This window comes from Nuphar pumila, chromosome 3, assembly GCF_984573655.1.
Source record: "Nuphar pumila chromosome 3, dmNupPumi1.hap1.1, whole genome shotgun sequence".
Classification (NCBI taxonomy): domain Eukaryota; kingdom Viridiplantae; phylum Streptophyta; class Magnoliopsida; order Nymphaeales; family Nymphaeaceae; genus Nuphar; species Nuphar pumila.
The window spans coordinates 110,480,063-110,624,241 of NC_143251.1; the positions used below are offsets into that span (position 1 = coordinate 110,480,063).

General features: G+C 37.7%; 2 protein-coding genes and 1 pseudogene across 5 annotated transcripts; all 3 read left to right on the top strand.

Annotated features, from left to right (window-relative positions):
- The first annotated feature begins 5,663 nt into the window (after positions 1–5,663).
- LOC149843283 (cyclin-T1-3-like) lies at positions 5,664–33,249 on the top strand. Of its 4 annotated transcripts, none has more exons than XM_089999694.1 (7): positions 5,664–6,098; positions 6,273–6,961; positions 10,401–10,482; positions 12,232–12,366; positions 12,565–12,740; positions 32,594–32,739; positions 32,864–33,249. In XM_089999694.1, exons 2-7 carry the CDS (start codon positions 6,318–6,320, stop codon positions 32,893–32,895), a joined length of 1,215 nt encoding a protein of 404 aa, XP_089855820.1. In that variant the 5' UTR covers positions 5,664–6,098; positions 6,273–6,317; the 3' UTR covers positions 32,896–33,249. The 4 variants fall into 4 exon arrangements, with proteins under 4 accessions (XP_089855820.1, XP_089855824.1, XP_089855822.1 ...); XM_089999696.1 differs by having other exon boundaries at positions 5,674–6,098; positions 6,288–6,961; XM_089999697.1 differs by having other exon boundaries at positions 5,674–6,098; positions 6,314–6,961.
- A 22,887-nt stretch (positions 33,250–56,136) lies between these two features.
- On the top strand, positions 56,137–117,793 carry LOC149843284 (F-box protein SKIP2 pseudogene; annotated as a pseudogene).
- A 14,558-nt stretch (positions 117,794–132,351) lies between these two features.
- LOC149843285 (26S proteasome non-ATPase regulatory subunit 11 homolog) lies at positions 132,352–138,472 on the top strand. Its single transcript, XM_090001767.1, has 3 exons — positions 132,352–132,415; positions 132,635–132,692; positions 137,057–138,472. Exon 3 carries the CDS (start codon positions 137,065–137,067, stop codon positions 138,325–138,327), a length of 1,263 nt encoding a protein of 420 aa, XP_089857893.1. The 5' UTR covers positions 132,352–132,415; positions 132,635–132,692; positions 137,057–137,064; the 3' UTR covers positions 138,328–138,472.
- The last annotated feature ends 5,707 nt before the right edge of the window (positions 138,473–144,179 follow it).

Sequence of the window (144,179 nt, forward strand, 5' to 3'; positions counted from 1 at the left end):
CTATCTTGCTCTTCATTTTCTGAATATATCAGTATGTCATTAATAAATACAATGATAAATTGGTCCAATAAGCTCCTCAAAACACGGTTCATTAGATCTATAAAAGTTGTTGGTGCATTCGTGAGTCCAAATGACATCACCAAAAACTCATAATAACCATATATGGTCTTAAAAGTTGTCTTATAAACATCGTCAGCCTTTATATGCAATTAATGGTAGTCAGATCTCAAATCAATCTTCAAGAACACTTTGCCTGACCTCAGTTGATTAAAAAAATCTTTAATTATGGGTAGAAGATACTTGTTCTTTATCGTGACCTGGTTCAACATGTAATAATCGATAAATAACTGCAATGAACCGTCCTTCACAAATGGGATCGGTGCAGCCCATAGTGACATACTAGGTTTGATGAAACCGTTATCAATCAATTTCTGCAGTTGCTTCTTCAGCTATTCTTTAGATCCATGCGATACGATGCCTTCAAGACTAGAGTTGTCGCGAACACTAACTTGATGGACAAATCAATTTCTCGCAGAGGTGGCAGACCTGGTAAGTCTTTGAGAAATACATATTCGAAGTCTCAAACCACTTTCAGACCCTCAATCACTATCACATTCAAGGTGATCACACTTGCAAGGAAGACCTGACATCCCTATTGAACGTATTTTCGCACCTTTAGTGCAAAAATCATCTTTCCACCCTCAACATGGTTTGTTGTGCTCAATTCAATCACTGGGTGGTTGGGTCATTCTAACAAAACCTTTCTACCATGGTACTTTAAAATGGCAAAATGCTCGTACAACCAATCCATCTCAAGTATGACATCATAGTAAGTCACCTCTATCAGGATGAGATTTGTTGGCAACTTGTATCCATCAATAGACACATCTATTTAGAAAGGTAATCGACACACGTAACACTCACTCCAATTAGACTATTAATCTCAAGACTCAAATCTAAGTCCCTTATTGTCATACTAAGGAGTTTCACAAAACTGACATAAACAAAAGAGTGAGAAGTATCTGTCAAACAACACTAGCAACGAGTGATCGACTACAGAGATAATACCTTCGATCGAGCCTACTTCCTCTACAATGGTTGGATATACACAACCAGTGTTTCGACTTTGCTACTGAGGTTGTTGCGACTGTTGGAGTCACAACAAGTACTACTGTTTGGGAAACTACTGAAATCGCTATTGAGGTTGTTGCCAGTATTGCTGCTAGGATCTCTGTTGAGGTTGTGCCCTCTTCTTTGTGCAGTCTTTGACATATTGCCTCATTTCTTCACAATGGAGTCAACCCCCAATGTCACCTGGGCATGGATGCCCCAGGTGCACCTCGGGCAGATCTTGGCAACTGGTTGGGTCTATCTGTACCCATTGTACTGGGTACACTGCTTCTTCTGTAGTGGTACTTTCCCCTTGCTCTTGTAAAAGGACCCTATTTTGTCCCTCTTCAGAATAGGCTTCTCGAGATGCTTTTGGGTGCTCTCGGACTGCTCCCAATCATACTCAAGGGTGGTGGCTGCCTTAATGGCCTCGACTAGGGTTTGAGGGTAGTTGGTTAGGACCTGACTCCTAAGTCCATCCTTCAACCCTCGATATACTTTATTGCTCGTGCATGCTTGGTCGAATAGGTATTTGAGCAATAACACTCCAAATTTTTGAATTTGGCGGTATACTCCACTAGTATCCTACTGCCCTCATTGAGATCTAGGAACTCCTGTATCTTCTTCTCACGAGAATAAACATGAAAATAGGCCTAAAAAAAGGCAACTCAAAAATTATCCTAAGGTACAACCTGCACTGCCGCAAATCACACCTCCTTGGTGGTCTCCCACTACTTTCAACATCCTTAACTAATGTGTAGGACCCCAACAATGTCTTCTTATCCTCGGGGACATCAAGGATAGTAAAAAATCGCTTTGTCTCGTGGATCTACGATTAGGCTTTTTCTGAGTCAGACTTGCTCGTAAATGTTAGTGGTTTCATTTTCATGAACCGCTTAAAAGTAACAGTCGGGGGTTGCTGTGGTGGAGACTACTAAATATGCTAGGCCTCCACAACCCATGTCAAGGTGTTAAGGACTCCCATTAGGAAGTCTTTCTGTTGCTCCCAGTTCCTCAGCTGACAACCCATCTACCTTGACAACAGAGAAAAAAAATTATAATGAATTTCTGGTATTTAGTCTAGACCTACACCTTAGGTAAGACTTGTAATTTACGCTATCCATCTGCATAGCAAAAAGTCACCAAGTATGAATTTTGTGGACTTTTCCAAAAAAAATTTTGGGCTGAATATGGACTTATTCTGACTTCTCTGGTACTAGTGTTATGACGTCCCAAAATTTTAGGGGATTTTTATTTTTTTTAGTGAAAGATATTAGACCTTTAAAAATACGATGAAAATCTTTTCGAAAATATTAAAAAATAATCCTCAAACTCGAGCGCATCATAGATATAAAATCAAACCATCCAAGACATTTACAATACACATTCAAAAACCCATTTCATTTATTTCACAAATGAAATTGAGAGACAGAAGAAGTCAATCCAGTTCATTCCAAAAATTAAAGTCCTTGTACTATGACGATCCTATGCCTACACACTTGGATCTGAAAAATATAAAGACACCGGATGTGAGACACATCATGTCTCTGTATAATTTCACATTTAAATTTTTTTGACCTCAATCCGAACAACATGAGCCCAAAAGGCCATTTACTAAAGAAAACAAGGTAGGAAGGGTAAATTGGATAGAATTAAAAAAAAAAAGTTCACTGAATTTTGGAGCATCACAACACAAAATTTTGAGGGATTTTTTTGTTTTTGTTTTTAGTGAAAAATATTAGACCTTGGAAAATACAACAAAAATCTTTTAAAAAATATTCAAAAATAATCTTCAAACTTGAGCGCATCACAGATATAGAATCAAACCATTCAAGACATTTACAATACACATTTAAAAATCTATTTCATTTATTTCACAAATGAAATTCAGAGTTACAAAAATAACTAAAATTATATAGAAGAAGTGCAATCTAGTTCAGCCCAAAAATCAAAGTCCCCGTACTGCGACGTTCCTATGCCTACGCACTTAGATCTGAAAAATGTGAAGAAATCGGGTGTGTGACACATTATGTCTCAGTATAATTTCATATATAAATTTTTTTGACCTCGATCCAAACAGCTTGAGCCCAAAAGGCCATTTATGAAAGAAAACAAGGTAGGAAGGATAAATTAGGAAGAATTACAACAAAAAAAAGTCATCTGAATTTTGGAGCATCACAACGCAAAATTTTGAGGATTCTTTTTTGGTTTTGTTTTTAGTAAAAGATATTAGACCTTTGAAAACACAAGTCTTTTAAAAAATAATCCTCAAACTCGTGTGCATCACATATATAGAATCAAACCATTCAAAAACTTATTTTAGTTATTTCACAAATTAAATTCAGAGTTACAAACACAACCAAAATTATATAGAAGTCCAATCAAGTTCATCCCAAAAATCAAAGTCCTTGTACTGCGATGATCCTACTACGCCTACACACTTGGATCTAAAAAATATAAAGAAATCGGCATGAGACACATCATGTCTCCATATAATTTTGCATTTAATTTTTTTTAACCTCGATCCGAGCAACCTAAGCCCAAAAGGCTATTTACAAAAGAAAACGAGGTAGGAAGGGTAAATTAGAAATAATTACAAAAAAAAAGTCCCCCAAATTTTGGAGCGTCACAACACAAAATTTCAAGGGATTTTTTGTTTTTGTTTTTAGTGAAAGATATTAGACCTTTGAAAACACAACAGGAGTCTTTTAAAAAATATTCGAAAACAATCCCCAAACTCAAGCACATCATAGATATAGAATCAAACCATTCAAGAACTTTACAATACACATTTAAAAACCTATTTCATTTATTTCACAAATGAAATTCAGAGTTATAAACATAATCAAAATTATACAAAAGAAGTCCAATCAAGTCCATTCAAAAAATAGAAGTCCTCATACTGCGATGATCCTACGCCTATGCACTTGGATCTGAAAAATATAAAGAAACCGGACGTAAGACACATCATGTTTCCGTATAATTCTACATTTAAAAATGTTCAAATACTACAGATTGGGTTATGCCTTAACCCAACTTTCTTTGTAGAAAAAAAAGCAAGTTAAGAAATGGCCTAATAACATGTTAATTGTAATGAAAATTTGCCAACCACTCTTTTTTTTTTCAATTAAACGTCGCAAGTTCAAACCCCCTTGGCATACAGGTGGTTGAACGAGTGTTGTGAAAGAAGGGACAATTCCCCACCTTATCTTGGGAAAAAAGTGATTGATGGGGATACAAGCAGAACAATTTGGTGCAAACTATCTTTTAGGATTCTATTGCCCTTCAAGTCTTGGAATAATCGTGCCCCCTTCCCATATATCTTTGCCCTTGGACTCATGTTGATTGCATTTGAAGAAACTATTTCCAAATAAAAGCTTTTCATACTGTACTGCTTGGTCGAGTAGGTACTAATAACCCAAGGCAAATTGTCCAACTCGTATGGATTCGGCACCATATGCTCCTAATACAACAAAACCCTGTTTGGGTCCTGGGGCCCATGTCGAAAAAACAAAAGGATTTGAAATTTTATTTTATCTTCCCATCGAACTAGAGATACATGAATCTCAAATTTTCCATTTTCAAATCTGAAACTAAAGCATTCAAATGCACCACAATGGTGTGTTTGATGCACTCGAATCCAAGATCTGAGGGATTCCAACCAGAAATCCTTGGATCTCTAGTCCGACCCAATGTTGTAAGAATCGTTTCGGACCCAGTTTATTCAGGGAATCAGGTGATTTCGAGGGGCTGAATAGAACTGAATCAGCCAACTTTCAACCATTGAAAGACATGTATCACGAAATATTAAAATTTTAAAAACTATTTTGATCTTTTATTTATTTAGTTGAAAATAAGCCAGCTCAGATCAGTTTTCGTATGGATATAATACAAATCGGCCGATTCAGGCTGATTCGCAACATACTGACAAGATTGGTCGGACCTAGGGTTGCAAACGGGCCGGGTTCAGGAAGGCATTTTTGTAATTTTTGGCTGTTTCAGCCCGAGGGTATTTTGTGATCCAAAACTAAGGGTGTCAACGGGTCAGGTTTAACCGGATGGAACCCAAACCAAATCCTATAGGGTCCGGGTATGGTGATAAATAAGAAGACCTGACGGGTATAGTTTGTGAAATTTTATACCAGACCCAGAACCCACCTGAGTTTCAATTAAGACCCATAAATTTTTAATGTAAAAATGATGAAAAATATGGTTTTACCAGGTATGGTTCGGGTTTAGTTCATGTAGTTCTTATCGGGTCTGGGTATGTTTTTTCTTATAGTGGACCTAATTAAACTGGGTTTGAACCCGATACTATACCCAAAAATCTGATCCAAGTCTGATTCCACCTGGGTCCTAACCAAACCAGACCCATTGACACCCCTATCCAAAACCCGACCGGTTTGCATCCCTAAAATACCTCCTCCCATCAGGCTAGAAATCCGTGGATCTGTTCAGTCTATCGAACTAGAGATCCGAGGAGGCATTCAAACGCACTCTATTGGATCAAATTTCTCTCTCTCTCAAATCGAAGGTGGGAAGGAAAGAAAACCGGCTTTTCCTCTCTCACCCACCGTCTCTCTCTCTTTGAAAGCGAAGTCGAGGAGGAAAGAAAACTCGGGTTTTGCTATTGCACTTGGATTCCGTGGAACACCAAACAACTCGTTTCTCTTCCTGTCTTCTTCTTTTCGGTTTCGTCTCTAAGAAAATCCCATCCAACCGATTTCGAAGAATATTCTTTGCTTCAGGAGACTCAGAAAATCGATCCCCACCTCGCCTTTTCTTGGGAATTCTTGGTATGAAGAAGAGCCCCCCGTAGGGATTTAAATTTGATGGTTTTATACGTTCTGTAACCGAGAGGTGCTGCATCCGTCTTTCGGTTATCTCTTGAGGATCGCTTTTCTATAATTGAAAATTGTTCTTTCAACACTGCGGGTCTCGCTCTCTCTCTTATTTGGTTCTGAGAGACAGAACGAAGAGTGAACGAGGTAATTTTCATTTATTTACTAGATCGTTTCTTTGGAATTTTCTGAATTTGATCATCGGGAGTTTGATTTGATGGTTGAATTATGCAGTTTTGTAATTTTTTGTTGATTATTTGATATTTTGGGACACAATTGTTCGTATTTTGAATTGAGGTTCCGAAATTTTTGGTGAATTAGGTTTTTTTTTCTCAGTTGGGCACCTTGAATTTGTGTATCAGAGGCATGGCGTGCTCACAAAATCATCGCCGTACATCTTGGCAAGGTGGGTATCAGGATACCCAGCCATCTTTGCATGGAAGATATCAAAATGTGCAATCATCGGTGTCTTTATCCAATGGAGGTGTGATGGTGGTGAGAAATTATAACAATGTACAAGATCTAACGAGGAAGTTTCATGAGTTCTGCAATGATGATGGGCAAGTTGGTGTGCCTCCAGCGTTTAAGAGACAGCGGAACTCGATAATTGGGAACCCATCTGGTCAGAATTACAGGTTTCCTTCCTATTCTTGGGATTTTGGGGGAAGATGGTGTTTGCATTTGGATACTATTAGCAATTATGCTGCTGCAATGGCTACAAAAGATGCCCATCGATGTATTGCACCTTCGACTAGCAGTATGTTCATCGGTCTAGCGAGAGCAGATGATGACAATGGCTCCTTTTCTAACTCCAACTACGAACCAGTGAGGCATTCAGACAGTGTTTCAATGAGTGACAATTCTAGTGATTTTTCGGATGGTTTCATGTCCAGGGAAGAACTAGAGAGGTGTTCTCCTTCAAGGAAGGATGGCATAGATTTACATAGAGAAATGTATTTGAGATATTCATACTGTGCTTTCCTTCAAAATCTTGGAATGCGGCTAGAGCTGTGAGTATTCTTGAGATTTCATTTGTTTGTAATGTATTGCATTGTTGATGTGTTATCTAAAAACTTTATTGTGTTTGCTTTTTTTGTATTTGTAGCAGTGCATTGTTGGTCCTTTTTTGTTTTTCTTTTGCAAATGTCAAACTACTTGTTCTGATTTGAGATGCCTTGATGACTTTCAATCATGCTTAATGGAATTGTCTTTGGACAATCTACATTACTTTGAAGAGTGAACCGAGCAATTGATTGCCCAAGTTGGTTCAAGTACATAATGGAAACCACATTTCTCAACTCAATGAACCGAATCCAAGAGAATAAGTGTTCTCCTCTCCAGGCTCAAACAGTTAACTCAGCTTAAGTTGCCTAAGTTTTCATTAATTGATTTCTATGTCGTTGTAAGCATGATTGCATGAGGGAATGATTTGAGTCTTCTTGATTTGTGACCATTGTACATACTTATGTGAATTTCTGAGCGTTGTACATATTTTTGTGAATATTGTGTGTTTTTGGGGGTGGGGTGCATGCATGTGGGTGTATTGTAATAAAATAAGCGACAAATAATATGTCCCGTTCTAATATGTCCCGGTTCATTGCAATAGTGACAAATAATACCTTTCCTATATCCACTATTATAATTGGATCCATTTCCATAGTTATTATTTTTGTCAAAGTGAGGAGGTTTATAGGTTTTACATTTGATCCCGGCCTAGTAACGGCCAAAATATCATAATTCTTATGAGTCATGCCAAGACGAGTTTCCTCTTGGCATACTTCGGCAAGGGCATCTTCGATAGGCAATGCCTTGCTCTTATGAAGAAGAGATGCCCTTGATCAAATTCCGGTCTAAGACCTTGAAGAAATTGGAAAAAGTGTTATTTTTCAATTTGTTTTCATCTCATTTCAATATCTTCTGAAGCCACCCATTTAGGCTAAAAAAGAGCAAGTTCGTCCCAAAGGAGAGACAAAGCACTAAAATAATCGTAGACACTCATGTCCCCTTGTTTAGTAGATCTAATTTTTTCTTGACAAAAAAATTGTCTAACTAGATCCTTTTGGGTATACATACCCAAGGAAGAACCAAGCTTCATTGGCCTTTCGAAACTTAGCAATGTTGGCACAAATTTTTATGTCAACATTGTTCATGAACCACGCCAAAATCTTGGCTGGTTACTTTCTCAATCTTCTACTTTTGCTTGATGGTCATGAATGGCTTTAAGGTGGTCATCCCCATCAAGAGCCTTTTCAACACCTTTTTCGATTTTAGTGAACTTCAATGTTGGTTCAAGAGACGTCCCCATCACAAAGCCCCAAAGTTTCTTCCCGCGAAGGTGATTCTCCATAGCCGATGCCCACATCAAATAATTTGAACCATTGAGCTTGAAGGAGAGCTCCACCCTTGAATCGTGTTGCATATTGAAGAAGAAGGTAGAAATGAGGAGAGAGAAAGAGCTTTGATCACAATCTTCAAAGTGACACAAAAAAACCCTTCTAAGATAAAAAAAACCCAAATGGTTCTGATACCATGTAATGAAATAAGCGAAAACACAAATAAAACCAAGAAGATTACACAAGCACTTTAAGTGTAAACACATAAACCCATGGAGGGGAAATGCCAAAAGGCAAAAAAAGAAGTAATATTATTGAGAGTTAGTGAGAGAACAACTACAAAATAGAGGGGGAACACTCTTCTATATATACACAAAGAATGAGAGAGAGGGAGGCCTTGGGGCTCCCACAAAGTAGACGTTGGGGAGCCCCAACGGTCATATTTATGACCCTTGGGGACCCCCAACGTCTACAAATGTGGGGTTCCCAAGGGTCCCAAAAAGAGAAAAATAAAAAAATAAAAAAGATAAAAATAAAAAAGCAAAAAACCTAAAAAATAAGTTGTTTTTAAAGAACAACTTATATTACATGTGAAAAGACCAAAATACCCCTATTGGGTATTTTGGAACAAACAGAATATATATATATATATATATATATATATATATATATATATATATATACATATATATATATATATGCCCACGTACATGTTTAATGCATGACTAGATTGAATTGCCTATGGACGAGTTGTCTTCTACTCAGGTTGCCTAGTTTGCTCGACACTAGGTTATTTTTAGGGCCATAGTCGATTAAATGGGAGGCTGTCAATTTGTTTTATTTGATCTTTCTGACATGATTTTGGATGTGACTTTTGAATATCTGATCTCATGCTTTTGGCTATTTTCTTTGGTTCTGTTGATCTCTTTCTTCCTTTTAAATGAGTTTAATTTTGTTGATAAATGATGTTTTCTAAAAGGATAAACAAAAGCCACAGTTATTACAAAGAAATCTTCTGTTTTTTGGACAAGTTAGAAAAGCCATAAAGTAATAAGACAGTTCTAGAATCTAGATACATATTGCCAGCAAAATTGGTTTCTCATAACCGTCCCCACAGTGTGGATGGTGCTGAACTTTTTATGTTTCAAGCCATGTTTGGCAAATCTGACCTCACAGATGTATTCAGCATGCTCCATTTACTAGGAATCGAATGTTGGATCATATTTTCTCGATGAAAAAATATGATTATGAGTCAGTCTTTAAATTTATTAAAATTTTGAGCCGTTGATTTTTGAAGCCTTATAAAACCTGCTCACATGTCATAATCAGATGATCCAAAAGCCTATTTCTGCTAAACAGACCATAGATCACATCTATAATGTTAGATTTCAAGAAAAGAACTAAAACATTGAAAATTAAGACTGTCCATAACCTCCTACCATTAGGAGGAACCAATCACTTCATGTTGTCATACTCTAATGATGCTTTTAGGTTTTATCCATGGAAGGCATTTAAAAACGAGCAGCTTTAAAAAAGTACATCTTTATTTTTTTGAATGCTACAAAGATATAACAAAACTCTAGCTATCCAGCCCTGAGGTCTTCCTATAATGTTACAATATGCATATCAGACATTGATGGCATACCCAATCTATCAGAAATACATATAGAATACCATCCACCTGCAGGGCCTACTATCCTACCAGTTTGGGGTTTTTACAATGTCCGTGCAACTCATCAATACTTACATAATGATAACTGGTTTGTGTTCTAGAGGACCATCTGGGTTTCCTTTGTAGAGATATTACTTTGCTGAAAGATATGATCCAAGGTTACATGTTGGAAGATTCGTGCTTCTGTTCAAGTACTTGTTTGACTTTTAATCAGGAAGCTGTAGACATTCCCATGTATATTGTGGAACTGCTTTCATGCTGGTGCTTGCTTCAAATTCAGTGTTCCACTTGTCATTTTCGATCCCAATATTTTAGATGATACTTCTGTTTGATAATGCTGTGGAAATTGCATGATACATTTTCTCTTTAGGCGGTAGCATTAGCTCAGTTACAGACATGGTTGATCTGTCTTAAGTTCTAAGGATACATTGCCGAAATTTGCAGGCCTCAGACTACAATCGGAACTGCAATAGTCCTTTGCCACCGTTTCTTTGTTCGCCGTTCGCATGCTTGTCAGGATCTTTTTGTGAGTTTCTGGCCATTTTGATTTCAGTCTAGAGTTTTGTTTCTTACCCATGATTGATGCCTTTACTACAGCTAGTCTACTAAATATGTGTTTGTGCAACTTACTGATGTTGTTTGCAATGAAGTACTATTGTATTACAACCTGCTATTTTGGTGTTTCAATGTATTTGCCATGATACTACTTTTAGCCTATTTATTGCCATGCTTTCTCATGGGTAACAGGATCATTTTTTATGGACTTGAGAAGGCATGGATTGCATTTCGTGTTAGCAGCTTGGTGCTGGTTATGATTTCATTCACACATCATGTTTTCCATTCCTTTGTCAATCAGTTTTTTTATTGTAGATTAGATAATTTGCTGTAATTTCTAGAACTTAAATTTGTTCGATTAGCTTTTCCCCAGAGACTATTTGCATTTATCTGCTATGTTATATTAGGCATGCCTTCATATTTTGACATGTATTTGAGAGTTCAAATAACCTGTTACCTAAGGACCATGGAAGAGGTAAATCTAAGCTTTCAAAGGCTTTTCTTTTCGTATTATCACATAATGATATCCATGGAACTGACCAGCTAAAAGATGGTAGCCCTTCCCTTTCAACACAATTCTGACGTGGTAAATTTAAGCCCTTAAAGCTTTTCTTTTTCATATTAACACATAATGATTTCCATGGAACTGATCAGCTTAAAATAGTAGCCCTTCCCTTTCAACACATTCTCATGGGAGATGGTACAGAAGTCTATCAATTCTACCATGTGTAGTGGATTGACCACCAGCTTGCTGGATGGTTATAGCTACAAGTGCTGCCAGGATCTGGCTTACCAAAATGCCCAGAAGTCCTACTGCACTGGTTTGGTTGGCTCTCTACTCTTCACGCTGAAATCCATCTCCAATGTACAATATGAACTAAGTCAAGATAAGCTCTTTTCTTTTTTCCCTTTTTTTTTTCCTCCAGCCAAAGGGATACTTCTTGCTGTGTCCATCTCATTCAGCTTGCCTATATGGGATCTGCCTGCCTGTGGCCTGAGCAAATGCTTATTGTTATTGGCTATGGGTCTAGCATAAATTGCCTTTATCTTCAGATGGTATGAATTGAAGTTTCAGGTTTTAGTTGGCGAAACAGTGATTGCTATCTGATATGTACTCTTTGGATTGAAGGTTGTGAAGGGACAAATTAATGTTTGTCAGCCAGAATTTATCTGCTGCAGTTTTTCTTTAGTGCGGCACGGTTAAATTTGTTTGTAGATGGGCTGTCTTGGTAACCTGTTTGGCTATTTGGAAACTTTGGTGAAGAAGTTGAAGGCAAACCTTTTAGTGATTGGTGAATCTTTTCTGTTCAACCAATGCTCTTTTGAATTCAAAAATTATGATGTGACTTTTTTCTGAGAATAAAGAAATGATATGAACTTTTTATTTTTGAAAATTCTTTTAAGTTAGGAAGGTAGATCTAGTTAAGGGAAATGGGAAGCATTATGGCAGCCCCCTTAAGTCTCTTTATGAGCATTGATGAACTGTCACAGAAAGGTGTTCTATGTGATGAAGGTGTTATGTATGATTACATACACTATCTTGCTTCTTTGAAGATATGTTTTTGTTGGTTAGACGAAAAGTCTGTACTTTTCAAGTCTCGGGAATAAAAAAATTGGATGTCAGTTTATGCTTTCTTATGTTTGTGCTCTCTGGATTTGATTACTTCATGATTTATATATATCCATCATGGCTCAGACAAATCAAAATTTCTTGTTGCAGTTAATTGCTACGGCTTCTCTTTTCTTGGCAGCAAAGTCTGAGGAGACTCCTCACCCTTTGAACACTGTGCTGAAGGCAGCTTTTGAAATTTGCTATAAACATGGTTTCTCATTTCCCCCTTGTTTACTGTCTGTTGTGAGTATCTTTATCTCTTTTACCTCTTCATACAACTTTGGAATTATGTAGGTAATTTCAGATTTTAAGTCTCCCTTCGAGTTAGGATGGAATATATGGGAATCGATTCTTTATTATTTTTATTCTTACTGTGAAGATTTCTTTTCAGGAAATTGTAACACCTTTCTTTCTTTATTGGGCTTGTTTAATGCGAAACAGGACTGGTTTGAGGAGTTCCGGGAACGTGTCATTGAGGCTGAGCACATAATACTGACAACTCTGGATTTTGAGCTTGGTGTTCAACATCCATATGTTCCTCTCACCTCAGTCCTTAACAAGTTAGGACTTACACAATCTGTCCTACTAAATCTGGCTTGGAACTTGGTCAATGAAGGGTAAGCTTATTAATCACATTAGTTTAATTTCCATTGCCTTTTCTTTTTCACTAAGAATGGAGTACCTTCCTCAGAAAGATATATTTCTCTTAGGTAACAATCATCTATATTATACTGGAAGGGTTTATGAGTCACAAATGAATTATTAGTATGGCACTATTTCATGGTTCTTGTTTCATAGTTTTGTCAACTGGTTTCTTTCTCTGTGTGACTTCTGGACCAAAAAAATTGTCTTGTTATTGCTGTTGACAGATTGCATGGTGGTCGAAGGCAACCTTATGTCGATGTGCTACATCGGCCCTTTTGCTGTTCAATGTTGACTGCCTATCTATGTTTCACCCTGGTGATGTACTGAGTGAAGCTATTGAAGGCGTAGTTATGGCTAGCCATAGTCTCTTGTCTACTGATGGATGATGCGGGAAAATAACATGGTCTCTATAGTCTGTTCTTATTGAAAAGATGTTAAGATTTATCACATTTGAACATCTTTTGGTTTTCTTTCAAATACCACAAGGTTTTGTGGATCTTCTAATTAAAAAAAAAGAGGTCTTCTCTTCATGAATTACAAAAAAAAGATTACATTTTAAAGCCTTGAGAGGTAGAGAAAGTATTTAGATGCTTTAATGCTGCTTTCAGTTGAGCACCAGTATGCCCTCAGCGTTAGTCTCATTTGATAATTGCCTTGGTCAGTGCAAGATGTCTGAGTTGTTAATTGGTTAAGCAGGTTTGATTGGAGTTATGATATTCATAAGATACCTAAAAAGAAGAAAGTGACAAGCAATGGATGGTTGATCCTTCATATTTTCTGCAGGAAAAATTCCAAGGATAAGGAAAAGAAAGTAAAAAATGCTTAAGTGGTGACTTTGGCACTAAGGCCTTATCAGGCTCCTCTTTATGGTTTTATGTGGGAGTTGAAATTGACTGCTTTTTCCTGATTCTGTTTGGGGACCAGTTTTGATCTCAGGGCAGTGCTTTGTGTGGCTAGCTGCCTTGAGTTGCTCTTTGGCTTGTGATAATTATGAGGATAAGGTATCTCTTTGACAAGTACATGTATGATTTGCATTGGACACAGTGGGTGTTCCGTGGTCTACTCATTTCTTGGTAGACTACTTGGCATGCTTCTTGTCCCCTTTTAATGACAGAATCTGCTTATGTTTGTGCCACAGGGCCTTGATTTGTTGTTTGTACAAATTGTGGAGTTGGTGACTTGACACAGCTTGGTGGATGCTTTGCTTGTTTTGGAATGAAAGACTTAAGGATTTTAGAGCATGGAAGGAAACCTATGTTACTGTTTGGAAAGTATGTTCAAATTTCCTACAGTAGGTTGGGCTTTCTGATGGGCCACAATCTAACAGGAGCTGGTGTTATTGCTGTGAAGGTTTCATTCACACCTAATCCTTGCCAAAGGTTTCATTGCCTAATCCATGTTGACTAGACCCTGGTTATTGAGAGAATTCTTCAGTGGATAATAAGTCGTGAAGAGTTTATGAGGTTGAGAGACATTTACGTCACCAATATGAACTCAATTAGACATAAAGTTGTGCACAGTGGCCTATAGTCTTCCCAGCTTTTTCTTCTATTCTTTAACTTTCTCACAAGGATGCATTTTATTGTATCATTGCTTGATGATACAACTGATAGAAATTGAAGATTCCGATGTTCAATCACAAGATAGAGATAGAATGGGAGAGAGAACGTGTGCTGCTGAAAACCCTTAATAGGGATCTACGCATTAGGCTTTTCATTAAGTATATGCTAATACAAATATTAGGGTACCAAAATACCCTTTACACAACAGACTTAAATACAATTGAACCATTAATAAACATGTGGCATAATGAACTTGAGTTGGGTTTGGATCTCGGATCCAAACCCAGATATGAATGACGACTTCTTTTCACCCTCCCTCAAGTTGTACATGGTTTTGAACCATGAACAACTTGGCTTTTAACATCCAAAATCTGTCCTTGATCAACCCTTTTGTAAACAAGTCATCAACTTGATCAATAGTCCGAACAAATTCAAGTTCAATTTTCTTCTCTTCAACCTTTTGTCTTACAAAATGTTGATCTATTTCAATATGATTGGCATGACTATGATAGATGGGATTAAAGGACATGATAATGGCACTTTGATTGTCACATAAGAGAAGGCATTGAGAGATCGATTCTCCTACTTCTGTCAATAGGTGTCTAATCCATGTTACTTCGGCTGTGACAACTGCCATTAATCTATATTCGGCTTATGTGCTCGACCTGACAATGGCCTTTTGTTTCCTACTGCTCTATGAGACTAGATTTAGACCAATGAAAACACAGTAACCTGTGACCGACCTTTGCTCATCTAGATCTCCTGCCTAGTTTGCTTCTGTGTAAGTAAGAAGTTCATGCGTATGATGCCCATTCATACTCTTTCTATACAAAAGACCATCTCCGATAGTTTTCTTCAAATACTGAAGAATACATTTAACAACTTTCATATGCCCAACATGCGGCTCATGCATGAACTGAGATACCTGATTAACTGAGTAGAAAATATCAGGCCGAGTGAAAGTGACATATTGAAGCATCCCTAGTATCCTGCGATATCCTGTAGGGTCATCGTACAATTCTCCATCTTGGGAACTGAGTTTCTGATGGAGTACATTGGGTGTGCTTAGAGGTTTGCAATCTTTCATACCTGCCTTGCTGAGAACATCAATGGTATACTTATGTTGGGTAAGGGTCATGCCTTCACTAGTCCTGTCAACTTCAACTCTAAGAAAATACCGCAGTTTTCCAAGATCCTTCATCTTAAATTTGTGGTTCAGGAGCTCTTTGACCTGCTCAATATGTTCATTAGAGTTACCTGTAATGATAATGTCATCTACATATATCAATAACAGGGTAACTATATCTTTGCATTTGAATATGAAAAGAGAATGATCAAGAAGAGATTGACTGAAACCATATTTCTCTACTTCAAGAGAGAAACTGTTAAACCAAGATCGAGACACTTGCTTCAAACCATATATAGTTCTCTTAACCTGCACACGTATTCTTTGGAGTTTCCTTCTGCATATCTAGTGGGCTGCTCCATGTACACTTCCTCTTTCGGTTTTCTATGCTGAAATGCATTTTTGACATCCAGTTGACTAAGGGTCCACTGGTGCTCAATAGCAAATGATAATATAATTCTGATGGTGCCCATTTTCACAACCGGATTGAAGGTCTCATCATAGTCTTGTCCTTGCTCCTGTGTGAAATCCTTTGCAACCAGTCTAGCCTTGTATCGTTCAATAGTACCATTAGTACCATCTGACTTGTACTTTATTTTATACACCCACTTTGACCTAACAACATTTCTATCATGTGGTCTGGGAACAATATCCCAAGTACCACATTCATGAAGAGCCTCCATTTCTTCATTCATAGCTTCGATCTACCTTTTAGAATTTAAAGCTTGATAAAATGTTATGGGTTGATCTTTCTTACCTAAAGAGGTTAAAAAGAGTTGGAAGTCCATCGTGAAATTCTCATAACTAACCAACTTTTCAATCGGATGTCGAGAGTGAGTAGATCTTTTGGGATCAAGGGATGAAACAAGAACATAAGAAGAGTTCATCTCCTGATTAGAGATAGGGGTTGCCTCCTCTCATCGAGAGTAAACGATGCCTTTATACCTTTTGGGTGCCAAGAGTGGTTCAGATATCATGCTTTCCTGACTCTTTTGTGCGGCATCAGACATGTTTCCCTCATTCCTTTGATCACATTTTGAAAGACAAATATCATCAGCACTAGAAAAGAGATTAGAGTTCAACCAGGGATGATAAACTTCAATTTCAGAAGAAGTGTTAACATTATGATCAAAGTTTAGTTCATCAAAAACAACATTCCTAGATATTTTGATGCGCTTACTCACGGGGTAATAACATCTATACCGTTTATAATCATCAACATATCCCACAAATCTGCACTTCAAGGCCTTATCCTGAAACTTGTGCCATATTGAACTGTCAACATGAACATAACATATATAACCGAATAGACACAAATCATGATAATTTGGATGAACTCCATACAAAGAAAAAATATGGTGATTTATCTTTCAAGATATTTATGGGCAATCGGTTTATGACATACACCACTGAATGAAAAACTTCTGCCCAGAAGGTAACTAGAAGATTACTATCATGCATCATGCTTATTGCACTCTCGACAATATAGCGATGCTTCCGTTCAACAATTTCATTGTTTTGAGGTGTACGAGGGCAAGACACCCGCCTACTTATTCCATTAGTTTGGAAGAAATTAATCAAGTCATTTGAGAAAAACTTTTTAAACAAATCCCATATTACTCTAGGTTAAGAGTTTTTTGGCGCAAATGTTTTTTTTTTTTTCAACAAAAATGACAAACTCTCTCCTCATGCTATCCCGTGTACCTTTTTAGGACATGCAAGTCATCAAAAAGGCTATAGTTGTTTTGATATCAAAGCTAAAAAATTGTACGTAGAATGTGTCCTTTCTGAAAAAAGAAAGTATTTTTTTAAAGTGAACTCTAAGGAAATAGATGAATATTCATTTCTGTTGGACTTAGTTCCAAAAATTGATCAAGGTGATATAGATGAGAGTCAAGAAGAACAACATGACATGACAAATACATGATCATTTAGTGATCATCCAGATTATATTCAATACTCTAGGCGAGGTAATTTAGAGAAACCATATGCTCTTGAAAGATATATTAAAGGATAGGAACAAGTGTCAACAAGAAAATCGTCTAGAGTGTTTAAAGCTCTCGGAAAATTTGTGTCATATGAGTCCTTTTCACCAAAGTATCAAGCCTATATTGCTTTATTACATTCCTATGTAGAACCTTCTAACTATGATGCAGCAAAAGAACAATCCGAATGGGTCGAAGCAATGATAACAAAATTAAAGGTTTTAGAAAAGGCAAATACTTGGACGATTCAAGATATTCCACTAGGTAAAAAACCTATAGGTTGTCGATGTGTGTATAAAGTTAAAACCAAGAGTGATGACACTCTTGAAAGGTTTAAAGCTCGATTAGTTGTCAAAGGCTATTCTCAAGAATATAGAATAAACGATGAAGAGACTTTTGCTCCAGTTGCTAGAGTGACCACAGTTAGGATCCTGATAGGTCTAGCGTCTTCAAAGAAATGACATATATATTAAATGGATGTTAAAAATGCATTTTTTAATAGAAATCTAGCTGAAGAAGTATATATGAAACCACCACCTGGTATCAACATTCTAAAAGGAAAGGATCTTCGATTAAATAAGGCCTTATATGGGCTTATGCAAGCCGCAAAAGCTTGGTATGATAAATTTAGTCAAATTATGATTGATTTTAGTTTTCAATCTTGTTTTACTGACACAACTTTGTTTGTTAAGAATTTTGATGTAAGTATTACCATTATTCTTCTTTATGTAGACAACATGATTATCACTGAAAGTGATAAGCAAGTGGTTGACATCATTAAAAAATTTCTCAAAACACATTTCGAAATGAGTGATTTGGGTTTCTTAAAATTCTTTCTTGGTATAGAAGTCGCTTATTCTTTTAGAGGCTATTTGTTAACTAAATCTAAATTTGCCTTAGATATTGTTGACAGGTCTGGTATCTCAGATGAAAAATAGATTGACACTCCTGAAGTTGTGAACATCAAAATGAAGATTAATGATGGAGAACCACTTGAAAATTCGACACCTTACAGACAACTTGTCGGGGCATTGTCTTATCTCTCTATTACAAGACTAAACATTGCCCATGCCTGCCGTCCACACAACAAGTCAATTTCAGCATGCTCCTACCACTGTTCATATGGAAGCTGTTTCACGCATTATTAGATATATTAAAACCTCCATTTTTAGAGGACTTTTTTTGTCTGCTTCTTCCTCCTTAGATTTAACTGTTTATACTGATGTAGATTGCAGGGTTGATCCTAATGATCAACACTCAACTACTGTTTTTTGTGTAGTTTTAGGAGAATCATTGATTTCATGGAGTTGCAAGAAGCAACAAAATGTCTCTCTCTCATCAACTGAAGCTGAGTACAGGGTGATGGCTACAACCTCTATAGAAGTAGTCTGGCTAAGGTTCTTGCTTTAGGACATGGGTGTTGAAAGTACAGGAGCATCAAGACTATGCTGCGAAAACAAAAGTTTTATTTACTTTGCCCGAAACCGAACATTTCACGAATGCACCAAGCATATTGAAATGGATTATCACTACGTGCGAGAGAAATTTTTACATGGCACCATTGATCTTTCCTATGTTTCCTCAGAATATCAACTGGCAGATTTCTTTACCAAACCTCTTGCTGCTCCTCGATTTCACTTTCTCTTGAACACACTTTCGGTTATTCAACCATAAGTTTGAGGGTGAGTATTAAAAACTGTAATATCATTTGTATTCTCTTTAGTTTTTTAGTCTAGTTATGTATTCTAGTTAGAATGTAATTAGGTTAGGTTTTATTTTTAGTTTTTTGACATTCATAGACCCCTTTGCTTTTTGACCAAAGTCAAAAAGCTTTTTGTATTAGAGAGTCGTTGGACCTCCAACGACTCTATTTAGAGCCGTTGGAAATCCAACGACTCCCTCTTGGCCTCATCTTTTGAGTGTTATAAATATGGGGTGATTCCCCCTTGTAACATATCTTTTGGAAGGATATTTTCTCATTTGAATAAAGATTATATTTTTCTATTACTTTGCATACCTTTTTTGGGTATATTGTATGAACCCTAGTGGTTCTTGTGAGTGTGTATTGTTTATGAACCTTCGTGGTTCTTGTGAGAGACCTTTTGTGAGTATCATTTTAAGATTCGATTGTGGGTCTTATCTTCTTACATACATGACGTTTTTAGTGGGAACCAGATTTTGAATTACCAGAATTTGACCTGTGTGCAGGTTTTACCGGCAATGCAAGAATTGACTGTTGTAAATGCATTGATTTTGATAATCCAAGGAGAAACCCCCCATCACTGATTGCACATTGGCTGGCCTCCAGTTGGTAAAACCCTTGAAGTCCCCCCTGCTCGTCGGGGAGTACACTCAGCTTCGACCTTGCAATAAGAGATACCACCCTTGGGGTTTGAACTTGTGACATCCCATCAACTTGGTGACATTCGCAAGTCGCCCTTACCAGATGATAGGAGCCCTTGTGGGCAAATGCACCAATTTTTTTCGACTAAAAAAACTTGATTTTCGATTCCCATTAAATCCACCACAATGAACACATTATGAGGTTAGATTGAGTCAAAACAACTTGCAATTGCAATAAAATTCTTGGAATATGTTTAAATATTTTTTTATAAGTTTTTTTGAAAATTATCGTGAAAATTTTATAAATTAAAAATTATAATATAACTAAAATTACATGAAAAATAAAATAAAAGTTTCTTCCAAGATTTTTCCTGTAAAAAGTATATGTATAATTAGTTCATTTAAATGATAAGAATGTGATATTTTGAAAGTACCACAAATTTATTGGCATATTTAACTTCTAACAAAATATTGTGCTCTTTTTCTAATATTTTATAAAATCTCAAGATATTTGTCAATATGGTCTAGAGGTCCATTATCTTTGTTCTTTCTCCGTGGTTATATTCTTCAATGTGTAGACTGAAAAGGAGCAAGAGAGAGAGAGAGAGAGAGAGAGAGAGAGAGAGAGAGAGAGAGAGAGAGAGAGAGAGAGAGAGAGAGAGAGAGAGAGAGATGCCTTCATTCCATTAGCACCATCACATTTATTAGGCACATATTAGGGTAACCGTTGAAGGACACAAATACCCCTTTGTATAGTTCAATACTCTACATATATGCTTGGTCAAACACAAAAAGAAGAGATTGGACAAGCATACTTCTACCATATTAACAAGTTTTTTTTTTCTTTTGTTTTTGAGGGTTTATTGGTTGGGGGGGGGGGGAGGTTGGTTTATTTCATTATTTTATATATTCCTTATAATTTATTGTTTTATAAATTTCATGTGTTAAAATATAGTGTATATTCATAGGGGGAGATTGGACAACCGAAAACGAATGGGGGAGTTTACGCCGCTATAGCTACCACACAGGGCGATCATGCTGATATGATCGAAGGTGTCTTCTTAATTGCTGATCATTATGCTCGTGTGATGTTTGATTTTGATGCTACCCACAATTTTATCTCTACATCGTTTGCGAGTTTGCTTGACTTGGTTCTATTTAACCTTGAGAAGGCTTTTGATATGATGTTTCCGATAGGCACATCCTCATCTTGCGAGAAATATTTTCCTGCAGTTTGTGTGGTTATCAAGAGGCATGAGTTGTTTGCCTACTTGGTTATAATAGATATGACTTTCTATGATGTCATTCTGGTTATGAACTGGTTGTCCAGATACAATGCTACCCTCTAGTGTTCGAGAAAGAAAGCTCTGTTGGAGCGCCCCGATCTGTCGGCACTTGTATTCCAGGCGACTAGACCGATGAGCGAGGTGAAGGTGGTCTCAGCTTTGAAGATCTCTAACTACCACAAGCAGGGTTGCATGGTGTTATTGGCTAGTGTATCCACGAAGGACAGTCAGACGACACCCTTGGAGCAGTTAGATGTTGTTTATGAGTTTTCAGACGTCTTTCCCGAGGACTTGCTGGGATTGCCACCTTATAGGAAGACCGAGTTAGTGTCGGGCACAACACCAGTTTCTCGAGCGCCATATCACATGGAACTTGTAGAGCTAGTGTAACTGAAGAAGCCGTTGTAGGAGCTTCTTGACAAGGGCTTCATCAGGCTGAGTGTATCCCCTTGGGGTGTACCGGTCTTCTTTGCCAAGAATAAGGATGGGTCCATGCGGCTTTGTATTGATTACCGTCTGCTGAACCAAGTGATGATAAAGAACAAATACCCTGTGCCTAGGATCGATGATCTGTTCGATCAACTGAGGAAGACAAAGGTGTTCTTGAAGATAGACCTTCATTCCGGATACCATCAACTGCAAATTAGGGCGGAAGATATTCCGAAGACCACGTTCAGGTCCAGATACGAGCATTATGAGTTTCTGGTGGTCTTTTGGACTCACCAACGCCCTTGCAACATTTATGTACCTTATTAATCGGGTCTTCAGTATATGATTGGACTCTTTTGTCATCGTGTTCATCGATGATATTCTTATCTACTCAGAGAGCGTGGAGGAGCATCGAGAGCATATGCGGTTTGTATTGCAGACACTAATAGAACATCAACTTTATGCTAAGTTCTCAAAGTTTGAGTTTTAGCTCGATAGAGTGATGTTTCTCGGCCACATGATCTCTGCAAAGGGCGTTGAGGTTGATCCAGCAAAGGTGGAGACATTATTGTCATGGGAGCAACCAAAGTCAGTCACAAAGATCAGGAGTTTCTTGAGATTGGCGGGCTGCTACCGTCGATTCATCCAGGACTTCTCATGTATAGTTGCCCCGATGACTCGACTATTGCAGAAGGGGGTGAGGTTTGATTGGTTACCTCGATGCGAGGAGAGCTTTGAGGAGCTAAAAAGGAGGTTGACCACGATTCCGGTTTTGATGTTGCCTTCTGTGACTGGTGGTTTCGTAGTGTATTAGGGGTCAGACTGGGTTGTGTTCATATGCAACACGAAAATGTCATCGCGTACGCTTCTCGGCAGTTGAAGGTGCACGAGAAAAATTACCCCACACATGAATTATAGTTAGTGGCAGTGGTCTTCACGTTGAAGATCTGCTGCCACTACCTATATGGGGAGCAGTTCGAGGTCTTTTCCGATCACAAGAGCCTCAAGTATATATTCACTAAATGTGATTTGAATTTGAGGTAGCGTAGGTGGTTGGAGTTCCTGAATGATGACTTCTCCATCGCCTACCATCCTGGTAAGGCGAATGTGACGAAAGATGCGCTTAGCAGGAAGACATCAATCACGACGACCAGTCTGATAGGGCGCAATTGAGATCTGATCGAGGAGTTTCTCAGATGACAGCCATTTGCAGACGATTCCAGACGCATTCTTTGTGTTGGGATGCATGTGCGGCCTGAGATCATAGATCGGATTGAGGAGCTTCAGTCTGTCGATCCAAATTTTGAGAAGTTATACGTGAGTGCCCAGAAGTCAGATGCGCAATTTCGCCGAGTGGAGGATGGGACCATCATGTTCGGAGACAGATGGTGGGTCTCGAAGGAGTGCGGGAGGAGCTGATGAGCGAGGCCCACAAGTCCAGATATTTCGTTCACTCTGGTTCCACCAAGATGTTAAAATAACCTTCAGAGGACTAATTGGTGAAACGAGATGAAGCGAGATATCATCGAGTTTGTATTGCGGTGTCTCACCTGTCAGCAGGTGAAGATTGAGCACCAGAGACCTGATGGACTTCTGCAGCAACTAGATATCTCAGAGTGGAAGTGACATGATATTCTAATGGATTTCATTGTAAGGTTGCCGAGGACCCATCGATAACACGATGCCATCTGGGTGATAGTGGACAAATTGACCAAGAGTACCGATTTTCTTTCGATCAGGATCAGTCAGAGCTTGGAGAGTTTAGCAGACCTGTACGTGGATGAGATAATTAGACTTCATGGGGTGTCACGATCAATAGTGTCAGATCGAGACTCTCGTTTCGCGTCTTGATTCTGGCGCCAGTTGCAGAAGGCCCTTGGCACTAGGTTGAAGTTTAGTACGACTTTCCATCCGCAGATTGACAGGCAGACAAAGCGAACAATACAGACACTCGAGGATATGTTGACAGCGTGTGCTTTGGATTGAGCAAGAGATTGGGATAGGCATGTAAAACTTGCAGAGTTTTCGTACAACAGTTATTATGCCAGTATAGGTATGGCCTCATACGAAGCCATGTATAACGGATCATGTAGATTCCCATTGTGCTATGATGAGGTTAGAGTGAGAGCAGTGGAATCTCTAGAGGTTATCCAGCACTACGCAGACCAGGTGTAGTTGATCCGGCAGAGGTCGGTCACAACACAGAGCAGACAAAAGAGCTATGTCGACCAGCGGCGTAGGGAGCCCAATTTTGATGTGGGCGATCGTGTATTCGTACGAATCTCGCCTATGAAGAGTGTCTTCCGGTTTGGAAAGAAGAGGAAGCTGAGTCCTTGGTATGTCAGGCCCTTCGAGATCCTTGAGCGAGTTTGGGAGACCGCATACTAGGTGACACTTCCTCCTCAATTTTCGCAGATTCATGATGTCTTCCACGTCTTGATGTTGAGGAAGTATGTACCTGACCCGTCACATGTGATCCACTCTGAGGCGATCGAGGTACAACTTGACGACAGAGTAGAGGCCGGTGGAGATTGTGGATCACCAGGAGAGGACACTACGTAGTAGGACGATTCCTTTCATGAAGGTGCGCTGGCAGCATCACGAATTGGACGAGTGCACCTAGGAGCCTGAGACGGATATGCGTCAACACTACCAACACCTATTCGGTACGTTCTAATTTCATGGACAAAATTCTTTTAAAGGGGTAGGGATGTAATATCGTGTATTTTCACACTTAGTCAAATTAGAGATCTTCAAAAAATTGGCTAAGTATAAAAGAAAAATCGGTAATTGCTCAATACTAGGCATATGTTAGTTGAGTCTGGGCTTGGCCTAGGTCTCATCGGCAAGGCTTAAATGAGCCAATCAAAAGGTGACAAAAAGTTTTACTTTCAACCTTTAAATTTGAGTGAAATTCGAGCGAAATTCGGGTTAAATTTGGGCTAATTTCGAAAGCAAAATTCAAAGTAGATATCGTTAGATGCATCTTGAAATTCTAAGTTCAACGGTATTTTACTTTTTCGAATTCGGGTTATGGTTGGCCCGAAAATCGTAATTTTTTTAAAAAAAGGACCGCCTCGATGGGCTGGGTCCGGATTTAGATCGGATTGGATCCAATACATATGATCCAAATTAATATGTATCTGGACTCAGTCCAAGACCAATATTAATAAGAAATTGATCCACTTAGGATCCAAATGAATTTTGGATATAGATTTGGATCTTGGATATAAAAGATAAGATTCAGAACGAGGAGATACGTAAGAAGGTAGGCGTTGCACCCATTGAAAATAAGATGAGAGAGAATCGTTTACGGTGGTTTGGACATATTCGGCGAAGGCCTAATGATGCTCCAGTTAGAAGGATGGAGAAATGAGAAAATATATTAGTTAAAAGAGGTCGGGGTAAGCCTAGGAAGACTTGGAGGGAAATGATAGGAAAGGATATGAATGCTTTGAACCTCACCGAGGACATGGCATTGGATAGAAATGATTGGAGGAGAAGGATTCATGTGGAAGACCCAAAATGATTTTCTTTGTTGGTTCATATCGCCGACCCCAATTGTTTTGGGATGAAGGCGTAGTTGTTGTTGTTGTTGTATTTGGATCTGGATCCAGATAAAAAATCTAGATCCAATTAAAATACAACTTTAAATTCAATAAATAGGTTTGAATTGAAAATATTTAAAGTTAAAAAGACTCCCTAAGGTACCCTCTGGAAGTTTTTGGATATTTAATTAATGATAAATAATTAATAATTAATTAATTATTAAAATATAATTAATTCCCAATTTCATAATTTGCTAACTAATTAGGACTCCTTAGAAGAGTCCTTACTAATTTGAGAAAGGTAGAAAAATCTAGAAAAAAAAGAAAGATTACATGAATTAGGAAAGAGAGCGGAAAAGTTAACAAATATAGAATTACAAAAAAATTGGAAAGAGGATGGAGAAGGACTCCCAAATGGGAAGTCCTCTCTCCAGCCACTATTAGAAGATGTTGGAAAGGAAGGGGGGCGTCACCCCCTATCCCATCTATATAAGCTCAAAAAAAGAAAAGAAAGAAAGAGAAAGAGAAAAAAGAGAGAAAGAAAGGAAGAAGCAAAAGAAGGAGAAGAAGGAGAAGGAAGAAGAGGAGATCCTCTTCCTCTTCAATCATCCATCGATTCTTCCGGCCGTTTTTCAAACTCCAAACAATGTACGGGTGTTCTCTCTTGTTTCGGATGAGAAAAAGAGCCTAAATAAGCTTTAGGCAATATTTTTTTGGGAATCATGAATTTTATTTTGGTGTTTCATCTTTTGATCCATGAAAATCGATGTAGGTAGGTCTAGAGTATGTGTCATTCGATTCCTACGTTTATTTCTGCATGTATTTGTGTTTTACAATATATATATTTTGGACAGATCTGTCCCATGTGTTTAGCGGATAAATCTGGACAGATCTGGCCATTGTGATGATGGGCAGATCTGCACAGATCTGAACCCTTGTCCGTTATGTCCATCCTGGACAGATCGGTCCGCTGGTCAAGTGGACAGATCCGGACAAGTGGACAAGGGACTATGATTCTTGAGATTGAATCCGACCCATGAAAGAAGATTTTTTTTATATGTATCCATTAAAAAAAAAATTCGGACTCTATGTGATGGTTGTCCGAGACAGGGACGGACAGCGGTCCAGTCCAAGCTGACGCAGTCGGCTGGGACAGGACAGTCTGCTGTCCACTCCTAGCCGACTGCACAGGTTGGGATTGGGTCCCTGTTTTACAAGAAAGTTTTTCATATAGTTAGCAAAAAGAAAAAAAAAACTATACTTGCTATGATGCTGGCAGGCCCAGCCGAACTTAGTTGGCTGGGCAATTGCCTTGGTATGGCGCCCCAGCCGATTGAGCCGGCTGGGTGAGGTGCAGCAGGGCACAGACCCAGCCGACTGGGTCGGTTGGACCAGGTGCCTGTAGCTTACAAAGAAAAATATATATAAAAATATATTTATAAAACAAAAGTTTTTATTACCCATAACTCCTTTTAGCCCCCAGCCGACTGAACTAGGTTAGTTCAGTCCCAGCCGACTGAGTTCGGCTGGGCTGGGACCCTGTCAGCTAGAAAAAAAAATAGAAAACAAAAATTAAAGAACTTGAAAAAGAAAAAAAATGAATGAAACTAAATAACAAAAAAAAAAAAAGGATAGGTGTTTCATGTTGGGGCTGCCACTTGGCTGGCAAGCCCCATTGATAGTTGGCTGGGCTCCCAACCTACTGGCAGAGCCCAGCCGACTGGGCTCGGTTTGAATAGTCTTAAATAAAAAAAATATATATCCAGATTCTCCGCATATGCTGAACGGGTGTTGATTCATGTTTATATTCAGATTTTGCACTTTCAGATTTACTTGTTCAAGAACATTGCGTATTGAATGCCCATGATTTAGACTAAATTCACAAGTGATGAATGATTTAAGTGGAATCAGATTTAGTGGGAGATTTTTCACAAGTAAATATGCCCTTGTTAATTTCAGATTTGTACATGTTAAAAGTTTGGATTTTATGCACGTAGAAAAATGAAATTATACATGCTTTAGATGCGGATTTTTATGACTGCACTTATACAGAATTTGCATGGTTATTTCCGGACTGTTATACATGCTTTCATGGAATTAATTAAGTTTGTTTCGGCGCCTACCAATGCTGTCCCGCATGCGGGCAGCATGGGTTGGACTCGGTGGGTACGTGAATTGTACCCCGGCACGCCGAAGAGGCTCAAAAGAGTTATTGATGATGCATGGTAATGATATTTTTAAGTCTATGTTACTTACATATGCATGTAGTGGGCATGTGCAAATCCTGAAATTTATGTTGCTCTGCATATGCATATTTACATGAATGTTGCTCATAACCATCAAAATTAAACTTTGATTACCTCCCCAACGTGAAGCTGTCTCCTGGGCATATTCTATTTAAAATCAAGAATTCAACAGAGAAACTGCTTATGCTACAAGAGAGAATCGACACAGGGTTTATTTCTACGATGAGAATACCCAGTCCAGCATGGTCTGGACCCATGATCAAAATCCGGTAAAAATATCACCCATTTCTACCTAATCTCATTAATTCCAAAGAAAACCCAGAAAATACACAGAACTACATTGGCTTCTGCCTTAGTCTACTATTTTCCTTAAACCCACGCATGATCGACCCATGCTACTCCCCTTTCTATTGGGTTAAGAGAGAGACCCATACCTTGATGTTTTGTGAAGAAAAGGAGGAAGGAGACGTTAGAAGAAGAAGCACGCCGCAGCCCCCCCCCCCCCCCCCTCTCTCTCTCTCGTTACAGCCTCTTCTCTCTCTCAAAATCGATAGAGAGAGAGGGCTTACACCCAATTTATATCCAAAATAAGACTCCTGTCATAGAGGGGATGTCCTTTCTAGAAAATAGAAAGTATTCTATTTCCTTAAGGGAAATCGAAACCTCCTTCTAACTTAACTCTGTATATATATCTCTAATATATATATATATTATTTTATTATTATTATAACCCATTGTTAAAACTTATTTATCCACACCCATATTGATCATGGATCTCGGTTAACAAGTCCAAGATCCATATCGATGTCCAAAATCAACGTCAGCTCTTATTATAAATACCTTATATATATTATATTAATTCAAGATATCGAAAATATAATTATTTAAATAAAAATTATATTTATTAAATTTAAAAATAGACAAAAATTTGTGAGATATCACACAAAATCGTGATATTCAAATTTATTATAGAAGAATTGTTGAAAATCCTCTTTGTGCACTTAATAGGTATTCTCAAAACCAAAATCTAGGATAAACTACTGTTAAGAAATTCAATAGAACCTTTAGACCTCCTGAAAGGTTTGTATAAACTAGTGTTAGGAAATCCAGTAAAACCTCTAGACCTCCTGAAAGGTTTGTATCCTATGATATATTTTCCCTAGATATAGAGTTTGTCTTATGTCTATCCACTCATTTCATGAACCTTTAACCTACAATGGGGCTAAAGAAATTCTCGAATGGATTGATGCCATGAATTTAGAGCTAGGAGCCATCGAGAATGCCAAGACTTGGAAAATTCAATCATTACCTATAGGAAAAAAGACCATAGAATGTAGGTGGGTTTATAAAGTTGAAACAAAAGAGGATGGATCTTTAGAAAGATATAAGGCTAAGTTAGTGGCCAAAGGTTATTCCCAAGAGTATGAGATAGACTATGAAGATACCTTTGCTCCCTTAGCTCGTACGATTAGTGTTAGAATACTTATTGCCTTAACATCCATTAAAAAGTGACCTATTTGCCAACTTGTTGTCAAAAATGTTTTTTTGAATAGTGACCTAAATGAGGAAGTGTACATGGATCCTCCTCCTGGTCTTGAGGTCGAGAGAGAAAAAGTTCTTCGGTTAAGAAAAGCTTTGTATGGGCTTAAGCAAGCCCCAAAGCTTGGTATGATAAGTTTATCAAAGTTATGTTAAACTTGAGTTATAAATCTTGTTATACTGACATTATTTATTTTTGTCAAAGATACATGTATTGATATTGTTGTTCTTTTGTTATATGTTGATATGATCATTACAAGGAGTGATAAAAAGAGGGTTGATGAAATGGAAAATATTCTTAAAAATCATTTTGATATATTTGACCTTGGTTTTTTAAGATATTTTCTAGGTATCAAAGTGACTTACTCACCTCGAGGATATATCTTGTCTCAAATAAAGCTGGTTGTAGATATTATTTCCAAATCTAGAATTTCTGATGATAATAAGGTTGACACTCTAGAGGTCGTAAATTCAAAATTAAGATTGAAAGATGAAACTCCTCTTGAAGATGCAATTTTATATCAACAACTGATTGAATTCTTGGCCTACTTATTCATTACAAGACTAGACATTGCTCATGTTGTGCATTCAACCAGTCAGTTTCAACATGCATCAACTATGATGTATATGAGTGTTGTTTTAGGAATTGTCAGATATATCAAGAGTTCTATAACCAAATGACTATTTTTATACTCCACTTTCTCTTTATATTTAATCAATTATATTGATGCAGATTGGGGAGATAACTCTAATGATAAAATCTCAACTACTGGTTTCTGTATATTTTTAGAGAACTCTCTTATATCTTGGACGTGTAAGAAGCAACAAAAGGTCTCTTTATCATCCACCAAGTCATGGAAATAACAACTTTGAAGATTATTTGGTTGAGGAGTCTTATCAAAGATATAAGCTTAGTCATCTCTAGTCCTTCGAAGATGTGTTGTGACAATAAGAGTGTTATCTACGGTTCGAGCAATTACACTTTCTACGAATTTGCCAAGCATATAGAGATGAGTTGTCACTATGTCCGAGAAGAATATCTGAAAGGAACTATTGAGTTGTGGTATGTGACTTCGGAATGTCAACCAACAGACTTCTTCACTAAGGCCTTGCATTCACCTTGTTTTGTATATCTTCTTGGCAAACTTTCGGTGATTGCACCGTAAGTTTGAGGGGAAGTGTTAAAATATATATATATATATATATATATATATATATATATATATATATATTCACAATGTTTTTCTATATATGTAAACTGAAATACCCATCAGGGCTATTTCAGTCTTTTGACATGTGTAATAGGTGTCGATCCACTACGGGCTGACTCATAAACTATTTTTATTGTTTTTTATTGTACTTTATAGTTGTTAGTCCAATCCAACTAGTCATTGGACTCAATGTTGTAGGTATCGTTATTATGGGCAAAAGCGATACGATACACACTCATATCGCAATACGAGTGTGTATCATATTTGTATCGTATGTATTGTACGATACAACCTTGTATCATTTAAAAAGGATCAAAACTTATTTTTTATTTTTTGGGTTTTAAAGACCTCTTGAGGGGACTTCCTCATTTGTGTAGAGGCCATTTGAGGGGTATCCACGCACCCTAGGAGTTGTGAGAACGATTTGAGGATCGATACATGTACAAGAGAGAACTTTTGCGGTTTGCTCAAGTAAGAGTACATTTTCACAATTTTTCCACTCGAGGAAGCAGGTTAAGATAAAAAATCTCAAAGAAATTAAGGATTTATATCAAGGTAAAAATCAGGTTCCACACTTCAATAAAGATGGCATCAAATGATCCGACATGGCAATAGGGCACTCAAGTAATAAGTGAAAACCAATTGAAAATCGAGTGCAACTATTGCCATAATATTTTTTATTATGTAATATGAAAGTATGAGTTTTGTGACATTCTTAATTGCAAGATATTTAATATTTTGCATTGTTCTTGTTAGATAGTTGATGTTTGATGATGTCTTATGCATCTCATAGAGACATAAATGCTTCATATGCGATTTTATGGTTGTATTTTGTGAAATTCATCATTGTTTCATGTGTCATGATTTTTTTTAGAATTGTTGCTAATTTTTTCTGATTTTTCATGATTTTTTTTGGAATTTTTAGTTTTTTTTATTTAATAATTATGATTTTTTACGATACGTATATTATTTTGGGCCCCACCGAAAGTAACGATACGATACTTACAGCCAACTAGTCTTGGACCAGCCCATTTGGGTCCTCTTGTGCCTATTTAAAAGCACTCTCCTCCTTGTATTGCTTATGCTTTTCTAAGCATTTTCCAAGTGAATAATATTTATGTATTTTTTATGTATTGTGCTTGCCCATAGTGGCTCTTGTGTGAACTTCTTGTGCTTTTGTGATTGTTCTCACTTGGTTATTGTACTCTTTATTGTATTCTTGTTAGCCCCTAGTGGGTTTTCTATTGTATTTTCACTTGTTTCATTACATCACGAACCTAACGAGAAACTTTCTCTCTCCCTCTCTTATGGACTCACATATACAAACACACATGGAATTGCATATAATATGAGAACTCCATGAACATGGTTGAGATCTGTGCCGAAGATATCATTGCTTCTAAATGGTGATATTGTTATAAATAAAAAAAAATGGCACTATTGTTTTGCTTCTGTTACATGCCTTTAGAAAAGTTTTCATTTTGGTACTTTATATTCTTCCTTTGAAGGCTAATGTATGCCAAATTTCTAAATAATAATGAAAATTCTGCTAACTTGTTTCTTTTTAATTTTTTTGCTTCTTTTCTGGTCTCCTAGAGGTTATAGCTATTCCTTGTCTTTTTGCATAACAACAAATCAGATGACTGATCTCAGCAGAAAATAAATTGATTTTTGGATTCTTAAATGTCATTAGTTTTTTAGATGGCGTTATTTTTTGACCAACTTAAAAACTTCAATTTTGAAATCACTCCCCCAATCTAGTGGCCCACCAAAATTGAAAAGAATAATTTTGCCCTGCAGATGACATGCATAGAAGACTAATAAGTGGCTTAAATACCTTCCTTTGGATACGATTCCAAGACTCCTAGTTGTGGCACCAAGTTTCCAAAGAATAATATTGCCCTGTAAATAACATACATTGCAACCCGATGAGTGGCTTCAATGCCATCCTTTCCAAGACTTCTAGTTGTGGCATTCTATATCATTGATACTCGTGTATAGTTCATATGGGAGTTTCCATGCAAAAGTGTGAATATTGCACACTTGCTAAAACCAAAAGCCATCTTTTTGCTACTGAACATCTGCCACGTATGCATGTTCCAAAAAAAAAAAACATCTGCCGAGTACCCTTTGCTGAAACACTCTGAAGTTTGGATTGGGGATCCATTACAAGTCCCCAAGGGCATAATTATGCCCTTAATTTGATGTGAAGATTCAAGGAGCTCCATGCTTCAACAATGTAGGGCTTGCAGTTTTTCTTCTGAAGCATCAATCGAAGATGTGTTACTTGGATGGCTGCATCAAATAGTTGGTAAGGAAACTAGATCGCAATTTCATTCTATGCTCTCCTTATTAGTTGAGATTTTGTGATATTAGTTTTGACTTTGATGTGCATCATGTGGAAGCAGAAATTGTCACTGCAGCGTTTTACGGCTAGTAGTGCATGTATGCTGTTGCTTGTTTTATGATTTACCATTTCTACCTGTGTAATTCATGGTGTTATGATGAACAGTTCATTTTGACTAACTGGTATTTACTGCGTGTTGTTAGACTTCGAAGTTCCCTATGGCTTCAGTTTAAGCCGCATCATATTGCTGCTGGAGCTGTGTTTCTTGCTTCTAAAATTCTTAATATGGACCTATTTTCCAATCAAAGTTTGTGGGAAGAGTTTCAGACCACACCATCAATTCTGCAAGGTACTTGCTCCAGATTCTGTCATGGCTGTTCATGCATTTTTTTTTCTGGCATCCTGTTCTGCTTTGTCCTAGAGTTTCTGGCCTGTTAAATGGATGCTCTTTTTTTCGTCTTTTCAAAATACAGATGTTGTTCAGCAGTTGATGGAGCTACTTTAGCGCAGACAGTGAGATAGCTGGATGGTAAAGTCATACTATCATAACCAAAGGGTTTCAGGCTCAAATCATGTGGGGACAAAGCTTCCCTATCAAGAAAAAGAGAAAAAAAGATGACCAAGATTTGTGGGTTCAACTGGTCTGTGAGAATAGCTAACAAGCTTTATGATGTGTGATATCAATTGTTTCTGTAGAAGGTAGCGAGATGATATCATGAGCAGTCTGGGTCCCCTACATAGATAAATGCATTGGAGGGACCGTTTTTGTATGTTGTTAATCCTTCATTTGTGTTAGATATGTAAAAGTTTCCTGTTGATTATGTGATCAATGGCTTGTCCATCTCTATTATTGTGGAATGCATGATGCTGGTAAAATTTGGGCACTCTCGCTGGCTGCTTGTTCAGACAAAATGCTTTTATTAAAAATACTTTGTAATCTCTTGCCGAAAGAATACCATGTAATCACTTAGGTACGTTTGGACCCCTTGGATTTCAGATCTGAGGCCAAATTTGTCAACCACTGCATAAGCTATTCAATTTTCGAGTATCTGGGATTCATCTTTAAAGTGCTTAATAGATTTTGATGTGAACTTGGAGATTTAGATTAGATATATGTGGATCTGTAATCCATGGTTCTCAAATCATATCCCTCGAACTTGAGATCCAAGGCGTTCAGATGAATTCCTAGTGATTTTTTGAAGATGTTACTACAAGTAGGTTCCAAGATTATGGCATGAAGAAAGCATATCAAATCACGGTCAATCAACCTTCCTAATGCGCCTTTGGTTGCATGAAAACCAACAGAGAGCACTAGAATTGCTTGCATCCAATCCTGCTTTGTTTTGCTCTTGTACGCAGAGTCTATACTCGTAGTTTGTAGTCTATTCATAAGCTTTTACAGGGTGGGACGGACACAGAAACAAGAAAGAGGTGGAATGTTCATCTGAAGCCGATGAGTTTTGAATGACAACCAGAACTAACATATTCGGGAGAACTGAGAGGAAGAATAATATTGGGATTCTACTTGCATTGACTGAACCTGAGCTAGATTCTCTTAGTTTTGAATACCACTGGTGCTTGTGCATGCATCAAATCAAGAGAGTGAGAACAAGTAGTTCTCAGATTGCCTGATGTTCATGCCGTGATGAAAAGAGTGTGGTCACTCGTCCTAATGGTAAGGGCGTTACACCCATTAATCAGTCATGAGGAGATCTAGTGGCTTGATCTCTTTCTGTAAAAACATTTGTGCATCAGAATCAGTATAGGCTAGAGACCTCCGTAAATGAAAGAAACCGAGGGACACATAAGTAGTCAAAACTGCTGTTTAGGCCTTTGTGAACTCTGGCCTCAAGAGAGAAAGAGCCCACTACTAGCCCTGAAGAAGCATGCTGATGCCATCCATCACAGCACAAGAGTATGATCATGTGTGCAGAGCTGAGAAACGAGACAAGCTGCTCATGTCTCGGTTCATGCTTGACTCACAAAGAGCTCGTTTGAACTCGTGAAATAGGCTTGCACAGCTGAAGATGAAAAATGGATTTTTGTCGCAGCTTGCTTATATAGGCTCGTTAATTAGCAATAAATTTATTATAAGTAAATAGTTTATATCATAAGTGGAGATGGTTGAAGTGTTTGGCTTGCAAGCAATAAGTTTAAACTTCAAATCCTATTGCTTTTCTTTTTAAGAAAGAAGTAAAATTCAATTATAAGATACTAAAAGTCATGATGAGTACAGGGGCTGATAAAACACCACGTTTGCATAAGAAAATAGGAGAAAACAAATACATTAGATCTCACAACTCCACACAAATGGCCAGCCCGATATATCTTGATCAGGTCATACACTTCACTGCAAACCCTCACGAGACCTTACTCGTCCACTGGGATAACCTAGGGGTTTAAAGGGCTTATTGCATATGCTAAATGCAACCGTGATTTCTACGAAAGTGAGTTAGGTTTTTATTTTTTTTGATATTTTTTTTTGTTTTTGTTAGGCCAGTTTGCTCGAGGACTAGCAAACGATAAGCATGGGAGAATTTGATCATGCATAATTTTTATGCATAATTTCATACATTTTAATGCATGATTATGTGTGATAAATGCTTGTTTGCTAAAGGTTTCATCCTTTTTTATCAAATCATAATTTGAGCAAATTGAGCATCCTTGGAGTATTTTGGGAAAACTAATTAAATTTTTAGAAAATATGTTTAGAAAGAGAAGTCTTTTGAAATATTAAAAATTTTATGGACCCTTTTTAAAATTTGTTCTTAAAACCTAATTAGAGACTATAAATAGAATTTGTAGAGGGAGGAGAAAGCGTTTTTCCCTCTAGCCTTCTGCGCCCCACCCTCTCTCTCTCCTCTATACATCTTCTTCCCCTTGTTCTCTTCTCAACCGGTTGCCTGCCCTATTCTTCCTTCTTCTCCTTCTTATTCACTCTTTCCTCTAAACCTCGTCGTCACCGGTTCTTCTTGCTTTCATCGTCGGAGAGAGAGCGGAGGTTCGTATGATTGCCATGGAGAGGCCATCTTCTTCTCAACCCATCCGTCGGAGGTAAGCTGTAGGTTTACGTATTCTCCCCCTTCTCTATAGTATTCAGGATCATTGCATGCATCGTAGTTAGACTTATTTTTATCATCTCCATTGCATATTGCATAATTTGATTTTATTTTATTTTCAGCATGGCATACTTTAGATAGCTTATTGTTTATTGTTTTCTTAAAAGAAATTAATAATAGTAATAATAATAATAATAATAATAATAATAATAGTGTAGTGGTTTAACATTAATTTTTTTTTTGTATACTTCTTTTTATTTGTCGCAATCAGAGACGTCTGTCACACATTGATCAAATAGACCAGGCGAAGGATCGTTTCTTTTGTCAACCGATCCAGTGCATGGTGTACGGTTTGTAGATCACGTTGGATCAGACAGTGATGGGTCAGATCCAATGACTTGAGTATGACCTACGAGATTTCTTGATCACGCAGATCAGCCATGATCATCTGATTGCCATTTTTTTCTGCAGAGCAACCCGAGCTGCACGAAAACCAATCCTTCTTCTCTTTTCGGGTCTGCAGCAGGTCAACAAAGATTATATGTCCGACTCGTTGCTGCCAGCACTTGGACGATCCTTAATAGCAACCCAGCGTGATCACCGAACTGGGTTCACTACTCGATTTGTAGGTCCAACACGTTATTGCATGTGCATCATCTCATGACGTGCGGCTTTGCTTGTTAGTCTAGCATAATACATTAGTTAATCATAGTTTTGTTTTAGTATTCTAATTTGGTTAGCATTAGTATAAGTAATTATTAATTAGTTAATTTGCATTCACGTATTATTTACTTAGAATAATATATTAGTTTAGTTAGGTTTAGAAACTATCCACATTTCCTTCTTGGTAGTTAATTAATTTAGTTTGTTTTTTTCATTTGATCTTAGTTTGTTTCTTGTTTATTAGTTAGTAGTTTGCTTTGTTAATTTATCTTTTAGTAGTTAGTTTCATGTTAGTTCTTGATTAGTTAATAGTTAGTTATGTTATTTTGTTTTCTAGTGTAGTTTGTTATTTTATGTTAGTTCAATTCTTGTTCTGTGATTTTTTTTCATACTAACCTGTGATTTCTGTGTAGTTTTCTTTTGTGTTTTTGTGTTTTGTGGTTTTTTTTATAGGAGAGCGTTCAAACGTATGGTGAGTCCTCGAAAGTACCCTCGAACAACCCTTTGAGGTATTCTCAAAAGGCCCTTCAAACCCTCATAATACTATAGTATAAACAAAATGCAAGGAGAGGATGAAAAACTCAAGCACGAAAGACCCTTTTCTTTTCTTTTTAGCTTAGGGTTTATTTTATTTGGTTCAATTCAATTGGGTTGTAATAAGGCCACTTTATTTTTATTTGTTTAAGCCCTCCGTAGAGGGCCACATACTTATTTATTTAATTAATTATTATTTTTATTTTCAAGGCAATAAAAACTAGCTTAGTTTTCTGTGGAATACAAAGTATTTCTCTTGTTTTCTGAGATCGACCCTGACTCCACCACTAATGTGAACCGGTTTTTATTATTTGGTGCCTAACTTTCACACTATTTTTATTGAAAATATTATTTTAAAAATCTATTTTATAAAACTTACACCATTACCCTTCTCCCTCTCCCACAAAAATAGAAAGTGGGAGAGGGAAAGGGAGAAACACCCTTCTCCGTTAATGGAAAGAGGGGGTGAGGAAGGTAACACCACTCTCACCCATGGCTATAAAAGCCATGGGTGCTCCCCTATCTTCCCATTCTTTCTAGCATGAGAGAGAGAGAGAGAGAGAGAGAGAGAGAGAGAGAGAGAGAGAGAGAGAGAGAGAGAGAGGCACAACTTCGCCGACCATAGGTAAGTTCCATTCCTTTCCCTCTCATTTCCTTTTCAATGCAGAGGTCGTTGACAACCGTGAGGTTGCCAACGAGTTACAGAAATACAGGGACAGGGATCCCTGCCTCTCATAGAAAAGGGCATAGCAGAGGGGGTTTCCCTCTGCTATCGCCACCGAACGGTGACAAAAACAAGATGTCATGGGGGGACGGACCACCTGCCGCGAGGAGGCAGGAGGTTCGGTCGCTGCCCTCAACGTCAGTAGGTACTGACCAAAGGAAAAAAAACTTAGACCTTGTGAATGGTAGACTCGATCTGCACAAAAGGGAGACCGAGTCAGCCATATCGCTCAGTCTGGGCATGACCCAGACTGAACTGGGTCAGGTGAGGACCAGGTGACTCGGTCTGGGCATGCCCAGAACAAGCCAAGCATCATAAATAAAAAAGAAGACACATGCAGCAAACCGAGTCAGGTATGTGTATTAACAAGAGATCGATAAGGTCTGAACAGACTGAGTCAGATCTGATATATGTTGGCACAACCGACTCGGTCTAAACATACTGAGTCATGTTGGATTTGCTTTTAGTAGACTGATTGAGTCTGGACAGACCGAGCCAGATTTATGTTCAGGACAAACTGACTCGGTTTGGGCAGACAGAGTAAGGTCTATTTCTGCGGATAGACTCAGTCCAGACCAAGTCGAGCCCAATTTGGGTCAGACCAAGACAACCGAACTCTTAATATATATATATATACGTGTGTGTGTGTGTGTGTGTGTGTGTGTGTGTGTGTGTGTGTGTGTGTGTGTGTGTGTGTGTGTGCATAAGTGGAATTAAACAGATGCAGTGAAAAAAATGAGATAGCAAAGACCTCGATTTTCCAATACAAACCTAATCCAAGTTTGGATCCAAAACTCAAATCGGATTGCAGACACCAAAAGTAGATCCAAAACTAATAGAATCTAGTTGGGTTTAATACAAATCCAAAACTTTTTAGCATGGATGCCATGCTTATGCTAAACCATTACGAAAAGGTTTGTATTGGGCGTACCAGATCCAAGATCTAGTCAGAGTTGCAGTTGAAAAACCTAAGTGATCCATTTTGAAATAAGAATGAATCTAGATTCAGAATTTAATACGAATTAGATACGATATAAAAAAAACATAAATAAAAAAATATTACATGAAACCAGAGGTGGTCAAAAAGTAAAAAAACCATTTTGCCCTCAATATACCCAAATAATAAACAAGGCATAACCTGGTACCCGAGGTCAGATTCAAGTGATTTTTGGATCCTTGGATTCTTCTTTGTGAGTAGGATCCACTAGCAGGAGATGTGATGACAAACTCTGAAAGAACAGAGTCATAGTTTGGCATTAAAGTTTAAGGATATTTTTATAATTTTTTTATAAAGATGAGACTTTAAATGATAATACAAAATATTCATTGATTTCAAATCAAAACTTGCGAGAATGCTAAGGTATTTCCTTAGAGTTGGAATTAAGCATTTCAGGTAAGTGAACATTTATAAATTCCTCTTTAGTTGAATAAAATATATGCTAATTAATTTAGGCATCTTTCAATGTGATTTCATGTGCTTTAAGTATGCTACTTTTATTTATCGTAAACAGAATACTGTTTAGCATGCTAAGGGATCCATAAAGTTTAATATTTAGTATGATGATTAAATATGATGACACATATTGCATGTCGCTTGATTCATGGCATGGTTTAATTATGAATGCATCATATATGGAGAAAATCATGATATTACTTCATGCAAAAGTTTGATGTATGATTTTAAGAATTAAGTGTAGTGTTTCAGAGTCTCGGGGTAGGAACTATCCTAAGAATGTCACGCTTATACCTAGGGAGGGGCATTGTAAGTGTCATGAGTTAATAAGTCTGTAGTGAGTTGCCATCCTTAAAGTTCTGACATGTGAACACATGTTAAAAAGTAGTTAGTGGACATACATTGATGATTATATAATATACTAACTTTAAGATATAAATGTTGAAAGAAAAATATGCATAGGATAACCACACATAGCATAATAAGGAACTCTACTAGGAGGCATGGTTTAGGACATTATTGAAGTGTGTACCTTGGGAATATCTTAGACGTTCTTAGGTGACCTTTAGGGGTTAAAATGTTGCCCACTAAACACATATAGGATATTGCATGAACCATAAAACCTTGGGAGCAGGTATAACTCCTTGAGACACCTTGGAGGCATGTATAACTCTTTAAGTACCTTGAGGGCAGGTATAGCCACCTTGACTCTTCGGCTAGCTACCGATTGCGCTCATTGTAGCTCACAACTTGCAACTGGCGAGTAGCTATAACACTTATATCCATAGTCTGAGCCGATTTGGACTATGTTGTGAGTGGTTCATATGTCTGACCAATACCGTAGACTCTGAGTTGTCTACATGGGTTGCTACGCCCGAGGAGGCTCTTTTCAAAATAGCCGATTAGAGTAGAGTATGAGTTTGAGTATGATGATAGAGATACGAAAAAAATAGGATAAAATTCATAAGCAACAGGTGTGCATAATTAACAAACTAAACTAAGACTATGAGCTTAGAGCTCACTGCAGTTGTAACAGTCGTGTCTATTTATAAATGAAAACTTACTGGGTCGTAGACTCACCCCCCTCTCTTGGTTGCAACTGTAGGTTCAGGAACTGCCACCAACCGCAGGAATTTATCGAGGTCTTTGACTCTACCACCAAATTTTATCACGTTCAAAGTATGACTCACTTTCACTCTTTTGTTTATGCTGCTTATGATAGTTGTATTTGGATGATTATGGTTATTGTAAATGGTTGTATGGACCTTCAGTTATTGAATAATTTTTTTTCTGGCATGGTTTTTGAGGTTATTATAGTAATTTCCCTCTAGAAACTAATATCCACAAACTCGGGCTTGAGAGGCCCTGGTTTGGGTCATTACAGTTTTCTCGGTGATCACGCTGATTGAAGAGTGCAATATCGATTTATGGTTGACTCCCTTAAGGCACTTTGGCTGCCCATGATGGGAATCTCACTGTCGTCCCTGAAAGATGGACTTTTTTTTTTATCTCAGCGACCTGTGAAGATTACTACATGACCATAACACGCAAAGGAGCTTGGCGAGTGGTGGGTAAAACTCTGGTTATAAAACCCATATTTTTTTGATACTTTACGAGATATAATAGTAAATTAAGGCTAAAATATTATTTAAAATTAAACTATAAATTTATTTATAATTTAAGTATTATTTGGGATTCATAATAAAGTTCGAGTTGAGAATTTATTCTGAATGAGGGTTTTGATTTTTATCAGATCATAATTTGAGTTTTAAATATTAGATGACATTCGAACTAAGTGTGTATTTTATATTTGAAGTTTTATTGAATTTTGATTTCAATTTCTGAAGTTTTATCAATCTGAATTTTGATTTGAGAATTTAAATTTGGATCAGATTTGAATTTGAATTAGGAGTCTTATTGAATTTTTATTTTTTGTTTCTAGAGTTTATCGAAAGTGAATTTCGATTTATGAATTTAGATCGAATCTGAATTTGAGTTTAGATGTAATACCCGAGAACTTCAAGTTTTTTTTTGAAATTCTTGGATATTAATTACAATTCTCAAGTTTTAGCCAAGAAATGCACTACATCGTTTGTAGGATTTAGAAGAAATTAAAAATGTTGAAAAAGAACCCCTACATGCCCTAGGGTCTTATGGACCCCATTGGGTTTCAAAATTTTCAAAAATTATTTCTGAAGAATTCGAATTAACCCTTAAGAAATATAAATAATTTACATAAATATATATTTATATTTGAATTTATAAAGATTTGAATTTGAATTTAATTAAAATTCAAAGTTAATTTAGGCTTAAATGACATTTAGAATTTAAGTACAATTTAAGGTGAATTTGGAATTTTGAATCATATTTTTTTATAAAATTCATAATTAGCTTTAGTGGAATTAATTAAAAATAAATGATTTAAAATGTTTAAGACTTTAAAAATATATTAATAAAATTTAATTAAGCATGATTTAATTAAATTTTATTTATTAGCATTTTCTATGGATTATACATTAATTTATGATATATTTTAATTTAATTTAGAATGAATTTAACTTGAGTTTCATGGAATGAATTTCAAAAACTAACTAAAATTTATAAATTGGTGGGAGTCCATAGGTGGGCCATCCCATCCTATGTGTCATCCCAATTTAAAGTTTAAATTGGTAAAAACAAAAACAACTTTGAAAATAAGGTGAAAATCAAACTTACTAAAAACAAATAGAAAAGGTTGAAAAAGTCAAAGTTTCTAAAATTCAAAAAAATAGCCATATAAGGGGTGACACCATTTTTAGAAGACCCTAGAAGGGTCTAGCAAGGGCTAGACCCATGAAGGGATTTGGAAACTAAGCAATTAGGAAAGAAAAAATAAATAAATTAGAAAAAAAAGTAAAAAAGTCAACTTGCTTGCCAAGCAAGCAAGTTGATTTTTGGGAAAGGGAGGCCAACCCATGGGGGTCGACCTACCCCCTTCCATAATAATATATATTAAGTATATAATTGTAATGCCCCAAAAGTTTAACTTGTAGTAAGGAAAATATTTAGTGAAAACCTTTCTAAATTCAGAGTTTGTGAAGCAAAAACTTTTAGCAGTAGCAGATTTTCTTTTAAAAGAAAACAAGTTGATACTTCTGAGCGCGTTAGCATGAAAACCCAGCGAAACCATTTGTAGCAAAGCAGTTGGTGAACAAAAAGAAGAATTTTACTGATAATCATTTTAGCTTGTACAAGATTTGGGGTCTTCCTCCCCCGAGAGCAAAAGTACAAAACCCAAAACAAGCAACCATGACGCGAGAAAGAAGAGTGAGGCCTTGATCCAAATTACATCGTGCCACCGACTGTAAGGAGAACCTACTCGTCACCTGCACCCATAAAATGGGTCAGTTTCACAAAAAACTGGTAGCTATGTAAAAGAATAAAAAAAACAACTAATATAAAGCAATCTCATAACTGTGCAAGCATATGTCAATGATAAAATTGATTCCACAGGCGGAGAGCAAGTACTAGCCACAAACAGTTATAACAGAATTAACTATAAGCAGAGACAGAGGCTCGATTTTTGTTTGCCAGGCAAAATAGAAAGAAGGAAAGAAAAAGGAGAAGAGGGGCCCGACCCCTCCCCCATAAGGGCAGAACACAGGGAGGGGCTCAACCCCTTCCCTGCGACAGGAGGAAACATGGAAGACTTAGCCTTTCCCTTGCAAAAAATAAGGTGACAGGGAGGGTACCCACCCTCCCATTGCGCCCATAGGGCGAAACGATAAAGACAGGCAGGGGAGAACCCGCCCCTGCCAGCCACTAGAAAAACACAATGGCAGAGGGCGAAGCCCACTGCCTGCCAAAGAAAAGACACAGGCATGGGGCTCCGCCCCGCCCTGCCTGACAAAAGAGAAACATGACAGCAGAAGAAACACTCAGGCAGGGGCTTCACCCCCCTGCCTGATGAGAAAAGGCAACAGCAGGGGGGCGGAGCCCCCTGTCGGCCGAAGAAAACAAGGACAGGGGGCTCTCGCATCTTGCGAGGTTTAACTTGTAAGAAATCATAAGAGACAAAATCCTTGCTTCTTGTGTGGCCAAAGCTCAAAACTAGCCAACGTAAAGATGGAAAATAACAATATACAACAGAAGCAAGAAGTACAACAGAAATTAAAAGCATGAGCATAAATGTAAGCAACTAAGACAGAAACAAAGCCTACGTGCATAAAGCGTGGGGCAACAACAAAGAAGTGCTGAAATTAAAAACAGAAAATAAACAACTAAGGCGCATAAAGCGTGGGGCAACAGAAAGAAAAATACTGAAATTAATAGTGGAAAGCAAATAGCCATGGCACATAAAGCGCGGGGCAACAGATAGGAAAGTGCAGAAAGAGTAAAGACATAAGTTAAAAGCCTGTGCACATAAAGCGCAGCGACAACAAAAAGGAAGTGTAGAAAGAGTAAAGAAGGGCAAGGATCACAAAACCACGTCCTTGAGTTAAAAGACATATATATATAAATATAATTATCCTTTACTTTAGTTATCTTTCTTTATTTTAGTTATGTTCATTCATAGTCCTTTCACGCAACTTTCTCTTACCTTGGGGGGTTGCGGATACTCATACGCCAGCGGACGTAGGTGCGAATGACTTCGGGCCATAGGGCACGAGCGCGCTCTATCGTGCAACCTGCAAGTGTAAAGCCATTAGTATAAGCATGCAATAATAAGTAGGTTCGGTAAGAACTGCAGTAGTACCAGACCCCAATATGAGGGTAGGCAGGAGGCTCTACTCCCTGTAGAAAAACTGCAGAGGCAGCAAGGAGCCCAAGGTTCCCTGCCTGCTGGAACAACAAAGGCCCCCTATCAGGGCCTTGCTGACAACAGACCACAAGCCATGGCAGAGGCAGAGAGCCCTGCTCGCCCGAACGACAAAGAGGGCTAGGGGCTCAACCCTCCCTACCAACCCTGCAAAAGGTGCAGAGGCGAGGGCTTCGTCCTGGTCTGCAAGAAAAGCAAAGACATGGGCTCATCCTTTGTCTGCCAGGCAAAACAGAAAGAAGGAAAGAAAAAGGAGAAGAGGGGCCCAATCCCTTCCCCATAAGGGCAGAACACATTGAGGGGCTCGGCCCCTTCCCTGCGACAGAGGGAAATAGGGAAGGCTTAGCCTTTCCCTTGCAAAAAAACAGGGCGACAGGGAGGGTACCTGCCCTCCCACTACGCCCACAGAGCGAAACAATAAAGACAGGCAGAGGGGGGGGGGGGGGGGGGGGGGGGAACCCGCCTCTGTCGGCCACTAAAAAAACACAATGCCAGGGGCTCCTGCCAAAGAAAAGACATAGGCCCCCGCCCTGTCTGACGATAGAGGAACACGATAGAGGGCAAAGCCCCCCTTGTCGGTAGAAGAAACACTCAAGCAGGGGCTTCGCCCCCTGCCTGACGAGAAAAGACAACAGCAGGGGGCAAAGCCCCTTGTCGATCAGAGAAAACAAGGACAGGGGGCTCCTCCCCCTGCCGACCGAATAAAAACAAGAACAGGGGTCTCTGCCTCCTGCCGAACAAAAATAGTGGTAGGGGGCTGAGTCCCCTGCCGACCGAACGAAAGCAAAGATGGGGGCTCATCCCCCCATCGAGAAGAAACAGTGGTAGGGGGCAGAGCCCCTTGTCGATAGGCCAGAAAGAGAGACAGGGGGGTTGTTGGATCCCCCTGCCCACAAGAGACAATGGCAGGGGGCTCCGCCCCTGCCAGCTGGACGAACAAAAAGGCAAGGGAGGTAGGATCCCCCTGTCGGCAAAAAAACAACGGCAGGGGGCAGAGCCCCCTACCAACCGAATGACAAGAAGAAAAAGAGAGATAGAGAGCTTACCTCAGGAGGAGGTCAGTGGTGCAACATCACCGAAAAAACACAGAGAAAGAAGGAGAGGGCAACAAAACTGAGCGATCGGGGTACTGCTAAAGAACCCAATAAGGGTGTGAGAGTATGAGAGGCAGTGAAAAGGTGAGCTCACAGGCGCAATCGTCGGTGGACGTCAGCCGAGTTGCCAGAGCGGGAGGAGCAGACAGTGGGTCATTGGGGGGGTCGTAGAGGGAAAAAGGGGAGATGGCGGCGATCAGAGGGGTGGCTGGTGACAACACAGAAGAGGAAGGAGATGAGAGGCGGGGAAGTCACCAGTGCGGTCGCTGGTGGTCCTAGTCGTATGTGGCCACAGGGAGCACAGGAGGCGGTGAGGAGAGAGAAAGGGGCGAGGGATTTTTCCCTTCGCAAGAAGGCCTGCGTCTTTTAAAGACGTAGGCTCTCGATCCTTCGAGAAGTTGGGTCTAAGTCAGGTTCAAATCCGGGTCTGGCTCGGGCTCGGATCGGAGTCCAACACAACGGACTGTCATAGGCACGTGTTTGACACAAATTTTTTTTAAGTGGACTTTACAATAATAGCTATACTAGGTTATGAATATATATATATATATATATATATATATATATATATATATATATATATATATATATATATATATATATATATTATATGCTATGCTTAGAAAATAAAATGAATAAGAAAAAAAAGTTTTTTAATAAGAGAAAAAAAGAAAGGAAGTCAATGTTTTTATTTTGGAAAGCAAACCTTGATTGAGATAAAGGGATGGGATTTGATCCAGCCCTTTACCTCAACACAACCACTATAAATATAGAGGAGGGGCTCACGTCCCCCCCCCCCCCCCCCCCCCCCCATTTGAATTTTTTTCTAGAACTCCTCCTTCCCAATTTTCTCTACTTTTCCCCTTTTCTCTTCTTTTCACACCCTATCCCTTAGTGTTTTCTCTCTTGGGCCAACAAGAGAGGGCTTCACGTGAGTGAGGAGGGCTCAAGGAGGGTTCCATCAAGGTCATAGTAGGTGTGGACCGGTTGGTACGTGTGAAAAGATCAACCAACACACATAGGATCAGATTTTTTGACAAAAGGTAGGTGGATCTATACTTCTCTTGCGAAATGAAATTTGTATCACAAATTCCATTGATTTTTTATAAGTATAGACCCTAAACAAAACCTCATATACGTGGGTTTGGCTTATGGCTATCAAAAGATGAAAAAAATGGTTTTCCGAGAGAAAACCATATTGAAAACATGTTTTTTTACAAAAATTAGTTTCTCAACAAATAAAACTGTAAAATTTTAAAATACATAAATTAGGATAATGTTTTTATGAAAAATCCAATTTAGGTCAGTAGTATATGATGTTGTAGACATTCTGTAAAATTTTGGTGGATTTCCATAGTCAAAATTTAAAGCTATTGCAATTTTAGTTATATGAGGTTTTTCAGAAAAGATTTTGGTAAATTTAGGAAAATCGTGACTTTCGTAATTAAGATTATGCAATATTTTGATTGTAGATGGTAGAGTAGGTTCATGCATATATTCTATGATTTTTTTAGATTTTTTTGTTTTTTAATTATAGGTAAATTCTATGATTTATTTGTTTAATTATGTATTTTACCAAAATTAATTTTGAGGAAACAAGCCTTAATTAAGACAGGTACATTTTTCAGCCAAACGGCTAAGGAAAAATATGATTTGTCTAACTTATAATATATTAGCCTTAGATATGTGATTTATTAATTTTTTAAAGTTAATTTATGTTAAAAAAATATGGGTGTATGGATTTGGGTGACCCAGTTTGGCCCTACCCGAATGCATAGACTCGATATTATAGCTTTTCAGCTAGATATTTAACCAGGAAAATGCTCATAACTCTTTGGTCCGGAGGAGTTTTGATGAATGGTTTATTGCGTTGGAAAGCTAATTTTTTTTCTATCTAATATGATTTTTTTAGAATTTTTGGCTTTATTAATGGACTGAGCACGACTCTGTGATACTTGAAACAAAAAAAGATATGTCTGCAGTAAAACGTTCATAACTCCCTCATACAAAGGAATTTTTATATACGGTTTACGACTATGAAAAACTGATAAAGTTTTCTATAATTTGTGAAAAACTCAACTTTGTTCACTAATTGTAAATTTTTTTGTTAACTATGTAACAGTCAGACAAAGTTTAGAGTTTTACAAATTTGAGCCGATCTAAAGACCGAACCCCAATATGTACGTAGTTTGCATATATTTCATGTAATTTTCCTTATGAATAGCATGAAAAATGTGTATGAATATGCATGTATGATTTTATGCAGGGTATGATATGCTTACCCTAAGGCATAAATGAATGAGGGTAAGACTAAACATGTTGCCTAAAAGGGAGTTAAGCGTAAATTAAGGGACCAAAGGGTCCAACATGCAAACTACAATGCTTAATTGCAAATGTGTTTTTGGCTACATGTCTGACCATGTTTTGATGATGATGATGTGATGTTGCAATTATGTGGATGCATATAAGTTATGTTTTGTTATCGCATTTCCCATGTACATGCATATGTATTAGCCAAAGCATGAGAATGAATGTGTAATCGAATGCAATGCTTTAATAGAATGCATTCATTGCCTAAGAAGTGGTTGAATCCTTATAACAGATTCAATCATAATGTTGCATGTAAGCCATTAACGTATTTAAGTAAAACATGCACCATTAAAGTAAGGATTTACAAAGAGAGGACAAACAATATATCTGGTTTCGTGAAACTCTGTTTGAGCACAAACAGTTGCTCCTCTCCACCCACGAAGATAGAGAAAACCTCTGCAATAGACTACAACGTAGAGAGTAAGAAATTCATGAGTGAAAGTCTGATGCATCGAGTTGGTGGCATTGAGAGTCTCTCTCATTCTTGTCATCCTACACTCGGTACTGATAAAAGGTGCCCGACCAGGCCAAAGTCACATCTATATGTAAAATACTACTTGAGCTACGGCCCTGAACCATTTTTCTGCCTATGTTGTACCTACAGAGCTAAGAAGTGATAACTTAAGATGTATGTGCATTAGTTAGGCATTGCATGCATCATTTAAGAAAGAACATGTAATTAAAGATAAGAATTTGTGCATGCATTCAATGGTTTTTGCATTTGGTAAGTTCATGCATTTTATCTAATTCGAATTGAAGTGAATAATGCATATTTGTTTAAATTTGATATTTAATATACTTGTTTCTTGATTCAAATGCATGATTAATTATTTAGATTTAATCTATTATAAAAAATTAGATGACATTTTTGTTTCGTATTTCTATTTTATAAGTTTAGTATAATCTATCTTACTGAGACATGTTATGTTTGACCCTATATAATCTGATATTTTTCCGAAAGTGAGTAAATACTTGCATGCGAAGGTGAGAGGTTGCGACAGAGATTGAACCTACCTTTTCTATATCTATGAAGTTTTTTGGACTCTGATTTTTTATTATTTAAATTTAATTCAAGGATAATTATAATTAATTTTGGACATGTGTGGACATTTAATTTTTATTGTCATATGTATGTTTGAAATTGTTTTAATTTCATAATTGTATGGTTGCAAAGGATTTCGTAAAGTAGCATGCCAAATTTTAGACTCAATGAGTTTTTTTGTTGTCATTTGTTAAAATTTTAAAAAAATATTAAAAAAAAATCATCATTTTTTGGGTTATAAAAATTGGGTTGTTACACTGGCCACCAACCGATGGAAGCTCGATGCATGCCTCAATCCGGCTTAAGATCAACACAACGATCCATAGTTGATCCAACTTCCAGATTTTTTCTTGGGCTTTAGCCAAACGACATATTTGCAAGCATTGCAGAAGCCATCAGAAGTACCTTTGTGGGTGTTAACTTGTGCAGGCAGAGACAATTTGCACATATTAAAATCGAAATGCCATTGGATTTTCACCCGGCTCTGAAAGTGGAAATTGAAGTGGAAACAAGCCTCATTTACCATCAATAATCGTCTATGAGAATACCATTCAAGTATGCGCTTTTTATTGGTCAATTGCACACTCGTCGGACTGATGTGGAGAAAGACCCATGAACCAGGCACCACGAGAATTTCTAGCAATTCTGGACTAGACTGAGGTCAAAATTTCTCGTCGGAGTCGGCGATGAAATCGTGATACGGCCGACCCTGCAGCTGAAAATACTTTTGATGCCCTACAACTAATAGAAGGGGAAGAGAAGGATACCTCAATAGGGGAAAACATAGGAGGAGGATGGTCGTTGTGGGCCCTCCATGCTACAAGAGACCCAACTCACCAGGCCACAACACAAACATAGATTAGCGACAGAGTAGGGTCATCGCTAATTCACTGATTTCTTGTAGTGTTACAAAAACACACAAAATATTTAAATAATTGAGGTCCTCATTTGAAACCTGTGTTTAAAAAAAAGAGAGATATAAAGAAAAAATATTCCATTGTGCTTGCTTTTGAAAAAGAAAATTTTAAAATAACATTTGAAAAAAATGACTGTCACTATATTCAATAAACTAACCCAGGAATGGAGATTGGGCAAAATGATGAGATGTCATTTATTGTCTCATTGAGGATAAGCATAATTAATCTTGCCAAGTCCTTTATCATACAACCATTAACATGAAATTCATTGAAGAACGACATTGAATCTGTTTTCATATATTTTGAAAACCATTTGAAAAAGTTTATGAGAAAACTGTCCAAACCATGCGAGTTCGGTTTGGACAATCTTCACACACCATTATGAGCTTCCGTCTCCGTGAAGGCCCCCTCAAGGTCAGCGGCTTCCACTGATGTTAAAGCAAAATAGAAGAGGGGAGCCATTATGATTGAAAAAAGATTCCTACAAAGTAACTATTCGTAGCGGGCAAAAATTCAAAGCCAGAGACAATTGAATCACCCACCTGAAGAGAATCAATACAGTTGAAACACCTATGGTCTGAAGCCATCTAGTGAAAGAATTTGGTGTTGTCATCACCAAGCTTAAGCCACAAGATCCTCAATCTCTACTACCATTTGAGCTCGCCCCTGAACTGTCATTCCTTAATGGATGCAACAAGCTTAGATATACGTGTTGTAGAAGCATCGTCCTTTAACTCAGCTTTTCGGTCCCTTATCTGTCTAAACTTGACTATTCGATTATGGTGCATGTAATGACCCAAACTGAGGCATCTCGAGCCCAGGTTTGTGGACATTAATTCTCAGAAGAAAATTACCAAAACAACCTCAAAAAATCGAGTCAGATTTTTTTTTATATAAAACAAAGTCTCAACATCACTATCAGAAACATTCTATCACATGCCATACCATCCATGTTTATTAACATACAAGTCCAAATGCATGCTTAAAATAGAAAATGCATAAATCAAATGAAGTACTCTAGAGTACTTGAGGTCACCGGTAGATGAGTCCAAGTCCACAAGTCAAGTCCTCTTCTCTGCAGCTGCTCCTAAACCTACAGTTGTAACCAAAAGAGGGTGAGTCTACGACTCACCAAGTTTTCATTTACAAATAAGACTTGACCGTTACGACAGTAGTGAGTTGTAAGCTCCTATTCTTAGTTTAGTTTGCTAAACTAAACACACATATCATTTATGTATTTTGTCTCTTTTTAGTGATTCTCTTTCCTCATTCTCAAAGTAGACATTCTCAATATCGTACTCTACACTAATTGACTATTTTGAAAATAGCCTCTTAGGGCGTAGCAACCCATATAGACAACTCCAAAGTCTATGGTGTTGGTCAGACATATGAACCAATCACAACATATTTCAAACCGGGTCAGATTATGGACTCATAATCGTTGTAGCTTTGCTTAATGGTTGCAAGTCAAAGAGTACAAAAATATCCATCGGTAGCTAGCCGAAGAGCCTGAGAGACTATACATGCCCCCAAGGTGTCAAAAAAACTATTTGTGGTTTATGCTACATCCTACATATGTCTAATAGGCAATATTTTTAACCCCTAAGGGTTACCCAGAAATTTCTTAACAATCTAAGGCACTAGTAAGATGCACACACCTTAAACAAAAGCCCTAAACCATGTCCTTCCTAGTAGAATTTTCCATCATTTTGTGTTGTTATCCTAGGTGCATTATTTATTTTTTCTTTCATTTTTCAGTGTTAGTATATTATACAACATCAAATGTATGTTCACTAACTACATTTAGCATGTAATCATAAATATATGTCTTAGTTCTCGGGATAACCATCCATTATAAAAGCACAACATCCATTCATCACGTCACGACACTTACAATACCCCTTCTAAGGTATAAGCATGACATCTTTAGAATAAATTATATTCTAAGAATCTTGAAATGTTGTTTTCTTAAATTCAAGCATTCCTTTTCGTAACATATTACATGTGTCAAAATATCATCTTTATTTCTACCACAGGGTATATTCATTATATGAGTCATATCATCTTATGACATTTACATACCATAATCAAGTACTAAAAATAAACATGTAATAAATGTCACAATCTTTATGCAGCTTATTGAAAATATGAGAACTATAAATTCCTAAGCATGTCATTCAGTTGATCTATTCAAAATATGAAATCACTAGCATACTTATAACACATAGAATCACACAACAAGATGCATATATGTACAAACATATATCTTATTTATTTAGAAAGAAATTTGCAAATGTTTACTTACCTAAATCACTTAAATCCCAAACTAAGGAACAACCTTAGTCTTCCTGTAAATTCTGATTTGAAATATATAGAAATCTTAATAATTACTAAAATATCATTAAAGTCCCTACTTGTGTAAAATTATAAAAATACCCTTAAGCCTCCTTGCCCATTCTGATATTAAATTCTCAAAGTTTACCGTCTTGCCCTATGCCAGAGGTTTCTTCTCGAAGAGAAGTTTAGATGTGCAAAAATCACTTGAATCCGATATTAGAATGAAGAGTTATGCTCAATTTACTAAAAGAGCATAACAAGAGCAAAACAGTCTTTTTACCTTTTAAAAAGATTAAAAATTCAAATAGCAAGACTCTCGAGAGGTTCAGATTACCTTCCTAGTCTAATTCTCTAATTCTAGATCAGATTTGACCTTGATCCGAATTCTAAATATCCACTCCTAAGCTAGTATATAAACAATTTTGTTTGCATTCTTTGACCAACCAAACCAGGTTGGCTTACTAGTAAGGAGTGACTTCCTGCTCATAAAAGGTTGGGGGTTCAAACCTCAACCCCTCCACTTAATACCTTTTTGATAGATCTTGGATCATTGAACTTAACCTAAACTCAGCTTAATTTGAGCTCTGTCCCAAACTGAATTCACCTAATACTGAACCTAATCCATACACATTCTGGGATGGGTTCAGTCCCATCCTCACATTAAACCTAACCCAAACTCAGCCTGATCTAGGTTTAATCCAACCTAGATCTTTTTGGTTTGGTTCCAAATTCATCCTAATGTGGATCTCAAACTAAACAAAGGTCCGACCTTTGGTTTCTTACACAAGATTCCGATCTAAATCGTTTCTAGTTTGGATCTCTCATTGGATAATGATCCAATCTCTGATTCTCATACTGGATCCAGATCCGGTATGATAGATCCGGACCTGGTTCTTTCTGAGTTTGGTACAAGGTGAAACCCACACTCAATCTAGTTTGGTTTTGGGTCTGAACAGGATTCAAACTTAATCCACTATGGTTTGGTCCTACCGGATCCAAACCTATTTCGATCTGGTTTGCTTTCACTGGATTCAAACCTGATCCATTCTAGTTTGGTCCACCGAATCTGAACCAGATCTGTTTGGTCTATTGGATCCAAACCAGATCCATTTTGAGTTTGGTTCAATTGGATCCAAACTCAGATCCGACCCATGATGAGAAACCGAGGCTATCCTTGTCTCAGTTTTTCCCCTCTCTCTCTATATAATAATTTTATATATATATATATATATATATATATATATATATATATATATATATATATATATATATATATATATATATATATATATATATATATATATATTGCTGACCTGACTCAGTTTGGGCAATTCCCGGATTGGTTCAAGTCTGCTGCAGCACAGTCCAGACAGAGAGTCTTGCTTTCTGACCTGACTAAGTCTGGCGTGCCCAGACCCAGTCAGTCTCCCTCTTTACGCCGAGACAGAGAGTTTTTACTCTCCGTCTCGTCCTATTTTTTAATCCACTTTGTTTGAACACACCCAGACCGAGTCGATCTTTAATTATGGTTGAATTTTTGTTTTTAACCACTCGAGACATAGAGGGAATTCTCTCTGTCCGACCTACCTGATCCGGTTGGGCTGGCTCTGGGTTTACCCAGACAGAGTTCGGCTGGGTTTTGTGCTTTTGTTTTTAACCACTCGAGAAACTCTCTGTCTCGCCTCCTCTTAGACCCAACTAGGTCTAGTCGTAACTAGACCGAGTTGGTTTCACTCGGTCTGACGTGCCCGGACAGAGTCAGTCTCTGTCTCTCCCCTTGTCTTGACTAGACTCGATCTGGGCAAACCCAAACCAAGTTGGTCCCCCCTTTCATTCGGCAATAAGCTGAAGGCAACCATCCGGTCGCCGGCGGTTCGGCCAGGGCGCCCCCCTTGCCCCTGCATACACTTCCTCAGAGGGTCTCCTGTTCTTTTGTGTCCATAGGTGCCGGCAACCCTTGTGGTTGCTGGCTCTTCTCTTGTGATGACCGGTTGTCAGTGCCTGTCTCTCTTTCCCCCTGAAACAAATAAAGGGAGAGAGGTTTACCTCTCGTCGGACGGCATTCGACCGCTGCCTTCCGTGCTCCCTTTCTTCCTCTCTCTCCATCTCTTTCTCACTGTTCTGTCTCTCTTTCTCACGAATAGAGAAGAGGAGAGGGTTGCTCATGGGCCTCATTACCTCACTACTGAGTATGTGGGAAGGGGGGAGAGCCCTCTTAATGAGTTTTCTTCCTCTCTCCTACTTCCCACGTAAATGGGAAAAAGTCAGGAGAAGAAGGGACTCCCCCTACCGTGACCTAGTCAAGCTAGGTAGCTCGAGCCCACCTAGCTTGGCTAAGTACTGGTCCAACTATTCCTTGATAGCAGTCTTCAAACATAGGAGTTTCTAACGAAGTTTGAATGCAGCCCAGATCCCTCCGTTCAGCTCCCTCCAAGATGCTTAACAGCCCCGCACAAGCCACCATTGTTAGAACTTAGAAGTTTGAACCGGAATTGGCACCTCCCCAAAAAACATTTCTGCAAGTCAGAAATGCACCATGATCAGAGACTGGTCTGAGCGTAATGTTAGCCGAGATGTCAGATAGGAGAGAACATGTAACTAGAGCCCTATCCAGCTTAGGAAGTCAAGGGGTTGATGTCTTGCCGGACCAAGAGACTGGTTTCTCACCCAATGTGAGATCAGCAAGGCAGAGTTTCAGTCACTGTGGGCATTAGTATTTTGTTTGGAGATGTTGATTGCTAACTACATGGTGTTCAGTTTGGCGCGAAAGGAACTGGAGGCTTTTCCGTGAATAGGGGACATCTTTTCATGTGGTCATGAGGCACATCTTGGCAGATGTCTCCATTAGATGTCCTTCAACCAACGTAGCTTGGATACAATCAATTGTTTGTTGTTGTATGTCCTGACGTGTTCTCTCTTTTGCAGGCCGAGCTCTCATCGGCTTACATCATTGTAAACATATCCTCTCAAAAAAAATAAAAAGCTCTAACACAAATAGCCTGTCACTTGAAGAAATCATAAGGAAAATTTGTGAGAGAGAAAAAAGAAAAAAGGCAAGTCTGTGTTATTGTGGTCCCCAAAACCAACTTGACATGGCCCATGCATCCAGCGTAGACGCAGCATTAGCATTTTAATGCCTTCTTCCTATGGGCCAACATGGTCTACGTATAGAAAAGATGATAGTAAAATATAACATCAATCATTTCAAATTTAAACTAGAAAATACATGAAATTTATTATAAAACATTGAACTTCAACACGAACCCTTTAGATTTTTGATAGTTTTCCTCATCAAAAAAGTAAAAGTTAAGAGTCCATGGGGTATCAGAAATTGAGGAAAAGAGATTTTTTTTTTGGTTTTTAAGCTGCTGACTCAGCCTGCTGTCTCTGTCTATGTTGGGCTTACCTCTCGACCACAAGGAATCGCCAAGCTTCGGCTTGTGAAGGGATGACGCCCATGGGATTTGAACCTAGGCTGCCCCTCTAACAGTCTAGGCTCCATCCCACTACGCCAAACCCCTGAGGAGCATGACTTACCATTTGAAGTTTTAAACCAAGGTTTACTGGCAAAAAGAAATGGTCAACAAAGGGTACTATTTTGGAATGACAGAAGACAACTTCAAAACCACTATGATTCAAATTGAATTTCAAAGCACTCCCTTTTAACCCTTGGGCGTGTACTTTTCTAACAAATATCTCAACAAACAATGGCATATTCCCTGCATGCTCAGTATATATCAAATGTACATAAGGAAATACACTCGATGCTTATGGCACAAGCACGAGGCACCCCAACAAGTGCCACACAGGTTTTCGTTGAAAGCTTCATGTTTCTTACACCATAGTCTTGTACTTTTTGTCTTTTATCTAAACGACGACTCTGATCCATAACAACAACAAAATCAGCTTTTACAGCTCTTAATTTTCAAATTTACATTATCTGTTTCTTACTGCAGCAGACAATAGTTGAGTGGTAATTTCAAGGCAGACAAGAGAGTAAAAAGATGTAAAACAAGGAGTAAACTAGGGAGGCATCATAAAACTTATAACTCATTCCCCACAATTTCAATTTCGGTTCTAGCAAAGAATTCTCTTTTGTCCTTTGGATTCCTGCGACCCTCTGACGTCTTTACTCTCATATCCTCTGAGCTCTCTTTCCTCTGTTTCATGGCGTGACAAGGGAGCAGGAAAAGGTTTCTTCCCTTGTCTTCAGTTCCAACAATGAGATTTCTGTTCTCGTCTGTATTCTCTTATTTATATTCCCGATCTCTTGGCTCTTCTCCATCTGCTTTTTCCCGAGCTTCATTGTTAAGTCTCTCTCTCTCTCTCTCTCAGCAGTTTAAAGTAAGAAAGTGATGACCCAGAAAAGCATCTCCTGCATTACACCAATAGTTCTTTTCTTCTCTTCCGCATTCGTCTTTTACTCCTAACCTCCTTCGTCCCCACCCCATATTTTCCGCCTGAGAGTCTCTCTTTGCTCTTGCCTCTCATGCTAAAATCAAATTCATCTCTCACCTCCTCCTACTTTTCTTCATGGTATCTTAAACTAGAAAGAATGGAGTAACCAAAATACCGTCTTTCTGCTTTCCAATTCCACCTTTATATATCCCCTTCTTCCGCAAATCCTTCTCATTGCTCTCACAACCTACTTCTTCCCTCCTTCTAGTTGAAAACCCTCTCATAGTCTGGCTTCCCACTTGCTCTTCTTCCTTCAACGGCTCCCCTAAATTGAGAGGAAGAAGAGGAAATAGAAAGATGGGTCAGGCTTCTTCTTCTTCCTCCTCTTCTTCTTCTTCTTCACCATCCCCTTCTTCAACAACCCCATCCGCAAATGAAGGAGACGCCACCAACCAGGACCTCCTCCTCCTCCTCCCGGACGAGTGCCTCGCCACCATCTTCTCCAAGCTCGGCTGCGACGACCGCAACGCTTCCTCCCTCGTCTGCCGCCGGTGGAAAGCCGTCGAGTCGAAGTCCCGGCAGCGGCTCATCCTCCGGGCCCGTTCCGACCTCTCCCCCTTCCTCCCCCACCTCCTCCTCCGCTTCGACAACGTCTCAGTCCTCGCCCTCAAGTGCTCCCGGAAGCTCATTTCCCTCGACGACAGGGCCCTCGCCCGCATCGCCTCCGGCCTCCCCCGCCTCAAGAAACTGAAGCTCAAGGGCTGCGTCGAGATCACGGACCACGGCCTCCACTCCTTCTCCCTCTCGTGCTCGCCTTCCCTCAAGAAATTCTCCTGCGGGTCGTGCGGATTCGGCGCCCGCGGGCTCAATTCCATCGTCTCCAATTGCAAGGGGCTCGAGGATCTCTCCGTGAAGCGCCTCCGGAAGCTCGACGTTCAGCCGCAGCAGCACGGCGCCACCATGGAAGTGGAGAACGGGCTGCAGAGGCTCTGCTTGAAGGATCTCCACAACGGGCAGCTCTTCTCGCCGCTCATCCGGTCCTCGAAGCAGCTCAGGACCCTCATTGTCTGCCGGAGCTCCGGCGATTGGGACCGGATCCTTGAGGATTCGGCCGACGCCCTGGCTGGGCTCACCGAGCTGCAGATCGACAACGTGCAGTTGGGAGATTGGGGCCTCTCCGCGGTCTCGAAATGCCGGAGCTTGGAGGTGCTGTTCCTCAGCCGGGCGACGGATTGCACTGATGTGGGGATCTCTGCAGTGGCGAACGGGTGCAGGAAGCTGAGGAAGATACACTTGGACGGCTGCAAGTTCAATCGAATCGGAGACAATGGACTGGTTTCAATCGCTGCCAAGTGCTCGGAATTGCAGGAAATTCTGTTAATGGGAGTTGCCGTGAGCGCTGCCGGATTGAATGCGTTGGCGGAGAATTGCCTGAGCTTGGAGAGGATGGCACTCTGCAACACTGATTCAGTAGGGGATGCAGAGATGTTGTGCGTTGCAGAGAGGTTCGGTGCACTGAGGAAGCTGTGCGTGAAGAATTGCCATATTACCGATTGTGGGATCGAGGCGATCGGTTGGGGATGCCCCAACCTGATCAAATTGAAGGTGAAGAGGTGCAGGTCGGTCACCAAGGCCAGCGTCTGCTGGTTGAAGTTGCAGAGGAGGGGACTTGTTGTATCGGTGGATTCTGGTTCGGTGGTCGGAGGTGGGGAGGAGGAGGCGGTGATGGACGAAGGGGCAGCAGCTGGTGGGCAGGGTAGGCGCTGCAGGAGGGTGTCGTCTTCGGCCACTCATTTGGTGTGTGGGAGTAAAGGGACGATGGTGCTGAGGTCTAAATTGAGTAATGCTGCCTCGGTGGTGTTGATGAGAAGGGGAAGTGGGTCTTCTTCCTCTACTCATAATTCACAGAGATGATACTCTTGAATTGGCATGTATGAGCAAATACAAAGAGGTATGGTTGCTTAGCATCAGCCTCAGTTTGAACTGCTCTATAGGATAGAACTACCATCTGTGAATAGGAGTGCAACAGAGTCCCAATGTTTACTTCGGTTTGTTTAGTTTTCTCATCTATTCTTGTTCTTCTGTGAGTGATTGGGATGTGTTTCTTCTTGAATCTCACTTCTGTTGAGTATCAAGATATGAGAAAAGCTCAGTATTCTCCATCAAATCTTTCTTTTTTGCTCTTTTTCTCGTTCCTCTTTTGTTATTTTTTTTTTATGGTTGCCAGTTGGGATGTTGGCTAAGCATTGTGTTGCTTGTAGACTTATACCTTCACTGCTGTTGTATGCATTAGCTTTGGAACGATTTTGGTTTTCATTTAAGGTCTAACATTGGCATTGATATATTAATGGTGTACATCAGAGACGATCAGCAGCTACCATGCTGACTCTGATTTATGAACCTTTCTGGAAATGTTAACTAGTTGTTTACTTGCCCTTGCAAATTGTGCAACTATTTCTTTTCTTTGCTGATCACCAAAATGTTGGCTTATTTGGACATATCTGATATTCCCATGAAAGGCTTACTTTAAACTTTAAAGTAATTGCTACAACACTTGGTTATTCAATATAAAATTCTGCTAGATAGCTTTGCATCAAGGACTGATACTACACGGGGTCGAGTGAGATAGCTGGTTTGTTATGTTGCACTATCATAAGCGAGGGGTCTCATAATCAAATACTACGGGGGTTATTCCCCAGCTTTCCTATCGAGAAAAAGGGACTGATGCTACAATCCTTGTCCCTAGTTGCTATTGTTATTGCCTTTTATATGTTACTACTGTTGTTTCTCTTGTTGTTGCTTGGTCTATATTTGATTTGGCCGTCACAACCCTTGTATGATTTGACATTTTTGAGATTATTCTTGAAGACAGGAGTGCAGTGTTTTCTAGTGATCAGATGATCCATTCTTTGGTTTGCATATATGGATGTTTATTTCATTAGCTGAATAGAAAATGTCATGGCTGATGAAAGTTAGATACTTGTACCAGTAACATCCTGTATTCCTCTGGATTTGATATGATATTATCCAAAATGTACATCTTGGCCTCAAATTTGAACTACAAATGCTTGTAAAAGCCGTTCCTGTTTCCAGAATGTCTTTTCTTTTGGCAAGGTGTAGAGCACTACTTGTATTTATCAAGTACGATTCCGACTTTAGATGGAATTCTTTCAGGGTTTCTATGTCCTTTGCTTGGCAGGTAACCAGCAGTTCTTTGACTTGTGTTAACCTTCCCTGAGAGTAGCCTGCATGTATAGTATGATCTACATTGAGAAAATAGTGACATTTCTGCCCTCATTCTGTCCATAGCTATGCCACATGGGTGAGGGTGAGGGGGTGCGGCACTTTAAAAAAAATTGGGTGCGGGGGTGTGGCAAAAAAAATAAAAAAATAAAAAATATATATATAAAGTCCAAAAGTTAGACATAAATGACCCTGGGTGCATACGCACCCAGGGTCAGGTTGACCGCACCGGGTGCCACACCCACACGCTCACCCGCGTCGCGTCGACGTGGGTGCGGCACCCAGTTGGCCGAGTCCCTGTGACATAGGTCCATAGTCCTTTTCTATTATTTGTGATTTGTTCAACTAAGTCTTCAATTCTTGTTTTGGTCCATACAATTGTCATATATATTGCTGATATTTTGGATATGTTGCAATAATTTCGAAATACCACTTATATTTTAATTCTTTCATGCTTTTCTTATTTTTATATTGTAATTATGTTTTAATGTTTTTCCTTTTTTTATAGTCAAAATATGTTTGTTTTTTACCTTGAACTTTTTACTATTAAATTTTTTAGCCTTTTTAGTTGTTTGCAAAAGAAAAAACTGTTGAAATTTACTATTTACATATTCTTATATTATTGTACAGCCCAGATTTTGCTGAGGTCTATAGAAAACCCTATAATATCTCAAAAAGTCCATTGTATCCTTTTTTGGTTGGTCTTTCTTTGAATCAACTGAACCATTTGCCTTTAATGTTTTATCATGTGCCATTTTTGTCGATAATTTTTCTTTGGATGTAGGTGCTGTTATCATCTTTGGCTTTCATCTGTGACTGTACTGTCATTTGTTACTTCAATCTTATATTCTTCATGGCTGTTTCATTTGATTTTCTAACATGTTACAAAAATTTGATGTTCGACAAGTAATGAGTCATTGACGTTCAGTTTTGGGCCTATTCTTCTTAGACGATTTTGACTGGCTTTATCCATGATAGCAAGGTGCCACATTTGTTACTTTATCTCTTCATTAATGGATTATCTTATTGCTGAAAGTTTCCATGCCTGACTTTTCAATGATTTGTCCTGGTCAATCCAGGAACATTTATTACTTCGTCTACTAGCTTATATCTTAAGATTCGGGCCAACTTTAACATGTTCTTTGGACAAGCACGCACCTACCTGTCATGAAACGTTATGTATTTAGGAACTGGATTAGGTCTAAACCTGCATGGTTCCATGTTGTGCCCATACTCAAGGATTTACATAGCACTGGCAGAAACTCATAAACAACCTGTGGAAAGTACTCTTTCCCTTAACTGTTGCTAATCTCATGAGGCACCTGTCCATCCAGGTCTAGAATATGCATACCGTAGGCTTTGGCCATGAAATGAGTTGCATTTCCTCTTTTGTTCTCAGAAGATGGAATCAGTTTCCTTCTATTTACTGCTATTCCACATGATCACATATGTTTTAGCCTGTTGACACAGCAGGGTGCAGTTTGTGGAGATTTCTGTATATCTACCTTTAGCATAGCAGGATGATTTTCTCAAATACGTTGGAGTAGTTGTTCATGGCTTCGCTTTAGTGACCATTCATTTGGTGGAGTTTACTTGAGAGGTTGGAAATCAGCATTCCTGTCATCCTTTTTCTTTTTCTAGAGGAGACTGAATCTTCTGATGATTATACTTGATATGCTGCATTTGTACCCTTCACTTTTTTTTTCCTATAACAATTCTATAAAAATGATTCATGGTTTTCCTTCTCTAAACGCTAATCTGCATGCAAGGGGAGCTGCATATCATACCTTCATTATCAGTGAACTCTTCAGCTCCTCTTTCTCTTACTGTTGTTTTTCTACCTTGCACCAGCACAACCACCCCCCCTTATCTCTCTCTCTCTCTCTCTCTCTCTCTCTCTCATTTACTTGCCTTTATTTTAGCAACAGCAGCAGTTGCACTGTCCTTGATAACTAGTTTGGATTTCATTACCTGCTTTTCTTGTTTGTTTCTATCAGCTGTTACTCTTCACCTCAGTTGCTTGGTACTGCCTCTTCAAAATGTCTTGTTTACTGTCTTGATTCTGTTGGTATTTCATGCTTTCTTGATTCGTCTTTAATCTCCTTTTGGATAAACTTGCTGTGTGCTTACTATGTTGTTCTTCAACCATGGGCGCGTTTCTAGTCTTTCCCTCCACCGGCCGACTTATAACCCTTTTTGTCACCATGTCTTTTGCCTAAGCTATTCAGTTACCTGTTCATGATGGTCATAACTGCCTAGCGTGACATGTAAGGTGTTTATCACTTATCATTTTCTGATCAAACATACGGACTCCTAGATATGTTTAAAACATTGAATTGCCGTTCAGGAAATTGTTGCGGAGTTTGAAGGATGATGTTTTAATGCTAGTATTCTAGTTTTTCATCATATCTTCCTTTAATATCACAGGCTTATTCATTTACTTGATGTTTATCTTTTTAAGCCCATTGACTTCGTGTTTATCTATATAATCTGCTGGTGCAGGGTGCTGAGCTATCAACTACATAGGATTGTGGGAGAGAATTGTGTGATTTTTTGTATTCGGATGGTTATTGGAAAAGCTTATTATTATGATAATCAGCATTCTTGAATTCCAAGGCTTTGCTGTATTTTGTGTAGCATTGTTTATGAGATTGGAGGATTCCACCTTTGGACAAGTGAGTTCACATGTTGGGGTTAGTGTAGGTTGGCGTCGACTAGGCATTTTTGTTTTATCTTGGGTTTCATGTTCTCAGTTTGCATTTTGGGCCTTTGGCTGCATCCGGTCACCTTTTAATCATGTTATGTTGGTATGTAGCTCTGTCTTTTCATAATGCTCCTACCTTATTCACCTTCAAACTCTCCCGAATGGTAGATTTGGATGGGAAAATAGTGGAGACTACAAAGGTTTTAGCAGTAGTATTAAGTTTTATGGTGGTATTCGTTTTCTTTCCTTTTTTTTTTAAAATAATCCTTTGCCCCCCCTCCCCCCCAATCATTGACTGCACATTGGTTGGTAAAACCCTTGAGGTCCCCCCTGCCTACCGGAAAGTACACCCAGCTTCAACCTTGTGGCAAAGGACAGGTACAGGTTTCAAACTTGTTACGTCCCGTCAAGTTGGTGACATTCACAAATTGCCAACTTTGTGGTATTGGTTTTCTATATTCTAGATTCACCTTCTTGCCCTTCAAGGAACTATGAGTTTCAAGCACCAACGAGGGGCTCTGCTTGTCTGGTAGGAGCAGCTAGTGCACGTCACCTTGTGTTGGGACGTGTTCAAAACCCAATGGTATAGTTGTATAACTGGTAGGGGTCTGCCTAACCCCAGCTTGCCTTAAAAAAAAACTGAGTTTCAAGAGAAATCAATGGAGAATAGGTGAATGTTTTGTGTACATTCTTGAACGCTTTGCTAAATTCAGTAAACATCATGATTGTTATGGAAGCATGGCGATCAACATAGTCTCCTTATGTGTGAACACCCAAGTGGTGGCCATTATTGTTGTCTTTCTTGAGCATTACTGGTCACCCTTGAGATGGATAGGCATCATATTGTCCATCACTTTTCTTTTTGTCTATAAAGAGTTTCTCTCATGCCATAGTCCCCTTTCACTCGTGGTAGATTTCATTAGTCTGCTATACTCTCTCTCTCTCTCTCTCTCTCTCTATATATATATATATATATATATATAGGGAACGGGGACCATCCAACCAGAAGAAAGTTTACAATCTACAACCAACAACTATCTGATGGCTCCCCTTCTTCAATGCTTGCGCATTTCATCTTTTGGACCTCATATATTTGTTCTTTATAATTTATTTAATAAAAAATATGTTTTACATGAAGACTTTACAATATATAGGCATGTTTTTTGAAACATGAAAAATCAACGGCTCATGATGCATTTAAAATTTTACAATATAAAGTATTGTGGGCCATTGATTTTAAGTGCTTTAAAAAATGCATCTAAACATCGAAAATTCATCATCTAAAACATGTCGCTCACTAAATGAATGATAAAAATTCAATATGGAAAGTCTGATCAATGAAAAACTTGATCGTTGTAGAATGAACGCCATCAATTATCATGAAACCGATAATCCAAATATGATCAGATCTAACCATGCAAAATTGAATCTGATCTGATCTCCAATCAGATTATTTTTTTTAAACCAAATCCAACTAGTGAGATTTAAGCCAAGCCCAAATCATTGACACCCCTGACGACAAGTTTGATAGCCAGGATGTGCATCCCTTGCCTTAAGGCTGAAGCAGCAGGCTCTTTGGTGAGCAAAGGGGGGTGGCTAGGAGGTTTTAACCATTTGAAGGTGGGCCATATGACAGAGTGTCGATCTCTCCATGATCCCACCACCTAAACTAAGGTTTCTCCTCAATAAATATCACAAAAACAAAGGACTGTGCTATCCATCATAACGTTTTTATATGGGAACTGACGAGCTTATTCTTATAGACAAATTTAAGCTTTAGAGATGCTTGGAATGAGTTGGGTACTTGTTATGGGCTTTTTTTATTACACAGAGAAACCACCCTCAGGATCGAAGACCTAGCCATGCTAGCTCTACCTCTCTACTTACGGTCACTGTCTTGACAGTGTAAAACTGTGTGGGCTTTACCCCTCCCTCCTAGGGAGTTGCCACACTTTGGCTTGCGCAAGGGGTGATGCCCATGGGATTTGAACCTAGACCACCTGCCTAGCGGCCTAGGTCCCATCCCACTATGCCAAACCCCTTTGAGGTGTATTCGTTATGGACTTAACATCCAATTTTATATTAAACTGATAAGTGAAAATTGGTGACATTGACCTTTAGACCCGCAAATCCTTAGGACAGGTTTATCCGAATGCTGTGGATACCCCATAAGTGTTGGTCATGCAGTATACTTAATTTGTATGGTCTACTGTGCATCACCTCTTTGCAATATGCCACAAACCAATGAAACCATGCATCTTCATTAACCTGGAGAACAGTCAGTAGTGTTTTTTCTTTTTGAAAGGCAAGCTGGGGTTAGGCAGACCCCTACCAGAACAACAGTCGCCCCATGTGGCAGAGGGATTTGATCTTAGGCCTTCATCTTGACACAGGACCCCGCTTACTACATGGGAAGCCACCTCGGTGGTAACAGATAGTAGTTATGGTAGCCTGAAATGCTCTACTCTTCCCTTGGTTGGTTCAGGGTGGTTCCACGTTTTCCTTTCTCAACTTTAGATATTTATTTTCTTAGAAGCATGGAAAACCTAGTGTAATTGTAAATAAAACTTCCTTTTAGTGAGAAACGCCTAATTATTCAAACACATGCACTTGTTTAGACCCAAGTTAACTTTTTCCTCATCATCTGTAAGAGCATAGGAAAGATGGGAAGTTTTTTTTTTTTTCCAAAAATGACTATACTGTAAGATGAAAATGACGTGTTTTCTAAAATGCTCCACAATTTACTGAATCCACGGAATGAACAATATCGCAGGTTTTCAATTTTTTCTCACCTCTTTTACCCTTCGCAGGTGAGAATTTCTGATTTTTGCAGGTCATGACACTAAAATAACACCCCCATAAAACTCATCAACAAAATTGCATATGAGGTTACGAAATTCCTAAAAAAGAATGCAAAAATCCAAACAATTTGCGAAACTTGTTACGAGTTTCGTGCGAAAATCATAAAATTTGCCGAAGTCCGATAATTACAAAATTGTTGACGAGTATCACATAAAGTATTGTAAAATTCTAAAATATTTGTGAAAGTCTGTACAGTAGGTTCATTTTGATTTTTTTTTCTTTTTATATCTAGGATCAGAGACCAAGTTTCATTGGTTTTAACCTACCGTGCCTACAGTCCGGCCCGTGGTCGTACAACTCTGTGGGTACCCCCTCGACCAAGCTTCTTATTCACAAGCTCAAGGCCATGAGAGCAACTAACACAAACCTCCAAGAATGTTTTGTTTCAAAATTATTAACCAAGGGGTTCACTTTGATGCAGCCATAATTTTCTTCACAGGTATCATAGTGCCATATTTAAGATGCCAACTATCGAATTGAGAAATTGAACCGCACTTCATATCTGAAGTCATGATGTTCTGGTTGCAAGGCCCACGTGGTCGGTAGGACCTACCGAGCAAGTGGATCATCAAAAACTACCAATCATATAGACCACCATCTCTGATCATATGAATCAAGTGAGCTATACCCGTATGCTTCACAAGTCACTACTCTTGCTAAAAAGTGTTGGAAATAAAGCAACAAACTAGAGAAGAAGATTGTTCTCTAGAATGAAAAACACACAGAAATGGTGCAAGAGAAGGAGAAGACTACAAAAGGCTTCAATACATTCCAATGACTTGTCAAAATGAGGATACATGGTTGCTATATATATAGCATTCAAGCCTAACCAGAATTTAATTACAAGATAAATTCCTACCATAGAAAAACTAAAAGACTATTACATTTTCAAGGAAAAGAAATAAATGGGAGAGGAACCCAAAGAGTTGCATAGAAAACTGCAAATAGCCTTAATGTAAAACGAGTTCCCAAAATGAGGGAGGAATACAAAGAGTCTAGCTTATAATTCCAACAACCCTTAAAGTAAAATGAGTTTCCCAAAAATGAGGGAGGAATACGAAGAGTCTAGCTTATAATTCCAATAGCCCCTCTTAAGCTAGACTATAACGACACCTAATTTCTCTCTCAATTTATTGAAAGTTTCATTCTTCAATGCTTTTGTAAAGATATCAGCCACTTGGTCTTGGGTCTTGCAAAACTTGACATTGACATCTCCATCTTTGACCAAGTCTCTAATGAAATGATACTTGATTCAAATATGCTTGCTTTTGCCATGAAAAACTGGATTTTTGGTGAGTGCTATGGCTGAACTATTGTCACAAAACAAAGGAGTGCTTTCACATTGAGGATGCTTCAGCTCATGAAGAATCCACCTTAGCCAAAGAGCTTGACAACTAGAAAAAGCCAATGAAATATACTCAGCTTCGGTTGTGGAGAGAGCAACAACAACTTGCTTCTTCGATGCCCACGAGATTGCACCTGCGCCAATGTGAAAAACGAAACCTGAAGTGCTTTTACTATCATCTCTATTTCCACCCCAATCACTATCACAAAAACCCACCAATTTTGAATCTTCGACACATTTATAATGAATTCCATAATTGATAGTGCCACGCACATATCTCAAAATTCTTTTGCCTATGTCCCAATGAGTATTAGAAGGAGATTTCATGAATCTGCTAATCATGCTGACAACAAACATAAGATCAGGTCTTGTAGCAGTCAAGTACATAAGACTACCAACAAGGCTTCTATAGAGAGTTGCATCGATCTTTCTCTCACCATCATTTTTGCTAAGTTTCAAGCCAACTTCCATGGGAGTATTAAGAGGTGTAGCACCCTCCATTCTGAACTTCTTTAATATATTTTCAGCATACCTTTTTTGAGATATGAATATTCCATCTTCGGCTTGCTTTACTTCAATGCCCAGAAAAAAAATGGAGAAGCCCCATGTCAGTCATTTCAAATTCGTGCATCATATCCTTCTTGAAATTTTCACACATGCTTGCACTAGTGCCGGTAATTATTAAATCATCAACATATAAGCATATGACTAAGAACTCCCCTTGATTGCCTTCTTTGATGAACAAAGTATGCTCAAAAGGACACCGTTTGAATCCATTCCTCAAGAAGTATCCATCAATGCGACTATACCAAGCCCTTGGCGCTTGTTTTAGCCCATATAAAGCCTTCTTTAATCGACACACTTTGTTTTCTTCACCCTTCTTTACATAACTCGGAGGTTGATCAATATACACTTCTTCTTCAAGGAGACCATTCAAGAATGCTGATTTTACATCCATTTGAAAGACCTTCCATTTTCTTTGAGCAACCAAAGCTAACACCATGCGAATTGTTTCAAGGCGAGCCACAGGAGCAAAAACTTCATTAAAATCAACGCGATACCTTTGCTTGTAACCTTTTACCACCAGTCGAGCTTTGCATTTTTCAACTTCTCCATTTGAGTTGAATTTTGTTTTATATACCCATTTGACGCCAATAGATTTGTGTCCATTTGGGAGCTCAGTCAGCTCCCAAGTATGATTTCTTTCAATGGAGTCCATTTCTTGATTCATAGCAATTCTCCACTTCTCTTTTTGAGATGCTTCTTCATAAGTAATTGGATCGGCGTCCGCAAATAAAGCAAAATTCACAAAGTCTTCCTCAAGATTTCTTCTTGCTGTTTCATAAATTTCTTGAAGACTTCTTGTCTTCATAGGAGGAGATTCAGAACTCCTTGAAGATGAGGAAGATGGTGATAAATGTGTAGATGGAGAGGAGAGTGAAGTATCTCCATCACCACTTGGTTCATGACTCTCCTCATTAATGAAATGTGAATTTTTATTTTCATTCTCTCCATCTCAATTCCAAGATTCTTCTTCATTGAATTTTACATCTCTGCTTGTGATAATTTTCTTGGTGATTGGATTGTAAAGCTTATAAGCCTTTGAGCATTCACTGTACCCAACAAGGATACATTTTTCAGATTTATCTTCAAGCTTGCTCCTTCGTTCATCGAAAATATGAGAATAACATATGCTGCCAAATACTTTCAAATGAGCAACACATGGTTTTTGCCCACTCCAAGCTTCTTGAGGAGTTAGGTCTTGAACACTTTTAGTGGGGGCACGATTAAGAAGATAGATAGCACATGCCACTGATTCAGCCCAGAATATGTTAGGCATACCTTTAGATTTCAACATACTTCTTGCCATCTCCATGATCGTGCGATTCTTCCTTTCCGCAATGCCGTTTTGTTGAGGTGTGTACCGAGTAGTCAACTGATGACGGATGCCCTTATTTTTCAAGAATTCCTCGAACTCATTTGACATATATTCAGCCCCACGATCAGTACGCAAGGTTTTAATAGAAAGATCACTTTGCTTTTCAACAAATGTCATAAATTGCTTAAAACATTTGAACACCTCAGATTTTTCTTTTAGAAAATAAACCCATGTCTTTCGACTGAAGTCATCAATGAATGTTAAAAAATAACGATTACCTCCAATAGATGTGGTGCGCATAGGGCCGCATAGATCAGAATGAACCAACTCAAGTGGTTTTGATGTTCGCCAAGATTTGCCACCAGGAAAAGAGTCTTTGTGATGTTTCCCAAGAACACAACCTTCACAAATTTTGTCTTGCTGATGAATGTTAGGCATGCCTCTGACCATATGTTTTTTGCACATAAGAGATAAAAAACTGAAGTTCAAATGTCCATATCGAAGATGCCACAACCATGATGGATCTTTAATAATAGTATTGAAGCAAGGAAGAGCATTATTTTGAAATATAAATGAAAACATTTTGTTTTGAGTCATTTTCACCTCGGCTATGAGAGCATTCTTCTTGTCCTTAATTTCACATATTTCTCCTTTGAAATGAAGATCATATCCTTTTAGAATAAGTTGCCCAACACTCAAAAGATTGTGTTTGAGGCCTGGAACATAGAAAACATCGGTGACGTGCTTGCTGCCATGGTTAGTTTTAACAAGAATATCACCACGTCCCTTGACAACAAGCCTATTATCATCACCTGTTCTAACTTCAGTTTGAACCATTTCATTTAAGTCCACAAATAATCTTTTGTTTCCAGTCATGTGGTTACTACAACCACTATCAACATACCATACTTCATCATGTGTTTCTTCTTTGGTATCACAAGCAAGAAAGAGAATATCATCATCATGAATTTCATTTTTCTCATGCATGAAAGTTACCTCCTTTTGGTTTTCTTCTGCCAATCTCTTTCTACAGAACTTTATGGTGTGACAATACTTCTGACAATGAAAACATTGAACTTGTGAGAGAGAGCGACCACGACCTCGACCTCGACCTCTACCTTGACCTCTTCCTCGCATAGAATAAGATGAATCACAAGCATCTTCTTTCGTTTCTTGATTTCTACCATCTCCATATCGTCTTCCTCTTCGTCCTCGAGCACCACCACGAATAGAGAGTTGTGTCTGAAAAGCTTGTTCGATTGGAGGAGAATCAAATTGCTTTATACGAAGTTTATGAGATTGAAGTGATCCCATTAAACTATCAATGGACAAGGTGGATAAGTCTTTGGATTCTTCTATAGCAACAACATTATGTTCAAACTTGCGAGTTAAGCTCCTCAATATTTTTTCAGCAACTTTTTGATCTTCAAGCTTTTCACCATTTACTCACATTTGATTAACAATGGAGAAGACTCGATTGAAAAAAGCTTCAATTGTTTCAGATTCCTTTATTCTTAAAGAATCAAATTCACTTCTTAGAGTTTGTAGTCTCACCATTTTTACCTTGTCTTCTCCTTTATATGTTGTATAGAGAGTATCCCATGCTACCTTTGCCGACTTCGCCAAGGATATTCTTTCGAAAATGGCTTCATTAACAGCTTGATAAATATAGAACAAAGCCTTATTGTTCTTCTTCCGGTTTTCCTTCAACTCAGTTTGTTGTCATTGAGTGATGCCCTCCACATTGTCCATCTCATCGAAGCCACTTTCAACGATGTCCCATAGATCTTGAGAACCAAAGAATGCCTTCATTTGAATACTCCACTTGTTGTAATTTTTTCCAGCAAAGCAAAGAACTTGTGGTTGCACCATATTATTGGAAGTCATCCTAGCTCTGATACCACTATGTTGGAAATAAAGCAACAAACTAGAGAAGAAGATTGTTCTCTAGAATGAAAAACACACAGAAATGGTGCAAGAGAAGGAAAAGGCTACAAAAGGCTTCAATACATTCCAATGACTTGTCAAAATGAGGATACATGGTTGCTATATATATATATATATATATATATATATATATATATATATATATATATATATATATATATATATATATATATAGCATTCAAGCCCAACCAGAATTTAATTACATAATAAATTCCTACCATAGAAAAACTAAAAGACTATTACATTTTCAAGGAAAAGAAATAAATGGGAGAGGAACCCAAAGAGTTGCATAGAAAACTGCAAATAGCCTTAATGTAAAACGAGTTCCCAAAATGAGGGAGGAATATGAAGAGTCTAGCTTATAATTCCAACAAGCCTTAAAGTAAAATGAGTTTCCAAAAAATGAGGGAGGAATACGAAGAGTCTAGCTTATAATTCCAACAAAAAGAACCATCAGATGAGTCACAAGAGAGTTGCTGCAGAAGAAGGGTTGTCCATTTAAAAAGGGAATTTAACAATTTCAAATGACTAGGGCTCATCCTCAGACTTTAACCCAATGAAAGTAATTAACAATTTAAATGAGAATCCCCACCAGACTCTTCATTTCACTGCTCCTTCCTCCTTTTATGGTCAAGCCGAGGGTCCCCTTGACCAAAACAAGGAGACTCGTTTAAAGCAGCTGCCATGCTGGGATGACAGAATAAAAGTGTTAACTATTTAACAATTGCATCAACAACGTGACACATAAAAAAATCTTCTCAATTTTGTTCTTTTAACTACAATATGTTCTTTAACTCCAATAAGGCAGCACTACGTTACATAAAAGCTATATCAATCTTTGCTCGATTAAGATAATAGTTCACAGATGTATTCTTTTTTTTCCGGAGAAAGCTACAATGAAGGAAAAAAATTGCTCACAACATGCAATTCCTGCCATGAACGACCTTCATGTATAAATCAAGACATAAGGAAGAACCATCATCATACAAAATCAAAAGTGTAATCCCATTCTGTGATTATTGTGGAGCCTTCTGTAAAAATCTAAGCTTAGCACCTCGGAACCTTCTATTCAGCCTTTGCTCCTCCACAGATGGTGTTATCGGTCGCTTGGTGAGGATAGTTGCAAATTGTCATATCTTCTGCTTACTCCACTCTTCTTCATAATCATTGTTCCTCAGAGGCAAATCAACTTCATCCCTTTTTGTGATATGGAGAAATGTCTGCTTCACGATCCTATCCTCCAAACTGTGGAAGGAAATAACAGTCAGCCGACCACCATAAGGGAGACAGTCAAATGCAACATACAGGGCATCACGCAATACGCCAAGCTCATCAATAACTGCTATCCTCAATGCTTGGAAAACATGCGTCGCAGTCTTTATCTATCCTTGCCTCCCTGTATTGCAACTATTAGATGCCTGTTGAATACCCTTTTGTCATTGTATACTTTGTCTACCCCGATGATCAATAAGGAATTTCATTGTTTTAATTTAAGCTAGGTGGTAGAAGCACATTCCTAACCGCATGGTGAAACCCTTCAATATTTTTCAATTTGTCATTTAAGGAAATTGTTAGTCCAACCTTGTGACAAAACATGATTTCAGAAAAGAGATCTCAAGCCTAGAAGCATGTTCTTAAGATCGCTATCTTTAGAACTTCAATCACCCCACTTCGGGAAGTCCAAAGAAGCAAAAATGGGTTTGTTGCGACTGAATTCCCAAGATACAACTAGGCTTGAACCTCAAGAGAGTCACTGCTTCGCAAGGACAGATGATCTCTACCACACTTGTACTCTACAAGCCAAATCGAGAAGAAGGAAGAAGAAGATTGGAGAGTCAGAAAATTCTTGTGTTCCCAAAAGACGAAAATAGAAGATATTTATAAACTTTTAGAGAGGTCAAAACGTTTTGTGATAATGAGATTAATGGCCATAAATCTGACGGTTTGAAAATAGGACGAAAAGGTACCTGAATGGTCACCCATATTTGACTATCAATCAAAGGCCTTCAAAATCGTCCAACAATCACAATGCAACATAAACTCGATATACATGCAACTCAAAGCCTTTCAAATGGTCAGATAACACAAAACCGAAAAGTCAAAACAGACATTTGCACCTCGCACCGCTACGAGCATGCGAAGTGCGCCATCAAAATGCCACATTGCGCCTCAAGCGTCCTTCCGCATACATGCGCATGTGCGCCCGAACGGCGCGTTCGTTGCTGCACGATGCACAACAACGTCCGCAAGCCACCCAAAGACACAAGGCTTACCAAAGTAAAGAATAGAGAACAAAGCCTGTATTTAAACCACTAGAAAAACTGATTTCTCTTAGATATGAGACTAAACTTTTAAAGCACTTTTGGTGGAAAGAAATCACCAAATTTAAAACTTTTATAACAATCCCCACTAGTTTTAAAATATATTTGGCTTGCATAGAAACTTATGCATCAGTGAGAGTGTCTGCATGACTTGAACCCCCATTTATTGAAAGAAAACCTAAATTAACCAAGGTGCTAAGTGAACTTACCTTGAACTTAGCTCCTTATATTGTTAACGAAGTTTTCAATCATACATAGGTTTGCAAAAGTTCAATTGTGTGTATTTCATGTTGGCACATTTAGAGCCTTGTGCTTCTCTGGATTCATGAGTGCTCTAGAGAATTGTCAATTCTCATAAAAAATGGCTCACATTTCTACACTCATATAGGTGAGTTTGTCTAGGTGTACTGTAACACACACCCTAGCCTTAAGGCCTATAAACTCATTAAGAGCTATTGGACCAACCCTCACATTAGTTACAGCTCATGAGCACACATCAGTAACGAGCTTACATAAATATGCTCAATATCTGTCATTCACCAATTCATTTCCCATTGAACCTTGGCATGTGGGATCTCCAGCGCTCTAGGTTGGATATCCTTAGGTGATGACTTAATTGGCTTAATTCTCATTCCCCTCAATGTTTTATTGATGACATCTCTCGAAAGGCCTTTCGTAAATGGGTCTGCCAAATTTTGACATGACTTCACATATTTCAATGATATAATATTGTCATCAATTGTTTGTCTTATAAAACTATGTCTTAAACTAATATGTCTAGACTTCCCATTGTATTTCATATTACCTGCTTTACATATAGTTGATTGGCTATCACAAAACATTGAAATAGCAAGTATAGGCTTCTCACCTAGTGAAATATTCATTAGCATATTCTTAATCCATTCAGCTTCTCTACAAGCAGATGTCAAAGCAATAAACTCAGATTCCATTGTAGAATAAGTTATACAAGTCTGTTTCTTAGACCCCCATGCAACTGTTCCTCCACCAAGGGTAAAAACCCAACCACTCGTAGACTTGGAATCTTCAAAATCGGTATTCCAACTTGTATCACTATACCCCTCAATAATAGCAGGAAACTCGGTATAGTGGATTCCGTAGTCTAAAGTATGCTTAAGATATCTAAGAATCTTGTTCACTGCATTCCAATGTTGATGACCAGGATTATTAGTATATCTACACACTTTACTCATTGTATAGGCAATATCAGACCTTGTGCAATTCATTGCATACATAAGACTACCTACAACACTGACATATTTTAATTGTTGAACACTTGCACCAACATTTGAAGTCAATTTCATATTTGGTTTATATGGTGTGCATGCCGGTGAACTATTCATATATTCATACTTTGTAAGAATTTTCTCAATATAATGTGATTGACATAGTGCAATGCTATTATTATTTCTTACAATTTTGATTCCTAAAATAACATCTGCCACACCCAAATCTTTCATACAAAACACTGAAGATAAAAAAAAGTTTGTTTGATTTATGCATTCACTATTGGAACCCAAAATAAATATATCATCAACATATAAACAAATAATGATAATTAAGTTACCATCTACTTTACTGTAGACACATTTGTCAGCATCATGAATTTTAAAACCATTATATACCAGAGCACTATCAAATTTTTCATGCCATTGCTTAGGGGCTTGCTTTAATCCATATAAGGATTTCTCAAGTTTGCAAACTTTGCGTTCTTTCCCTAGCACTACAAAACCTTCAGGTTGCTCCATATATATCTCTTCATCTAATTCTCCATTCAAAAAGGTCGTTTTCACGTCCATTTGATGGATTTGAAGCTTATATATAGCAGTCATGACAATCAGAATTCTAATAGTAGATATTCTGGTTACAGGAGCAAAAGTATCAAAATAATCAATACATCCTTTTTGTTTAAAACCTTTTGCAATCAAACGAGCTTTAAATTTATCGATTATACCATCAGCTTTTAATTTCTTTTTGAAAATCCATTTGCAGCCAATAGTTTTGCAACCAACAGGTAAATCCATTAATTTCTAAACATTGTTAGACATAATTGATTTTATTTCATCATTAATATCTTCTCTCCAAAATGTGGCATCTTGAGAAGACATTTCCTCTTGAAAAGACACATGATCATTCTCAATTAAAAATGTATAAAAGTCAGAACCAAAATTAGTTGGTTTTCTAATGCGTTTACTGTGTCTAACTTCAGTTTCTGGTTCATCAGCACAATCATTAGAATATTCAATCATGTCATTAACAGGATGTTCATCTACTGTAATACGACTGCCATCAAGAAGAGAATCAAATGCATTTTTATGTTCTATGAAAGATGCATCTCTAGATTCTACAATAACATCATTAACAATGTCCAGAAATTTATATGCTTTACTATGTTCAGCATACCCAACAAATGCATATTTAAATACTTTAGGTCCAACCTTCTTCCTTTTATTTTCTGGAATTTTAACATATGCTAAACAACCCCAAACACAAAAATAACTAAGATTAATTTCTTACCAAAACACAATTCATAAGGTCATTTTTTAGATTTGGAATAAGGAACTCGGTTAAGAATATAACAAGCAGAAAGTATAGCCTATCCCCATAAGTTGGAATGCAAATCTGTATTAAGAAGCATAGCATTCATCATTTCTACAAGTGTTCTGTTTTTTCTTTCTGCTACTCCATTATGTTCAGAAATTCTAGGAGCTGACGTTTGATGGATAAAACCATTATCTTCACAGAATTTATCAAATTCTCCACCTAAGCATTCACCTCCTCTATCTGTTCTTAAATGTACAATCTTTGTTTTAAACCTATTTTGTACTTCAGCTAGATAAAGAAGAAATTTGGAAAATGCTTCAGATTTATGTTTCAACAAATAAACATAACAGAATTTCGAGTAATCATCTATAAAGGTAATAAAGTACCTATTGCCACCATGACTCAAAACATTATCCATCGTACACACATCAAAATGCACTAATTCAAGAAATTTATAATCATTTTCTACACTAGGAAACGAGAGTCTAGTTAGCTTAATTTGAATGCATGTCTCACACTTATGTTTATGTTCTATTCTAACATGACAAGGAAGAAGACCAAAGTTATTCATATTATGAATGCAACAAGAATTTATATGTCCTAATCGTGAATACCAAAGAAAATAGGTGCCAACCATATAAACAGAAGTAGTAGCTTCATTTATGCTCATCTTGAACATACCACCAGTGGCAAACCCTTTTCCTACAAAGATTTTTCCTTTGGTCACAATTACAATCCCAGACTCAATAACAATCTTAAAACCATTTCATGACAGAACATCTGCAGAGATTAAATTTTTTCGAACTTCTGGAGCATAGTGGACATTCTCAAGTGTTAGGACTTTCCCGGAGGTGAACTTAATCTCCACACTCCCTTTTCTCACCACTTTAGTTGAGAAAAAGTTTCCCATAAAGAGATTGCATCCCTCCCCTGCTACTTCATACGACTTGAACAAGTTCCTATCGTTTGCCACATGAACAATGCTTCCAGTATCTAGGTACCAGTCCTTATTTGCAGCCACCATGAAGGTTTAAGAGATTACAGCAACAAGTTTGTCCTCTGACTCATTTGGCTTAGGACCAGTCCTCTTCCTTTCTCTGCATTGTCTAGCAAAATGGCCAAACTTGCCACAAACATAGTAACTAATTTTCTTTTTATCAGTTGACTTTTTCTCTTTCACGAAATTCTTTTTGATTTTCTGGGTTTTCATGATTTTGCCACCCTTATTACTAACAAAATTCACTTTAGGATAACCCTCTTTAGGACTCGAGTTCTTTTTGTCACGAAGATGAGTCTCCTCATCAATTCAGATGTCCTTAAGAAGACCATCTAAAGTGATTTTCTCATTTTTATATTTTAGGTGATTCCTATATTCTTTCCAGGAATCTGGTAGTTTCCCAATGATGACAACAACTTGATAGTCATCATCAAGATACATACCTTCTCCTTTGATCTTATAGGCCAATATTTGCATCTCGTGAATTTGAGCAAGTATAGGCTTATCATCAATAATAGAAAAATTAACATACTAATCTACGATAAACCTTTTGTTACCAACATCTTCTGCATTGTACTTGATCTCGAGAGCATTCCATAATTCTCCAGCCGACTCCAATGGTGAATACAAGTCAAAGAGATAATCAGCTAAAGTGTTCAGGATATGCCCTTTGCATCGGTAGTTGTCAGTATGCCACTTCTCTCGCTCTTTCTTCTGTTCTTTTGTCTCAACTTCTCCAGCAACGACAGTGGGACAAGCCTTTTTGAGAACATAGTCGATATGCAGCTCGGACAACAAGAAAGAGACCTTTGATTGCCACCGCTTAAAGTTTGACCCATCAAATCGATCGAGTTTTTCAAGGTCACGACTAAGCAGATTGATGGAGTTGGATGTCAAACCAGATGCCATATTAAAGTTCTAAAATTGTTAGTCCAACCTTGTGACAAAACATGATTTAAAAAAAGAGATCTCAAGCCTAGAGGCATGTTCTTAAGATCGCTATCTTTAGAACTTCAATCGCCCCACTTCGGGAAGTCCGAAGAAGCGAAAAGGGGTTTGTTGCGACTGAGTTCCCAGGATACAACTAGGCTTGAACCTCAAGAGAGTCACTGCTTCGCAAGGGCAGATGATCTCTACCGCACTTGTACTCTACAAGCCAAATCGAGAAGAAGGAAGAAGAAGATTGGAGAGTCAGAAAATTCTTGTGTTCCCAAAAGACGAAAATAGAAGATATTTATTGACTTTTAGAGAGGCCAAAACGTTTTGTGATAAATGAGATTAATGGCCATAAATCTGACGGTTTGAAAATAGGACAAAAAGATACCTGAACGGTCACCTACCTTTGACTGTCAATCAAAGGCCTTCAAAACAGTGCAACAGTCACAATGCAACATTAACTCGATATACATGCAACTTAAAGCCTTTCAAATGGTTAGATAACACACAACCGAAAAATCAAAACGGACATTTGCACCTCGCACTGCTGCGAGCGTGCAAAGTGCGCCATCAAAACACAACATTGCGCTTCATGCGCACGCATGCGCGCGAACGACGCCTCTGTTGCTGCACGATGCACAGCAACACCCGTAAGCCACCCAAAGACACAAGGATTACCAAAGTAAAGAATAGAGAACAAAGTCTGTATTTAAACAACTAGAAAAACTGATTTCTCTTAGATATGTGACTAAACTTTTAAAGCACTTTTGGTGGAAAGAAATCACCAATTTTAAAACTTTTATAACATAAATAAGGCACAAGAAGTATTTCAAAACTATGAAACAAATGGTTGCAAGACAAAAGGATGAGTTTAATGCCAATGAATGATCCCTCCATTCATTTCTCTACCCAATTAGGATTTTTTTTTTTGGCTCTCAATACCAAATATAAATTAAAACCTGAATAAACAATATTTTCAGACTTGATCTAAGACCCAGTCTGAAGCAACCGACTAAAATCCTGAGTTTTTAAGTTACAATTTGAAATGTTTTCTGAAGATACCTTTCAAAAATTTTGGGAATCCAACTTATGGCAGTTCTACGATAAAATATAACATCTCAAAGGAGTTCACACACATATAAACAAATCTTGGTCTAGCCTAGACCAATAAATCAATATTAGGAGACCATCATGTTATTATTGAGCTAATCTGCAAGGATAAGATTCCATGGAACCATTGTCTCTAGTCTTTACAGAACTCTCGTTCATCCAGATGAATTCATTCAATTTAATACATTCAGTTTTTTGACAAATTGCTTGCATGAGAGAGAGTATTTATTTCATACAATCTAGTAGCCCCAGTGATTTTCTAGTATTGCATTGATTATGCTGTAAATTAGACCATAAAAATGGGATATCCATAGTTTATTTAGTAGAGGACATGCTATTATGTGGGAAGCTTTTGATGTTTAGACTGACTTGGGAGTGGACAGCTGCCTGCTTTTCAAAACAGAAGTGGTCATAAATCATAAGTCCGATAGATCTTAGTTCCCCATAGTTAGGAATCTCAAGTCTTGAGATTAAGAAATAAAGTTTTTTGAAGTAATTGTTGTATAGATTTTAAATATTTAGTTGATAAAAAGTATCAATCGTTAACTTAAAATATTTATTTTGAGTTTGAATGAGATAGCTGAACGATGAGGTCACGCTACCATAACCAAGAAGTCTTGGGTTTGAATCCAACAGCTTGCCTATACAAAAAAAAAATTAACAATATTTGTTTAGATATGCTAAAAAGCATTGCATAATTTGCCAGTTGTTAACAAAAAGTTTCTTAAATATTTTTATCACCTTGATATACAAAGCATAATATTAACAAATGTTTTTCTTGTTCTCAAGTATTTAAAACATGCCCCAAGGGGGGTTGTCATAGTGGGGTGGGGCCTTAGCTGCTAGACGGGCAGTCAAGGTTCGATTCCCATGGGCGTCACCCCTCTGCACAAGCCAATTCGTAGCATAGGCCCCGGGGGCAGGGATCCTAGCCTCAGAGTTTTACGCAGCCGGCATGACGACCAAAGGTATGGTAGGCTGAGCCAGCGCGACCAGGTCTTCGTGCCGGGTGCGGTTTCTTTGGGTAATAAATTTTTAAAAAAAAGTATTTAAAACATGATTGAGATCTAGGATTGCTTAATATAGTTTCACACACAAATCCCGTTTCACTTCCCAAAGAATTCCCCACTTCACTTTTCACTTTTCTTCCCCAAATACTTTTAAAATTTAAATGTCACATGCTACTTTGATTCCCGATTGTTTCCTAATTTCGCTTCCCACTTCATTGATTATAGTTTAGGCAGGTTTCTAAAAGAACATAATAGTCCAAATTGCATCAAAATTTTCCCACTAAAAAAGATGATTTTACATCAAAAAAATTAGGTTGAAAACATGTTTCATAGTTAATAAACCATGGAAAGCACATCTCCAAGTTTGATTAAGTAATTGAAAATCCAAAATGCTTCCAGTGTGCTGCAACATATATACATATTATAAAGCATATAAGATGCATTTTACTCTTTATATTTTAGTGGATCTTTCTAGTTGCAGCATATACAACGTATATGTTCTGTGTGTGTGTTTGTTCGACACACACAACCCACCCAATCACAATACATAAACACCATATGCACACACCTATGTATGAATACATGCATATATGTAATTATGCGACACCCTATCCACATCAAGCACACATAAATACGTGCTGACCCACCACAAGCACTTTGCACGAGGTCTACCAATTCAGTTATAGAATGCAATCTTCCTCCTAAGCGAGCCCTCATGATTTTAGTCTGCAGTTTGTGCCAATTGCTCTCCTCCTCATATTCACGCAAAATTCGACCAACTTCAGCCTCTGGCCAAGAATTCAGGATATCTTCTGCTTTTAGACTTGCCTGTCACAGACCTGTCCAATCAGTGAAATAAGGGGTCTTCGACACAGTCTGAACTCTTATCATAAAGTAAAAAAGTTCAAAACTAAATAAATGAACTTCCTACACATGCACAAAGGCATACATAGTGAAGATATACCAACTCTTTTAAAAACATAAGATTCATAGAAAAATAGAAATTGCAAAAAAAGTGAGGCACTCATGCACATGTGCAGAATGTGTAAGGGTGCACACAGACACAAGCATCAGACATCAAAATCAACAAAATAGTTAAGTTGTAGGCTCAAGGAGCAATACAATGGTACTTGACACATGATCACTTGTGCAAATACTACATAACATACAGGAAAACTATCTTGCATAAATATGAAATTATCGTGGATGTAGCAAACGTGCAAATGCTACATAACATACAGAAAAACTATCTCGCATAAATACAAAATTATTGTGGATGTAGCAAACAATGCAGAAACACTGACTTTGATCAACCAAGTTGATCAAATGAGCTTGAGAGAGAGAAGCGCTCAAGGAAGACAAAAGTGTGGTGTGGAGAGAGAATAAATGAAATTAAACAAGGAACGTTATACAGGTGGAGAGAGAGGGATTTGTGAAAATCCTTCAGAGATATGTTCCTGCACAATAAACAAACAAGAAAAGACGAAAACAAAGAAAGCAAAAGAGAGAAGACCCGTGGATTAGAAAGGAAGACGTCACACTAGATCTGACATCTTTTCTTATATTTATATGTGTGTGACGTGTTATGTTATGGATCTAGATCTAGATCCAGATCCATATACAAATAGTGAGTATTCTTAACATGCTCCCTCAAACTGAACATGGTGATGAACCATGGATAGTTTGGATTTCAAGTATCAGTGTCACTGCATAGTAAGAGCTTTGGTAAAAAGGTTGGCAACCTGATCTTCTCCTCTAATGAATACCGACTGAATTTCTTTTGCTTCCACCTTTTCTCTGACAAAGTGTTGATCAATTTCTACATGTTTCATCTTACCATGTTGAATTGGATTGGTAGAAATGGTCACTGCACTTCTATTATCACAATATAATAGTGAGCTAGAGATGTGTTGGTGGAGACCAAAAAGAATATGCTTAATCCATGCAACCTCTGCAGTAACTACTGCCATAGCATGATATTCTGCCTCTATGTTCGAATGAGCTACCATTTTCTGCTTTTGACTAGCCCAAGACACTAAATGAGTTCCAGAAAAACTCCTTAACTAGTCAAAGAGCATCTTGTAGAAGGATCATGAGCCCAATCGACATCGAAGTAGGCAATAACTTTAATGAAGACTTGAGAACTCAAGGAAGCAAGTATGACATAAATAAGGCCATTTGAAGGCATACCTCCAGTGTACCTGAGGATTCTCTTCAGTGCTTCCATATGTCTCACCTATGGTTTATGCATAAATTGGGAGACTTGATTCACTGAAAAAGCCAAGTCTGGGCGTGTAAAAGTTAAATATTGTAAGGCTCCAATGATACTGTGATATTTCTCAGGCTCTGGCAAATCAACATCATCTACAAGAGTATTACCCAATTGGGCCTAAATTGCCATAGGGGTATGGACTGGCTTACACTCTAGCATGCCACTACAATGGAGTATGTCTCTAGCATATTTGTGTTGTGAAAGAATGAGTTGATCCGCTCGGTGATTCACTTGCACACCTAAGAAGAATCGAATAGGGCCCAAATCCTTCATGTGAAACTGCCCATGGAGAACGGATTTCAACTACTTAATCTCAATACCGCTGTTGCTGGTAATAATAATGTCATCCACATAGACCAAGATAATAGTAATATCGGATTTGTCACAATGAACAAACAAAGAATAGTCGCAGTGGCTACGCTCAAAACCAAGAGACCGGACCATAGTACTAAAAGTGTCAAACCACGTACACGATGCTTGTTTCAGCCCATATATAGACTTCTTCAATTTGAGCACAGTAGACTGAGTATCACCCTCAGGATAGTCAGGTGGATGTTCCATATATACTTCGAATAAATCACCATGAAGAAAAACATTTTTTACATCTAACTGAAATAGATCTCATACATTTAGTACTACTAGAGATAAAACAATATGAATCATCCCCATTCGAACTACTGGGCTAAACGTTTTATCAAAATCGAGCCTATGTTCTTGAGTGAAACATTTGACTACTAACCTGGCTTTAAAACATTCAATGCTGCCATCATATTTTTGTTTGACCTTGTACACCCAATGACATCCAACAATATTCTTGTCTACTGGTCAAGAGACTATCTTCCATGCATTACATTCATGAAGAGCTGCTATCTCTTCATTCATAGCATCTGTCCATCGAGGATGTTTGCTAGCTTCAAGATAAGAACGAGGCTTTTGTATGGCATCGAGAGATGTGGCATACACCTGAAAATCCAATAAAAATACTTTATAACTGACCATTTATCAGGTGGGTGACGAACATGAGTGGATGTGCGAGTAGAGACAACTGGTAGTTGGATAGCATTATCATTCAAGGAGGGAATAGATGCTGAAATCGATGGACTACCAACGACTTGATTTGGCTGAATTGTAGGTGTGCTGGTATCACACATGATAGAAGGCTGGGCAGCATTATGAACAACATCATCATTGAGCTGATTATGTAAATTTGATGGTTGATTACCCACATCTAATGAATCCAGATTATTTCTGCTGTATACCTGCTTGAAGAACTGAAAACTGGGTTGCTGTATTGGTGGTGGTTCAACAAAAAAAGGGGTGGCTGCAACATCATCATTGAAGGCATGCTATGTATTTTGAGAAGATAACAGCCAAAAGGAGTGTAACGTGGAATTGCCAGCATCGGATGATATTGCTCCACATGCATTCTCATGAAAAACATGTGAGATAACAAATTTATTTACAGCATGATCAAAACAATGATACCCCATATACTTCTAATCATAGCTAATGAATTGACACATAGTTGCCCAAGGAGATAACTTATGACACAATGAATCATCAATGTAAACAAAACATTGACACCCATATGCACACAACCAAGAGTAATTAGGATTGAATCATGCAGCAAAGATGAAAGACACTCTATTTATCAAATACACGGCTGTATGAAAAGCTTTCATCCAGAAACCAGCTTTGAGATTAACATCATTCATCATAGTTAATGTTGTTTCCACAATATGACAGTGTTTGCGTTCAGCCACACCATTTTGCTGAGAAGTCCTTGAACAACTCAACTCAGGATGAATTCCATTATTCAATAAAAATTTTGTGAATTGAATGGACATGTATTCACCACTACCATCATTCTGCTAAAATTTTTCTAGAAAATTGAGTTTCAACAAGAGCGTTGAATCTACAGAAAACATAAAATACTTGATCCTTGGATTTCAAGAAATATATCCAAATGAAATGAGTAAAGTCATCCACAAACATAACTAAAGGTGCCCAAACATCAGAATGAACAAGCTCAATAGGAAAAAAAGCTCTCTTATTAGATCTTGAAAAAGGAAGTTCATGACTCTTATAAATACGACAACTGACACAAGAAGAATAATTTTTTTTGACATTAATTAATTCTTTATTACATAGAAGATCAAGAAAACTCAAATTACAATGACTTAATCTACGATGCCAAACATAAACTTGTGAATGAACTTCTGGGTCTGACGACGACAAAAAAAACAAATGACATAATAGGGGCTTTGGAGCTTCATTTAGGGCATATAGATTTCGACGTCTTCTTCCCTCAGCGAGTGTCTGATTCATGTGAATTCACTTCATAAAAATAAAAGACGAAGAAAAAGAGATATATGAATTAGTATCACGACAGAATTGGAAAACAAAAATAAGATTTTTATGAATGTTAGGATCAAGCAAAGTGTTGGGCAAAAAAAGATATCACGTACTTGTGGGAACAATGGTTGTGCCTATGTTAGTAATATGGTGGTATTTTTCATCTCCCGTAATCACACTCTCATTACCATGATAAGGTTCAACATGAGACAGTTTACCTTAATCACATGTGACATGGTGTGCTGCCCCTGAGTCTATAAACCAACCATGTGAGGGGATGCAAGGAGCGGATCCTGAATACCAGCTCAAAGATTTCTAACAGGATTATGATGCCGTTAGTAATTAAGTTGACCAAAGCCAGCAATAAGAGTTGGTAAATCATGTGAATCAACAAGCGTATAATATGAGCCAGTAAGAGTAGAAGCTTGAATAAAATTTTCTAAAGCATGCGAACCTGCACCTGTTAGAGGTGGGGAAGCAGCTGCAAGTGCTGGAAAATGAGAAGGAATCAGTATTGTAGGTGGGCGACAGGTAGGAACATAATGCCAATAACAATTGAAATAGGTAAGGCCCTTCTTCCTACACATCTAATATACTCCGATTGTTTGATTGGAAGAAAAATTCAATTGTGGGGAGAATACCTGCTCCACAACTACCAAAATTATGCTCGTGACCACACCCACTTTTTTAATAGGGATTGGAATTTTGGGCTACAACCATAACCTCATGATGCACTTCTTCTTTCTGAGATCTGATGTCTTCTTTTAAATCGTTGTAATTTTGAAAAGATTTTTATATGTAAAACATGTGAAAACCAGACATCAAATAATAAAAACCGGTTCTCACTAGTGGATGAGACCGGGTCGAACTCAGGGAATGGGAATATTTCGTATTCAAGTACACAAATCTAAACTAATCTTTATTGTCGAATTATTTGAAATGTAAAATGTTCAAGAAAAGTAAAAACAACTAACTATTACAACAAATGAATACCCTTCGCAGAGGGCATAAAATGCAATATTTACAAACCCAATTAAATTCCTAATTCTAAAAATAAAAGCAAAAAGAAGCTTTATTCTTCGGGCTTTGTGTCACGTAATCACTTCCGCTCCACTCCTATGCTATCCTGCACAATTCAAATGAACACGAGCAGTACCAGAGATAGAAGGAAAACTATACTAAACAGACTAAATGCTAAAAATACAAAAGAAATTAGGCAAGAATTCTAAATGACAATTTCATATGAAAATGAATTCTAATTAAATCTAATTAACTAGTTACTAATTAACTAAAATTAACTGTAATGTAAAACAGAGAACTCAGCATGTAAAACTAGGAAAAACAAATATTGAACAAACAAAAATTTAAAGAATGAACAACAAGAATTCATATAGTGAAGAAACACGAAAATCAAGGAATGAAAAAAAATAAAGAAAGATGCAAATGCTAACCAGGGAATTAAAAAAAATTTAACAAAAACAGGAAAATCAACTTTAAACACAAATTGAATGTATTAAAAGAAAATAAGAAATAATGACATGTAAAAACAAGAAATGAATTATAGACCAAAATATGAAAGAATTAAAAAAAAACTGGTAATTGAGATGCAAGAACAAACAAGAATTTAGAGAAAATAAAAACCAGACTCAACATGTAAGAAAATTATATGAATAGTAAACAGGAAAATTAATAAACTCACATTTAATGAAAAACGGATTCAGCATAAAAAAAACCCAGAAACAAGACTGTAAAACAAAACAGGAAATGATTAACTGAACTATGTAGAAGCATAAAAAAAATTACATGGATTAAGCAAACAGGAATTTCAGAATGAATAAAGAAAACAGAAAATCAAAAGAATGAGGAAACTGGAATTTAATGCAATGAGTAAAAACAGAATGCAAAACAATGAATGAATGAAAATTATGAAAATAACATGCTAAACAAAACAGGAAAATAGATGCATAACAGGAAAATCAATCGATGAACATAAATTGCAAAAACAACAGTAAAATAACAGGAGAACGAGTAAAATCAAATGATGAACATAAATTGCAAAAACAGTAAAACAGGAAAATAGATGCATAACAGGAAAATCAATGCATAAACGAAACAGGAAATCAATGAAGAACATAAAATCAAATGCATAATTTTTTTTCGTTGTTTCTTTTCTTTTACACAGAATCAATTAAAAAACGAGGATGATAAATCTGCAGAAAAAGAAGAAGAAGAAGAAGAAGTAGATGAAGAATTAGAAAGAAGAAGATGCTGAAGATCGGAGGAAGAAGAAGAAGAAGAACATGAAGAAGATCTAAAGAAGAAGAAGAAGAAGAAGATGAAATCTAACTTACCGTGAAATGGAGCTGGAAGAAATCGGGGAAGAGATTGTGGCGACCTCCACCGTGCTGTCACCGGACAGAAGAATCCACCACCGCCGGCTGCTGAAATTTCATTAGAGGAAAAGGGAGAAGGGGAAGGTAGGGAAGGGAAGTAGCCACCGGCGATGGTGGAGGAAGAAGAGAAGAGAGGGAATAGAGGGATAGAGGGAGGCTTCAGCCGTGTGGGGGAGGCGCCCTTTTTTTTCTTATTTTTGGGTTTTTAAAACATTCAAACCGGTTCACCAGTTTGTAACAACTTTTATTTTGAAATGCAAACCGGTTAAACCGGTTTGTGTTATATTTTTTTCAGTTTTTTAACAAATGCAAACCAGTTTGGTTTATTATTTTTTTTCAGTTTTTTCAATTTTCAAAAATTACAAACCATGTAATGGTTTGTTTTTATATTTTTTTATTTTCAAAAATCTACAATAAACTATTTAAAAGTTTTTATTTGCTAAAAACTCAAAACCTCATTTGATTATTATTATTTTAATGATTTAACTAACTTGCAAAATGAAACTATGTTTCTCTATTTTATTTATTTTTTTAATTTTTTATTAACAACTAAAACTACTACGTAAATACAAACATTAAAATATGTACTAAAATGCAAAATAAAGCTACTTTTTCAAGCATTTTCTAATTTTCAATCATTTTAGCTCATTTACTCGAAAACTAACATAAAATTGGGTTTGTGAAACATTATTTTATAAAATCATGCATATTTTAATGTTAATTAACCCTGAATTATATGCATGATCAAATACCCCCATGCTTATGTTTTGCTAGTCCTCGAGCAAACTCGAAAAATGCATGAAATCAAACTATCACCTAACTCACTTTCGTAGGAATCACGGTTGCATTTAGCTCATGCAACAAGCCCTTTCAACCCCTGGGTTACCCCAGTGGACGAGTAAGGTCTCATGAGGGTTTGCAGTGATGCTACCCACAAACATCTCTGTCATGTATGCAAAATATTACACATCCTCATAAGTAGTAGGTAATTAAAGACTTTATTTTCACAAATATTTCCTGTTATTTCAAAATCAAAATATAATTAGTCTTTTATATACCACCACAGAAAAGAATTTCTTTCACTTTTCTAAATATCACAATTATTTATGTTTTATTCTTAGAAAATCCAATAAAAACATATTATTATTTACTTATCCTCACTCATATGTTTTCTGCACAAGTTTTCTCAATCACACTTCTAAGCACTGAACTTTTCTTTCTTTTTCAGCTCTTTTCTCAATTTTTTTTCTTTTCACGCTTTTTTTCTTTTTGCGTATTCATTCTTCTCTTATAGCTTGCGTGTGGTCTGCTTTTATGCCTTGTGCAATGTCAATATCTTCTATACTTTTTCAATACATACCAAAAGATATCAACTAAGACATAAAAGTGACTTCCTTCATTCACCTTTATAACGTGAGAGTCAAACATTTCAACTTGTATCTGTTCTCAGTTACTTAGGATCACGAAGTTTTCCACTCTCCTTTTCGAAAATGGAATTAAAAGTTTCAACTTACATCTAAGTTCCATCTACTAAGGATTGTGGAATTATCCAAACAACCTAACGCATGCTATATATTTTTTTTCTTTTGAGCTCATTTTTTACGCTTTTGTTCATTTGCTTAGTTTTTCAAAAATACAACTGTGCATATTCATATTTATGATTCAAAATAAATTCTAACATGTATCTATCATCATTTCTTCGAAATCCGCATAAACAACCATAATTTTTAGATCTATGTCAGAAAAAAAAATTTCGCGGGGCTTAAAAATCCTCTAAAAACATCAGATTTGAAATAACATTCATATAAGTTCAAACTATTTCTTTAAAAATCTACTTTTCATGAGAGATGTGTAAACAGAAATATCAAGGTGTGCAAACTACACCCTCCCCCATGCTTGAATGACACTGTCCCAGTGGCACTCCCCCATGCTAATATGAAACTACGTGAATGCACATGAGAGAAATAAATGAGGGAAAAGAGTAGAATAACCTGACATGAATTAAAAATATACGTTCTATGAATGTAATGAATGCAATGTATACATGACAAAACATGAAACTCAGAACATGAAAAACTCATGAAGAAAACTAAAAAGTAAAAACAAAAGATACTCTATAAATTCTGAGCAAATCTAATATAATACAAGATATGGGTTGCCTCCCATAAAGCGCTAAGTTTCACGTCCCTAGCCAGACGGATTCTTGAAAAAACCTTCATCGTCCATGAGATCAATGGACATGAAGTCAGGCTCAACCGGGCTCTATAAAGAAAAGAGTGTCATCTGTGACACTACGCGCTGTGTTTTCATCCTGTCTACCTCTAACTGTAGGATCATAACTCACTCGACATGAAGAACAGAGATTAGTCTCATCTGAGAGCCTGGTCACGAATCGAGAGTTTAGGACCGACCGACTATCAATGAATGCAACTTCAGACAAGTGGTGAATATGATCAGGCTTGACTTGGTCAAGCACCTTCTGCATCTGTACCTCTTGCTTACTGAAAACAATCGGTGATCCTAAAGGCTGAGAGAATGGGGCTTTATATGATGATAATGCATGATGTGGGTCAGGCCCCTTCTGTTGAGGTATCATGGAGATCGACTCGTCAGTAGAAATGATATGAGGTTCATGAGTCGATTCCTAAGTGGAGTGACACGCCTTCCCGCTATGAAGGGATGTAACAGATTTGACTTGCTCATGATGTGAATCGGTGGGTTGCAAGTCAAATGACATGGAATCCTCTCCCTTGGATGTGACAACAGACTGACTATGAAGGTTTCCCTGACTTTGTCTACTCAATGTCTGAGCTAACTGTCCCATTTGAGTCTCTAGCTTGGCTATTGACTGTGTATGGGAACAAAGAGTGGCCTTGATATCAGAAAAGGCTTCTAACATCTTCTCTTGAAATGATGAACTTGGAATGGGCTTCTGAGGAGAAGGTAGACAATACTGGGGATGAACCTGTGGAAATATAGGATGCGAGTAACCTTGTGAAGGGTTACTGGGTCTATACTGTGTCTGGGAGGGCTGATGGGATGGGGGAATAGGCTGGTTTCGCCAACCTGGGTTATATGATGATGTAAATGAATCAGGCATGGGTTTAGCGAAACCTTGAGCAACATCCATCTGCTCCTGAACGAATTCAGGATATAATGGCGCTGCCGAACAATCCGCAACACAATGTGCAGGGCTAGCACATAGCTCGCACACTCTTTCTACTGGATTTCTCGAGGAATTGGCTAGGAATTGATCTAACTTCCTAGTCAACTGGTCAACCTTGGTACGCAATTCTAATTCGGACCCTACTTCAGAAATCCCTATTTTCCTAGGACCACTAGACAAAGATGTAGTCCTATCGAGCTGTGAAGACAAGGTATGATGCATCGTGTTTTCACTCAAGGTCTCGAATAGAGACCACGCCTCGTCCTCACTCTTGAGCATAAAAGTGCCCCCACAAGACGAATCAACCATTTGACGATGCTTCTCAGTAAGCCCGTCATAAAAATACTGCACCAACTGCCAACGAGGCACTTGGTGATGGGGACACTTGCGGAGAAGATCTTTCAATCTCTCCCAAGACTCGTGAAATTGTTCTCCCTCAATTTGAGAAAAACTGGCTATAGCTTTATGAAACTGGTTCGTCTTACCAATTGGGAAATATTTTTTTAAAAATTCTTTTTGCATTCCTTCCCAAGTAGTAATACGAACCGTCTCAAGAGATTTTAGCCAGTGCTTGGCTTTATCTTTGAGAGAGAACGGAAACAAAGTTAACCTCATAGCGTCGTCTCCAAAATTATTGATTCGCACAGTCGAGCAAATCTCAAGAAATTCGTCGAGATGACGATATGGGTCTTCATTGCTAAGGCCATAAAACGAAGGTAACATTTGAATCACACTGGCCTTAATCTCAAAATGGCTCGCTCCTACATCAGGTCTCGTGATGTAGGAGGTGGGAGTATACGTATTTGGCATGAAGTACTCCCTCAAAGGACGGATCAATTGATGATCATTAGCCATTGCATACACCTTGGAGTAGACCGGTGTAGCACACGTCCTAACTTTGGGTTTTCTACCTAACTAACGCACTAAGCGGCCAAACCACGCAAACCACAAAGCGAGTGAACTAAAAACAACAAAAACTAAACAAACACCACGCATTTACACATAACAGAGATTATGCAAAGAAATATGAAATGTATGTGTACGGTACCAATCGTACACAGTCACCTCTAAGGGGATCCTAGTAGGTGGGCTGTGCAGAAAAGTAAGCTCGTCTCTAAGATATGCACATACGTGGTTCTAAACCTAAATGCAACACCAACACTAGGCAATAAAGTGAATACTAATATTACGCCGTTCCCCGGCAACGGCGCCAAAAAATTGATGTCTTCTTTTAAATCGTTGTAATTTTGAAAAGATTTTTATATGTAAAACATGTGAAAACCAGACATCAAATAATAAAAATCGGTTCTCACTAGTGGATGAGACCGGGTCGAACTCAGGGAACAAGAATATTTCGTATTCAAGTACACAAATCTAAACTAATCTTTATTGCCGAATTATTTGAAATGTAAAATGTTCAAGAAAAGTAAAAACAACTAACTATTAGAACAAATGAATACCCTTCGCAGAGGGCATAAAATGCAATATTTACAAACCCAATTAAATTCCTAATTCTAAAAATAAAAGCAAAAAGAAGCTTTATTCTTCGGGCTTTGTGTCACGTAATCACTTCCGCTCCACTTCTGTGCTATCCTGCACAATTCAAATGAACACGAGCAGTACCAGAGATAGAAGGAAAACTATACTAAACAGACTAAATGCTAAAAATACAAAAGAAATTAGGCAAGAATTCTAAATGACAATTTCATATGAAAATGAATTCTAATTAAATCTAATTAACTAGTTACTAATTAACTAAAATTAACTGTAATGTAAAACAGAGAACTCAGCATGTAAAACTAGGAAAAACAAATATTGAACAAACAAAAATTTAAAGAATGAACAACAAGAATTCATATAGTGAAGAAACACGAAAATCAAGGAATGAAAAAAAATAAAGAAAGATGCAAATGCTAACCAGGGAATTAAAAAAAATTTAACAAAAACAGGAAAATCAACTTTAAACACAAATTGAATGTATTAAAAGAAAATAAGAAATAATGACATGTAAAAACAAGAAATGAATTATAGACCAAAATATGAAAGAATTAAAAAAAAACTGGTAATTGAGATGCAAGAACAAACAAGAATTTAGAGAAAATAAAAACCAGACTCAACATGTAAGAAAATTATATGAATAGTAAACAGGAAAATTAATAAACTCACATTTAATGAAAAACGGATTCAGCATAAAAAAAAACAGAAACAAGACTGTAAAACAAAACAGGAAATGATTAACTGAACTATGTAGAAGCATAAAAAAAAAATTACATGGATTAAGCAAACAGGAATTTCAGAATGAACAAAGAAAACAAAAAATCAAAAGAATGAGGAAACTGGAATTTAATGCAATGAGTAAAAACAGAATGCAAAACAATGAATGAATGAAAATTATGAAAATAACATGCTAAAGAAAACAGGAAAATAGATGCATAACAGGAAAATCAATCGATGAACATAAACTGCAAAAACAACAAAACAGTAAAATAACAGAAGAACGAGTAAAATCAAATGATGAACATAAATTGCAAAAACAGTAAAACAGGAAAATAGATGCATAACAGGAAAATCAATGCATAAACGAAACAGGAAACCAATGAAGAACAGAAAATCAAATGCATAATTTTTTTCCGTTGTTTCTTTTCTTTTACATAGAATCAATTAAAAAAATGAGGATGATAAATCTGCAGAAAAAGAAGAAGAAGAAGAAGAAGAAGAAGAAGTAGATGAAGAATTAGAAAGAAGAAGATGTTGAAGATCGGAGGAAGAAGAAGAAGAAGAAGAAGAAGATGAAGATCTAAAGAAGAAGAAGAAGAAGAAGAAGAAGAAGATGAAGATCTAAAGAAGAAGAAGAAGATGAAATCTAACTTACCGTGAAATGGAGCTGGAAGAAATTAGGGAAGAGATTGTGGCGACCTCCACCGTGTTGTCACCGGACAGAAGAATCCACCACCGCCGGCTGCTGAAATTTCATTAGAGGAAAAGGGAGAAGGGGAAGGTAGGGAAGGGAAGTAGCCACCGGCGATGGTGGAGGAAGGAGAGAAGAGAGGGAATAGAGGGAAAGAGGGGAAAGAGGGAGGCTTCAGCCGTGTGGGGGAGGCGCCCTTTTTTTTCTTATTTTTGGGTTTTTAAAACATTCAAACCGGTTCACTGGTTTGTAACAACTTTTATTTTGAAATGCAAACCGGTTAAACCGGTTTGTGTTATATTTTTTTCAGTTTTTTAACAAATGCAAACCGGTTTGAACCGGTTTGGTTTATTAATTTTTTTCAGTTTTTTCAATTTTCAAAAATTACAAACCATGTAATGGTTTGTTTTTATATTTTTTTATTTTCAAAAATCTACAATAAACTATTTAAAAGTTTTTATTTGCTAAAAACTCAAAACCTCATTTGATTATTATTATTTTTTTTCTAAAAAATATAACTATTCTAATATTTTTTTTTCTTTTCTATAAAGAAAACCAAAATGATTTAACTAACTTGCAAAATGAAACTATGTTTCTCTATGTTCTTTATTTTTTTTAATTTTTTATTAACAACTAAAACTACTACGTAAATACAAACATTAAAATATGTACTAAAATGCAAAATAAAGCTACTTTTTCAAGTATTTTCTAATTTTCAATCATTTTAGCTCATTTACTCGAAAACTAACATTAAATTGGGTTTTTGAAACATTATTTTATAAAATCATGCATATTTTAATGTTAATTAACCCTGAATCATATGCATGATCAAGATCCTAGTGATATATTAAAATGACCTCATGCTCCAAGAGTGTGGTTCTCAATTTATCAAAAGGTGGGTGAGGTGTAGTGCTAGTATAAACAATAATGAACATGTTATATTCTTGGTCAAGCCCTCTGATGGTTTTCATGCATATATCTTCATCTGATAATGGTGATCTGATGGCATCAAGTTGATGCACTAGAACGTTAATCTTGTCCAAATATTTAGCTACTAGCAAATCCCCTCTTTTAATCTCTACAAATTCTGCTTTCAGCTGATATATCCAAGGAGTAGAAATCTCTTCGTAGAGCTTCATAAGAGAGAGTGAATATGACTAAGGCTACAGTCGGCTGATCATTCTTTCGCCACATGATAAAATCTAGATTTCTGACAATGGTCTTCGAGGATTTCTCTGTACTTCCATCATTCACTTAAATTGTTTGAGAAACCAGTTCCGGAGCCACAAGGATCATCCCATCAAGGTGACCCATTAGATCATGACTGGAAAAGAAAGGGATAATTTGCTTCTTCCAGGTGATAAAATTGGAAGAGTTAAGTTTTTCTGTAACTAAATGGCTAAGAAAAGAGGCATTGATAGCAATCATTTGATGAGACGACAATTTTTTTTAAGAAAAGACCGATGTGCACGTGCACGATAAATAAAAGAAGATTCAGAGATTAGTGAAAGAATAGCAAAGTAAGCACACAAAATCAGTCTAACAATAAAGAGATTTTTTTTTACCTTAAATAATATATGTATTTTTTGGCAGGCTTTTGCTTTGGTCAGATCAAAGTTCAACAACAAGAATACGCATCAAAAGTGATATGACGAGTTTGGAAATAGAAAAAAAATTACGTCAACTAATATTGACATGTTTTTTTTAATCAAGATCACGCCAAACTGATTGGACATGATTAGGGTTTTTTTATTCAAAACCAAACATAAGGAAACAATTTTGATAAAGGAGTCTGATCATTTTTTTTTTAAATCGACCTAGGCAACGTCTTGCAAAGAGGAAGGAGGATAAGATTTTGTAAAGAGAAAGGAGATCAAATACAGCTAGGATCTTATCAGATCTATTGTTGATTATCAGATTTGAACCTGACACAAAAGAAATCACTTCAAATCTTACTAGGCTCATATTTGATTTGAAGAGAAAGAAAAAGGGATTTAGGGTTAAAGAAAGAGAAGGATTTAAAGGTGAAGTGAAGAAAGAATAGCCAAGATCAATGAGGTTTACCTCTTTTCAGGTTTTGATACCATGTGAAAATCCTCAATAAATAGACAAGAAAAGAAGTAAACAAAGAAAGAAAAGAGAGAAGACATGTGGATTAGAAAGGAATACGTCACACTAGATCTGACGACTTTGACATATTACATTATGGATCTGGATCCAGATCCATATACAAACAATGAGTATTCTTAACAGGATTGACTTCTATAAATAATAAAATCCTCTATTAATTGGTTAGAAATGAGGGAATTGGTAATCTAGATTTTAGAGCCCTCCGAGACTATGGGGCTTATATTTATATTTATATATATAGGAGTCTGATTCTAAACACATAGCAGCCTTATATACTCTACGGTTTCCCAGCCATTGTGCTACTGGAAGCTGGCAAAATCAATACCATCTCAAAGGGTGTGATGTCCTATACCCATATGGGGTATTATCACAACTCTTAACTGGCCATAGATGTTTAGACTCATGAATGTCCTTCACTATAATAATTGGGACAATTTTGGACCCAGCTTGACTTGGAAGAAGTCACTCCTTGACTTGCATTATTCTCACATCAAGGTGGCAGCTTCCATGCTGACCGGTATGACCCTAACGGTTACAGCCAATCTGATGCTAATGTGGCCAGAAAATGCTAAAGTGCATCACCATCCTGGTATACTCAAGTGTAATAAATATTTTTCCACACACATATATAAAGTGAATCTAATCCTCGCGAAGATTCAGAGCATCATCCTCTTCATTGTCTCTATTTGCCCCTTTATCCATGCCTTCATCAGCTCCTCTACGTTGATCATCTCCAGTATCTTACAAGAGAATCGAAATGTTAGTATTGATAAACAAAATATAATAAAATAAATTATATGCAATGCACCTAATCTAAGAAAATCAAAGTAACATGGCTGAATGACACATAGACTAGCAATAAAGTGAAGGACATTAACAGAATTCAGATATGTATTCTAAGGCTGACAAAAAAAATCATAGTGATTCAATCATGCAGATATGTGTTCTAAGGTTGTCAAAAAAATGGCATAGTGATTCAAGCATGCATATATGGTTTATAAGGTTGTCAAATAAATGTGTTATGTATCACAATCATGCATATATGTGTTATAAGGCATCAAAAAACTTTCATAGTGATGAAATCATGCTTATATGTGTTCTAAGGTTGTCAAAAAACTTTCATAGTGATTCAATCATGCATATATGTGTTATAAGGCAGTCAAACTGTAAAACCCGCAAAATTTTGACAATGATCAAAATAAATAAATATTAAAATTCCTGGAAATGGATACGATAAATGGATGTAAAGTCGATCCAAATGGGGTCAAACAGATCCAATATTTGGATCCAAAATTTAATAGATGGATTCAGATCTCAGATGGAGTCAAAACCCACTTAAAATCCAATTTCAAATTTTCAATTTCAACTGTATTTGCAAAGCACATCTCTAAAGTATCATCTCTTGCAAATATCGCCCTCGTTATAACCATATCTTATTATGCGCTTTTCAGTAATTTACATGAAGTAACGAGGGTTTTTTTCCTCGTTTGAGTCCCGAATTCAGGGATTTACTATTCATATGTACTATGACATTGATTTATAATTTTTGGGACTTAATTCTTCATAAACAGTGCTCACACCACTTTGTACGTCACACTTACGCAATTTTGAACATAACTCATCGTTGAAGTGGTTTTAGTCGCAAAGTGTTGCCAGGTAAGAGTTGGCACACTAGTATGGGTGGTTGCCTCAGCAAGAAGAGAACATGCGTCGAATCCTCATGTACGCCAGAAGTTTTGAAGAAAAAAAAATAACACGTCAAAGAAGGATAAAAGAATTATTGTTGCAAGAGTATGCAACGAAACAAGTGGTGGTGCATCAGTGGGCTCGTTACCCCTCAGGGAGGAGATCTCAGTTCGAATCCTCTGAGCGCCAAGACAACCTTTTTGCCAAAAAAGAAACATGGATTTTAAGGGAGCATTAAAACAAGAAGTTTCGTATTTCTTTTTTTAGATAGAGGGCTGAGTGGATGAACAAGGTTGGAAATCCAACCGTTTGGAAATTTGAAGGCCCATCCCAAGACTTTTCAAAAAAGGGCAGTTATATTCCATAATGGGCTGGGAGTTACAAAGAAATAATAAGGAAACTGGTGGGAATTCAATGAGGATAGGAGTTACAAAAAAAAAAAAAACAGAAACTCAAGAGGGTTTACAAAAAATGAGTTTCATTGGAACTCGTCCCTCTCTCTCTCAAACTTGTTTTGTTTCCCTCTCTCACGCCTCTCCTTTCAGCCCAATCGTGTGACCCCTCCTCTCTCTAGAGTTTTCCCTTTTCTTTCACAAACCACCAACCAGCCAGGCGACTCCTCACCTTCATTGCTTGCCGCCATTGACTCCGACGAGGAGCTCGCATGTGGGTACCCGACGTCCGTAAGGAAGAAGGGTGCCATACCCTTGGATTCACATCTTCACAAAGTAGGTGTTACCGTCCCTTCTTATATATGTGTTTTGCCATTTGATATCGTATGTGAATAATTTTTTTTTATAAATCGTTAAGATAAGTCCCTCTTATTCCTGAACATATACATGGTAGGGATACAATTTTTTTTATCTACCTGCGTGCAGCGCCATATGACCTAGTATGTATGAATAGCATCAGTTTTGTCTCGCTGAGATTTGATTTTTTTTGGGGGGTTTACATACCATCATCTCAACCATTTTCATATTATTGATAATCTATTTAGGATATGCATACAAATTGTGCAATCAGATTTGGATTAGTAATTTTAATGTTCTTGCAGAAAAAAAAAATCAGAGGGATATGTGTTACACCTATAGATTTGAATACGTGATTTACAATACTACAAAAATGTATTTAAAAAGAACATAAAACTTTTAAGCATCGGGTTGCGTTGCTGCATAGTCCGGCTGGTATACCCACAAAAAAAATTTCTTGGTGTTCCACATCGGATTTCGAGTTTCGATTGCCCTCCTATTACGGCACGACATAGGTCGGACCCAATCAGCCTGTACACCTTCGGCTGTGTGAACACATTCACAATTATCTTTACCAGGGATTGTGTTACCCTGTTAGCCCTTAATAGACGTTGAGTATATAACAACCTTCATCCAATTATTTCATAAGTTTAGAGATCCAATTTACAAAAAAAAAAGAATAATGTAACGTCAGTTCTTGTGGTAGCGTTGAATTGGCCTGTAGATATTTCTTACCACATGATGGATGGTGTGTTACATCAAGTAAATCTGATTCAATGTAGTTATATAGAGGTACTTGAAAAGAAAAAAAAAAACGTCCAGATTGGTGACGTTATGGGCAAGGTATTTACAAGAGGCATTGAAACTTAGTTCAATGCATAAACTAATTGAGTATATGCAGTTTCAATTTCCCTATGTCCAGACCCATAGTGTTTCAACGTTAGTTAAAAAGGGTCATTTAGTTAACCAACATCAACCTATTAAAGTCAGGGCAGAATTAGAAGTTTTATTTCCCAACCAAATAACACTTTCGTCCATAAATAAAATGACACTCAGAACTTACCCTAGTGGTCGGTTTGACTGGGCTGAGCTCAACAGACCTGACTCACTACTAAAGTCGTGATAACAAAAGCTAAGTACTATGACAGCAGTGACCAGCCCCTGTAGGTACTTCTGGTGGCTGCTTGGGATAGATTTGGTGGATGTACTACTTCACAAACGGTGGTGATTGCAGCCGACAAATGACTCCACCATACGGGATACAACAGACTCCCTCACCCCCTCACGCCCTGTTGTGAGATGGTGGCTGGACCATTATGGCAGCAGTTATGGTGGGTCATACCTAGTAGCGGACGCCCATTTTGTACCAACACCGAATTGGGAATGAATCCAGTTATTTGGAGCTAAGTCGTTGGATGGTGGCGGTCGCCGCTACCTCCTCATTTCAGGGTCCGGGGCAGCTTTGATTGCGACCACGCGGTTGATGAAAAGGAATGTCGGCAAGGTGCATCTCATTATAACAAGAATGACAAGTGAGCGTCGTTTGGCGATTGTTGCCTAACCATAGATATATATCTTGGTTATGTATCACCACTCACCTATGAAAAAATATTCATGGCAATAGCTACATTTTTATATATGCAGCCACTACGGTGGGTTGTGGGATGCATGGTCATCCCTATGAACCAATAAATAAAGCAATAATAAATAAAGGAATATTTGATGAGAACTGGGTATATCGAGAAGAGTGTATGTTACCGGTTTTTTTTCATCGGGTCTCTGGGTACACCATGACGGTGTATGTTATTGGATTCTCGGGTTTTGGGTACACTGGATCACAATGTATGTTACCAGACCCATGGTCCACTTTAGAGAGAGTGGGTGGTACACACTCCGTGGGACATTCTTGTGTTGTGAGAGTGAGGTGTCTCACCGAGTCCCCAGTCCTCGGAGTTAGGGGACCAGGACCAACAGTGAGTCCTAGGTGGTGGGTCCAAGTCTTCTGCAGAAGAGTTATGGGTGCATCCAATGCTAGTTCTTGCCAATTGGGGATCTCTCTCGGTCGAGCACCGTGCCCCTTTTGGGTATCCGTACGGCTAGTTATACGGGTTATATGTAATGAACTCCCATATAATCTCGGTCCGCTACAATGTCGAATGTCTGTGCATACCTACAGGGTAAGAATGAAATAAAGATTCAAAACAATAAATATGGTAATAACTAATGAGACAAATGTGGGTTCAAGTGAAACAAAACTTAGAAAGTTGAAATCATAGGATTTCTTACTCAGAAATCATATTAGACATGATAGCCTTAGAAAGAAAAGTATTTTTACATAAGTATTAAATCTCTGTTAAATCATAATTCATACATACTTGTTCGCATGACACTGCACATATGTATTTTGGACTGTATCACTTACTCAGACAGTGGTAGTCTGATTCCTTTGTGGTTTACTGTTTTCAGGTGAAGCAATAAATGAACAGTCAGAGAGAGGGCGGCGACATCGTCAGGCGGTCATGACGCTACTACTTTTCTGTTTAATGTTTCTGGACATCTGAACTTGATGTAGTAAAGTTTGTTATGATGGAATAAGATTGAAGCTCTTGGTAACTCCTTATTTATCTAGTTGAATGCCTTAAAAAAAATTTGTTAGATTTTTCATTAAAAATAAATGGGGTGTTACAGAAACAATTTCATAGTGATGAAATCATGCTTATATGTGTTCTAAGGTTGTCAAAAAGCTTTAGTAGTGATTCAATCATGCATATATGTGTTCTAAGGTTCTAAAACACCTTTCATAGTGATTCAATCATAGATATATGTGTTATAAGCCCGTCAAAAAACTTTTATAATGATGAAATCATGCTTATATGTGTTCTAAGGTTGTCAAAAAACTTTCATAGTGATTCAATCATGCATATATGTGTTATAAGGTAGTCAAAAGAATTGATAGTGATGAAATCATGTTTATATGTGTTATAAGATTGTCAAAAAACTTTTATAATGATTCAATCATGCGTATATGTGTTATAAGGCAGTCAAAAAACTTTCATTGTGATGAAATCATGCTCATATGTATTCTAAGGTTGTCAAAAAACTTTCATAGTGATTCAATCATACATATATGTGTTATAAGGTAGTCAAAAATTTTCATAGTGATTCAATCATGCATATGTGTTATAAGGCAGTAAAAAAAAATTATAGTGATGAAATCATGCTTATATGTGTTCTTAGGTTGTCAAAAATCTTTCATAGTGATTCAATCATGCATATATGTGTTCTAAGGTTGTCAAAAAAGTTTTATAGTGATTCAATCATGCATATATGTGTTATAAGGCAGTCAAAAAATTTTACAGTAATGAAATCATGCTTATATGTGTTCTAAGGTTGTAAAAAAACTTTCATAGTGATTCAATCATTTATATATGTTATAAGGTTGTCAAAAAACTTTCATAGTGATTCAATCATTCATATATGTGTTCTAAGGTTGTCAAAAAACTTTCATAGTGATTCAATCATGCATATATGTGTTATAAGGCAGTCAAAAAACTTTCATAGTGATGAAATCATGCTCATATGTGTTCTAAGGTTGTCAAAAAACTTTCATAGTGATTCAATCATGCATATATGTGTTATAAGGCAATCAAAATTTTTCATAGTGATTCAATCATGCATATATGTGTTATGAGGCATTCAAAAAATTTCATAGTGATGAAATCATGCTTATATGTGTTCTAAGGTTGTCAAAAAAAAATTATAGTGATAAAATCATGCTTATATGTGTTCTAATAAAAATTGTATAGTGATTCAATCATGCATATATGTGTTTTAAAGGTGTCAAAAAAAACCATAGTGATTCAATCATGCATATATATATATATATATATATATATATATATATATATATATATATATATTCAATCATGCATATACTAGCTTGAAATCTAATAACATGAAACAAATGACATGAAACTTTATACCTGACGGGCACCGGAGCTCATGTTGAATGCAGACGAAGTTCTCCTGTCTTGAAAAAAGTTGCACAACTCATTATGGATAAGGTTGGAAATGGCTTCAAGTAAAAAATTAAGCATTGTGTCCTGAAGAAGCTGGCAGATACCATCCCAAGAAATAATGAGGTTAATCGGATGGTGGGAGTTGATGCTGGCGAGAGAACTCTGAGAGCTCTGACTGCAAGTGGCAACGACTAGTGTGGTGTTCATGTTACTCTCAAACCCGAACACACGACCCTTTGGTGTTCATGATGACATGACAATTATGGCTCTTCAACCTATATAATTGTCCCTCGTCTATCTTCACAGCTCGAGCAATGTTAGAGACATATCCATCTAGAAATCTGAATTGTCTTAACCACTGTCATACCTGCTTTACTTGATCTGGTCCAAGCACGTACCTTGCCTTTGGTTTCAGTACTTTGCCATTGTACTCTTGGAGTTCCAATTCTGGTCTTTTATATATTACTTTTAAATCTATATAGGCCTTTGGATTATTCTTTATTTTTCCTTTGGCATTCATTACCGTATTAAATACATTATCAAACACATTTTTTTCCATATACATCACATCTAAATTATGTCGTATCAATAAGGTCGACCAATGTGATAGTTCCCAAAATATAGATTTCTTTGTCCAATTGTGATCCTTCCCAAATCCAAGAAAGGGCATCACACTACGGGCATCTGTCAGTCCATATGAAAAGAATCACAATCGTCTTAAGATCTCTGTGCCAGACAACCGTGTAGGTGGACCTTCTATTTCAGTTATGCCTGCTCTAAACACGTTCCTTTGTCGTTGGAATGGATGGTTGCTGGGTAAAAAACGACGGTGACAATCAAACAAACATGACTTCCTTCCATGCGTCAATATAAAAGATTTTGTATCCTCCATGCCGTACGAACATGCCAACCTCCCATGTGTGCTCAAACCAGATAACATACCATATGCAGGGAAGTTACTAATTGTCTATAGAACAACAACTTTCATAATGAAGTTTTGTTTTTTGCGGGCATTGTACGTGAGAACACCGTCATCTCACAATATTTTCAGTTCATCAATTAATGGCCTTAAATATACATCAAGATTTTGGCCCGGAGACGTCGCACCAGGGATCAATAGAGACAAAAAAAGATTTTGGCGCTTCATACACAAGCTTGAAGGAAGGTTGTATGTGGTGACAAATATCGGTCAACACGAGTATGAGGTTGATCTACCCCCAAATGGATTAAATCCATCTGTACATAAACCAAGTCTAACATTTCTCACTTCCATTGCGAAGGTCTGATGAGTATGATCAAAGTGCTTTCAAGCTTCTGCGTCAACAGGATGCATGATCTTATCTTCATTATGTCAAACTTTATTTTCATGTCATCTCATGTGTTTAGCTGTCCTCAAAGACATATACAATCATTGCAATCTAGAAGTGAGAGGAAAGTAGCAGAGTGACTTGTATGTCACTTCTTTTGACCTCGTGCTAGCATTGCCTCTTGTCTTTGACTTGAACCAAGGATGCTCACATGACGAACATGATCTGTTATTTTCTTGATCTTTGAAATACAACATGCAGTGATTTAGACAAACATCTATCTTTTGATACCCTACACCTAGAGCGTTGACCATAACCTTTGCACGGTAGAAATTTTGTGGCAATTTCTCATCTTTAGGCAACATACTCTTCACAGTAGAGCACAGACGATCAAAACATGATTGACTCAAATTATACTTTGACTTCAAATTCAGTAGTTGAAGAACTGCAGACAAGATAGTGTGACTCTTGCAACCATTCCACAATGGCTCATCAGCATCTCTAAGTAAGTCATAAAATCTATTAGCTGCATCGTTTGTTGTTTCTTCCTCTACCCTAGTTGGTACATCACTAGGACCCATAGCAGAACCCAATTTTGGTTTTACGACATCAAATATCAAATTCATATATGGATTATCGTGCATCACATTCACCCGTGTGTCAAAATTGTTTCAAAATTCTTCACCATGAAACAACCAATTTTGATAACCACTCACAAAACCATTCTTGTATAGGTGATGTCTAACGTCATGAGGTTCTACAAATTGATTGTTCTTACACATCGTGCAGGAGCAACTGATTCGACTAATGGGATCCACTGTACTGACACTTGCCATTGTAAATTCAATAAAACTGTCAACACCATCTATATGTTTAAGCCATTTTGTCCTCATTATCAACTATCCTATGGTACATTCATTCATGGTTTGCAGTCATTTTATCCTATGATGTTATAGATATTATCCTAACTAGTTAAAAGAGAATCATAAGAATGCTATGTGGTTTACAAATCTGTTAGAAATTCTTGTTTGGTGATTGATGGTGAGGATTTTTTTTGTTTTAGTTAATGCACAAATCGTAACCCAAGCAACAGGGAGGGGGTCTCGGCCCCTCCCTTATGAAAAAAGACAAACGGGAGGGGTTGAGCCCCTCCCTCAAAACTAAAGAAAATGAAGACATGGAGAAGAGGGAGGGGATCTCGGCCTCTCCCTTACGAAGAAGGAGAAATGGGAGGGAGCTAAGCCCCTCCCTTAAAACCAAGAAAAAAAAGATAGAGAGGGAACTTGACCCCTCCCTGGCAAAAAAGAAGGAATGGGTAGGGCAAGGGCCTTGTCCCCGCTTGCCAAAAACACCCAGGCAGTAGGGGCAAAGCCCTTGCCGCCCGGAAGGAACGAGGCAGGGGCCCAAAGCCTCTGTTGAAAACTATCATAGGCTGTAGGGGGTGTCTCCCCTGCCGACCTGTCAGAAAAACTGGAAGGGGTCGGCCATGGTTTGTCGGCAGGGAAGAACGACAGACCCTTGTCAGTCGACAAAAAAGAAAGAGAAGGAGAAGAAGAAAACATAGGAGAAAGATAGAGGTCGGTGAGAGGGAGACCACCGACGTCAGGTGCAAGCGACAGGCGAGGTGAGTGAGGGTTCGACTATGAGAGTTGAGCGAGGGAGAGGGTTCGAGGTCCGATTGAAGGAGAGAACTCGGTGGTTGGCGGTCGATCGAGGGAGAGGGTTCAACAATGTCAAAAGGTGCGTGAGGGTTCAGGGTCGATGGTCAACAGTGGCACACGACGGCGAGAGAGATGGAGTGAGGAAAGGAGGAGGTGAAGGAGAGAATTCGAGCGACGGGCAACAGGTGGCGACTGCGTGCGAGGGATAAAACAGAAAGGGAAAGAAATGGGCTCGCATTAAGGTTTTATGGGGGAAAATTAGCGACAAAAAAATTACGTTTCAAAATCCATCACCAATTAGCGACGAAGTAGCAATGAAAAGATTCTATCACTCATCCATCGCGAAGTTACGACGGAGTTTGAGATAGAAATTTTCCATCGCTAATCCATCGTTAATTAGTGATGGATTTTGAGATAGATTTTTTTTATTGCTAATTCTGCAACTAATTCCAATTTTAGGGACGGCTAGTTTTCTCTAGCTAATCTATCACAAATTTGCAGCAGATTATTTTTGTCACAAATTTTTGTCGCTAATTAACGTTTTTCTTGTAGTGATGCAAGACGTTGGAGAAGAGGTGTTTTTAATCTAAATGTTGACCACTATGTAATAGGATCTATATTATCCTTCTCTCTCACGAGTAATGTCTATCCATATAATCTTGAAGATGAAAAAATTTCAAACTCTTATGTGACTTGATTTAGAATATGTGATTTTGGATAAAGTCTTGTCATACATATATTTCTATGCCTTGATAGCTCTGGGTCTAAATTTGGAGGGACACAACCAATATCACCTTCTTGCCACTTTTTTGCATAATATTTTAGATTAAGATAATGTGTCATGCAATGCAAAAGTGTGTTGCTCTTATCTCATCTTCTGACTAAAACTGAATGAATATGGTTAAAAAAATTTGAATCATCAAATGCATGATTTTTTCCTTCATACTTGAAAACTACAACTTATATTTTTTCAATCATATTATCCCACATTTCATAAACTTTGTGAAGCATGGATACTTATCAACTTCTTTCAACATTTTCCAAATAGGTTGCGTAAATTGAAGAAAATATATGACTCTTTCCTAAAACTCATCATCAATAATGATTTTCTTAATTTCTTGAGCCTTGACATCATCATCAGTATAATAGAATGTCTAATTCTCATTAGTCGTCATGCTAACCAAAGCATTCTTCACTTCTTTAATCCTCTTCATCATCACAATGATGAAAACAAAACATGTTTCAGTGACCTTCAATAATTTCAGGTCAAAATGCCTATTAAATATATAGCATTAGCATGATGATGGTTGACAACAAAATTTCTAATGCTTTTGATATTTTTTTATTTCTTCAATCCATGAACATAAAGCATGTGCTGGTGAATTTTCTTCTTCTTTGAGGTTGTAGATGCTCTTGAGGGCCAGATTAAAGAATAGAAAAAGAAAAGTGGTTTTTGAAACAAGATGATTTATGGGCTTGTAAAGAAAAAAAATAATTTGGAGATAGGTTCTTTAATGTTTTTGTTAGATCTTATTGTTTCAGCATGATTAGTATATTAATCTTAGTTTATATTAATGAAATATAGGTTTTATATGATCTAAAAATTTGTTATATGCTTGAATCTATGTTCTTGTATGCGAAAGATAATTTTAATGAAGGTTTTTGGCAAAAACATTTTTAGAGCTTTGTTGTTTTTTATAAAGAAATTTGATCTAAGCATGTATGATGAATTATTTCATGTTTAGCATGATTAAATTGCATGTTAATGTATAAAGAATTCATGTTTTCATGATTGATTAGGGTTTATTATGATTCTTACATAGATGAAACTTTATTCGAGCCATTTCTTGATGGTTTTACGATTCTTAGATGATGTATGCTATTTGTTTCAGCAAGATTAGCATGTATCTGAGCAAATAATTATTGTATGATGATATAAACATGATTAGAGCATAAAAAAAGTCATAATTTTATGGATTTTTACCTTGAATCTTATTCTTTCTTAATGAATCTTGCATGATTTTGGATCTTGATTTTTTGTCCCCGTTTTTTTATCTCGACCTATTTTAAAACAAAATTAATAACTCATTGAAAATGAAGTCAATAAATAAAATTAAAAATACTAGAGTATTATAAACATCTAGAGCTTAAATTTAGACTCTTGAATCATTTTGTTTGGAGCAGTATTGAGGCCAAAACTTCTTTTGCAACAGAGCATTGGTTTTTTGCCCTATCTGCAAGACTGTTTTGACTCACGATTTTGTTGATTTTAAATACCCAATAAAAACTCATCAAAATAAATTAGGAAAAATCTGGGAGAAAAGTAATATATATATATATATATATTGTAAAAAAGGTTTTGTAAAAAAGGTTTTATAAAAAGCGTTTTCTGTAGGTCTTGAGAAATTCCCCAAACTGGGATAAACGTTTGTAGATAACAGGATCTGGTTTATATTTTTTGCTAAATAGGGTTTAGTCCAGGATTTTTTGTGATTTTTTTGCAACAAATTTTTAGGTTCTGTTTCTTGAATTGTTTTCATAAGACATAAGAGCATTATCATTAAAATTCAGAAAGTGTAATTCGGTATCTAAAATTTTCAGTGGGTTTTCCAAAAACAGGTTAACAGGGACTCAAATTTACATATGAGGTCATGTATGATTGCTTGAATGTATTTTACATTGTCCAGCATGATTATGGATGTTATCTTGAAATTTGAGCTGATATGTGGTGTGAGTTTTGAAAAACAATTTTGAAAATGATATTTTATATAAAAACAATGTGAAAGCCAAACACTAAAAATAAAAACCGGCTCACACGAGTGGTGGAGTCCGGGTCGAACTCAGGGAACGGGAAAAACTTGTATTCAAACACACAAGTTAAACTACTCTTTATTGCCAAAATAAAAAGAATTAATTCAATAATTAACTAACTAAGGGAGTACAACCCTACGCAGATGGCTTAAACAAAATAAATAAATGATCTTATTACAACCCAATTAATAAAATAAAAGAATTAAAAATCCTAAGCTAAAACTAAAAGAAAAGGCTTTAGTGCTTCGAGTCTTCTTGTCCCTTCTTGAGGTAATGCATGTTTTCTTGAACTTTTGCTTTTATGAGGGCCTTCTGAGAGCACTTCTGAGAGCAGAGGGTACTTTTAGGGCACAAAAAGGGCTCACTTGCACGTCCAACCCTTCCCTGCAAAACACAAAAACACAAAACAAAGTAGTACGAGAAAAACTAACAAGAATTTAAGAACTAATGATAAAAAGAATTCAGCTAAAACAAGATTTGAATTAACTAAACAAAACAAAACAAAACATGAACTAAACTATTTCAAGAAATCAACTTGTAACAACCTACACTAAGTGACGAAATAGCATAACAAACTACTTAACTAACAATAAAAAAAAAACTAAATTGCAACACACTAATGGATAACTAATTCAAGAAATTCAGCTGTACGGTTTATAAATATAACTTAATAAATAAAAGTGGAAATAAAAATTTAACCTACTATGCAATAATCAAAGAACAAAATGTAAAAATCGACTATCTAATTCTCTAACTAACTATGCATGATAAAGAAAGCTTGTAACTCCAAAATAAATAATATGAATTCAACATAATTTAATTAACTAAAGTAATAAGAACACTATCCTAAGCTACAACCACTACCTAATGATGAATAACTAACCCACATAATATCAGAAATTAATCCAACCTACTACATGTAATCAAAGTATTTCAAAACAAGCAAATGAACTAAAAATGTTAAATTATATAAGTAATAAACTCAAATGCTGCTAATGAAGTGAAATGACTAAAACATATGATCTAATATAATACATAACTAAAACTATCAACAAAAATGAAATACTAGACGTCTAATGTAAATAAAACACTTAAAGCAATGCACTTAATGTCTATGCAAGGAAAAATAATTTAAACCTATCTAATGTAAACCAAATCTAACACAACACTATCAACTAAGGGAATAAACAAATTAGGAAATAAAATAAAATAACAAAATTAAATAACGTTATGAAGTAAACAAATGATGAACCAACTAATGAACTAAGGCAACATATAGCACTACTACTAGATAAGTATACACTATATCAAATAATTTTAATCTAACTAACATAACATGTAATAAATATCTAACATATTGACAAAAATTAACATAACATGAAGTCAATCAACGCAGGCCTATTGTGGTGGCTGAAACTAGCACAACTATTACACCTGCACATCGTTAATCATGCTGTACAACATGATTGACGTTGTGGGCTAACGATTTTGAGCACAACGTTTTCATGTTGTGATGGCTGAAACCTGAGCGCTGCAGTTCATGATCGTGAGCAGATCATGACCTACAATAAAAAAATTTTGTCTTTATGAAACGTCCAATAGGCCTGATCGTGTTCGATCAAATGGCTCTGCGTGATCTTCACAACAACAGAAAGAAAACTAATCAATGAAAAAAAATACAGCAACTAAAAAGACTTAATGTTTACGCTAATAGCTAGAACGATCAAATAGAAACAGAGTAAAACATGAAAATAGAATGAAACATATTACTTCGATGCATCTAAACTATATTTTTATATGATAAACGAGATGAATAAAATTCAGATGTGATCTATGCTATGATAATGCAGAAAATATGCATGCAATGCTATGATCTTAAACTACGGAGATGGGGGAGAAAGAAGTGACCTGTCACAGATCATCTCTAATGGAGGGATTGAGAAGAGAAGATGGTTGATCCTAGCTGCATACACGCTTCATCGACATAGAAGGTAAGAAAAGCTGATGAAAATGGGTTTAGAGGATCGATGAAATAAAGAATAAAAAGAGGAAGAAGAAGGGGAAATAGAAGGAGAAAAAAAATCAGCCAAGAATGAGGAAGAAGAAGGGAGAAGGGAAGATGGAGGCAAGAGGCAAGGGAAGCAAGAGGGTTGCTAGAAAAAACATGTTTTCAGCCCTCAATAATTCTATTTATAGTCCCCATTAGGTTAAAAATCAGCTTTTCAAAAGAGATACGATAAATTTTTAATAATTCCAAAAAGGTCGCTTCTTGAAAAACAAGTTTTTCAAAAAGGGGTTTTTCCTAAAACTAATTAGAGACAATTGATGAAGTCCTAATCTAATCTAAATTATAAATTAGAAAAATTATATCTAATAAAAATATAAAAAATGTAGGGCCGAATAAAAAATGGGATTTTTCTCAAAAATTCAATTTCAAAGCGGATTCTCAAAAACAACAATAAATATGGGTTTTTAATGAGATTTTGTCATTGATCATGCATAAATTAAGATTAATAAACATGAAAAATGTATGCATGATCAATATGCATGCAAACTGAAACCTTTATTTTATAACCATTCATATGACATGCATGTTGATGCACATTGAATATTATAAGGCACGATCAATGTAAAATGAATTGATACACATATTGTTGCTTGTTTAAGCATGATCATGAATTGTCTGTAGTTGCAGTCTTTATTTATGCGTGTGAGCATATAACATGGTGATAATGATATATGATATGAGCATGTGTGTGAGGCTTAGTGTGAGCCAGGGTTCGGTGGAACCTATGGGTGCCTATGATGCACCAGAGACAGAAAAGATATCCATGCATATAATCACATAATTGCCTTGTGGAGGCCGGGCTCACAGTGTAAACTATGAGATCTGGATGATCAAAAATAGACTTCCTTATGAATTCTTCAGTGGGAGATTGGGCTGGTGAGCCCGGGTGTATATGTGGTGAGCACATATAATTTAATTTATGAGCTTAATAATTAAATAACACCCATGACTCATTTGAAACAGTTCCTTTGGACTGGGGCTCACTTTAGAAAAAGTGGCGGTACACACGATCGCGTGACTGTTGTTTTATTTTGAAGAGTGGTGGCATCTCCTGGTCCCCTGTCTCAAGTCGTGGGAGGCTCAGACTACCATGTGTCCTAGATAGTAGGTCCAAAATATTTGTAGAGTATGAATCAATTCTGCGCTGGACCACTGAGAGTTCTCTCGGTTACGGACCGCTCCAGTGAGACCTCGAGGTGAGGTTGCATGTTCTTTCAGTTTAATGAGGTTAATAAAATATATGGTATAATATACCCCTCATTGGATTGGATGAATCGAAGTTAGGAACCCGAGAGTGTACCTTCGAGCGTGAGAAAAAGTGGCACATAAGAAATCAGAATGAAATCATTATAATATTCAGTTTATGCATAAATTGTTATTTCATTGGCATGAAGCATTGTAGCATGTTTATTTCTGAAATATGAATGCAAGCATGATTAATTATAAATTATGCTTAATTCTGATATTGTGATATTTCATGATTTAGATAATATGTGAAAATGTGCCAATGCCTATTTATGTAATTGGAATATTTATGTTCACGTGTTTGGTGATTACCTACTGAGGTTGTGGACTTATGCCTTTATTTTTAATATTTTAGGTAATAAATAGGCCGATGGGTGATAATCGTAGGCTCGAAGTGGCGCCAAGAAGGTCATAGTTTTTTACGGCTTTGAGGAAACTTAATATTTTGATATTTGTTTATTTGATTAAATCCTGTTAACTCTAATAAAGTTTGAAATTAATATTTGATTTATTAAATACATGGTTTGATTTAATTATTCTAGTTTCATACTTGTGTGTTGTGTCTGTAGCCTGCCCAAGGCTTGAACTGTATTTTAAAAAGAGTTTCTATTATGTTTCTTGAAAAATAATAATTTAAAGATTTTGTCATTTGAATGCTTTAATTTTAAACTTGGTTCTACAGAGCTATAAAATGTCAATGCATGCGCAGGCTAACTCCCTAGAGATAAATTCGGTTAAGGCAAGGCCAATGATGAAATACTAGTTTTAAAGAATTTCTTATATGTAATGGTTCAATCAGATTTGTTGATGGTAGTCTCGTACTGGACCTTGTACTAGAAGGCTAAGACACGCTCACGCTTGCGCTCAGGTGGGCCGTCTAGTACTTGGTACGATTGGAACGAGTCTGTTGATGTGACTGTTGCATTATTACATTAAAGAAAGAAAAAAAAAATCCTTAAATTTTTTGTTTCAAAAAATAGGGCATTACAATTACCATATTTTGCATGTTTTAATATTGTTGATTGTATTATCAATCAAATAATACAGTTATTGTGCTGAACATTTTTGTAACATATCTCCTTCTTTTATGTATAAAGCGTATTGTATCCCACGAATGCATTGATTCAATTATAACAACATTTTTCCTTCGTCTGCATGTTTCTTTCATTCTCAGCATTCTCTTTCACAGGTGTTTTAAAAAAGAAAACCTCCCTGTGGGGGTTTTAAATAGAACACGAGGGCGGAGGGGGGGGGTCTGCGACCTAGATCCGATCGGATCTAACCTGGATCCAAACATATATATTTTTTATTATTATTTTTTTGAAAAAGCTCGAGTCTTACATCAACTGTATAATATCTTGAGGACTTTAAAAACCATGTTACCTCTTATTCTAATTATTCGTCCTGGGAAAGTAAATAGGCATACAAAGATGAGCTCAATTGCTAGTGGAAGTAGATGTTTCATGAGTTAGGAGGTGCTCACTTCTCTCTATCTCTTTGTTTGTCTTGAAAAGTTGCAAGTGTATTTTCTTGTTGATTGTAATCAAGCTTAGACGATGTGGCTGATTTTTAATAAACTTTGGTTTTTTCTTTTTATTTGGACAGACTGACCTTCTTTCTTCCTTTTTTTCTTTCCATTATGGTTTATGTATTTTAAGAAACATGTACAAATGAAACAAGTTTGTACCTATATGTTTTCAAGCTGCTTTTTGTCATAGTTTTCTTTAGTAACATCATTTCATTTTGGCAATTTTTATAAAGTTAACATGGAAGTTTTGTGCATGCTTAACCATTTATTGTAAAATTTCTTGAAAAATATTCATTGATGATTTCAATCTCTATCTGCAATTTTCCAGGAAGTATTGAGTATGAGCAGTATCAAAAGAAGAAGTCAAAGAAGGTACATTTGGCAATGATGTCTTTTTGTATCATTGGCAATGGTTATCTTCATATTTATGTCATAGAGACAGGTCTTACAGATACTGTTTCTAACATAAAGCAGGCACTTCATTGGTGATTGATATGTGAATTTTATGTAACAGAGGTGGGAAGCACACTGGCATTCCCATCAACAAGATGCTGAGCTCACTTTGGAGCCTAATCGGTCCTGGAGATGAGTTCCAAAATAAAAAACCAGAAATCAGTGGAGATGTCAGGTAATATGATAATAAATGAACCAGTTTCACGATTATTGATCTAAAATTATGAATTTCCTATCCATATTGGAAGGAGATAGGTCTGATCAATCAAACCTGAAACATGTCCACACCTTAGCCTATAGTCCTATAGTACCATGTGACATCACTTTAATTAGTTCCACTTTTATCTATACCAATAGTGTCCCCATGTTGGTTGCCTAAATAACTAACATGTGGGACTTCTGTAGGTCCTGATTCATGCAACATGACTAATTCTAGAACAACTCTGTCCAAGTAGCCACTTGACTCTCAATTGGGTGACAAACAAATGACTAGCCAATGTTTGATGGATGCCACTTAATTCTAGAACTCTTTGAAACTATGAGTTGAAAAAGAACTAGTGCACCAAATACATTGGCTTCATGTGAACATATAAGATAACTACAATAGAATCTAAAACCAAAGCATATCATGCATGTAGAAAGGGATAAAGGAGAAGATAAAGAGTACTTTGTTGACATCCTTGAATGTATATCATGTATACCACCTCTCCGAATATTATCATGTTTTGATTGACTTGTTTAGTTCCCAATTCAGTCACCTGATCGCCAGTGCATTTAGATCCACATCAATTCAGTCTAACTAACCAAGATGATTTAGATCAACAGATGCTGATTAGCTAGGGGAGAGGCCTACCGTCTTGTGCAACCGCGATACCGAATAGCAACGTGTCCAAATCTTCCAAACCAATCTCCCTTGGATGTCAGCAATATCCTCAAGACGTTCCCTGCTGATCTCTGCTTCAATCGGATGAAATGGTTCTGGTTCATTTCTTTCATGCAAGTTCCATGACAAGCTCGGCATGGTATGTACAGCCTCCTTAGTTGATAGTGGGAAAATGTGGGTCAATTTAAAAAAGCAAGTCTGTATTCCTTTCCTCCATTTTCGGCAGCAGAACCAGCTGAGTTGAAGTTTGATCAATCCTTCATGGGAGTGTGCTTCAAACACCTTAGACTTCACCAACTCAGTATTCTTCCAGTTATTACATGAAGCAAATCCAGTTTGAAGAGTTCATAAAATGGTCATGTCTAATGCAAAGGAGGCAGTGCGGTTAAAATATTTGCACACTGATCATTCATGCAAAAGGTTTTTGGGGGTCTTTAACAAAGTTATTACCTGAGGCCCATCACTGAGGAGCTATGCAATGGATATCTGGTTTCTATGTTATTGAATCGGATGATTTGTTGGACTTAGTGCTTGCTTTCAATATTCACGAGGAAAATCTGAGACATGTTAACAATTGCAAGGAGGAACCCCGTGTAAGGATTACTTGCATTCACTATTAACCAATACCAGATAATGTATATGTATTTTCGTCATTTATTGATGTAGAAAAAATGAACTAATTTTAGTGGAATTGAAACAATTCTCCTGCCCCAAGAAATCTAAGTGTAAATTCCCATTTTCTGTGGAAAGAATGTATAAAAAAATGAAATAACTTGTACAGAATTTAAAAATGTGAAACCATATGAAAGGCTAATAGGCATCTTCCCATGTCAGTTCTGCAACTTCATGTTGATTGGCACAGGTGCAGCTAAGGCAACCTGATCCAAATTAACAAAACTGGATCCGATGGGTTGCCCAAAATCCAACTTGGATCATAAGTCACAACTTGTCCTGAACCAGGATGTTGCATCTGCACACTCAACCATTGCTCTAGAAAACAAGGCATTCAATTGCATGCAACGTTAGTGCAAGACTTCCGTCCATATGCAGTAAGAAAATCCAAGTGTGCAAACTTAGATGGTTCTACAAGGAAGGTAGAATCAAACCAATTTCCCATATATAAAGCAGACTGAATTCACTATCTTTTTCTGCTGACCTGCTTCCTTGGAGCAAACACTTTTCTGTATTGGGTTTTTTTCTTTTTTCCGATTAGCATTGGAGAAAATGTCGTTCATATAAAGGACTTACATAATATCATGCAACCAATATTGTAATTAATTAACTCACTATTTGATGCCAATTTCTATTTCAAGATGTCAGTGATATATTATTCTTCATGGTTGGATATTGAAATAGCAGCCCATAATATAGAATTGAAAGTAACCTTGGGCGGTATTTTTCAGATCTAATTTCTGTCCATTGCCATCATGCATTTCAAACTGAGCACACCTTTCTTCCAATTTTGGTTTTTAAAACAGATATATAATTGAGACGTTTAGGTTAGGTTAGGTTGACTAGGTAGGTTGGGCGCCTAAGGGTAGGTTAGGTTGACTAGGTAGGCTCAAACATAATTGAGACGTTTAGGCTAGGCTAGGCTCAATGCAATAGGATGTCCTCACTCAGGTCTAAGCTCTCCTCAACTCTCTCTCTCTTGAAGTAGGGGGCAGGCCTCTATTTATACAGTTTGAGGCAGATTCTGGACTTTGGATCTCATATCTAGAACCTAGTTTCTATCGATTTTGAGTCTAGATATTCATATTTAATTGATGTACAATAGGTGTGATTTGATTGGCTAGCTATTTGAGGTGTAAGAACTACTGGGCCCAAGCTGCAAGGTTTACCTTAAAGGGTATTTTGGTAGTTAAGTAAAACAAGTTTATGACATGTTGGATGGGCTTATTTGTTGTTTAGGAAAGGCTTAACCATGAGGTTTTAAGGTTTTGAAAGGTGGGACAAGCCCTATCCTTGTTTTCACGCATGTCCCAAGCCAAAATGGTCACCTTTCTATCTAACAATGACAAAAAGTTATCTAACGATGAGGGTTTTCGACCTTTGTCTGATGACAATTCTTTCTTTTAAATGACAAGTCAAAGGTTTCTCATGACAATTCAAAAGTTGGGTCTAACAACAAGTTAAATTTCTTGACTTGTCATCAGACAAAAAAATTCTGACTTATCAAACAAAAATGACCCCAACTGCATTGATATACTTAATTGTTTTGGTCATAAGTCTAACTTTGCATCCTTTTGAGGTACAGTTTAATGCTTTGAAAAGATAATATCTTCTACTTTAAATCATTTTTTTAATGAAAAATCAAATTAGATATATTTAAGGGTCAAAGTCATACTCAAAGTAAACCCTACCTAAAAATAGGTTCTTGACGAGACAAATCAACTTGTTTTGGCTATAAATTTGCATTCTGATATCGAAATGACTTGATTTTCATCATGTTGAAAATATGAGATTTTCTTGTTTGAACTCTCTTTTGGATAAAAATATTGATGTTGTTTTGTAGGCTAAATATGTAGCAAAATTTTGGAGGATGCCAAAAAGACTTGGGGCAACTGATTTTTCTGAAATGAGACCTTAACTCAAGACAACTAGGTCAAAATTGAGGTGTCTAAACCCTCTCACCATGATTTATTTGGTTTGGATCATATCTAAATTCGATCAAATCCAGTGGCATCATCACCAACCTACCATTCAGGTCAAATCAATTCTAGACCTGATCCAAACCCAATTAGGTTGTGACAACTTGGGTCAACTGGCAACAACCAAATTGGATTGGGATCTTGATCAAGTCAGATTTGATTAAATCTAGACCTGATCTATATTAGATCGTCGCCAATTGGGTCAACTAGTGATGATCAAAGTAGATATGGATCAGGTTTGAGTCAAAAACCCAATTTGGCTTATACCCATTCTGATATGTTACATGAAAATGCCTATATCTGGGGATTCAAGTCCATTTGATTTACAATTTAGTGCTAACATCCTCTTATATAATCAATCTTTTGGACTTAAAACCAAATTCAACAATTAAAATTATTAAAAGTGCCCTCAAAATGTGCCTTACTTTTTAAACAAGTTATTTCAAATTGCAAAAACAAGTTTTAGCCACAACTCTTCACTCTAACGTTGGATCGAAGTGTTTTTTGCTTTTTGGAAAGCTATTGGTTAAAAGTGGTTGATGATGTTATTTCATGGGTCAAAATATGGCAAAAATGGATTATCTTTTAAAAGACCCTATAACACTGAAAATCTTTTAGAAATGTTTTTTCAAAAATATTTTATCAAATAGGACTTTAAAAATACCCTTTAAAAAGATTTGAGTGTACGCTTGATGATGATTGAGATGAGATATACTAACTTTTTTTCTGGAATACTTTGTATTCTTGATGAATAATGAAGTATAAAAGGTTCACACCTTGAAACTCTTGGAATGTGAACGGATACATCTTGATTTTCAATTAGTCATGGAATGATATGATGTCCAGGACTAACAATCAAAGTTGGTTTCGGAAACCAAAAACAAATTTGTGTCAATACATACTAATGCATCAAAAACCGTGTGTTTTATAAGTACTGTTAAATCTACCAATTATAAGACTTACCATTTTTCATATATCTTCTCTTCCAAGAATGGATGGGGAAATTTTCCCTTATCTATGAAAAGTTTGTTTTTCCTATCATATTTTTTCTATGTTTGCATGTGTCAACTAAGATCTATGAGAAAGGCAATAATTTCATTAAAGAATAGCTGTTTTCTCATTTTTATTTAAGTGAACCACCTATCCTTCCTCTTGTGTCTTTGCTTCATGATACCGTGTGAATCAACACGATTATAGAAATAAATCAAATATTTCTTTAACAAGCAATTGTGCATTGAAGGATAAGGATTTTCCTACCAACCATATCTCCGCTCTTCCTCTCGGTATATAACGTGTAAAACAAATATAGTTATAGATCTAAAAATGCCATATAAGACTGTTTTACCTATCAATATAAATACCCTTCACTGCATTCCATCTTCATATGATAAGAAGAATCCAATCAAGAATGGTGACAACGACACCGTGTGTGGTATGTTGAGATATGCTATACATTTTTTTAATCTTTTGCTTTTTTAATTGTTTCTAACTTTTGCATATAGGAGTTCTAGGTGTTCTTTTTTTCTTCTTTTTTCAAATTTGAAGTATGAAATCCAAAATTAAAGGGAAAAACTACATGTCTTAAGCATTGCATACATGGATGCTTAATCTTCTTGACTGTCAAAATCTTTACGCATATAAGCATCTGGTCATTGCAAAAAAAGGGAATTTGATTCATGTTTTTGCCCCTCACACTTTGATGACTTTTTCAATCTTCAAAAAATTAAAAGTAGGGCTAAGATTCCTTTTGTAAATATTGCATTTATTATTTAAGAATTTTGGTTTTTATTGGAGTAATCTTGTGATGCAAAGAGATCACTATTCTAAGTCTTGTATTTTGACCATAGTGTAACTTAACTAATTTGTCTTTATAGTATTACTTAACGTATTTACTTGAATGGAACTTTAAAGATCAACTACAACAACTTTATATTGTCAAACAGGCATTGAAAACCATGATACCTCTTATTTCATATCTTCATCCTCGAGAACTAAAGAGATGTCGAAGGATGAGCTCAATTGCCATTAGAAGTAGATGCTTCACATCTTAGGTAAGTGTTTACTCTCCCCATATCTTTATTTTAGTTTAAAAGGTTTCATTTTTAATTGAAGAGCAAGCCAACCAGCAGAATTAATAGCTTATTATATATATATTTCTTTCCTTTTTCATAGATAAGTTTTGTGATCTAGGCACTCTCCCTTCTTCCACTCATTCAGTTTATGTTTTGTTAAAATAGATGTGCATGTTGCTTAATCTTCATTCACTTTTCATTGTTTCAAAAGATAAAATATTTAAAAATGCTTAGTTAATTTATGTTTTGCCTTAGAAGACTTATAGATCAAGCTTATTAATTATTCTTAGGTGTATGCTTTTTATACTTGCAAATTAGAAGTTTCTACTATGTTTCTGCTCCTTTTCATTTTATTATAATGTCAATGTTTCAGTATGATATTTCTAAGCAATTAATCTTCACATTTCTCTGCATGTTTAATTAATTTTTCTCATAGTTTTCTGAAGGATATAATAACTTCAATTTATTTCTGCACTTAATTCTTCTATGCAGGAACTGTTGAGTATGAGCAGTATCAAAAGAAGTGGAAGGAGAAGGTACATTAATTGTCTTGTTTACATGCTAGATGACAATTGCTATTCTACACAAAACTTGTAGCAATCAAGTTGTATGAACCCTTTTCAAAAGAAAATGTAAACTTTATGTGACTACTGATAAGTGGTATTTATGCAACAGAGATGGCGAGCCTTTCAAGAATTTCCATTGGCGGCGAACTGCCAGGCTGCTAAGAAAGAAAGCTGATCAATGAAACTGGATTCTGATGCAGAACCAGTAGTCAGCCAAGTAGCAGGTAATAAGAGAACAAATGAGTCAGTTTCGTGCTTAAAGAAACATTGCATCACATGCATTGGCTTCAAAGTTGGCGAGAGGATGGCTGCCAAAAGAATCTAAAGCCAAAGCCGTGGATGTATTGTTTGCATGTAAAAAATCACTATAATGGTTTGATTCTTGAGTGCACAACCCACATACTTTTTATAAAGTCGTGGATGTATTGAAATTCTTGTTTTACCTTTAAAAAAGATGCATCATGCAGCCGTTATCTTTATGATCAAGAAAAATTAATTTTGTCCTAAAAAACAAAATTCTTTGCTTTGAGTTCTAGTTCTGAACAAGTGCTATTGTTGCCCTATATATTAGTAGTGTAACTGAGTTGGGTAGGGTATAGGGTCTCATTTCAGACTCAGATTGGAATTGGGACTAAAAATTGGTCTGAAACCTGCTAGATATGAATCAAGTTTTGGGTCACTTTTGTATGATTTTAATTTAGGAATTTTATTATAAGTTCTATGTTTTAATCAGATTAAATGGATCAAGTTTTATAGGGACATTTTTCACATCAGGTCCAAAATTAGACAAAAATTAACCTGAACTGACGTGTAAGAAGTTCAAGCCCGGGTTTGGGTATTAGGGATGTCAGATCCTAACTTAGTCTGAACTAGATCTGATCCATGTTGTTAGATCCAATACTACATATTGGAATCCATGTTGGATCTAAAATGTTGACTTGTTTTTGTGTGTTGGGTCTGATGCAAAGTCTGTACCTTGGAATCCAATGGTGTTCCTAGTTCCAGCGAGATTTTTCGCTGGTGTTGGTTCACCCTTTAACGGTGAGCTATAAATGTTGCCGTTATTACTCAACAAAGATCAATTTTATGTGGCGACTTATTGGTGAAAATCCTCGCCGTTATAGGCTTATAGTGACAAGAAATAGGGCAATAGCGGCGAGATATATCGCCTATTGACCTGCAACCTTGTAGTGAGATATTGTTTGGTTCCAAGCTGAAGTTAGATCTAATCTGTTCCTTTTCCACAGAAATTATATATTTTATGCATTTTCACTGGATCTACTCATTACCATAACTGAACCCTAAGCTGTAATGTTGTAATGTGTGATTTGAATAGGAGAAACAGATCTGAATAGGACCCATTCTTTAAAATCAGATTCACTGTCAGATCAAGCTTCACCAAAACAATGTAAATTCGTTTTCATATCTATTGAGTGCGGAGACTAATTTATTCTGTAGAGTTTACAAACTGGGTTGGGTCATTTGTGCTTCGGATATGACTTAAAGTATTTGGCATTTGAGGTATGATCTTTCTAGACCAGGCAGATTTTGATCTAGATCCGATTTAAGATCCAAAAGATGGATATAATTTCTTTCATAAATAAGGTTTGACCTAGGAGTGCAAATTGGTTGGGGTTCTGATAATGATGAGGTTTGTGTGTTAGTTATTTGCATTTTTTAGCTGTCATTTAAACAGATTATTAACAGCACTCTGTCCTTTGGTCCCAGTGGTTCAAATGCATTCGAGCCATGCAAGTTTCAAACCAAGGCTTTACATGGTTCCTGCAATCTGGTGAGGTCTGCCTTCAGAGGGATGGAAAGACATGGACCATTGTGAAAAACATGAGACCTGATCAACTTTATACTCCCTCTCCATCACCTTTCCTTATTTGGGATCCTACCCAGTGAGAAGCTGCTGCTTGGTTTGATCAATCCAGCTAACAAAGAAGCCATACCAATCCGCTGGAGTCCGCCACCATCTCTTTTGTACCAACAAGCTTCTCCATAGACCAGGCTAGCCTATATGGAGCGAAGGAAAAGTCTTCATCATGAGGATGAAGTCAGGATGAATCGTATCTCTGTGCATTGAAATGTCTTGTGGAGAAGGTTTAGTGGATGACTATCAAAGTCGCTACATGAGGAATATTGAGTAGCCATACATGCAGTAGATATAAGGTGTCCATCGCTTCTTGATGGAGCCATGTTCAGTTACACTTTCAATATTGAGGAGGAATATTGGAATATATTGATTGCCGAGGAATGTTCATGGCAGATGCAACCATTGAAGATAGAAATATGCCATGAGTTCATGAGTTTGCTTAACATTGACAAAGTGCTTGGATAAGAAGAGTATGATCCAACCAACGGGGCTCCTCTTGTCTTGTAGGAGCATCTAGTGCACATCTACCTTGTGTTGAGATGTTGCAGGTTCAAAACCCAGCTTGCCTTTCAGAAAAAAGCAAAAAAAAAGAGCATGATCCAAGGTGAAGATCAAGAATTTCAAAGCTGTTCAATTCCCGAACGCCAGTACACTACATGCACTCAAAGGTTTCAACAGTTTACCAAAGATGAAGATTTGTGACCTCAGTGGAAGGATTGGTTTTCCTTTAATGTAACCGATATACCATATGATATACATTGTGCTCATTGATCCATGTAGAAAAGAAATCTCATGTAGTGGAATGAAATTTTTTTCCTTGCCAAGAAATCTCTGTGTAATTGCTCATTTTCTACGGAAGAACGTATAAAAACTATAGCCAATTCATCAATTTAGTGTAATTTAAAAATTTGCCACCATGATATGTATGACTCAAGCCTATATGTTCTACACAGTACTTCATGTCAACTGGCACATGCTGCAAGCTCAGGAACTTGGTCTAAAATGCGGAAAACGAGGTCAGAGCATAGTGACAAATAGCGTGATATTTACTAAAATCTCGCGAGAAATACCCCAAAGTTAACAATGATAATTTCACACGAGTTTTTCATCAAAAATATAGATATCACATTTTAAACATGGTGTGTATGTTTTTATCAAGTATTTATCATGAAAAAACAATGTGGTTTGTATTTTTTAATATTTTTATTTATGTTTCCTTGTAATTTTTTTATATCTTTAATATTGCCAAGATTTTGCCCCAAAACATGAGATATATAAAAAAAATTCAATTTCTCACAAGTTTTTGGCTACATATATTTTGCAGTTTCTTTTACTTTCGTCACTATGGTTAGTGTTATGGGCTTACTTTTTCCAATAAGCCAGTGTGAGGGTGATGATCCTTCCTTACCTCCACAAGCCTTTCTATCGCTCTTTCATGGGCATAGAATGCTTTGCAAACCCGCGACGCACCAAACTGCCCAAGTTGGCCTACCCAATGGCCAAAGGCCGTGTACCAACACCTTTCCATGTGCTGAATTATTTTCATTGGTCCTGCTTACCACCTCGTGCGCAGCTGCCTAGCGGAAGCTGATCAAACACATTTTTAAATGCATATTCCATGTAGTCCATGCCGCTTATTGCATAGTTGTCCCATACCAGCTATTACTTTCAAAAGAGGTACAAACTTTGCCTTAGCCTTGTGTGTCATGAAGCATATTGCAGCTCCATGCGCACGACATAGCAAAACCTCACCACCGAAAGAACAAGACCTTGTGGCCCCTAGTTCGAATATCAGTTGATGATTGAACACCATAGCAAAGAGCACCACCCAAACTCATTCGTCAGCACCGAGGCATTCACTCGCCTAGCGTCGAGTCACCATACTCGGTTGGAATCACCTAATGTAATCCCTGGAGTAATTAACCCTAACCCACATGCACCCCCGTGTGTCCAACCGCTACGCGTGAGACACTCTTGTAAGCCGAGAGGTCCTTAACCAAATCTCCAAAAGCAACATCCTCTGATCCGCTGACACTGCTTAACCGAACAACGCTCCACGTCTGTGCCACCACACAACGATACACTAATGATGATATTGATGCCTATCGCATGTCGTGCTACCACTGCACATCACCAATCAAGCGAACACATACTGCGCGTTTCTACACTCAATGCATTTTTCACTGAGTAGAGCTCCGCACTGCACATGTCCTATTTCAAAAGATCGGCCTGCGACATTCTCCTCCACCCAAAACCATTATCGTCCTCAACAATGATAGTGTAGTTAAGAACATAGTCTTCACTGATATGTATGTTTTCCTTTGTACTTATCTTTGATTTACTCTTTTTGTTTAGCCTACTCAACTTTTTCTGGATTACATCCACCATCGTCGTAACTTTTAACACGTCAAGTCCTATTTCTTAGCACATCTCCGATCACTTAGACAACAATCTTCTACTTTATCAACATCGAGCATTCTCTACTCGTGAGACCCCAATGTAGTCTCATACACAAGCAGGTCATTCTCGCCCGCACAATAAACTTGTTGTCTTCATGCACATGGCTGGGTTGTCTTCCAACCCCAGCAAGGGCAAGCCCAAGCCCTTTGCGGTCCTCACAGAGAAAGACGACCACCAATGAGTGTTGGTGCCACAGGGATATCAACTCCCTTAAGCACCAACTTGTAATTTTTTAATGGTCCAAACTAGTCCTCAAGTGGGAGACACCTTCTTAGGTATCACCTTAAAGTAGTCTTTCAAAGCATCTTTTTAGGCACTCGTCTACATATGGGCACCTTTGGCCCAACGCTGAAACTCCCCTCCCAAAGCCAACATGTTGTACTCTCTCTCTCTCTCAGAGTCAGCAAAATATTCTCGCATAAACCAACAAGCCACGAATAATAAATTTTTCTACACATGCAATCCATTGAGGATCTTTCAACTTAAGAAACCAAAATAATAAGCATTCTGCTCAACTTGGGCATTCCGCTAACCCACAATCTTGAGAGAGTATCTAGAAGTTTAATTGAGTTTCCCATACCCAAAGGCGCAAATTCATTCAGCTGAATCCAATGTGTATTCTTTGTATGCATAAAGCAAAAGTCACGCTCCACCTGTGAGCCTAATGCACAACTGGTAAAATTTTTTGGCTTATTTATGTTCTCTTAGCCAACTGAACAACAACCTTACACTTTTGCTTATCATCGACAAGATATCCCATACCATCCTGCCAACATTTTGCTTATGTGCTCGGTCAACCACACTTCAACTGCAAAAATTTATGTAACCAAGATAAACCATCATTGTCTTCTTTAGTATCACATAGAATGAAGAATAAGGTCTCCATGAATCTTTCTGCTATGATGCCAATTTATCATGAGCTTGCTTTTTTCAATAAGCTAGTGCGACATGGTGATCCTTCCTTACTGCTACAAGCCTTTCTATCACTCTGTCACAGGCATAGAATGCTTCGGAAACTCGCGATGCATCAAGTTGCACAAGCTGGCCAGCCTAATGACCAAAGGTTGCATACCAACACCTTTCCATGTGTTGAATCATTTTTATTGGCTTTGCGCACCACCTTGTGCGTAGCTGCCTAACGGAAGCTGATCAAGCACATTTCCAAAGGTGTATTCCATGTCGCTTAATGCATAGCTATCCCATATCAGCTATCACTTCTGAAAGAGGCACAAACTTTGCCTTAGTCTTGCGTGCCATGAAGCGTATTGCAATTCCATGAGCACGACATAGCAAAACCTCACCACCGAAGGAACAAGACCTTGCAGCCCCCAGTTTGAAGACCAGTTGATGATTAAACACCATAGCGAAAAGCACCACCCAAACTCATTCGCTGGTGCCTAGGCATTCACTCACCTAGCCCCGAGTCACCATACTCGGTTGGAATAACCTAATGTGATCCATGGGAGAATTAGCCCTAACCCACACACACCCTCGTGCATCCAACTGCTATGCATGGGACACTGTTGCAAGCCAAGAGGTCCTTAACAAAATCCCCAAAGGTAATATCCTCTGATTCGCTGGTACTACTTAACCGAACAACGTTCCACGTCTATGCCACCACACAACGATGCACTAACAACGATACTGATGCCTATCGCATGCTATGCTACCATCGCACATCACCAATCAAGCGAACACATACTGAGTGTTCTCACACTTGATGCATTTTCCACTCGGTAGAGCTCTGCACTGTACATGTCCCATTCCAAAAGATCGGCCCGAGACAGTCAAAGTAGTCCCTTAAATTCTAATTCAGGTCAAGGACTACACCATATTATTGACCACGTATTGATCAAAATAAATTCTTCCTATACATACTATGATAAAAATGATCCTGTAGAGAACCAGTCATCCAAGAGTCTGTTAATCTAGAATAAGACTTTCAATTGAAAGCAAATATCAACTTTCAAAAATATCCACTTCACAACTTCTTAAGGATGATTGGACTCGGTTGGATCATTTGAACCATTTGAACCATCTTGGATCTTTGGCATATAACTAGATCTGCACATGGGACCCGTAAAAAGGCCCAATGGTCTTTCACAAAAACAAGATCCAGGTAAGTCCTCCATCTTTATTTATTAGTTGTTTTAGATCCATATTGGTATTAAGTTTGAATAGGTCATTCTTATGAGTTTTGAAACTATTTATTTATCTGCCCAAATAACTGAATATTGGATCTAAGTAGGGGTGGCAATCGTGTCGGGTTGGCGGGTCGACCCGACGGGTTGGCGGGTCAGCATACCTCAACCCGAACCCGACCCGTTTATTAAACGGGTCAGTTGTGGCAAACACGAACCCGACCCGTTTAATAAACGGGTAACCCGACACAACCCGCCAACCCATTTAATAAATGGGTTGGGTCGGGTAAACGGGTTCTCAGGTTCGCGGGTCAGGTTGACGGGTCGGGTTGGCGGGTCGACGGGTTGGCGGGTTGGGTTGGCGGGTTGACGGGTCGGGTTGGCGGGTCGGCGGGTTGGCAGACGGGTTGGCGGGTCGACCCACCCGACTAACCCGTTTATTAAACGGGTCAGCCGGGTTGGCGGGTTGGCATACCCCCAACCCGAACCTGACCTGTTTAATGAACGGGTTACGTGGGTCGACCCGTTTATTAAACGGGTTGGCTTAAGCCCAACCCGAACCCGCCTAAGAGGCGGGTTGGCGGGTCGGGTTGGCGGGTCGTGTCAGAAATTGCCACCCCTAGCTCTAAGCATAGAGATCCAGTCTTAGAACTGCTTTTTACTCACAGCTCATGGTTTGGTTTAGATCAAGTTATAATTCGAATAATTTTAGATATATCAGCCAAATTTCAGAAATTTCAAAATTTAACTAAGTATGAAAACACATGATATTACATCCCTACCCTCTTAAAAGAATTTTGTCCACGAAATTAGAATGTATTGAGTATGTGTGGGTAATGCTTACACATATCCGCTTCAGGCTCCCAGGTATACTCGTCCAGTCCGTTATGCTGCCAACACACCTTCACGAATGAGATCATCCTACTACGTAGTGTCTTCTCTTGACGATCCACAATCTCCACTGATCTCTCCTCTATCGTCAAGTCAGGTTGTACCTTGATCCCCTTATAGTGGATCACATGTGAGGGGTCAAGCACATACTTTCTCAACATCGAGATATGAAAGACGTTATGAATCTGCGAGAACTAAGAAGTGCTACTCGGTACGCGGTCTCCTTAATATGCTCAAGGATCTCAAAGGGTCCTACAAACCGAAGCTCCTCCTTCTTTCTAAACTGAAAGACACTCTTCATAGGCGAGATCTGTACGAACACGTTATCACCTATATCAAAGTTGCACTCCCTATGCCGCTGATCGACATAGCTCTTTTGCCTTCTCTATGTTGCGACCAACCTCTGCTGGATCAACTGCACCTGATTCAAATAGTACTGGATGACTTCTGGAGACTCCACTACTCTCACTTTAACCTCATCCCATCACATTGGAGATCTGCATGGTCTGCCATATAGAGCTTCGTACGAAGTCATACCGATATTGGCATGGTAACTATTATTGTACGAGAACTATGCAAGCTTCACATGCATATCTCAGTCTCTTGCCCAATCCAAAGGGCACACTCTCAACATATCCTCAAGTGTTTGTATTGTACACTTTGTCTGCCCATCTATCTGTGGGTGAAAAATCATGCTATACTGCAACATGATACAAAAGGACTTTTGTAATTGGTGCCAGAATCGAGATATAAAATGAGGGTCTCGATCCGACACAATCGACTACGACACCCCTTGAAGTCAAACTATCTCATCTACGTGCAAGTCTTCTAAGCTCTGACTAATCATGATTAGTAGAAAGTGAGTACTCTTCATCAATCTGTCCACTATCACCTAAATGGCATCGTGCTGATGTCGGTCCTCGACAACTCTATGATGAAGTCCATCAAGATATCATCCCACTTTTACTTTGGAATGTCTAGTGGTTGAAGAAGTCCATTAGGTCTCTGATACTCGATCTTCACCTGCTGTTAAGTGAGACACAAACTCTATGATATCCTACTTCATCCTGTTCCATCAATAAGTCCTTTAAAGATCTTTGAACATCTTAGTGGAACTAAGGTAAATGAAATATCTTGACTTGTGGGCCTCGCTCATCATCTCCTCCCGCAGTGCCTTCTGGACCCACCATCTGTCTTCGAGCATGATGGTCCCATCCTTCTCATGGCAAAACTGTGCACCTGGCTTCTGGGTGCTCACACACAACTTCTTAAGGTCTGGATTGGCTGACTGAAGCTCCTCGATGCGGTCTATAATCTCAGGCCGCGGTTGTATCCCAGCACACAAGATACGTTCGGAATTATATGCAAACGACTGTCATTTGATGAACTCCTTATTTAGATCACAACTGCGCCCTATCAAACTAGCTGTCATGACTGATGCCTTTCTGCTGAGCGCATCAGCGACCATATTTACCTTACCAAGATGATAAGCAATAGAGAAATTATAATCCTTTAAGAACTCCAACCACCTCCACTATCATAAATTCAAATTACGTTGTGTGAATATGTACTTGAGGCTCTTGTGATAAAAAAAGACCTTAAACTGCTCTCTATATAAATAGTAACGTCAGATCTTCAACGCTAAGACCACTGCCACCAACTCTAAGTCGTGCATGGGGTAATTCTTTTCGTGCACCTTCAGTTATTGAGAAACGTACACGATGACATTTTTGTACTGCATAAGAACACAACCCAATCCGGTCCTTGAAGCATTATTGTATACCACAAATCCACTCGTCCCAGTAGACAAAGTCAGAACGGGGGTCATGGTTAATCTCCTCTTCAGCTCTCCTCACACTGAGGTGACCAATCAAACTCCACCCCTTCTACAACAATCGAGTCATTGGGTCAGCGATACGTGAGAAGTTTTAGACAAATCATCAGTAGTAGCCCACCAATCCCAAGAAACTCCTGATCTTTGTAATAGTCTTCGACTACTCCTAAGACAATACTGCATCTACCTTGGCTGGATCAACCTCCACGCTCTTTATAGAAATCACATGGCCGAGAAACATCACTCTATCGAGCAAAAACTCATACTTCAAGAACTTAGCATAAAGCTAATGTTCTCTTAGTATCTGCAATATAATCCACATATGCTCTTGGTGTTCCTCCATGCTCTCAAAGTAAATAAGAATGTCATCGATGAACATGATGACAAATGAGTCCAGTCACAAACTGAAGACCCGATTCATCAGGTCCATAAATATTCCAAGGGCATTGGTGAGTCCAAAAGACATCATCGGGAACTCATAATGCCCGTATCTGAACCTGAACGCGGTCTTCAATATATCCTTCACCCTGATCTGCAACTGATGGTACCTACAACAAATGTTTATCTTTGAGAACACCTTTGCTTTCCTCAGTTGGTCAAACAGATCATCAATCCTAGGCAAAGAGTACTTGTTCTTTACTGTCACTTGGTTCAGCATGCGGTAATCAATACAGAGCCGCATGAAGCCATCATTTTTCTTAACAAAGAAAATCGGTGCAACCCAAGGGGATACACTCGGCCTGATGAAACCGTTGTCAATAAGCTCCTGCAAGTGCCATGTGGGTACAATGCTCAGGAGACTAATGTCATGCCAGGTACTAACTCGATCTCCCTGTGAGGTGGCAAACTCGACAAGTCCTTGGGAAAGACATCCAAAAACTCTCGAACCACGTCCAACTACTTTAATGGTGTCGTCAGATTGTCCTTCATGGACACATTGGCAAAGAACACTATGCAACTCTTCTTGTGGTACTTGAAGATCTTAAGTGTTGAGACTATCTTCACCTCACCCGCCGGTCTAGTCGTTTGGAACATCAAAGCGGACAAATCAAGGCACTCCAACAGAACTTTCTTTCTCCGACACTGGAAGATAGCATTGTGTCTAGACAATCAGTCCATACCCAAAATAACAACATAAAAAGTCATGTCTAAGATAATTAGGTCGGCAAACAACTCATGCCCCTCGATAACCACATGAACTAAAAGAAAGTATTTCCTGCAAGAAGATGATGTATCCATCAAAGACATCACATCAAGAGCTTTCTCAAGGCTCGATGGCATAAGATCAAGCAAGCTCACAAATGAAGTAGATAAAAAGTTGTGGGTAGCACCCAAATCAAATATCACACAAGCATAATGAGCAGCAACTAGAAAAGTACCTTTGATCAGATCAACCTGATCACCTTGTGTGGCAGTTGTGCTGGCATACACTCTCTAATTCATCCTTTGTTGTGCCTGTTGTTACTGAGGCCTCTGTTTCTATTGTTGTGGTAGTTGTTGTTCTCCTTGAGCCATTGGCTTGTTCGAACGGTAGGTAGCAATGTAGTTGGGCTACTGACACTGATAGCAGACTCCCTTAAACAATGGACAAGAGTCCTGAGGATGAGTCTTCTACCTCTTACCACCCTATGTCTAGTCGCCCGTAGGTGGGTTCTTCCTCGCCCTACCACTGGGGCTACTTCTATTGCCGCCCTTATTCTGTGATCTACCCTTGAGCCTCTCTTACTCCTCATTCAAGATGGATGCAGACTTTATAGCATCATTGAGGCTAGTAGGGTGACTCATCATCACATGAACTCGGAGTCCATCCTTCAGTCCACAAACATACTTGGTTGCCTTTGCCTTGTCATCAGTGAAAAAGTTTGGGCAGTAGCGCTCCCAACTTCTCAATTTGGTGATGTAGTTTACCAAACTCATGTTCTTCTGAGCCAACTCGAGGAACTGTTGTTGCATACATTCCCGCACAAAAGCAGGAAAATACGCCTCTAGGAACTCTTCCCTGAAAAACCTTCAATGGAATAACATCTACTTCATCATATTTTACCTGTCACAGGGTGTCCCACCACTTCTTGGCATCGCTCTTCAGCCGCTACGTGCCAAAGTCTGTCTTCTTGTCCTCAAGCACATGTAAGACATGAAAAGCCCTTTCAGTCTCCTTGACCCAACTCTCAGTAACCTCTGGGTCAGCCTTCCCAAAAAAGTTGGTGGATCCAACTTCAGAAATTTTTCATAAGTGACAACACCGAGGTTTGGAGTAACCTTAGCGGGACGAACACACGTGGGTGCCTGTGCTAGGATGTGTGTAGTCACGGTCTCAGTAAAAGTGTTGAGGGCATTTAGCATGAAGTTCCTCTGCTCATGCCAGTCAGTAGGAGCGCTAGAAGTTGAGGCTCGCCCTCGATATTAGGATGAAATAATTGAGTCTAGGTGTGGTCTAGGTCTCATTGACAAGACCAAAATGAGCCAATTAAAAGGTGATAAAAAGTATTATTTTTCACCTTTAAAACCAAGCAAAATTCGAGCAAAATCTGAGAAAATTTTGGAGGCAAAATTTGAATTTGATACCGTTAGATGCGCCTCGGAATTCTTAGATCAACAATATTTTACTTTTTCGAATTCGGGCTACGATTGGCTTGAAAATCATAATTTTTCAACGGGTCCAGATTGGATCATACTGGATCCAATCCATATGATCCAAATTAATACAGATCTGGACTTAGCCCAAGACCCATATTAATTAGCATCTGATTCAGCTTAATATCCAAATGGATTTTGGATATGAATTTGCATCTTGGATCCATATCTAGGGGTGGCAAAATCTGACACGACCCACCAACCCGCTTCTTAGGCGGGTTCGGGTTTGGCTTAAATGGGTTCGTGTCGTAAACGGGTCAACCTGCCTAACCCGTTTATTAAACAGGCCGGGTTCGTGTTAGGGGTATGCCAACCCGGCTGACCCATTTAATAAACGGGTTAGGCGGGCGGGTCAACCCGTTTACCCGAACCCGACCTGCCAACTCGCTCGCCAACCCGTTTACCCGACCCCAACCTGCCCGCCAACCCGTTTACTCGAACCTGACCCGCCAACCCATTTACTCGAACCCAACCCGCCAACCCGCCCGCTAACCCGCCAACCTGTTTACCCGACCTGACCCATTTATTAAACGGGTTAACCTTGTCATGTCGGGTTACCCATTTAATAAATGGGTCGGGTTCATGTTTGCCACACCCGACCCGTTTAATAAATGGCTCAGGTTCGTGTTGAGGTATGTTGACCCGCCAACCCGACCTGCCAACCCGCCAACCCGACCTGATTGCCACCCCTATCCATATCCATATAAAAAATCCATATCCAATAAAAATAAAGCTTTAAATTTAAAATATAGGTTTAAATTAAGTAAATAAAAGGTTTAAAAGACTCTCAGAGAGATAAGATACCCCTTGGATTTTTTTAAGAATTTAATAAATAATTATTAATTAATTATTTTATTATTAAATAGATAAATTCTAAAATTTATTGGAGGGGGTAGTTGGTTGATTAGGGTTTCTAGAAGAATCTCATGCTACTATAAGATAGAAATGAGAAAAAATTAAACAAAGAAGGTAAATAATAAGAATAAAGAAAGAAATTGATTAGGAAAGATTTTAAAATTTTAATAGATTTAGGAAAGAGGTGTTGGAGATGGACTCCTGAAGTCCCATCTCCAGCCCTCTTTAGAAGAGGCTAGAAGGGGGGCAGGGGGCGGGGGGAGTCATCCCCTAGATGCCCATTATTTAAACTCAAAAAAAGGAAGAAAGAAAGAAAGAAGGGAAAAAGAGAGAGAGAGAGAGAGAGAGAGAGAGAGAGAGAGAGAGAGAGAGAGGAGGAGAAAGAAAGAAGAAGAAGAAGAAAAGAAGGAGAATGAGCTTCTTCTTCTTCGGTTGTCCGACGATTTTTTTGGCTTCTTTTTCGAACTTCAAAAAAATAAGGTGAGGTTTCTCTTTTGATTTAGATGGGGAAAACGAGTCTAAATCGGATTTAGGCGAGATTTTCTTGAAGGGAACCATGAATTTGATTTGGTTTCTCATGTTCAACTTATAAATAAAAAGAAAATTTGATATGTGCATGGTTAGAACATGTATTTCTAATTTAAATCATGGTTTTGTACAAGAATATGCATATAGATGGCTATGCACATATGTTTACATATAAACATATATATATACTTATAGTACTCGGTTGATGAAAAATGCAACCAAAGTTTGGGATAGAATTGACCCAAACCGAGGATGTATCAACACTGTGAGGATACTAAAACTTCATGTGCAATTATGCTTCTGAACCCAATTAGGTGGTTTACCTTTCGGCCACGGTTTTAAAGAGTTTTTGTCACTTTATTTGACGGTGGTGTGTAGACACAACTGTTGTTATTGGTATACCAAGAAAGTTGTATTAGTGGATGTTGATTTCTCTAGTATCTTGATATTATATTTTGATTTCTAATATTCCAATGAATGGTGTTGATTCTTGATATAAGTCGAGGGCCAAGTGCGAAACTTAGTAAGAAAATACAAATTGTATGTTAAGCTATAACTGAGAACCTAACTTGAACTCGAGAATTTGTTGTGTCTATTTTTTAGTATGTACGAGTTTTAATAAAAGTTGAACTAAAATTGTGTGCATTTAATAGAGACACGTATACAAAAGAAAACACTCATAATAACTTAATAAGCTATCCATATATGTATATTGATTCCATGCATATTTATTGTTCTACATTAGATCATGCATCTTTACTGCTTTCTTACTTATGATCTATTCTTGTTGCATGATTCCTGTTCTTAAAATATTTGAATGGATATTTGAAGTATGAGATAGTTGTTATATTTTCTCTAAAAATATTACATGAATTTGATTTATGCTTTTCTTGCTTATTTGATTCATTAATGATTCTGACATCGTATTTATTATATTTTTCGCAGGCTTTGATGCCTAGTGATGAGACGAGTTGCTTCTGCGAGCTACGAGGACCATGGGACTACTTAACATTTTACTATATTTTATCTTACTTGACTTTCTGTTACTTATTGTCTCTAAACTCTATTGATTAATGAATAAAGTCATTTTGGTTTGAAAAATGATGATGTAAGTTCCTTTGTAGTTGTGGATGTATTATGACTTTAAGACTCCAGAGTTTCTGGGATTGTTTCTGCAATTGTTTAAAAAAAAAATTCTTTACTTTTTAACAAAAATGAGTTAGGATCGTTACATTATCAGACTCGATCTTGCAAAATCAACGTCTGGTTGAGGATCACGTGCTCCAAACCCATCTGGACAACTAAGGTTATCTCCAAATCATTGCTGTCTAATAAGGGTACAAATGGATCATCCCACCTCATATCTGAATCCAACAAGTTATTCTGGGATATGGGTCTTGAATAAATAAATCTAAATATGAATGATCCGTGTCGTACTTGGGTGAGCAGCTTTCGGATTCGGATCTAAATTGATAGTTTCTTCTGGTGCGATGTTCGGATCCGTATTTAGCCGATCCGTGTGCTCTCTCTCTCTCTCTCTCGTGAACGTTTCGACGAGGGAATCATCTCTCTACGGTAAGGGATTGGATTATTTTGATTCTTTTTTCTGCTGATTTTATTTGATTTTCAGCTATAATTGGTTGTTGCTCATGGAGGGTGGAGTGTGTTCTTTGTTTTTCCTTTTGGTTTCGGGGAATTAGGGCATGAAATCCCTTTTGGGTTTCTACTATTTTTTATTGTCCTTATACCTTGGATCCCTAATCCGTTTTCTCTTTTTACACTCTTCGCTTTCAGTCGTGGTCTCTCTCTCTCTCTCTCGTGAACGTTTCGACGAGGGAATCATCTCTCTGCGGTAAGGAGTTCGATTATTTTTTTTTTCTGCTGATTTTATTTGATTTTCTGCTTTAATTTGTTGTTGCTCATGGAGGATTGTGTGTGTTCTTTTTTTTTTTTCCTTTTGGTTTTGAAGAATTAGGGTACGCAATTCCTTTTGGGTATCTGCTATTTTTTATCGTCCTTATTACCTTGGACCCCTAATTGCCTTAGAGTAATTATTGACTGCCATTATGCTTTTTTAACGATGGGATGCTTTATTCTTTATGTTTAACCCAAGACGGTCTGCCCCAAATTGTTTGCTAGTGTTTGTTGGGGCCTTGGGGGTGTTGATTGTGTTGAAGAAGGGGTTATCTGTTTCTGTTAAAAGGGTGGTGTTTCTTCTAGTGAATAAGGTGCATATGTATTCAGATAAATTGAATCTTTCACGAATAAGATGTACGTATGCCATATGCGTAATGAAGATGGTTGTTGTATAAAACAAGATTTGTTTTTGTCCTATTTTATGTGGTGGACTTAACAGATTTTGGTTGAGTGGTATTCCAATTCGTCAGTTGATCATCACGTTGAGGTTCTCTCTGCCTGCCTGCGGAGAAATTCAATATTGCATTGAATGGTCTGTGAAATTCTTTAGTTCTTTCATGCTCTGTGTGTTATGAAAATGACTGACACAGAACAAGGAGCTTGTATTTGCTTTTTCTTTGTTTGGAAGAATCTGGTGCACCTCATTGTCTGACTTCCATTACCTTTCAGGTGGTTTCCACTTTCTGCACATCTTGGTATCCCGATTTACGATCTTGTTTAAGTGTATATTCCTGTGTCGGTGTTCTCTTCATTGTGCATGTTGTGACAAAGTTTGATTTTTTTTTTTTTTAACTTCTTATGCTTTCTGCACAATAATGGATTTCATATTTAGTGTCAGACACAACTCATGCTGATGATGGTTGGGGTTTAATGATGAAAATGCATGTGGATGTTTGTATGATACAAGCTTTTTTTAAGTGTTGCTGTAAAAAGCTGTTGATACAGATTCATACATTTAGTCTCTTGGTATCTTTTAGTAATTTCAGCCATTGTTTAAAAAACCCAAAGGCTCAGGACTTGACCTGTCTGGGCTTGAGTCAGGATTCAGGTGGGTCAACCTGGTCACTTGGCTGTGTTTCGTAAACTTATATTCGGTCTTGGTGCCATGACTGTCCAATCTAGCTGCCATTACCATCTAATCTGACTGAAAATCATGGGTGCAAGCTGTTCAACTCAATATGACCTCATGGATCCGTTTAGCATGAGTTGTGTTTTTTCAATGTAAAAACACGTTTTCTTTTTTAGTTGTGATTTTTTTGCACTTTGTGAGCTTTTGATTTTTCAATCCATCATAAAGGCCTGCTTACATGTTGCAATCACATGATCCAAAACCCCTTTCCTGGTAAACAAATCTTGTAGATCACATGAATTTGACAACATGGTGTTTCTACTCAATATTACGTAATGGCACCATGACAAAATATTATTATTTGCTACAATTGTTTGTATGTACAGTCTAGTTGGGATCTGATGATGCACACTGTTTTGACTTAATCTTATGTCATAGATGTGTTCAATATCCTCCCTTTAGCAGGAATCGGCCCTTGAATTGTGTTTTTTCAATGAAAAAACATGTTCTTCTCGGTCAAAAAAATTTGATGCATTCATGGCTGTTGATTTTTCATTTACCCAAAAAATCTACTCCAGTGTTGGACACTGGCAATCCCAATGCCGATCTCCACTAAACAGAGCATGTATCACATCCGTGGTTTCAGATCTACTAAAAATAAAAAAAATAAAAAAAGGATTCGCTTAGTTGTTTGTACTTTGTACATACAAATGATGTGGTATGCACACATACACACATATATAAATAAATTAAATCTATTTTAATACAAGACCAAATTTATAGTATTTTAAATCAATAAGAGACCGACATGAGATTTTGCTTGGCCGAATTGCAAGCTGACTTGCCTGATTTTCCAACCATGGACATGTGTGCAGGTTTTACTGGGCAGATTTTGTTGAGATTTGAGGCTTGGATCCAAATTTAAATCTAGTATAGATATAGTTGACTTCAACTTTGGTCAAAGCATGGATTCTTTTATGAATTAATTTCAACACAATATGTTAGGCAAAAGATGGGTTATTTTGAATTTAGTTTGTGGTTTAGGCTTTAATCTGAAACTGGATCCATGCATGAGTAATATGCTAGACTTGAATTTGATTCCAGAATCAAGCTTATATGCAAAATGGTGAGACTAAATTAATATTGAAACTTGGCCAGTTCCCTCCCAAACCTAAGCTAGCTTCAGATCCAAATAATTGTCTAGATCAGGTCTCACATTTTGTGGAATTCCAAAGTCGTTGGGTCACCATGCATAATTATAATTAGACAAAAGTGTAGGACTGAATTTTTGTTCAATTTAAACCAAGATTTAGAGCATATCTCATAGATGATTTTGGTCACTAATCCTACAATTTTGGTAGTGCAGAGGTTCATTCCATGGGCATGAGAATTCTGTAAGTGATTCAATTGGTTGTTGCATGGAATCATGTAGCTTAGTATAATATGAAAGTAGAGTACCACAAAAATGTGAAAGTGTATTATGAGCGAGCATCTAAAATACCATTAGTCCATGTTCTAAGGGTGTTCTTGATTGGTAGACTAGGAAGTTGTTTCTTTTTATATGGAAAAGTCAAATCGCTTGTCTAGATGTACACTCTTAAAACATTCTTAGAAATGGCTGTTATAGGCCTTATAACACATGATGTCATATGCTTAAGTTTGATGCCATCTTCCGTGTCACTTAGGATCTCCTTCCTGGTTGATAAGGTGTATCTTTAATGACAGCTGTATGGGAGTGAAAAGTGGAGGGCTCAATATTGGTACCAATGTTAGCAGAGGGACCCATCCTAGCACCTCTCTCTCTCTCTCTCTCTCTCTCACACACACACACACACACACACGTGCTTGTGCGTATATTAAAGCAAGATGGAAATTGTCTTGCTGCCTAATCTTGTTGAAACCCTCTCTTTTCTTCTTTCTAAGTAGCCACATATTACAATATCTTTTTGAACTCCTGAAACTCCTGCTTAAAAGAAAAAATAATAATCTAGAAAATTGCATTTATCCAGATAGGGCTGGCTGGGCTTGTGATTGGACCTGCATGGTCTGGTTAGGCTTGGATAACAAAAGAAGGCATCGAGCCAGGATGGCCTTTTAACTTTCTGGATGCTATAACATAAAACCCAAAACAACAAATTGCAATTCAGGCCTAAACAGAGTGAAGGCAATTCAAGCTTCAGGACTCATTTTCAAACTTTGCATGGCCTGTACTGTGGCAGACAATCAGAGTTCTCTCTCTCTCTCTTGTTTGGCTTCTGCATTATCTCTCTTATGTGTTTGGCATGATGCTTTAGGCCTTTAGCTAATATTGTTTGATTACATTCTTTTATCCACTGTTGGTTCTATCTGTGGTGGGAAGTTTCTTGCAACGATCTCCATGTTTGGCTGTTCAAAGTTGATTAGTTGTTAATGAATCTGCACCGACATATTTCAAGGACCAGAATGCAGCATCTTTAATATGATCTACTGAAGAATAGATATGATTAACCCACTGATCTTTAAAATGATCTACTGAAGAATAGATATGATTAACCCACTGATCTGATTTTGTATGATTATGGGATTGTTATCTTAAATGTTTTTGTAAGTCATGTGCTTAACAAATGATTCCAGGCATTCCAATTCTATCTGATGCTTCTTTTAGGCCAAGGGTAAAAGCTTGGCCAAATTATAGCAAAGCCACCATATAAATGGTGAAATCTTTTCTTGTTCCACCTTGTCTTTTGATAACCTCGACTCTTGAAATTGTGATAAAGTTAGGTATGTGCCCTAACGAGCAGAGTCAGAGTGTCAGACAACCTGACTTGGGACTTTCCATCTCTCCATTTGCATAACCCAGACCTGCACCAAGAATTGAAAGGTCAACATTCTGAGATGTTAGTTCAATCACTTAAGCATATCGCTTATGCTTGATGCTGAGCTGCATCAAGTTGGATTAAGATCCTACTCATTCATTAGATTAATACATGCCCTCCCAGCCTGAAGATGGTCCATGTATTGCAGTGACACCATGACACCAAGGCAATGGCTTAAGTAGTGTGTCCATATTGAATAATTGTTCAGTTTTCTGTTGACCTTTATCTTTCAGATCATACATCGTTGTCTTATATTTCATTTTATATTATATCATTCACTATTTTTGTTATCAAGAAACTCTAAAGCTTCGCTTTCTGGCTGCCTATATTTCAATGCATCTTTTAATCTACTAAAATTTGTGTTAATTTTTGCAGTGGTAGTCATGTCTCATCTCCCTGCAACTACAGATTCCATTGCAGAGGCTTTAGAAGCAAAAGACCCGTCAGAGTCTATTGCAATCCTCTATCGTGTCCTTGCTAATCCCTCTTCCTCTGCAGAAGCCTTGCGCATCAAAGAGCAGGCTATCACAAATCTATCAGATCTTCTCCAACAAGAAAAGAGAGCAGAAGAGCTGAGAAGCCTTCTGACTCAATTAAGGCCCTTCTTTGCAGTAATCCCCAAAGCAAAGACTGCAAAAATTGTCAGGGGAATAATTGATGCGGTTGCAAAAATCCCTGGAACCTCTGAATTGCAGATATCTTTGTGCAGAGAAATGGTGGAATGGACCCGTGCAGAGAAGCGTACATTCCTTAGACAGCGTGTTGAGGCAAGGCTTGCAGCTCTACTGATGGAGAACAAGGAATATGCTGAAGCACTGACTCTCCTCTCTAGTCTTGTTAAGGAAGTCCGTAGGTTAGATGACAAATTGTTGCTTGTAGACATTGACCTTTTGGAAAGCAAGCTCCATTTCTCTCTGAAGAATCTGCCAAAGGCAAAAGCAGCATTAACTGCTGCTAGAACTGCTGCAAATGCAATCTATGTGCCACCTGCCCAACAGGGTACTATTGATTTACAAAGTGGCATCCTCCATGCAGAAGAGAAGGATTACAAGACAGCGTACAGTTACTTCTTTGAAGCGTTTGAAGCATTCAATGCTCTCGAGGATCCACGTGCAGTTTTCAGCCTTAAATATATGCTTTTATGCAAGATCATGGTTAACCAGGCTGATGATGTTGCCAGTATAATCTCATCCAAGGCAGGTTTGCACTATGTTGGTGTTGAGTTGGATGCAATGAAAGCTGTCGCTGACGCTCATGCAAAGCGCTCTCTTAAGCACTTTGAAACTGCTTTAAACGACTACAAGGCACAATTGGAGGAGGACCCGATCGTTCACAGGCACCTTTCTTCTCTGTATGACACTCTTCTGGAGCAGAACCTCTGTAGGTTGATTGAGCCATTCTCCAGGGTAGAGATTGATCACATAGCAGAACTGATTGGGCTGCCTGTAGATCATGTGGAGAAGAAACTCTCGCAGATGATCCTCGACAAGAAGTTTGCTGGAACACTTGACCAAGGTGCTGGATGCCTTATCATTTTCGAGGTCCCAAAGTCTGATGTGATCTTTCCTGCAACACTCGAAACTATCTCAAACATTAGCAAGGTTGTAGACAGCCTCTACCTAAGATCTGCTAGGATAATGTCTTGAGTCATGCTGCTTTTAACTATGGTTTTGTGATTAAACATGTTTGGCTTCTGCAATAACGTTTATTCAGTACATTTTTGAAGGTTTTGACTTTGCTGATAATTATTGGATATCTTCACTTTCATTTACATAATTTATTTCCTCGTCTCGACTGATTTTATCATTAATCTGTCTTTGTGGTAACACCGAGCTCAGCACTTGGTCCTTGGTAAAAACGAAATTGGTATGACTTCATGGGATTTGTGTTTCTCTAGATTGCATTCTTGGTTCATGTATAAGAGTAAAACATTAAAGCATTAGAATACTATTCTTGGCATTCCTTAGTGTCGTTAGTTTTAACAGTCGTGGCTTAACAACCAATGCAGGTCTTTGAACCGGTCAAAGATGGTTCAATCGGCATCCAATATGGGGACCAATTTGAGAAAATGCCCATAATGGGAATCCAAACTGATCAAGCGCAATGGAATTGCCAGATCCACATGGCAGGTCCAGAACAGGTCTTGCTAGGTTATGGTCGAGTCAGGACCAACCCATTAGGAGTTCTGAACTGCTGCTACCCCCTATCAATCTGATGCTTAGGATGAGCTCACTAGTGCCATGTTATGGGATTCTGTTTCTAGGCTTATGGTGTGTGTGTGAGCCACCATATGATGAAGGGCCATTAAAGTGGGGGGTGAGTTTTATAATCATCCCAACTGTGAAATCTATTGTGGTCATGCGTTGATTGTAAAGGTGGACGTCCTAAGATTTGGTATTCCCAGATGTTCCCATATCCTTGTTTTAGGTGTGAGGTTTGGAGGTGTGATGAAGTACCTCCCTAGTTGTAGTCCTCTAATTCATGTATTTTCAACTAGTAATTTTCCTCTGTACTGCCTTCTCAGAGGGAACGGTGACCTACCACCTTTTTACCATCTATTTATCACTATAATATTGCTTCTCATGACTCATTTTCTGGTAAGTTTCCTCTACCTTCTGAAAAACATTTCTTTATATCGCCGTACTGTTGCCTGTCTCGTAACCTTACACCGTCACTATTTTAAACACCATAGAAGTTCATGGCATTCAAATTTGAGTAATCTTGACATGAGTATGCACCAGCCCTGTGCCACATCCCAAATGGGGCCCAGCCTTCTCCTTGTGTGACCGTTGCATGTTGGAATGCTGGTGTGTTAGTACCGGGTATGTTTGACGGCACGTTTCAAAAAACACAAAGTTCATATTTTTTAACAAACGTGGGATGCGGCGGATGCGCGGCCGTGCGGAATGCTATCTGCCGCGCCCATTACTTACTGTCCTTTCTGTTCCACAGAACCCCTGTTACAAAAATAATGGGCGGAACGATTAAAAAAAAAAAAGCATTGACGGGCATGCCGTACCCATCTATGCGTCTCTCTCTCTCCCCGATAGGGTGCCCTTGTCGGGGCCGATCTTCCAGTAGCTCCACCCATCGTCGTTCGCTGAGAATCTGGGCCTGTGCGGCAGCGTCCTCCTTGGACCATGCTCGGAGCCGGCTGAGGTCCCGTCGGAGAATCCCTTGAGGCAGCATCGGGAGAAGAAGACGGTCGGGCCGCTGGTGTGGATTCTTGCCGTGGCTTTCGCTGTCGGGATGTTCGTGCTGGTCATCGGCGGCCGAGTGCTTCATCGGAGTTTCGTCGTGTATGGTGAGGTCATCGCCAAATAGGAACAGTGTGAAAGGAGATCGTCTACTTGCTGCCGAACTGAAAACCTCTTTGAGAATTTGTGAGTGTCCCCCCCTTCGTTTTGCCTTTTTGGAGCCATTCATCGTCACAAAGCCTTCATTGGGAAGATGACCGGTAGTCGACCTTGGGTGGTCCTTCCGTGAGCTGTTGGAGTTGAGGAATCGGTGGTCCTTCCGTGAGCTGTTGGAGTTGAGGAATAGGGGAAATACTTGGCCAGCGACCTAATTGCCGAAGCTAAGGATGAGTTCTCTCCTTCTTGGTCAGCATTGTTTTTTCTTAGTTGCTGGAATTACTTCATGTTGACTATTATGCATTGTTAGTCATGGACTGATTTGCTTGTGTTAAATAAATGATATTCGTTGTTGAATTTGATTTCTATTACCGATTGATTGAGTTGATAGAAATTTTGTTTAGGACAGGTTTGTGTCACAACTTTTTCATGTTGGAATTTTAAGCCAAAATTCTGTTCCAAGGCTATTCTTAGGATGCCCACCAATTGTTTGGTGAAATGTCCCAATGAGATTTGAGCTAAATCATCATTATTATTCATCAATATTCTCTTGTGATTTAACGTGAATGAATGCATGATTAAACGTTGCTTGATTGGCACTTTGAACTCTTGTCGATTTGCCAAATAGAGTCACATTTACTTGTTTACGCATGATTGTGGGCATCTCCCACATTACGTCCCCACTTTAGTCGTTGTCATTTGTACACAATTGAAAGAAAATATAAGGGAATTGCTATACTTTTCACACCAAGTAGGTTTGAATTTTGTCCTGTTGAGGTTCTGACCAAGAGAAATAAATGTCGGAAGAAGCTCTTGGGGAAGCCGAGTAAGGGGAGAATTGCCAAACCCGCCAGCTCCTCCCCTGTCCACCCTCTTTGCTGGTCGGCTCGAGCTCAATCGAGACCTTGCTCGGTTGATGCTCGGTTCGAACTCAGCTGCGCCAACTTCGGTTGAGTCCCGATCGAGCAGCCCCTTGTCCCCCCTCTTTGCTGCTAGACTCGAGCTCAACCAAGCAAGGGCTTGGTTCGAACTCAGCTGCGCCAACCTCGGTTGAGTCCTGACCGAGCAACCCCCTATCCCCCCTCTTTGCTGCTCGGCTCGAGCTCAATCGAGCCCTTGCTCGGTTGATGCTCGATTCAAACTCAGTTGTGCCAAGCTCAGTTGAGTCTCAATAGAGCAGCTCCCCCTGTCCCACCTCTTTGCTGCTGGGCTCGAGCTCAATCGAGCCCTTGCTCGGTTGATGCTCGGTTCGAACTCAGCTACGCCAAGCTTGGATGAGTCCCGACCGAACAGCCCCCTCTGTCCCCTGTCTTTGCTGCTCGGTTCAAACTCAATTGCGTCGAGCTTGACTCAGTTCAAGCTCTAATTGAGCCCAGCTTGGTTCAAACCTTGACCGAGCTTGACACCCTCTCATGCCTCCTTCTTTCCTCATTAAAAAACTTGTTAAAACATGTAAAATGGTGGACGGATCGGGTCATACGATCCAAAATGAAGTTGTTCGATCCATTATCCATTACGGTCCAAGTTGTCCATACATCATCATCAAACAACGAACATTCGGAACATCTGAGTACGGTCCAAACAAACATTGAACTTGGAGCAGTTACGGAACGAATAAAACCAATGTTTTGTTTTGTCTTTTTTGTTCATTTCGTCCAACCCTGGACAGGCCATCAAACATACCCTAAGGATGCGCTTTGAATCTCTTGGATCTTAGACCCATGCCAAATCTGAGCAAATAAAATTTTGAATCTTATATCCTCATTTTTTTAAGGTTCGGAGATTCAGTTTTTTAGTGTAGCCTCGTGAGTCTCTGTTCTGAAATCATGAATCTCAAATCCTCAGTTCTCAAATCTGATCAGATCCCTCATATTTGAGAACTTGGGCATTCAAATGTTCCCTACAAGTACCAAAATTTTGCATCCAATATTTCTTGCATGTGTGCTCACAATGTTGCGGCCCATGTGGCAGTGCAAAAACAAGTAGGATGAACTTTATCATTTAGACAGTCTTTCATAATAATCTGGGTGTAGCATTTTTCAGCTCGTCAGTTTTGTGTTTGATTTAAACCACTTTTAGTTACCTGCGATAACATGAGCCAGTGATTTTTCAGCCCTATGAAAAGCACATATGGGCATGAAGAATACATAATCTAATGCATGTTCTCTACTGAGTACACTATGATAAACACATCTATCAGTTTAGATCCCCTGAATGCTGTCAGCATGGTTCATTTACCAGGAAATGCACTTTGGATTGGGTGGTTTCATCGTAAAAACATGATTTTCTTTGTATTGAACGTTTGAGGCATTGTAGACCGTTGCATTTTGTAGCCCTTAGAAAATCTGCTTATACAGCACCATCAGTTGATCTTTCTTTCAAAAAAAGAACCACCATCGGATGATCTAAAGTATGTTTTTGACTAAGTAAACCACATAGATCATATCCACAGGGCTTGATTTAAAAAAATAAAAAACCAAGAAAATATGAAGGAATGGGTAGTTTCTGCTAGAGGGAATGGTATAGGAGGGTAGCCAATATTTTCCTGTATATATTGTTTATCTACTAAGAAACAAAAATGCTTTGGATTGAAACAATTTAGCAATAAAATAGAATATTTTATTATCATGTTTTAGCACAATATGAGCCATTGATTTGTCCCCTCTCTAAAAAATATGTGTGCATGAAAAATACTTAATCTAATGCATGTGTCTATGAGTAGACTATGAGACACATTGATCGGTTTAGAACAAACAAAAATCACCTGCAACTATGTTTTTTTTTTGGGCAGTGTGTGTGTCGGGGGGGGGGACTAATGAGGTGCCTAACAAAAATGTGTCCTCACTAGAACATTTTTTGCATATATATTCTTTTGCTTCTCTCTCTCTCTATATATATATATATATTTAACTAAAATATGAGAACTTGAATATGAGAATTAGAATATGAGAGCTAGAAATATGGGTATTTCCAACACTTCTTTTGCAAATCCAACCATGTGGATGTGCTTGGCATGGTGAATTTTCCAGGAATAAACCATTGAATCCTCTATTTTCGATGAAAAAATGTGATTTGTGAATGCTTGAATATTTATGAAGATTATAAGCCATTGATTTTAAAACCTTAAAAAAATCACGTTTATGCATCAAAATCGGATGATTCAAGAGCTGGTTATTATAAATCCAAGCATGTAGATTACATCCGTATGGTTAGATTCAAGAGAAAAGGACAAAATCCATGAAAATAGCGGTTCACAATTAGTTCTCATATTCTCTCTCTCTATATATATATAATGAGTAAAAATCACTCTTTTTTTTTAAATTTCCAACTTTTTATAGATCAAATGTTACAGATGTGCTCTACATGGTTTGTTTAATAGGAAACTTGTTTTGAATCACGTGATTATGACAAGTAACAAGTTTTTTAAAGGGGTCAAAAAATCAATGGCCCACAATGTACCAAAATTTCATAACTCAAAAGATCACATTTTTATATAAGAAAAGCATGATCCAAGGCTTGATCTTTAGCAAACAAACCATGTAGAACACATCTATGTGATTAGATTGAGTCGATACAACTTGCACCTATGATTTCTAGCTCATTAGTAGCCAATACTCCCCCCCCCCCACACACACACATATATCTATATCTAATTATCTATCTATATATATGTGTGTGTGTGTCAAAGGAAATGCTTTTTGAAAAGCACCAGAAAGTGTCGAGTGTAATGAAATATGCGGAAAAGAAATGTATGTCCTACAATGGACATTCACACATAGAAATCAAAGAACAAGTCCAAAAGAGGACATACACAAAAGCCAATAATGGCTAGAAAGCATAAAATCTTATAAAGGCACTAAAAGGCTTGAAGAAGCCACACTTACAAAGGGGGAGACCCCACTTATTTATAGGCAAGAGAGGAATGAGGGAGAGTTAGAGAAAAGAAAGAGAGAGGGACCATTGGGAGTCCCAACGACTCTTTGTTGGGGCCCCCAATGGCTGTGTATTTAATGCACAAAAGGTACAAAAAAACAAAAAAGAAATAAGAAAAAATAGGAAAAGAAAAAAGGAAAAAAGAAGAAAAAGAAAAAGTCTACAATGCCCCTATTGGGCGAGTTTACAGAACTACCCCTTATCGGGTAGTG

What these genes read in the sequence shown, in the direction of transcription:
- LOC149843283 (XM_089999694.1), top strand. Translation starts at nt 6,318, where the DNA reads ATGGCGTGCTCACAAAATCATCGCCGTACATCTTGGCAAGGTGGGTAT. An exon ending in ATGCTTGTCAGGATCTTTTT is followed by an intron (nt 10,483 to 12,231) that starts GTGAGTTTCTGG and finishes TTCTTGTTGCAG; the next exon opens with TTAATTGCTACGGCTTCTCT. An exon ending in TGGAACTTGGTCAATGAAGG is followed by an intron (nt 12,741 to 32,593) that starts GTAAGCTTATTA and finishes GCGTGTTGTTAG; the next exon opens with ACTTCGAAGTTCCCTATGGC.
- LOC149843285 (XM_090001767.1), top strand. Translation starts at nt 137,065, where the DNA reads ATGTCTCATCTCCCTGCAACTACAGATTCCATTGCAGAGGCTTTAGAA.